The sequence below is a fragment of the Vanellus vanellus genome, assembly GCF_965231255.1.
Source record: "Vanellus vanellus genome assembly, chromosome: 24".
Lineage (NCBI taxonomy): Eukaryota > Metazoa > Chordata > Aves > Charadriiformes > Charadriidae > Vanellus > Vanellus vanellus.
In genome coordinates, this window is record NC_138929.1 from 874,172 (window position 1) to 1,008,878 (window position 134,707).

Genomic DNA, 134,707 nt, shown 5'->3' on the forward strand with positions numbered 1-134,707 from the left:
GGTGCATTATGTAGATCCCACAACAGCAAACCTGGGCTGCTGTGTAGTTTGAGACAAGTTGCCCTATCTGAACGCTCCCCTAGGTGGGGATGTGTGTGCTCAGAGCTGGCAGGTTTGGTAAAGGCACAGTCCTTTGGTAAAGGACAAGCCACGAAGATTACGCCCTTCCCTGCAGGCAAGTCTGGACCCAAATAGTGTTCAGGGCAGTGGAATGGGGTAGAAGTTTTGAGTAACCTGAATAGTTCTTATCAGGTGAGTTTTATAGCCTTATTCATAATAGGGAAACACATCCCCAGCTCTGTATTTGCTTTGCTTTTGCATTGAGCTAGGTGATTGGGAGTTTTCTGTGAGAACTGGACTCTGTTCCTGACTGCTTGCTTTTTTTTCTTGCTTTTTTTTTTAATTCAGATTAGGTAGCCATGTCAGCCAAAGCCATCTCTGAGCAGACGGGGAAGGAGCTCTTATATAAGTATATCTGTACATCCTCTGCCATCCAGAACCGTTTCAAGTATGCCCGAGTCACCCCAGACACTGACTGGGCACGACTCACCCAGGACCACCCTTGGCTTCTGAGCGAGGTAAGGAGAGTGACTTGCCTTCCTGTGGTGGCTGAGCCTGGACAAACCTCTGCCCACCCAAGTGGCTCTCGGTGGGGCACGGCACATCATGCTGTGGCAGGTTGCAAGCAGAACTGTGCTCCGGATCTTTCCTGAAGGACCGGTCGCTGCTGCTGCTCTGCAACATTCATTTGCAATACTGATGAAGAAACAAGCCTTGCTTCAAGGCTGTTGTATCACCTTGCAGGGGGCCTGATTATAAAATTCCTTTAAGGACTGTGTAATATATGAGCAGAGATATCTGCAAACCAGAAGCTTCTAATAACCACACAGAAGGTAAACAAGGCTAATTCAGACGAAGCAAGACTCTCTTGAGATGTCAGTCCCTGTTCTCAAACCCATACTTTCTGAAATCATGGAGCTCTTTCTCCATGGCTAGCTTTTACGTTCTGTTAGGATGCTGCTTAGGCGGCTTGTATCCAAGCAAAATGTCAGAGAAAACTTCTGTTTGTTTTTTTTTTTTCTCTTGTGCAACATCTTTTATGTCTCTGTTTCATAGCCATGCACTTTCTGTAGAGAAAACATATCCAGAGCTCTTTTTATTAGTTGTCCAAGCTGGCTCCTTTCCAGTGGTTAATTATATTAAGTTACTGGTTGGTAGAACATGAATGTTTCACAGTCCTTTACGGACTGACTGATAGAAGCCCTACACCAAGTAATTAAATGTTCCGTACTCAAGTGCATGAGTGAATTGCTGGAAGATATCAGCAGTCCTTCTAAAAAGACTTGCAGAAAGCCAGAAGGGAGCACAAATGATATGTCCTTTAAGGCAGAGCTCTGTAATGCTCAAAAGGGCTACATGTTCTAGCAGAAAGACCACGATCAGTGTTCTGTACTGCAGCATGTTACATTCTGACATTCCAGGACATATCAACTGTATAGGAAAATGGCACCTATTTCTTATTTAAAAAAAAAAAAAAATTGCACGCTAGAGAATAAGTGTGTTACCTAGGAACAGCTTTCCATAGGTACGTTATAGAGAGGCACTCTCAGTTGACTACAGCGTGCAGGACCCCTGTCCCCAGCCAGTCTTGTGTCGGTATGCAGGGACAGCAGGAGCTTGCTTTGTAAGCAGTTGACTGCTTGCTGTGTCTCTGATAGTTTCTCCTTATGAGCCTCTACTTGCAGAGAAATATTAATTTCATGATGCATCTTACAAAGAGTTTGCAAAACGGATGTGATGCTGTATGCTTTTTCAGTGTGGTGTGGCTTGTTGGTTTGTTTTTTTTTTTGTTTTAAAGTGAGTACATATAACCCATCCTAACAGCTGCTTTGAAAGAGTTATCAAAAAAAGCCAAAACAAACCATCACCTCAGTCTCTGATGTATACTCATATCTGAGTCAAAATAGAGCAGCTCTTCTCAAAGTACGGTGTAAAAAAAAATAAAAAGAAGAAAAAAACCAAACTTAAAAAAAAAACCCACCAACCTGCAGGCATGTTGTACCAGGAGATGGATTTGTCAAGAGATTAAAGAAATTCTGCGAGAACATTTGCTGTACAGAATATGTTTAAGTTTTTGTTTCACTATTTGCAGAGAATCACTCGACCAAAATCACTTTCTGATGCTTCTTTCTTTTCATCTCTCTTGCACAATCTTGTAGCGTTTAGTGGTGAAGCCAGATCAGCTAATAAAGAGACGTGGGAAGCTTGGACTGGTTGGAATTAACCTCACTCTGGATCAGGTGAAGGTTTGGCTCAAACAGCGTCTGGGCCAGGAAACCACGGTGAGTGCCACCTTAGCAACAGGGTCTTTTTATTTGGTCTTTTCTACCTGCTTGCATGATAGGAGCTGGTGTGCAGGTATTTTTCTTGCTTACGGTGGTTTAAAATGCGTGTTATGCTGATGCCAAAGCAAGCAAGAAACTGTCCCATGTGTAAGCTTTCTGCTGGTAAATGAGCACTGATAAAGACACCTCTTGGTAGGGAGCAGAGGTCAGTGGTCCCTATTGCCATCGGCTGTCCAGGTCTGCCGTGCAGCACCTATGTGGCAGGAGCTCAGTGGGAATTAGTGCCACTTCGAAAATCCTTTCCACCTGGGAGTCAGCAGTTGATAGCTCTAATGCTGTCTCTAGTTGGCATAGCTGCTTCACTTTAATACACAAGGAAGATTTAACTAGACAAGTATAAAAGCTGTCATAAAATTGTCCTCTTATTGTAGCCAGCCAGTGTGTTTTGGCTGACAACTGAGTGTTACTTCAAGTCCTTATTTTAACTCAGTGCTGGCTTGTAATATTTATTCTCCTGGGAATGACACCACAATGCTAATGATAAAGAAATGCCTGCCATCCCAGCTGCTGTGTTGCGGGAGCTGATAGAGTTCTGCTGCCTCAAGGAAACTGATGCCTTGGCCCTGCTGTGATTGATTTGCTGCTGACTCCAGCGCCAAGCTGTGCAGCCGAGCCAGCGAGGTTTGCCTGAAGGCCATTATGAAACAGCAGGCAACTGCATCTTGTGTGCCTGCCCATCAGGAAAACGATGGATGTTGAAATCTCTTCTTTAGCACAATACAACAACCACATGTAAAGGAAGGACCATGTCAAGGACTTGCAACCAATGATGTTTGCTCCTGAAGCAGTGTCCTCAGGAGCAGGGGGTATCTCCCATGGCCTGTGTGGGAGTGTCCCTTGAGCCAGGAAACTCGGGTTTTGGATAGCAGGAAAGTGCCTACACAGGACATTTCTGGCGCGTTGCTGTAGCTGCCTGTCCCTGTAGGAAGAGGTTAAAGGGTTCTCCTACTCTTCCATGCTCACTGACACCACTTCCAGGGCTAGTGCTCCTGCCGCTCACTGTCTAGCTCAGGAGTTCCCTCACTTCTGATTTTTTCAAAGCACTGAGAAGCAGCTCAAGCATCGCCATTTCACACTGCACTAAGCCGTGCTTTGTAAAGGTGCTCTCTCTGGGACAGGAGATGAAGAGCGGCCATTCTGGTGCAATTCTGATAGACATCTGTCCTGTTAGGAAAGGGGAAGGTGACTGACTCCTGTAACCTATGAAGTTCAGATATCCTGGAGTGGTACAGCAGTGTGTCTGGCAGTGACAGTACTTGATGCTGTGCTGGAGAGGAAGGAGTATGGTTCCCCAGGGAACACAGTGGAGAGGTGCTTGGGAGGAAGTGATTTTAGAGTAGTGTTGATTAATTCTCAAAGCTTGCCTTATGCTGTTATAAATGTGGATATTGGACAAATGTTTATTGGTGTTTGTCTTGTCTTCTGCCTACAGATTGCTAATGCTAAGGGAATCCTAAAGAATTTTCTGATTGAACCCTTTGTCCCTCACAAACAGGTTAGTATACCAAATAAAGCATTAATAAGTGCTTTTAAACCTCTTTTGAGTTGCATGCAGCTTAGATGGATTGATATAATGGAGAAACCAGAATTTGGGAGTGTGCTGTTAAGCTGACAGTGTTGATGCATGTGGCTGGAGCTGTGTGCAGGCACAGCATTAGCCCATGCAAAGAGCTGTTAATAATAATGGACGCTTGTTTACACGTCAGTTGTGTAAGACCAGAGCAATTTTCTCTAGAAATGGAAAGTGTTGTCCCTGTCACGATTCATCGGGATGAAGCCCTCCAGGCCCTGCCACTCTCCCTCCCAGGCCAGCACAGCCCGTACAACCTGGGGGGTGTCTGGGCCGCTCAAATGCTGCTGCTCCTTGGAAAGCTTAGCAGTGTGCTGAGTTGTCCCTTCCTTGACACAAGAGCCTCTTCTTCAAGGTCTTCCCTGGGTGTGACTTGCTAATGCTTGTGCCTGGGTCTGTGGTGCAGGAGGAAGAGTTCTATGTGTGCATATACGCTGCCCGTGAGGGAGACTACGTACTCTTCCACCATGAAGGGGGTGTGGATGTGGGAGATGTTGATGCCAAAGCTCAGAAGTTGCTTGTGGCAGTGGATGAAAAGCTCAGTGAATCGGATGTAAAGAAACATCTTCTAAAGCATGCACCGGCAAATAAAAAGGAGTAAGTACAGATGCCCCGTTCCGGGCATGGCCAGCCACCCAGAAGCTCCTTTGCTTTATTTCAGTGCAACATCCCTTCGTTCTGTTTCACCTTAAAGCTTGCTCTCCTGCCTTCTTGCTGCTCTTAAGAATATGCCATGCATCCTAAATCCAAGTTCTTTGACCTTATCCAAGCCTCTTGTAGAACTCAAAATAAGCGTTCATAGTGCTTTGAGCCTTTACTTGACAGGAGCACTTCTCAGTCTACTGAAGTCTTGACCTCTGAGATGTTTGAGACATGCATTGAATTTTGATTCTTCGTGCCAGCATAGGAGAGTTTCTTTTATTTAGTAGAAACGGTGATAAGATGTGAATCTGATTGCTAACTCAGAAATGTACTCTGGCCTAGTCTAAGATGGTATTCTGCTGCTATTCCTAGGCTTAGTGCAGGCTTATCGGTAGATCTCAAAGCTGATTCTGCCTCTCCTTTAATTAGATGCCTGTAGCTAGTTATCTTAATGCGAGTCGTGATTTTTCCAAACATAACGTAATCACTGATGGCACTGTTCACCACTGAAAGGCTGAAGAAGGCTGTCACTAATACAGTTTACTGCAGTCTCCTTCCCCATCACAGCTATAGAAGCTTAGTTCTAACAAAGATGCATATCTGACAGAGACAACGATGTATTTCTGTCTATCAGTGAGATTAAACAGACTGAACATCTATATGACAGTTGTGAGCAACTATGCTCTCAGCAGAGTTTGGTGGAGTGTAATTAAGATGAGTCATCAAGGTCTTGCTTTCCTTGAGCCATCGCCTAGGCTTCTTCCGGAGAAGATGAATGAGAGTGAAAGAAATTGATACAGAGTAGATTTGCAGATTGCCACTAATAAAAATGAAGCAAAGCAGGCTGTGCTTTATATTTGGTTGCTTTAATGAACTTGTGTTAAATTTGTTTTACAGCATCTTGGCTAGCTTCATCTGTGGCCTCTTCAACTTTTATGAAGATCTATATTTCACATACCTTGAGATCAATCCAATAGGTAACAGATATTTTTGGGAGCAGGATTTTCTGTTCTAAAACATTAAAATGTGTACTTTATCCCTCTCTGTTTTATGTAGTTTGCAACAATTGTAGGTGGCATATGCAAAAGAAGTACAAAAGTGACTATGATGTGTCCTGGAGGTATTACTTGAATGAATCAAAAATGAGGACTGCTTACAGGTGTTCTCTGTTATCTAATTTCCTGTTGGGAATGAAAAATTCCATTGAAAGGGATGTTAAGTCAGAACTAAAGAATATAAAAATTGCTCTGTTGAATCAGAACAAAACAGCACCTGAGCCAGGGCCTGCTCCATGACCATGGTCACAAGTTAATTCTTAAAGGAACTTGCTGGGTTTGCTAAATACAACTAACTGACTGATGGGGAGGAAGGAGAACAAAGGTGACCCAGCTTTTGTAATGATCTCTGTACGGTATCAAATTTTATAAGTAAATCTGTAACACGTGTCTTTGTACAGAGCTAATTCTGATATTTTTTCAAATGCAGTGGTGCATAACGATGGTGTCTACATCCTTGATTTGGCCGCAAAGATTGATGCGACTGCTGACTACATCTGCAAAGTGAAATGGGGGGATGTGGAGTTCCCCCCTCCCTTTGGCAGGGAAGCTTACCCAGAGGCAAGTACAACCCCTTCTGCCCCAAATCCCTCTATTGTGGGCTATAAGATGAATTCCTCATTGCTTGTCCTTGTATGTCCTTGAGGTTTTCCTCCCCTCTGGGTTTTGTTGCTGTGTTCCAAGTACCTTGACGTTGTCATCCATGATAAGAGCTTGTGCAGGTTGCTGTAGTACTAGGGCTTCTCCTCATTGCACTCTGAACTACAATTGCATTCCCTCTTTGCTTGGATATTGTTTCAGTTTTTTTCTTTAATTCAGAATTTACTTTTTAAAATGGAGGCTTATATTTAACTTCATTTAGCTATGTGCCAAACCTCTGCAGTTGTATAGTCTTCCTTATGTGGTTCTTGTCTGCTCACTCCCCTGTCAGTGTCTTTATTTTTTGTTGGAGCACTGGTTATTGACAGCCTTGTGGCAGCTGATGCTGCCTCAGTGTTTCAGTTAGTTTCTGAGAGCAGAGTAGCAGTTGTGCACAAAACCTGCCTGTGAGTATGAATCCAGGGAAAATAATTGCCATCTCTGAAACTTCAAAGTGAAGTTAAGCTGTTCATACACCTGTTTTCCTGAAAAGTGATGACCAAGAAAAGGCCTGCAGGCAGACTATTTGTGTTGAAGTTAGAAATCCCGATTTCCTCTCGGAATTCCCTGGGTTTGTACTGCTGGTTGTGTAAACACTGCTTCATACAGCAGCTTTGAAAACTTTTGAAGTAGAATTCTCTCCTTCATTGTGCTGTTACTTATTTCAGGTGACCGTTCTGCTGTCTCTAAAAGGATTTATGTCCTGACTTTTTCATTTTAATAATTATGCTTCAATTGGGGAAGGGTTTTGTAACATGGCCAGGAAATCCATTTAGCTATTTCCCTCCATCTAGCTTGCTGGATGCCAACACTTAACTCAATTTGCTCTTAAAAGAATTAGTTCAGTTTTTGTCTCTCTGAATCATCCCTCTGCAAGTCGCTCTGAAGGTTATTATGGCAGTGTGTTTGCTGAGAATTTTAATGAACTCCCAATGAAGTGCTTCTCAACAGGCAAGCACACTGTGATACAGGAACACCATGTTGAGCCAAATTACAGCTCTCTTGGTGATTACGCTCTTGGCTGCGGCACAGCAAGAGTGTGTAGCCATGGGTGTGTTGATTTTTAAATTTCTTGTCTCGGTCTCCAGACAAGGTCAGAACAAGACTTTTCGTTCAAGAGCATTTGATTCTGTGACTGTTGCATGTGGAACCATGAAACCCAGGAGCTTCCATGGGCTGGCTGAGCAGCGGAGGAAAAGACCAGTGTTCAGTGTAGTACAGCTTAGTGAAACACAACCAACAGTCAGCTGCATTGCCAAAGTTTTTCATATGCAAACAGGACAAAAATTCTTCTGGATCTGCACTCTACAAATGAAGTAATATCAAATTTATTTACAGCAATTGCTTGTGACTTCACTTGGGACAAGAAAAAGACAAGCCAGCAGACCTTATAAAGATGGTGTATTCTTTGGCTATGATTTTTCTTTTTTTTACCCAAGCAAGAATCAAAATTTGAGCATATGCTCAGGTTGATCTCCTTTTGAATTTGTTACACAGAATGGCACAAGCTGTCTATATCCAGTCCAATTTCAGTGCTCTGTCTTGGAGAACACATAACACGAATCGGTCCTGGCCCTGAGAGATGAAGCTGGTTCTCTGCCCCTTACAAAAATAGCGTCTGTAGTTCTGCTGTCCCCTCAACTGCAGTTGAGAAGGAGATGTGGGAGCTCTGCATGTCCAATTGGGCCCAGCACTATGAACCCTCTGGTTTGGAAAAGAAGGATGCAGAAGGAAGTTTAACTTGTGTGCTGCTTTGTCTGCAGGAAGCCTACATTGCTGATCTGGATGCAAAGAGCGGAGCCAGCTTGAAACTTACTATTCTCAACCCCAAAGGCAGGATTTGGACCATGGTGGCTGGTGGTGGTGCCTCTGTGGTTTACAGGTAACAGGAACAAGGCTTTCAGAGAGGGGGGTGGATTTGCAGTCCTTTAAGAAAATAATTGATGCAGGCTCTGGAAAGGAAATTCCTCTAAAGCAATCTTTCCCATGCTGTGACCGCTTGAGATCTCTTCAGAATGAAGATGCTGTGCAGGTTTCTGACCAAGATGTGGAACATAGTGCATAGTGTCCCTTAGAGATAACTTAATTCTGGGAGGTTGAGATACAGTTTCTTTTTGACTTGGGAAGGTGTTTATGGTAACATAGTTGCTGTGGTAGTCACTGAGTTCCCGTCATATCTGGAAAGTATGACAAGATTAATCATGACTGGCACCGAGAGGAGAGCAGCTTTGTTTTCAGCAGGCAGCATGATCTCTGTTACAAGTCCCACTTCCACAGGAATTTGGGATGCTTTATTAAGACCTTTATAGTGATCAAACACTATAACTAATCTCTTAAATAATGTTTGGGTTTGTGGTTTGTTTTTTTTTTTTTTAACAGTGACACCATTTGTGACCTAGGGGGTGTGAACGAACTGGCTAACTATGGGGAATACTCCGGAGCCCCAAGTGAGCAACAGACCTATGACTATGCTAAGACTATTCTCTCCCTCATGACACGAGAGAAGCACCCTGAAGGTATGGGCACAAGTTAGAACATAGGAAGTTCCGTTCAAATACACGGAAAAACTTCTTTACGGTGAGGGTGACAGAGCACTGGCACAGGCTGCCCGGGGAGGTTGTGGAGTCCCCTTCTCTAGAGATTTTCAAGACCCGCCTGGATGCAGTCCTGAGTAATGTGCTCTGGGCAATCCTGCTTTAGCAGGGGAGTTGGACTAGATGATCTCTAGAGGTCCTGTCCAACTCTGAAAATTCCGTGATTCCGTAAGGGAGCTGCTGCAGTTTCAAAGCTGCTCAGCTGTGAAGCTGCATGCAGGGCAAAACATGAAAAAATCTGGGCTGTTACTATGCTTAGACCTCCCTGATGGAGTATTTAATGTACTGCTGCCTTCCAAATGAAATAGTGATGGATTTCTGTCAGCTGTTGCTTCAGAGACAGGAGCAAATGTGGTTTGAGAGATTCTTATCAGAAAAATTCTTGCTTCATACAAAGCTCTTATCTTCCAGGCTCTGCTAAACACAACTTATTGCAAACTACTGGCTAATCTGAACTGCAGCACTGTTCTGCTTTATGTCCTAAAATACTTCATGATCTTACAGGACGCCGTTCTTATAACAGTTTTATTTGTGTGTTTCTTCCTTCAGGTAAAATCCTGATCATTGGAGGCAGCATTGCTAACTTTACCAATGTAGCAGCCACTTTTAAAGTAAGTGACTATTGAGAAGCATCCGCAAATTCCCACAGTCATCAACCCCAAGCCGTTCTCCCAGTTCAGTGTTGTGCTGAGGCTGACGGTGCATCTCTTCCAGGAGTTCCTGAGATGATGGGACAGGGTAAACATGGGGCTGCCCAGCTCACCTGTCCTTGTGTTTCTTCTTCTAGGGCATTGTGAGAGCAATTAAGGATTACCAAGGCCCTCTGAAAGAGCATGAGGTGAGGATCTTTGTGCGAAGAGGAGGCCCGAACTACCAGGAAGGATTACGTGTCATGGGGGAAGTTGGTAAGGACCAACCATTTCCTTAAGTTTTGTTCTCACATCTTGTTCCTTCCACCTGCTTTCTGCTGAGCTTTTTCAAGGTTAAATGCTTCACTTTGGCAGAAGCTCAGCTTGTTCCTTTCCCCCCTCAAGGCTGACTGTTCTTATATGCATACACAGGGAAGACCACTGGGATCCCCATCCATGTCTTTGGCACGGAGACTCACATGACAGCGATCGTGGGCATGGCGCTCGGCCATCGGCCTATCCCCAACCAACCACCTGCTGCAGCCCACACTGCCAACTTTCTCCTCAATGCCAGCGGCAGCCCTTCGGTGAGTCCCTTCCCCTCCATGAAAGGGGAACGCTTGTGAGGAGCCTCCTGAAGGCAGCTTCCTCTGTCTGCACAGGTCAAAAATAGATCTTGGCCACCACTGTGTTTCTGCAAAGCTCTAGGAAAACTAAAGTGACTCTGCCTGAATGGTTTGTCAGGAGGGGCCCTCCCAACGTCCACCTCACTCATGCAAAAAATCTGATCACTCAAAACCAACAATGTCACTCTTGCATCTACTGAGAACTTGGTCATTTAGGAGTTTCCCCTCGCTTGACAGAAATGGTTCTGTCTCAAAACTAACTTTCTTTGGTCATCTTTGTTAGACTAGTATAGCCAAAGTGGCTATCTCCTCCTACGTGCTCCAGGCCTTATCTGGCACACTGACCCTTACTGACTTGGCTTCTGAATCTTTCAGACTCCAGCACCAAGCAGAACAGCTTCCTTCTCAGAGTCCAAAACAGATGATATTGCTCCAGCCAAGAAGGCAAAACCAACAGCACCTCTTGGTAAGTCCAGCATTGGAAATGATTGCTAGCAGATTTCTTTTGCTCCAAAAGACAGAATGTGGAGTGGACTTTCTGGATATAAAGGGAAGCAATTTTGTGGTACCTGTCCATCTTAGTTCTGAATTTAGTTAAGTGCTTTTAGAATGTTGTCACTTGTGCTATTGGCTCATATGCAAGGTGAGTCAGAGTTGCCTTGATCTGGGATGTTCTTTTGAAGGGAACAGCGCAGCTAGAGAACTCCAGCTTTCCCATGTCCCCTTATATAAGGCCAGCAGACAACAGGTTAGAGTGTCTGTGCTGTGGTTGGTGAACGGAGGCCTGCTTTCCAGTTAAGTACTTGAGGGTTGTTCCCATGGGATGCAGCTGGAACATCGTAGGTATTCACAAAGTCCTCCTTGATATATGCTGCAGCTTCCTGGATGAACACTCTACAGTCAGTCAGTTCAGCAGTTGCAACATACTCCTCACATTTAGGGTCAGAGGTTACTGTGTAGTGTTTCATGTGGTGTTCTTGGGTTTTTTTTATCTTGTTTTAGTTTCTGGTTGGTTTTGGTTGGTGGCTTTTTTTTTTTTTACTGAAGTCTGTAGGAAGCTTCTTTAGCATGGTGATATGCAAGAGCTTTAGCAGCCTTTTGCTCATATTTGTTGGAAAACTTATTGGGTAAGAGCATGTTGTATGGGATAAAACAACAGCAGAATTGGGCAGGGACGGAATGTGATAATGGCCTGGTCCTGTTCCCTTGAATGTGAGGAGATACTGGTCTCGTTTACAACAGTATGACATGATGACAGCAAGATTCAGAATCGATTCCAGTGAAATGCATCACAAAACCCACTACTGCTCTCTTAATCATTGCACATAGAATTTTGCATGAGCAGTGCTTCAAAAAGACATTGAAAATGTGTGTGCCATGGAGCTTGCAGTGCAAGGACTGGCCACCTGAACCTGAAATGTATTTGTGCTGGGATAAGCAAAAAGTACCTAGACAGCAAAATGCAAAATTTGATATCCAGATATTTGGAGAGGCAGTACAGTGGAGAGTGCTCCAGTCTGCGTGTTTTTAACAAAAGCAAAACCCGAAGGGCCGGAGTGCTGCGGGGAGGAGGAAAGCTGGAGCACCCCACTGCAGGTGCCCTGCTGTTGGGATGACAGCAGCCGACTGTCATATTGTTGCATGAGTGATTCTCTCTTTAACAGATTCAATCCCAGCTTCAAGACCTGGTTCAGGTAGGACATGTGTGACTAGCTGAGTGTGCCTGGCCTTGCTGGCAGCTGACTTTTTTAGTTCTTGGTTTTGTTGCTGTTTTTTCTCTCCGAAAGTTTGCAGTGTTGTCTGGTCCTTCCCTCCTGCCCAGCGTATTTAGCTATCACCACATGAACTCTTCATCTGTCTTTTCAAGTACAGATCACATACTCCTTTGCACAAAAGCTTACTATTTCTGAGGGATAGAGGGACAGGTCTCAAACAGACTTTAGTTTTTCTTCCCTTCTCCCCCACAATTGTTCCAGAGAAAAACAGACCTAGGCATATTGTGAAAAGCTCTGTTTTCTTTGCTTTCAAAAAGAAGGAATCGCAAACCATGCCTAATAACTGGCATTTTGTTTCAAAGGGAAACAAAACAGCACAAGTGCCCTGCTTATAAGCCTTGAAGGGCACAGAAAAGTCACTGAATGAACTAAATGTTCTTGTTGCCTTATCAGTTCAGCAAACCATTAAAGCTAATGTTCAGTGAAGTTATGGGGACTTTAAGCACTCTCTTGAGCTCTGTGCTGGAGGAGAATAAACTGCTGAATCGGGGTTAGAGTAATGTTTCAAGCCATCTCCTGTATCCTAAGTCGAGGGACAGTGGAAGGGGAACTCTCATTCTTCCTCGTGTGGTCTCAGACAAATAGCATCACCTTTCTGGGCCTGCATTTTCCTGTTTCCGTGCATGCTAATATTACCTCCTTGCAGGCACCTGCAAGATAAACGGAATTTTTCAGGGTAGGCAGTTTCCTAATAACCAGTCATGTGGCAGTGCATCTAAATTGTGAACGTGTAGGGGGTTGGAGCACAGTGACTGATTTCTTGTTAAAGCCAAAAGAACAGTATCCTGTTTAATCCCTAATACTGTTTATCTTTGTTTCAAAGCCAAAAAGGAATTAGTGGTAGATCGAGTTGGCATCAGCAGTTGGATCAGCTCTGAGTTCTGAAGAGTTTTAAAATGAACTCTGCCTGGAGTCAGGGAGGAACTCAATGTTTTGCTGTGACAAGTGGTGCAAATATACTTTAAGCAAAGAGTCCATCCTCACTATCTGAAGTGTTGACTTTCCTGTGACTCTGTCCCCTGAAGCCAAGTTTTGGGCCATATATAAATTCTTGGAACCATCAGGTTTGTGTTGGATTCTGGTCATCAAAAAAAAACCTGAAAACAAAAGCTGAGTATGTAGAGCTAACTTGCTTTCTTTGTCCCCTCCATTTCCTGCTTTTCTTTTGATTTCCTATCATCCTACTGTGGTGCCCTGACAAACATAGGAAGCAAACCTCCTGTGGTTCTCCCAGACTTTAGGCCATACACAAATAAATAAAATTCAAAGTTCCTTTCCTCTTCAGCTTTGTAGAATAAAATTATCTGGGAGGAATGTGTGGAAAACTATCTGGAATGGCCCATGTGAGAAGAGGAAGAGGCAGTCTTCACTTATCTCTCCCATCCTACACAGCTCCCTGCCATGGTTAATCACTTGCTCATTTAGTGAAACGCAAAACCTGGCTGTTATGTTCAGAATCCAGGAAGGGGAATGCTGCTTTATCTACAGTTTCTTTCTTAATTTGGACAGTGTGGCTACTACATCCTGCAGTTCACCTGTTGGGCTGTTTGGAGGGAGGGCAATATGCTGGTCTGGGAGACTTTCAGCAGACATTTGGCAAAGTTGGAGCTTTTGTCTTGCACAGATGTGCATTTTGAATGTTTTGGTTTTTTCCACTTCTCTGAGCAGGTAAAGCTACAACTCTGTTCAGCCGTCACACCAAAGCTATCATTTGGGGGATGCAGACACGGGCTGTGCAAGGAATGCTGGACTTTGACTACATTTGCTCCCGGGATGAACCTTCAGTAGCTGCCATGGTTTATCCATTCACGTAAGTAGCCTGTGTTGACAGCATTATTTTTCTGACTGCTTCCCTCAAATTCTTCTGTTAGCTTCCTCCTCTTCCAGTCCCTGCTGTTCTTTAGTGTAGCTCTGCCCTAGTCTACATCTCTGCTTTAACACCTTTTCCTATGCTCCCTTCCACCATCAGGTTGGCTTTGCAGACTGTTTCCTGTTTCCCTCAACCATTGATTTTTTTGGGCTGCTCTGTTGAAACAGCTTAATGTTAACCACATAATTTAAGTCCCACTTCATGACCTTTCAGGGTGTCCAAATCCTGTTCTTTCATTTGGCAAGTAAGGAAGACGTGACTAGTTGGGCTCTCTTGAACAGCCCACTAGCTCAGCAGAGGCAGTAAGGCTATGTAAGGTTTCTTCTACTCATCTGCTGTTTGCTGCATGCTTGTCTGAAACATCTTGATTTGTGCCTGCAGCAGCTGGAATTTTCACCTCCAAATATTATCCAGAATCAGAGCAGCTCTGCTAATGGACTAAAGCAGTCTGTCTGTCATGTAGCCAAACAAAATTTAAAAAAAAAAAAAAAAAAAAATCCTGTTCACCTTGTTCATATTCTTTCCTATAGTTGGAGTTGTTTCTTAGCAGGCAGGAAGTGTGCGGATCCTTTGGTGGGATGGAGAGTTCTCTTGTGGTATTCTCCCCCTCTTACCTTATCCTCACAGCTAACGGGGATGTGAGAGAGGCTGTTGGGTGTTTCAGATTGCCCTCAGGAGGAACCTCTAGAGCACAGCTGTGCGTAAACTGCTTTGTTATTGTACCTCATGAGTGGGGGGGTTCTCCCTGTCAAACAGGGCAAGTAGTGAGAAGGAAAGGAGTGGCTGTCTGGCCTGCTGCTGAGACAGTGAGATGGGAGCCGATACAAAGGTAGGAGGCTTGTTTCATTTCTGTGGTATTTACAGACATCCAGGATAGCTGATGTCTAATCAACCTCTGTCCCGCAGAGAATTTTGCCTCTCGACAATTAAGTACCTTGTGCTGTTAGTCTGCAGCTCTGATGATAATTGCAGCTCTGTAATACCTTCTCAGCAAGTACAAACCTCAGGGAACTAAAACTGAGTGCAGGCATAGTCACATCTATAGATGAGTGGCAGCCCCTTGCAGTGTCATAGTTGTTCAATGAAGAAAAAGCAACAGGGATTAAAAGTTTACCTATAACTATCTGATTCTGCTCGACCTTTAGGAGGAAGCCAGGCTGGCAAAACATGGAATGTTCTCTTACAAATGTACCTGTATGGGAACACAGCCAGTATATCTAGACTCTCAAATGACTGAACAGTGTAGACTTCAATGAAGTTCCAGTTGGAGTATCTACCATATGTTAAAGACAACACCTATGGTGAAACTTTCCCAGGCCCTTCTCCTTCAGCGTGTGTGGGGCAGGGTGGGTAGAGTCTCACTGTAGCAGGGTTGGAAAGTTGACTGCCCCTCACATTGCTGTCCCGGCTGTTCACTGCAGATACTGGTTTCCTGTTCCCCCAGTCTGGTATTTGTTCCAGCCCAGTAATGCAGCTTTGCATGCATCTCATTCATTACTCTTTCTGTGCCTCATTCTGTCTTCCAGCTTGGAGTAGAATTGAGGCTCTGGTAACTTCACTGTGGGAGAGCTTATTCATCTTGCTGGATGCCTCTGTCCCCATTAGCCCGTCTCCTTCCATATGCTGCTCTGTTCTATACTCTGAAGAACCTTCTGCTGTTAGTATGGTCCCTTCCCATGTATGCTCACTTGCTAGTGAGTCTCACAGTCAGTCTTGGTGTCTGAGAATTGGGGTTTGTAAACTCCTCTATCTGCATGCACTGTATCCCTTTGTCTTTCCAGTAGCCTTAAGAGTCAGGGCTCTCTCATCTTGTCCTCCATAGTGGTGACCACAGGCAGAAGTTCTATTGGGGCCACAAAGAAATCCTGATCCCAGTCTACAAGAACATGTCAGATGCCATGAGGAAGCACCCAGAGGTGGATGTTCTCATCAACTTCGCATCTCTGCGTTCTGCTTATGACAGCACTGTTGAAACCATGAATTATCCACAGGTGAGCAAAGGATCTAGAAGAAGCCCGAGATAAGAAGGAAGATCTTGTCAGCAGGGTACCAGTGTTTCTTAAACCATGATGGCATTAGCAAATTGGCTTGGTCTTCCAACTTAGGAGATAAATACCTCGATTCTAAATCCTTAGCCTCTAAGGAGGATACTGGAGTTGCATAGCAAATTCTAATGCTGGACTTGCAATTTGTGTAAGAGGAACTTGGCCCCTCTTTGTTAGGAGTGATTACTTTGGGTTGGTTAAAATACAGGGCTGTTCTAATATGCAAGGGGGGCAAAAAAATTCTGAGCAGTGCATTGAGACTGCTGTGAAGATCAGAGTAGACTGTGGATCCATGCACTGGGTCTTCCTGGATGAGTGCACAGCATGACCTCCCAGAGGCCTGGCAAGAGGCAGATCGTGCCCTCTGAGCAGCTGTTGGCCTTCTCCATCCTGCAGAGTTCATTGGGGGGCAACACCGAGGGTTACTAATGGTTTGCTCTATCTTGATGCAGATCCGCACCATTGCTATTATTGCCGAGGGAATTCCAGAGGCACTGACACGCAAACTGATCAAGGCAGCTGATAAAAAAGGAGTGACTATCATTGGGCCTGCAACTGTAAGAACTGGTGACCTTTTCCTCCTCTTGTCCATCTGTCTTTAATCTTCAGATCGACTTTATCCTTCAGAGAAAGCCAATCTGAAGATTGTCCTACAGGCTGTTTTGTCTTTAGTCATATAAAGTACACCTTAGTTTCTCACTTTAAGGTCATGTTACTGTCTTCCATGGCTTGTATGAATATTGACAAGACTACCTTACAGAAATGTTCCTCAGTTTCACATACACTTTAAAGGGTGTTACATCTTTAATTTTCTTGTAGGTTGGTGGGATCAAACCAGGTTGCTTTAAAATAGGCAACACAGGAGGCATGCTGGATAATATCTTAGCATCAAAACTGTACCGTCCTGGCAGTGTGGCTTATGTTTCACGGTCTGGAGGAATGTCCAATGAGCTCAACAACATCATTTCCCGAACTACTGATGGGGTCTATGAAGGAGTGGCCATTGGAGGAGACAGGTAGGAGTCTTCATCTTCAAAAAAGACATGTGTTTTTAAGTTAGTCAGCAGAAGAATTGTTAGTAATTTGGAGGAAGATGGGCAGGTCGGCTGTTAATTTTTCTTCTTTCAGGAAAGTTTATGGAACTAATTCAACTTCTACCATTTTCCCTGTATTCTACCCAGATATCCTGGTTCCACTTTTATGGATCATGTCTTGCGTTATCAGGATACTCCAGGAGTGAAGATGATTGTAGTACTTGGAGAGGTGAGTGAGACCAGTTCACTCCTATCTGAGAAATACCCAAGTGTTTTGTTTTGGGATTATCTGACCTGGCTGCAAGGATGTTAAATAACAGCTACAGATAAGTGTCAGATACTCATACTATTCTTGAATGTCTGAATTTTTATTTCATGCTGCTTTAATAAAAAAAAAAATAAATAAAATTGTGTGTATTCCACAGATAAGCATAGTCTCCCCTACCTTAACAAAAAAAAAAGGAGGCTTTGTTCTGAGCCTTCAGCTGTTACTCAATGAAAAGGGAGGAAAAAAAATAATCCAAGTAATGCTTCCATGTGCATCTCGGAGCTGATTTCTACAAAAGTGAAAAGTTTTGAACCAGCTCAGCGCTCTTTCTTTCTGCAGATTGGAGGCACGGAAGAGTATAAGATCTGCAGGGGTATTAAAGAAGGTTGTATCACCAAGCCAGTGGTGTGCTGGTGCATTGGTACTTGTGCCACCATGTTCTCTTCAGAGGTATGTGCAAAAATGGGGACAAATACACAAAATAAGTATATATCCATGACAGGAAAAAGGCAACTTCTTCCTCTGTGCCTAAAGCTTCCAGAATTGTCAGTAGCAACTTAACATGCAGAAGTTAATAAATACCATTTAATGGTATAAGCCTTTTGTGCTTATGTAGTCTGCTACTGGAGATTTCCAAGGGATTCTGCCTCCTTATAAAGGGAGCCCAAAGATACCAGGGAATGCAACAGATTCTAACAGCCACCTGCTTCTGGAGTGGGAATAGGGACAATGCATGTTAAGCAGCTCTGGAGAATGGGGGAATTTAGGGAGGCAGAATGTCAATAGAAGAACCTGGAGCGATTCCAGATCAGCAAATGCCCTGCATATTGCAGTACTACCTGCAGTTGCAACCAAGAGTTCTGTTAGCCCAAATAAGAAGGCAGATGTGCAGTCACTGGTATTCCTGTCACCAGTTTCCTAGTCAGTTGTTTATTCCGTTTTACTCTCTGCAGGTAAGCAAGTTGTATTTCTTACTGCTGTCTCTTCTCTCATCTGTAGGTGCAGTTTGGCCATGCAGGAGCTTGTGCCAACCAGGCTTCTGAAACTGCTGTTGCAAAGAATCAAGCCTTGAAGGAAGCTGGTGTGTTTGTTCCACGGAGTTTTGATGAGCTGGGAGAGGTCATTCAGTAAGTCATGTTATCAGGGCACCTTCAGTAGGGGACAAAACCTGTTAGGGCACTGGCTCTAGCCTGATAAAGGAATATATTCCTGCTTAAGTAAAGCAACTTCTATTCGTTCTCTGTTTTTAAGGTCTTGATTAAGACTGCCTCACTTAGCTTAAGTCCTTTTAAGAAATATAATAAATGGATTCTCTTCCTAGGTCTGTCTACCAGGATCTTGTGGCCAAAAGAGTGATTGAACCAGCTGAGGAAGTGCCTCCTCCAACTGTGCCAATGGATTACTCCTGGGCAAGGGTGAGCTGTGCCGTTTCACCTGCTTTTTGGTTCCTTAGAAACGAGACAGGATGTTTGCTGTGATTCTGAATGATTATGGTGATAATGGTGTTGCCTTGGGGTTTTATGTCACACTATAAAGCGTTATCTGTGAGCTCACTGGCTATGCTGGTTCTCAGCTGTGGAAGCTGCTCTGAGGGCAAGCTTAAGGCATTGTTGTTTGACCGCTCTGCCTCCTACTGCCCCTTGCTTCTACTGTGGAATGTTTAAAATCCCATCTTTATGCTGTGATTTCAGGAGCTGGGTCTGATCCGCAAACCAGCTTCCTTTATGACAAGCATCTGTGACGAGAGAGGTCAGGAACTGATATATGCTGGGATGCCAATCACTGAGGTCTTCAAAGAAGAGATGGGAATTGGAGGGGTTCTGGGCCTGCTCTGGTTTCAAAGGCGGTGAGGCAGCTTTTTGTGAAAGCTTCTGAATTCTTTGGCTTGAAGTTCTTCTTCTTGTTTATTAATAGACTTCTAAGCATAAAAGTAACTCTAGGATTCCTTTGTGAATGTAGCCTCATTGGAAAGGTGATCTTTGTATCCCCTCCTCTGAGAGCACATCAGCATTTCAAGGCTTCATACAGTATAGTTTAGTCTTGGGATGAAGTTTTCCACAAATTTTTGTGGTGCATTGAGGAAATTTCTCTATTCTAGGCCTGTTTTCACATTCTGTGACTACTTGCTTATTGTAATTGTCACCTCGACTCTGGAGAGATTGGGGAATTCACAAACACTTGCTAAGCAGCCTATAGGGAACCTTCTGAATGGCAGAGCCTTCATCTGCTCATGCTTCCATTAGAGACAGTCTTGGCACTAGCTGCAATCTCTGGCTCAGCAGAACACAGTGAACGGAACTGTAGCAGACCCTCATGTCTCCCCTTAAGGGGACCCACAGAGCTCACTGACCAGTCAGCTGAGTGTGTGCAGACTCAGCCTACCAAACCAACCCTCAGCTCTGAGCTAAACAGCTCCTGTAGAAACTGAATAAAAAAATCTGATCTCTGACAAGGGTGTTTAAGATGCACTGATGGGTATTGTGACCCTACAGCTCCCTTTCTCTGTCCTACTTCTTTCAAGCATATACCTAAAACAAAAGTCACTGTCCAGTATAACACCAACTGTCTTGTTATTCAGTTTTCTTTACAGTAAATGACTTCAGTCTCTTCCTGGTGCAGGTTACCAAAGTATGCCTGCCAGTTCATTGAGATGTGCTTGATGGTAACAGCAGATCATGGGCCTGCTGTATCGGGAGCCCACAACACCATTGTCTGTGCAAGAGCTGGAAAAGATCTTGTCTCAAGTCTCACTTCAGGCCTTCTTACTATTGTAAGTACTTAATCTCCAGAAGATCTAGCTTTGCTATTCATTACTCTGTCCAGGTTTTACTGCTATTAATTTTTTAGATTGTCTACAGAGCAATAGACGGGTTGTGTGTGTTCACTCACACTTTGAATTTCTGTTGAATTCAACTCTTAATAGCTTGATGCTCTGGGTTTAAAACCTAGTCCATTTTTCTGGTAAGCAAGACTATGTCTGATGTCTCATTTGAGTCTAGAAATACTCTGTAGAGGCCAAATTGGTTTCAGTATTGTCCCTATATGGTTGCCTAGTCTCTTCCAACACCAAAAAGTTAAAATATGAATAAAACAGACTTTAGATTGCATTTTCCTCCAGATTCTGTCTCTAGTGGAGATGTGTTGGCTGCGTATTGACATTTGTGTTGAGTTACAAACAGATGCTTTATCTCCAGTGCCTGCCTGACTTTAATTTCATGAATGCCACATTGATAGGAAGGGTGGATGGATAGGATAATCTTGAGCTTGTTTTGTACCTTAACTTTGGAGTCCTTTATTATAATTCCCTTTGTGTATTGCACGCAGGGTGACCGGTTTGGTGGAGCACTGGATGCTGCAGCTAAAATGTTCAGCAAAGCCTTTGACAGTGGGATTATCCCTATGGAGTTTGTGAATAAGATGAAGAAAGAAGGGAAACTGATCATGGGCATTGGACACAGAGTCAAATCAGTAAGAAAAATATATTAGTACAAACTGGAGGTTTGGGGTTTTTTTAGAGGAGTGGGGAAGATTTTAAAAAAAAAAAAAAAAAAAAAAAAAAAAAAAAACAAAGGAAAGAAAACTAGCCACTTTCAGAGGTGGCTATTGACCAAACTCTCAGGACTTGTAAATCCTAAACCTACAAATAGTGAAGCTTCTGGCAAGTACCTATGCAAGAGGCAACGTCAGTGACTGTACTGTGTTCTTAACCTGCAGATAAATAACCCAGACATGAGAGTTCAGATTCTCAAAGACTACGTGAAGCAGCATTTCCCTGCCACCCCTCTGTTGGACTATGCACTTGAAGTAGAAAAAATTACAACTTCCAAGGTGAAATGCACTAGTATTTATCTCCTCTTGAGCACTTTTTCTTGCTGGGGGACAAGTGACATAGGGTTAATACTGTAATTTATGAAGCACAGCAATTAAAATGTTCCTGGGATTTTTTTCTATGGTAGACTTTGGGCCAAGTACAACTACAGTTTGGTAAGGCTGAAGACACTTGTTGGACACCGGGAAAACACTGAACAAACCAAACCCCATTATCTGTATTGTCCACAGTATATCTGGAACTGCTGTATTCTTTAAATCTGAGGCAGAGCTAGCGCACGTGATGTACTATGACAGATAATCTCTGGTTTGAACCAAATGCAGGCCCATTGTTTGGGGCTGTTTTTCCATCACTTGCATTAAGCATGGCTCTTGCTCATGTTGCTGAACAGCATTCTCTATCGCTAGGCTTGTGTGCCCACAATTATGGGCAACCTTCAAATTACCCTTGAGGATGGAAGTTGCCAGGTGAACGTAATTTGCCGCTGTTAACATCTTTATTGGGGTGTGTTTTCATTTCCTGCAGAAACCAAATCTTATCCTGAATGTAGATGGCTTTATTGGAGTTGCCTTTGTTGACGTACTCAGGAATTGTGGTTCTTTCACACGGTAAGTAGGTAGTGGGCTCTTTCTCTTAGGTTGTGGTTCTGTAAAAATAATGAGACCCATATTGGCAGCTCATGTGGGGCCAGGATTTCAAAAGGACCTTGTGAAGGAAATGTAGCCTGGACTTGGGGGGGAAGGAAGCTTTCATTTGAGTTTGGTGTTGCTACTGACACTAGAGCAGACTCATGTCCTGTCTAAGGTTGGTTCCTTAAACAGATCACTGTGAGGAACAATTTAATTTCTTTTCTCTTGCAGGGAAGAAGCAGATGAATACATTGATATAGGAGCTCTTAATGGCATCTTTGTACTAGGCAGAAGTATGGGATTCATTGGTAAGTTTGCCATGATTCTGCCCCTTCCTTCCTGCTAGGGGATGCCCTGCCTTCACGAACATGAGACACATGAACCTCTGGGGACTGTCTAAAATCCTATTTGTAGGAATACAGAAATTAAAGTTGTTTCAAGGCAAAATAAGACTAGGAGCAGAAATTTTGTAACATAAACTCCTTTTGTTTTAGGACACTACCTAGATCAGAAGAGATTGAAGCAAGGTCTGTACCGTCACCCGTGGGATGACATATCCTATGTTTTACCAGAGCACATGACTATGTGAGAACCTGCAGTATTGCCTCGGAATGTTACTTCAAGGAGACAGAAGCCTGCACAGAGATGGCCACAAATGGGACTTTGTATAAAGGCCATTGGTACATAGACATTGAGCTGCCTCATCAAACTGTGCAAAGCAACTGTCTTATAAGAATAGAAACTTACTCTAATAAAAACCAAAACTTGTGATATTCTGTATGTTACCTGCTGTATTTAATACTGTCTCTCACACTTTTATTTTTTCTACTCTTGTTTCATTTTCTTTCCAGAAAAGATTAAGGGTTCTGGGACAGGAGTTTTGCTCATAGGTGCAGTCTTAGTGAGCTTGCAGAAGATTGATTTGTCTGGTAACAAGCTGTAACTTTTCCTGATAGAGGGGAAAGTACCCGTTGTTCATTGGGCTTTTTTTGTTGTTGGTTGTTTTTCAGTTTGTTTACTGTGTTCTTATCTTCAGTCTGATTGTATCCTGAATAGTGGGACCACTGCTTACGTATAACCAACGTTACTCAAATGCTGGTGTAGTAATTTAAAGTGTAAAGTTGTAACATAATGCTGTTAAAACTGTGAAACTACATGTATTCCAGTGTCTGTATTTATGCAAACAACTTCTCATTTACTATTGGATTGCTGGTATATGGAATGTCACTCATGTTACCTACACATGCAAAAATAATCTCAGTAATAACTTCAGTGTCCTACTTGTCTGTGTATTGTTATCTAACTCAAATAAATGATACACTACTAATTTTTTTTTTCACTTCTGGCTTCTAAAAGTTGCCCCCAAACTGTGTCTAATGGAATGTGTGACAAGCTGGGAAGCAGTTGTTTAACAAAATACCAAACCTCAGAGCAGTTATTCCACTCATGGTGTGTGTTCTGGTGGATTTAAGAGAGGGGAAAAAAACACCCCAAAATACAGCTTTACCTATCATCTTTCAGTGTGTGTTGAGATGAAATTTAGCAAATTGCAGAAGAAAAAGGATGAAAGTGATTATTGATAAAGCATTATACAAGAATTAGGGAACTGTATTGTGTTGTATAGTAAATGTTGAAACAATAGCTACGCCTTTAATGAAAAAAGTGTACCTTTGTTGGAGTGAATGAATTCCTCATGTAAAGTCCCTTCCCTGCAGGCTTGCCTGAGACACTGATGTTAAGGAGAAAAAGAATCAAAAGGATAGCTCAAGGCTCTGAATAAAACTTCATGTATTTCTGGTCTGTGGTACCTCTGCAGCTCACAATCTACCTTTGTGCTAACTCACAAGGACCGCTGCCAGGGGCTCTGGCTGTCACACCAACCAACCCCGCTGTTGCCTCCAGCACCACAGCCACCCCAGAACGGAGACGCCTCAGGGGGCAGGCCAGGCTTCAACCCCTGCGTGGGACAGCCCACCACCGCCCTCCTGATGGGCTTTTCGCCCTTGCCGGGCAGCGGTGACCCGGGGAGCTGGAACCTGCTGCCCCTGTCCCGCCTTTGGCCTGAGGCGGGCAGGCTGGGGCGGGGGGGCCTGGTGCCCCTGCCGCCGTGCTGGCCCAAACGCCCGCTCTGCTCACTGGGGAGCGAGAGGGGGCACTCACCTCGCTCGCATCCCTGATCCCCAGGTGACGGCGGCCCGGCCCGAGGGGACGGGGCGGCCCGGGCGCCGCGCTTGTATCAGCTGCTCCTCAGCGCCCCGGCCGCCATTTCGCCTGCGGCGGCGGCGCCGTCTCCCCGCCAGGGGGCAGCGCGGCGCGCGGCACTCGCGCCTCAGCGCCCCGCGCGCAGGCGCACTGGCCGCAACCCGCCATGTCGGACAAGATGGCGGCGGCCGCGGCCTCCCCTCAGCCGCAGCCGGGGCCTGGCCCGCCGGCGGCGGAGGCGGAGGGCGGAGGCCCGCGCGGCGGCGGGGCGGATGGGGAGGCGGAGGCGGAGGAGTTCGGGTGCCCGGCGCACTGCTCCGACCTGGCCTGGCGGCAAAACGAGCAGCGCCGCCACGGCCTCTACTGCGACATCACTCTGGCCTTCGGCGGGGGGCGGCCCGGGGCGGCCCGCGAGTACCGGGCGCACCGCTCCGTCCTGGCGGCCGCCACCGAGTACTTCACGCCGCTGCTCTCGGGGGGCTTCGCGGAGTCGCGCTCGGGCCGCGTGGAGCTGCAGAAATGGAACTCGGAGGGCGGCCCCGACCCCGACACGGTGGAGGCCGTCATCGGCTTCATGTACACCGGCACCATCCGCGTCAGCCCCGGCAACGTCCACGAGGTGCTGGAGATGGCCGACAGGTGAGCGGGGCCCGGCCCCGGGGGGGTTGGCCGCAACCGGACCGGCGGCAACCGGGCCGCAACATCACCCCTGTTCGTTTGTTCCGCAGGTTTCTGCTGACCCGGTTAAAAGAGTTCTGTGGAGAGTTTCTGAAGAAAAAGCTCAATCTCTCCAACTGCGTTGCGGTGCACAGCTTAGCCCACATGTATTCCTTGAATCAGCTGGCTCTCAAAGCTCAGGATATGATCAGGAGAAACTTCCACAAAGTTATCCAAGATGAGGAGTTCTATACTTTGCCCTTTCACCTCATCAGAGGCTGGCTGTCAGACTCGGAGATCACAGTGGACTCTGAAGAAATCCTCTTTGAGACTGTTTTGAAGTGGGTTCAGAAAAAACCCGAGGAAAGAGAAAGGTACTTTGAAGATCTCTTTAAACTGCTTAGATTGTCTCAGATGAAACCCACTTACCTTACTCGCCACGTCAAATCAGAAAGGCTGGTATCGAGTAATGAAGCCTGTGTTAAATTAGTGTCTGAAGCTGTGGAGAGTCATGCCTTGCGGTCTGAGAACTTGCAGTCTGGTAATCTACAACATTCCGCTTGTCCAGTAGCGTCGTTGCCGCGTTTTGGACAAAATATGGACGTCATTATGGTGATTGGTGGTGTGTCGGAGGGAGGAGATTACTTAAGTGAGTGCGTAGGGTATTTCATCGATGAAGATAGGTGGGTAAACTTACCACACATACATAATCATCTCGATGGGCATGCTGTTGCTGTGACAGAATCTTATGTTTATGTGGCTGGGTCCATGGAACCAGGGTTTGCCAAGACTGTAGAAAGGTACAATCCAAACAGAAATATTTGGGAACAAGTCTCAAATCTAATAACCAGAAAGCATTCTTTTGGCCTTACTGAAGTTAAAGGAAACTTGTACAGTATTGGTGGACATGGCAATTTCAGTCCTGGCTTTAAAGATGTGGCCATTTATAATCCTGAGCAAGACAAATGGCTTAACTTGGAGTCAGCACCAAAGATTCTTCGTGATGTCAAAGCTGTTTCTGTTGAAGACCGGTTTGTTTATGTTGCTGCTCGTACCCCAGTTGACAGTGATAGTGAAGATGGCTTGAGGGCGGTTATTATCAGATACGATGCTGAAACAAGGCAGTGGCAGGATGTGGAGTCTCTGCCGCTCATTGATAATTATTGCTCTTTTCAGATGTCTGTCGCTAACACAAACTTTTACCATACAGCATCGTGCTGCCCCAAGAGTTACCCTATAGATAATGAGGAAGCTAAGGTAAAAATCTCTGGCAGGGCCTCCGATGAAATACTGGAAAGTTTGCCCCCAGAAGTTCTTAGTATCGAAGGAGCAGCTATTTGTTATTATAAAGATGATGTTTTTATCATTGGGGGGTGGAAGAACAGTGATGATATTGACAAGCAATACAGGAAAGAGGCCTATCGTTACTGTGCTGAGAGAAAGCGCTGGATGCTTTTGCCTCCTATGCCTCAGCCTCGCTGCAGAGCAACAGCCTGCCATGTGAGAATTCCCTTCAGGTGCTTGCAGGGGACACAAAGATACCCTATGCCACAAAATTTGATGTGGCAAAAAGATAGAATAAGGCAAATGCAGGAAAGGCAGATGCAGGAAATACACCGACACTCCCTGAGCTTACGGAGAATGCCACGCTCACAGATTGAGTGCTAATTTCTGGAATATCACTCCTCCTGAGGAATCTAGGAAATACTGTGCTAAACCATTTTGTTAGGCTTAATATGTCTTTATAAGACATGAGGGTGTTGATTGGATTTGGTGTGTAAAACCAGCATCTTTTCTGTATTGAAAATTGAGAAGCTCAGAAATTGAGCGTGGATGGGAATTGAGAAGCTATGTGAATCCAACAATATTATTTAATGGTGCCCAGGGAAAACCTGTAGCCTGTAACGGGCTGTGAAGTATCTCCGGGAACATTTAAGTCTGTTACTTCTCTCTTCAGATCTTTGTTTTCAAGGATTTCTGTAGAGTTAGCCTCTAACAGTTCTATTTTGAAAATCAAAGATCTCTATCTTAATAGTTTAGTGGTTACATTTGTGTGTGCTTGAAAGCACCTGTTTTATTTGCACTTATATATTGACATTCCTTTGATGCTCTACTTCTCAGTGACTAAACTTCACATATTTGTTGTTAGTATACTTAGCTTTCCCAAGTTGGAGGCAAGTGCACTAGTTACAAATATATCTGAAAAAAAAAGCACAATCTTTCTTTATAAAATTACTTCAGGATGTTTCTATGTGGATTAAATATTTTGTATCTGTATGGTCTAGAAAGGCTGCAGAGTTTATTTATAAATGGATGATCAGACACTCGCTAAAACAGAGAGCTTGAGGCAGTAGATTTTTTTCAGGTATGTCTGAAGATGCTTTGAGTTGTCTTTGACAGCTTCATGAGAAACTTGAGTCAACAATCCGCTTGATAAAAGGAGTGAAAACCAGCAAAGTAGGCACCCACCAATATTGACTATTCATTTATATCAGTGTGGATTATAAGAATGAGATTTTTTCACGATAATAGATTGAAACCTGAGCTACTTGAAGATCCTTTCTCAAATGTTGTGTGCATTTTAATTCTAATGAAAAAGCGATGAGAAGAACCCCCGTGAGCCTGTTTCCAGCCTGTCTTTGACAATCAGTACCCTTTGCCTTCAGTATTCTTTCCCTAGAAACTTAAAGAAGCTGTGCTCCAGTGCTCCTTAACAAATCAGCACTTGGTGTTTCTCTTGAAGTGAAGTAGTTGAGTTTTCATAGTCTCTGAATACTTTAATTTCCCCACGTACTGTGGCAGTAAGACTGAAGCTGATTTAAATACCTTTTGGCATTTTGAGGTGGTTTTACATAAATCAGTGCCCTGGTTGGCTCTGGTTTGCTTACTGCTATACTCCCAAGTAACAGAATGTGGAATATTTCTTTTGGAGGCTCGCTGCCTCTAAAGATAACTGTAACTGAACACTCCTCCTCCCTGAACTGAAGAGCCCCAGGTCGGTTTAAGTCACTAGTGGATTCAGTGCATCCTTCCTACCTCCTTTTCTTCCCCATCCTTCCCTTCAGTGGAATGTTTCAGGTTTTCATGTGCAACCTAACTCAGGATCACAGGGAAGGGAAAGGGAGGAGCAACTAGGGTGTTCCAAAATTGGTGTGGACAAACGTTGGAGAATCTGTTGACTGTCTTTGCCTCATATGATGATTTGCTGGTGGTTTTGATGTGTGCAACTTCTTTGCAAAAAAAACCTTCTAAACAGTTTGGTTTTGTTTTGTTTTTTAATTGTTTAGCTTACTGAGCTGATACTTCTCATTTTCCAATCCAGCAGGCAACCTAGATCATATCTGAAACACTGGGTAAGTCTTTCAAGCGTGTAAAGGTTTCTCTGATGTGTACATCCCTTAACACTCCACTTTGCAGTTCACTTGCCACTTCTGATATCAATAAGTTTTCTTTGTGTAATAGAGTAATCTAGCCATAATTCAAAACAAACACACACCTTGAAAATCTGACCAGTTTAGCCTCAATTTGCTCACCTACAGTAACCATGTTGTGTTTTATTTGCCTATTGGATTGTTAGGGCAGATTACATTGTAAGATGCTGGCCTAATGCAAGAGAGGAAATAGGTAAGCTTGTTCAGGGTTAAGGCTGATGTCCAGAAGGGACTGTTACCAAATCAGCTCCTGCAGGCCTGTCAGCAAGGGGTTAATCGGTGAAGTTGGGCCAATGAAGTCTTGCAGATTTGGCTGGAGTAGTTTGAGAATGACTGCCCTTACAGCAGGGTTTGTGAATGGAAGTGTGAAAATGCCTCACAGCTTTAGTACTAAATCCATTGATATAACTTATATTTGTGGGAGCTTTGCACAGAAGTGTCGTGGTTTAGTAACTGAGAGGGGTTTATGTGCTCCATCCCTCTGACTTTCCTGTAGACATTTAACAGGCTCTGTCAAAGCCCTCTTGTAGTCTGTCAACAAATATGGACCATTTGTAGGGAGAAATACCAAGATTATTATTTCAGTTGGAATATGAACAAAATAGTTTGATGTGTGGCAATATGCAACAAAGTTAGATGCAAGACCAAACTTCTTGCAGTCTGTCTTTTTGAAGCAAAATTGATATTTACCATGGGAACTTTTGGCTGACATAGAAGCTGTATAATTTACTGAAAACATTCCACTCGCAGACAGTGTCAAAACAGCTAAGCGTGTAGAGAACATAACCTGTGAATGCCAGCCATGATTCTGTATGTGATGCACGCTGTCTCTGTGTGCGCTGTTTGCATGGTGAGCGATGGGCACTGTGAACAGCACTGGTTTGCTCTAACATTTGCTATGCCAGTTCTATCGAATTTTTAAGTAGTTGGGGTTATTTTAGCCTTGACTCGAAGTGGACCAATTGCATTGCACATGGTTTTTAACTGATAACTCTAACTATCCATTGTGTCACCTCTAGGTGTTTGGAAGAATTGCATTAATGACTGGCTATAATTTAGCCCGTGAACCTGTGAATCGCATACCAAATCCCTTGTCACCCTTGACTGCCATAGCTTGCTGGGTGTTTACAAAGCGATGCTATAAACAAAAGCCTGAGAATTCTTTCAGTGTGTTTGTAGTGGCTCGTTAAATGTCAATTAGGTCCTCATGTATATTCAGTTAAGTATTAGAAGGCTGACTTCTGGCCTTCCTCATGTAAAAGAACATCAGGTGCAGTTTCTCCTCCTCCTGATGACAATCATACCTCTATACTGGTACTGAACGCGTGCCACAAAATGCATGTTTCATGCCCTGTCTTTCTGCTCAGTGTATTGATGGAGTAGGACACATCCTGCCTAGCACTCGGCAGTCATTGTAGTAATTTCTAGGTGCCATATGTGGACATAGTATTTTATAACTACCTGAATACTCTGTTGGTATGCTGGGTTTGTATGTCTTTTTAAGAAGACTTTCTCTTGCACAAGTAGGATACCACTCCAGAAATGAAGAAAACATGCCAGCTTTTTAGCATGCATCAAGAATAACTATGCCAAGCATTCTGCTGTACTAGTTCAATGTAATTTTTCCCCATTACAGTAAATGTTAAAACTGTTGGCTCAACTGGTCTGGCACAGAACAGACTGATGGCTACTGACAAACTGAGTCACAAAAAATTGCAACTTTTTCGGTTCTTTTTAAAAGAACCTTGTAACAGTATGTTGTAACATTCAGTGGGGATAAACAAGCAAGCTTAAAGTAAGTGGTTTGTGGCTTAGATTTCTTTTCGGCTATGTCCACATTATGTTGGGGTATAAATCCTATCTCAAATTTGACAGCCCTGAGCGGAATTCTGATCAAACAGGTGCTCCTGGGAATCTAGTCCTATTTCTAGGATTCTTTGCATTCTAATATGAATGCAAAGAGTGGAACTAACGAGATGTTTGAAGACCATTAGAGTCAGATACTCATAGGTCCCTGTCACTGCGGGTGATGGCAGCTGGACTCTCCTGTTGCTACTAACGTAGACTTCAGCACATTGCTTGGGGAAGCAGCACTCCTGGTCTTATTTCCAGTAAGGTCAAATACTATGTGTGTAGAGGCCGTTGGAGACAAATCCTACTGTAATGTTCTTTACCTTCAATACACTGTACTAAAGTTTACGGTAATAAGTGAATGACTGCAAATAAACCTTTTATTTCTCTAGCATTCTGTTGTACCTTTGATTTTTGAAGTTGCTCTGTAGGCTGTGGCTGATGGGCACCTTTTGTGGTACCATAGAATGCAAGTTTTCAATGACTCTTGAAAATGACTCTTGGTCTGTATGAATTGTTTTTCTGTTTGAATAAGTGCCTACGTTCCCTTGCTGCTCAAAAGGCTTTATTGGCTAAGCAGAGCTGTTTATACAGGCAGGCTACCTGTTGAAGAAATGATGCCCACTTCCCTCGAAGAGTTGTCTGCGTAGTGGTCTCGTCTGGCCACGTACTCCCTGATGTTGGGTAGAGCAGGCACCACACAGCAGCTCAGAGCACTACGGTTTATGCCCATGTCCTGAACATCGTACCACTCATTAGTGTTTTCATCGTAACACTCCACATGGAAAGTAGTAGTAAACCCGTTAAAGCCGCCAGCCACAACCAGAAGATCGTCCACCACTTCAATGCCAAAGTTGCTGCGAGGACTGAACATGTTGGGGACTGTGCGCCACATGTTGGCAGCAGGGTTGTAAGCTTCCGCACTGCGGAGGCGGTTGACTCCGTCGAATCCTCCAACCTGGGAATGCCAAAGGTACAGAGTTGAAATGGGCCTTTCCTCACCCGCTGAGGTGGCCAAACCGTTCCACGCGCAAGTCGCATGCTGACTGCTTATAAGCAATTTCTTTGCTGCAGCCACTGCAAAGTGATGCGCGTGTTTGCCGTAACCAAAAGTGTGCAGGTGGGAATATTCTCGGGAGGCACAGCAACCGTTCTGGCTCTGACTTCCCTAAATCGCCCTTACAAGCAAATGGCCAGCCTGAAAATCCAGGAGATGCCGCTGAGCAAAAAGAAGGACTCCAAGTGCTGGGTGGTGTCACGGCAGAGGTGCCGCTGCTCCCTTACCGCATACACTTGGTTTCCGTACGCAATGACTCCTACTCCGCTTCTCCTGCTGCTCATGGGGGCTATCAGGGTCCATTGCTGTGTTGTGGGATCATACGCTTCAGCTGTGATCAAGCATTCAGTTCCGTTGAACCCTCCACATATATACACCTGTTCACAGGAGGAAAAAAGGGTGAGCAGGGCAGTGAGAGCCTTGGAGGGAGAACACCTCGAGGAGAAAATGAATGGCATGGCTGGATTTTGGGGGTGTGTTTTGGGGGGGGTTTACCGCCCTGGTCTGCGTCTCCACCGCGCCAGTCAGTTGCTGGCTCTTAGAGAGCCTTCTATCGGGAGCTCCAGGATTTAATGCATGAGGTTTACGTGAACTTTCCTCCTCTTTGTTAACAGGAGCATTTGTTACCTTTTCCTGCTCCCGCAGCTCCTCTTTTCTTTCTGGGTGACAAACTGGGAGCAGTAGCTGTGTGTCTCACTGGCTGAGCTCCGTGAGGGTCCCTGCCTGGGTCTGTGCCGTAGGAAGGGACAGGCACGTGCTGACTGGGTAGTGCTGCGCACTGGGGCTTGGTTGGTTTCTGGTCCTGCTCACCAGACTTCAGCCTTAACAGGGTTCTGCGGTCTCGCAGCCAGTTTACCTTCTCATGCAGTGTGGTCGCACTCGCGTCGCTTCTCCGCTCGTGCATGGGGGCAATCAGAGCCCACTGGTTCGTCTCTGGCTCGTAGCGTTCTGCTGTGCTGAGGCGCATGTGTCCGTCAAAGCCTCCCATGGCATAGAGGAGGTTGTTGAGAACAGTGACACTCACGTAGCAGCGCCGCGAGTGCATGGGCGCAACCTGCTGCCACGTTTTTGTCAGTGGGTCAAACCGCTTGACGCTGCTGAAATAATCTGTGCTGTCAAATCCTCCGACGACATAGACAAAGCCATTAAAATAAGCCGTGCCATGGTAGGCGAGGGGGCTTTCTTGCTCACACGTGACGTTCACCCACTGGTCTGCACGGGAGTCATAGGTCTCAATGGCGTTGGTTGGGCTCCCCCCGCTCCAGCCTCCGATAGCAAACAGGACAGCGTAGGGCAGGCGAGGCCGTGTGAGCCGCTGGGTGAAGTCAGAAGAGGATGGGCCGTACATGTTGAGGTTGTACATTTCTGTCAGTGTGTTTATGATGAGAACTTTGCATTCCTCGTGGTCCTTCACATAACGGTGCGTTTTGACGTTGTTTATGAAGTAGTCTGCTTGCATCAGTGCCAGTCGAACCTGAGAAAGGCAAAAAGGAGGTTAGAACATTAATGCAGATGCTTTACACCCTGGTATCCTTTGTGGAAGGCTCTGATGCCCAGTGGCTTTGCTTTCAGGCCACACCGTTGTCCAAAGCTTAGTAGGGAGCCCAAGGGCCGAAGAGCACCCACCTGGCCCAGCAAGACTGCCATGTGCTGCCTCCTGTCCTGTGGGGCATGATCGATCCATTTCAGGATGGCCTCGAACACGGCCTCTTCTCGTTTCACATTGAGCTCGTCCTTCTCCAGGATGTACATGACCTCATCGACAGAGATGTCTAGAAACTCTGTAGACAGCCTGCTCATCTCCTCAAAGTGGTGGAGGATGAAGACACAGGCTGCTTCTCGCAGGTCAGGGCAGTAGCAATAATTGGCAAATCTCCAGATGCCAATGCAATTTTCGGAGCAGAGCTGGGATTTTAAGAACTCACTGCACAGTCCAACGATGCCCATGACGTTGAACTGGTCAGCTGCAGTCAGCAAACTCTGGACGTTGTCCACCGTGACTGGTACTGTCCTGGTGTAGGCATACTCGATAATGAGCCGCATCATTTCAGGCGAAGTGCCCTTGATCTTATAGACTCTCTTCTCGGCGTTGCTCCAGTTGCTGGCAAACAAAGCCCTGAAAAACCCAAGCAGTGCTGGGGGGAAAAGGTGGCTTTGCTGTGTTAAACCCTGACCCCATTGTCCCTGTGTCTCCTCCTTCCCCGGGCACGGAGTTGGACACTTGCCATAGCCACACCAGGAGGCTGTGCAGGTTATTAATTACTGTTGCTTGTTTGAACAAGGAGTCACCGCCACCAGCTGTGCACAGAGAGCCATGGGGAGAGTGGCCACCTGGCTTCAACAAGAACACCAGCGAGTGGTGGTGTGTGGGGAAGGAAAACGTCCTGCCCCGTGGCAGACAGGCCTGGGTGACATGCTCCAGCCCCGCACCACATCTGGGGCTTCGACAGACGCCGCTTCTAGTGCTGCTGTTTACTACCAGGTTGTGGATGAATTCCGGTGCCCAGGCAGGGACTGGGACTGTAGGAATGGCTGGAGGAGAGTTTTAGTGCCCATGGAAGTGCTGGAGATACTCTAAGGCAGCATGACACAGCCTGGGAAATGCTTTGTCCCCATCCCCTCTTGTTTCGAGCACCGACCGACCTGAAATAGTGGCTGCAGCTACAGAGGATGTTCTTGTGAGCGTTGAACTCAACACCGTCCACGCTGATGGTCACATCACAGAGTTTCCCTTCCAGGCGAAGCTCATTGAAGACGGCACAAGCCATAGCACTCATCTTCCTCTCCATGGCGCCGGATGACTATCCCGGTGGGGATAACCGAGCTCTCACCTGTGTGGAGGCTGATGGCAGCAGAAGATGCTTCTCTCTGGGGTGCTTACAGGGCTTTGTCTTTGCCCTCCAACACCATCGCGGGAAGCCTGCCTGTCTGGTGGTTCTGGAATATGCCCCATAATGACCTCACAGATGTGGGGGGACGCAGAACTGGCTGCGAGCCCCTAACAGGCAGTGAGGTCCCGCTCCTCCAGCCTCTGTTGCTCCACGGCTGCCCTCAGCCCTCGCTGTGCCACAGCCCGTAGTCCGGTGTCCCCTGTAGCCACGGTGGTGGCGGCTGCCCGGAGCACACCCCACCGTGTCATTCCCCAGCAGCTCTTTCGTGTCCTTTAGCCCGGGTGGAACGGTCCCCAGCGGAGGCAGTGGCTGTGCTGCAGTGCCCTCGTAGCAGCTGCCGCAGGAGGAGGGTGGGACACGGGCCGGCTGATGGCCGGGCTGAGCCCGCGGTGCTCTGTCGCTGCCGTATGTGCTCCCCGTGGGGAGGGCTGGAGGTAGTGGCTGGGGGCTGGAGGGGAGAGTGGAGCTGGGGAGCCCCGGCCCGGCTCCTCGCTGGCCTCACTCGTGCCCGGCTGCTCTTTCCTGGGCGTCCTCAGGCCCGGAGGTCGCAGGAGTGCCGAGCAGCCCCGGGCGGGCTCAGCACCGCCGGGAGAGCGCCGGGACGTTTCCGTGTCGCCGCGGCGCGTTGTTTCGCGCTGGGCGGGTTTGGGGTAACCCCGGGGGGGGCGGGGGGAGGAAGGGGGATGGCGGCGGAGACACAGCCCTTGCGCTGGATTTGGGGTTGGTTGTTTTTTTTTTTTTCTGACTCTTTCTCTTTCGCCTTCCCGGCTCGGGGCGTGTTGCAAAGGAAACGCAACCGCCAGCGCCGGTACCGGGAGCGCTTCGGGCGCGGGGCGGAGGCGCAGCCCCGGGCGGAGAGCAGCGGGGTGCCCCGGGCACCGCCGGACACCCCCGGCCCCCCCTCGGCTCCCCCGGCCCCGCTCCAGCCCCGGCACCGCCCCCGCCTCGGCTCCTCCCCGCGGCTGCGCGGCCCCGGCGCGGCTCGGCCCTGCGCGGCGGGAGCGGAGCGGAGCGGAGCGCGATGGTGAGCGCGGGGCTGCGGCGCTGGGGCCGGGGGCGCCGGGCTGGGCCGGGAGCGGCGCCGGGAGCGGGGCGGCGGGAGCCCCGGCGCGGGGAGCAGCGGGCGGAAGCGGTGAGGCCGGTCCCGAGCGAGCAGCGTCCCCGGGGAGCGGGACCGGGAGCGGGGCCGGGGGGACATGGCAGATGGGAGATGGGAGATGATGGGAGATGGGGGCGGGCCGGGCTACGGAGCCCAGCGAGGGCCGGGGGTCTCGGTCCCCCAGAGCTGCCGGGTATCCTGGGGCGGCACTGAGGGGGGCTCTGCCCGCAGGTGCCTGAGCTGGAGAACGCCACGGTCCGCATGGAGCAGCCCGAGCGTGTGATGGGGCTGATCCGGTCCATCAAGGAGCAGGGGATGAAGAAGCTGCAGGTACTGTGCAGTCATTTGCGCGAAACATTTGACGCTGTCCTGCATGACATCTGTGTCTCTAAATTGGAGAGACGTGGATTTGACACATGGACCACTCAGTGGACAAGGTCACATTCAAAGAGTTGCAGTCAATGGCCCAATGTCCAAGTGGTGACCCAAGAAAGCCACCTGCACCCTGGGCTGCACCCCCAGCAGCATGGCCAGCAGGGCAAGGGGTGGCATTCTGCCCCTCTGCTGCGCTCTGCTCTGGGGAGACCCCCCCACAGTGCTGTCTCCAGCTCGGGAGGTCCTCACAGCAGAAGGACACGGAGCTGTTGGAGCGGGGCCGGAGGAGGCCCTGGAGATGCTGGGAGGGCTGGAGCCCCTCTGTTGGGAGGACAGGCTGGGAGAGTTGAGGGGGTTCAGCCTGGAGAGACCTTAGAGCTCCTTCCAGTGCCTAAAGGGGCTCCAGGAAAGATGGGGACAAACTTTGTAGCAGGGCCTATTGTGATAGGACAAGGGCTAATGGCTTTAAACTGAAAGAGGGAAAATTTAGATGCAATCTAACGAATAAATATTTTATGCTGAGGGTGGCAAAACACTGGCCCGGGTTGCCCAGAGGTGGGAGATGCCCCATCCCTGGAAACATCCCAGTTCAGGTTGGACAGGGCTTGGAGCAACCTGGTCTGGTCAGAGGTGTCCCTGCCCATGGCAGGGGGTTGGACTGGGTGGCCTTTAACGGTGCCTTCCCACCCAAACCAGTCGGCGATTAGATGATTCTATAAGACCGAGATGACAGGAAGGACCAGGCTATTTTTCCTGTCGAGGCCCAGGCTGTTGACTCTCTTTGGATGGGCCTTTTTCTTCTCTGTTGTACAAGCTATAAATATGCACCAGTCCCCAAACACCCTCCTCCACCCACGGCGGTACGTCAGCAGGATTAAGCCATTTGGTGCTGATAAGAGTGGTGGGGTGGGAGGGGTGCTGGCTCTCTCAGATGAGGACATCTGGTTCATGGCTGGCGGCGGCGTCAGGGTGCGCTGTGCACCCTCACGTGAGACCCGCAGGCACTGGATGTGCGCCCGTGAGGCAGCAGCACCCTTGCCTGGCTGTGGCAAAGGCAGAGCGCTGCGTCACGCAGATTTGGTCTTCTCTCACCTTCCAGGTCATTTCTGACTTCGACATGACACTGAGCAGGTTTGGGTGCAATGGCAGACGCTGCCCCACTTCGCACAGTGAGTTCAAGCCCTCTTTTTTAACTGTTGCAAATTCTGTGTGTTTTCCGTGTTTGTGTTCTGTCCCCGCGGCTCCTCTCATCCTCCCTCCCCCTCCTGTGCCAAGCCTCACCGCCCCGTCTTGTTTGCTCTCGGTGCAGCTCCGGGCCTCGGCCTCTTGCAGCAGCAGCAGCGGACCCCCGGGCAGCCCACAGCCGCTGCAGACACTGTCTCCTGGTGTTGCTGCTTCTCCTTCGAATACTTGCATCCTGCAGCTTGCCAGCATTGCCGCTGGTCTCTCCCAGCGGAGCAGTGCCCTGCAATCAGTGCGTGCTGCAGGTTGGCAGTGGGAGCTGCCACGTTGAGCCCCCGCAGTGAGCCCATGCTTGGGGCGATGTGCCTCACACGGCTCGGTTTTGGGCAGAGCTGGCACTGGAGATGCAGGACAGCTGCCTTTTAGAAAGCCTTTGTATGTTTCTGGGCTGCAACACTGGCATCTTATTGTCTTTACAGACATCCTGGATAACAGTCGCGTTATCAGTGAGGACGGCAAGAAGAAGGTAGGTGCTGGTTTATGAGGCACTGCTTCTTGGCTCTGTGATTTCGCCCCTCTCACCCATCATCAGGAGGTCGTAGCGGCTCGTGTGACTGCTCTCCCAGCTGTGCCCCGCTGCCCGGACAGAGAGTGGGGCCAGCGTCCAGGCTGCGTTTCAGCTGATGGTGATGGATGAAGTCAAAAAGGGAAATTTAATTTGCATGCTCAGCTGTGGGCATTTTCGGTGTGCTAAGAGGCGGAAGGGGGTGTGAGTGCTCATCCGTACCTGCAGTATTTGAAGCACAGTGAGAGTCCGCCGGGCTGCCAGAGGGTTAACGCTTCCTCCGTGGTCTCCAGATTTCCTCTGAGCGCAGTTGCTCAGTGAAACGGGTTTGGTTGTGCTTTTCCTTAGGAAGTGTGATGCCTTGGTGGAACTTAGAAATGCTCTTTTTGTTGTTTACAGTCTCTTTAGACCTGATGTTCACTCTATTCTTTTTCCATCCGCACAACGCTCCAGCTCAAAGATCTGCTGCACTATTACTATCCCATTGAAATCGATCCCAACCGGACCCTGGAAGAGAAACGTCCCCTCATGGTGGAGTGGTGAGTGGTTGTATGTGATGAGTTTGGCCTTGCCCTGGCAACTCCTTGCCCCCAGGGGCTACAAGGCACAAGGCTTGAACTGTCTCTCGCCTTGGTGGCGATACCGGGAAGTTGTGGTTGTTCTTTTTCTGACTGCCTTAAGTCGCTGCCGGGAGGCTCACTCCCTGCCTTTCCCTAGGTGGACCAGGGCCCACGAGCTGCTGTCGCAGCAGAAGATCCAGAGGGGTGACATAGCCCAGATCGTGAGAGAGTCGGACGTGATGCTGAGGTACGGGCCCAGGGTTCGCTGTGCTGCCTGCGGCCCTTTCCCTCCTGCCGCTGTGCAAGCAGGTCTTGCTTTCACCCTGCTCCGTGCGCAGTCCCCGCAGCGTGGCAGATGCAAATCTCCCTTCCTTCCTGAGGCCGAGCTCTAACCATGAAAGAGCCAAAAGTCAGCGCCACAACCACAGCCTGAGCTCTCTCCCTGGCAGCGAGCAGCTCTCCTCTTCCAGGAGAGATCCTCTCTCCGCTCACTGTAACTGCTGAACCTTGTCCAGGCCCTTGGCTTGGCATCAAACTCCACCCACAGCACAAAAATACTGCGCTAAAACTTGCAGTTAAAGCTGGCCTTGGCGGCGACGGTCCCAAAACTGCCTCGGGGAGCCTTGGTTTGAATTAGCCGCCACTCTCCGAGAAGAGGTGGTGCCGTCTGTCTGGGTTTTCAAATGGTGTCCTGGCAGAGCGAGACCATTACACGTTGGTCTGATCGTCCTCACAACCAGTCCAACCTATTGCGTGTCTCTATCGGGGTGTCTGAGCGGGCTGGTGGCACCTGCTCTCGCGGGTGCGTGTGCAGGCACGCTGTGCCTTGTGCTCCCGGTGGGAAGCTGGGTGCGTTCGGGACCTGCTGGGCAAATCGCTCCTGTGCTGCGTGGTCCTGTGCAGCTCCCCGCTGGTCGCTGCTCCAGGAGCGGTCTGGGGTTCTGCTGCAGACCCCGGGCATGCACAGTCACCTCCACAGAAATGCCAGGGCCACAAAAAGCTCATGGTTTTCGCAGAGCTCACGCGTGCATTTCTGTTTGGGAAGTCCCAGGCAGAAATAGGAGTGGCATAGCTGGGCTGAGAGCGCTCCCCGCCCACGGTACAGCGGGCACCTCGCTGCGAGCTGGGAGGTGGTAATGCAATACTGTGTAACGGACACTTCTGCTCTAGGGACGGATTCACTGAGTTATTTAATCAGCTGCATAAGTACAACATCCCCCTGTTCATCTTCTCTGCTGGTGTCGGTGACATCCTTGAAGAGATTATCCGTCAGGCCAATGTCTTCTACTCAAATGTCAACGTGGTGTCCAACTACATGGACTTCGACGACAATGTGAGTTTCTGCATCCCGTATGCATGGTGGGCTTGCAGAGAGGAGAGCTGTTCGACTGGAATTGAGGGCTGCGATCTGTTTGAGAGACACCACTAGGTTAAAAGCTGTCCATGAACATTTTGAAGTATTTGATCCCTGTGGATGGAGCTGACCCGTTGCTGGGTGCCGGGGGAGGCGTTGAGGCTGGTCGGGTTCTCCTGCCCTGTGTGCTCTGCTTCAGGGACCGTGACCTGCTGCCAGCGTAGCAGCCCTCTGGCCATCAGCACTGGGGCTGTTAGAGGTTCACCTGCCCGCAGCGGGAGCTGGACCAGTGGTGAGGGAGAGCAGAGGGGTGTAAGGTGGGCACATGGAGCGCCGGAACAGCTGAGCATCTGCTCACGATCTCAGGATCTCAGGGACTCCTCACCTTCCAAACTTGCTTTTTGGTGGCCGAAGTGCACTGCTGTCTCTGTGTCCAGTGCCGTGCACTCCGTCCTGGTGCGGGGGGAGGATGGAGTTAACACAGAGGTCTCTTGATGTGAAGGCCAGATGTCCTTTACAGCGGCGTGGAAGGCCTTTGTTGATGTGCTAAAGCCTGAGAAGTCCCAGTGCACATTAGAAAATTGCATAGCTCTTACAATGAAGCCCTCTGTTCCCACGGGTGGTGTGTCGGGACAGGCTGTCCTCGGGGGCGCATGGGACAGTGTGACAGTCCTGCCCTCTGCAAGGGCCCCGCTCTGCCCTGGGGCTGCCCTGACTGCCGCTTTCCACGGCCCCTGACCAGCTCCAGGGCAGCGCAGGGCCCCACCGAGGTCTGTAGGATCTCCATCCTCTGGGTTTGTTCTCACCTTTGGGAAGGGCTTGCCCTGCAAAAGGGGACTCCTGGGGACTGTCTGCAGGTGTTTCGTGGCGGCTGTGTTTCCAGACTCCTCGAGGGTGTCTCTGAGATGAGAGCTGGTGCCCTGTGAGCATCCCCCTATTTGCCCACTCCAGAAAGGGCACTGAGGCTGCGGCACAGCGGAGGGGATCAACGTGTCTGTCCTGTTTGCGCAGGGAGTCCTCAAGCGTTTCAAGGGACCTCTCATCCACACCTACAACAAGAACAACAGTGTCCTGCAGGGTACGGAGTACTTCCAGCAGCTGAGCACTAGGACGAGCATCATCTTGCTGGGGGACTCCATGGGTGACCTGACAATGGCAGATGGCGTTCCCAGTGTGGAGAACATCCTCAAGATCGGCTTTCTCAACGACAAGGTGGGTGTGAGAAGCAGTTGTCTTGCTTCCCTGCCAGCCGTCCCCTGGTGCACAGCCTGAGGGGCAGCAGAGAGGGGTGGCAGTTGCCTGAGTGAGAGATTCTCAGGGGCTGTGAGAGATTCGTATGAGCTCCCGTGGGGTGTGCGGAGGGAGCTGGGGGGTGTCTGCTGAGCTCCCGGTGCACCTGGGGCATCGTCAGGGTGGTTATTGACCCCTCTTTTCAGTAGCATCAGGAGATGCAAGGGCTCTGGGTGTCATTCTTGGCTGCTGGTGCTTACAGTCCTCTCCTCTCTCTGTGGCCCTCTCCCCTCCACGCCATCCCGGCGACTGCGCTGCAGGTGGAAGAGCAGAGGGTGAAGTACCTGGATGCCTACGACATCGTGCTGGAGCGCGATGAGACGCTGGATGTGGTGAATGGGATTCTCCGGTTCATTCTTACGGAAACATGAGCTGGGAAGGCACTGTCCCAGCTCCGGCCCCTCAGCAAGGCACCTGGGCAGCGAACGTCCTTCCCTCCACAAAGCTGGAGTGGATCTTCTGGTACCTGCTGGGCTCCATCCCGACGCTGGGCGGGCTCCCTGCCCTGGCTCTCGTGTGCTCTGCACATCCCGACCTCGCTAACCCCCTTCGGTCAGCCCTGCAGCGGGAGGCGGAAGAAGCTTCTCCACTCCCTTTGCCCCAACTGCGCCTGACTCCGCTGCTTCCCGCTGGGACTCCATCCCGCTGGGACTCCCTCCCCTCCACCGCCTGAGGCCGCAACGAACTGTTTCATGTTTCGGGTAGAGACGTTCTGCGCTCGCTTCAGTGGCCGAGCACAGGAATGGAGATCGTTTGCTGTGGCTTGAGGACAGACCCGTTTTAGATGGAAGCTGTGTCGTTTTACTGTGTTCCTGTCTAAGAAAACAAATATCTCTCTCTCTGCCTGTTTTCTGTTGGCTTCAAAGTGCCAGGGCTGAGCTGCGGCGGTGCCACTGGCCGAGGGGCTGTCGTGGCCCTTTCAGGTGCAGCATCGCTCGTCTCCACGTCCCCCGCAGAAACCCTGTGGCTCCCGGGTCCCGCACCCCTGCCCTGCGCTCCCTCTTGCTCTGTTACCGCTTGTGCTGTAATAAAAAGACTTTTCCAGTTGTCCCCGCGGGCCCGCGGAGCTGCCCTGCGGCTGCTGCACAAAGCGAGCAGCGAGTTTGGCGAGGGCCGGGCTGGCGCTTCGGGTGGCAGCGGCAGAGCAGTGCGTTTGCAGCCCACGGTGCAGATCGGGGAGGAGAGGCCAATGGCAGCATTTTGGGTTTTAAGGAAAATTTTAGCTAACTGTGTTTCTGTCTTAAACTGCTGGGCTCATCCTGAGCTCTCAGGGCAGCACTAGAAAAAACCCTCTTATTTCTGCGTAACCTCTGGTAATGTAAAGAGTAAAGCTCTGACAGCCCCGATTCAGCAAGGGGCAAATTCAGACCCTTACGTGGGAAACTGCTTTCACATCCCGTCCTGCTGCCTGCTCTGATGGGGGCCGGAGCCGTGCTGGCGCAGGGTGAGCCCCGATACGGCTCTTCGGGGCCATTACTGTCACAGTGTGGCCCAGCACAGGTCGGCAGCTCTGCCCTGCCTCTGTGGCACGGGGCAGCACGGCTGGTGAGCTCCGGGCTGCACTGGGTTCAGTCCTCACTGCCCTCCACGTGATGGGTGAGTGAATGCGACTTCTGAAAGTGCCGGCTCCACTCTCCGTGTTGAAATAAGAACGTTGGCTGAAGCGGTGCGTACCCAGCGCTGGAGCCGCTCTCCTCCCCGGTGCTGGCGCTGGCGGCTGCATCTCCGCTCCCCGGCTCTGGGTCGTCCCCATCCCTGCCAGAGCCCACTGGCTCCCACCGGGCGCTCTGTGCTGGAGCTGGAGCACTGTCTGTCTTTGCTGGAGGATCGCGGGGGCGGAGGTTTGGGTTCTCTCTCTCTCAGCCCACCCAGCAGCTGCTGCAGCCTGAAATCCCCCCGGGCACTGCGCTGCCAGCGACGGGTGAGGATTGTCTCTGTGCCGCTGCCCGGTCACGCAGGAACGTTCCACAGCACAGTAACCTGACACAAGGGCAGACTCCGTGGAAACCAGTAGAAATGATTTATTTGGTGCAAGGTAGAAGTCGTGGTTTGAGGGGTTCGCTCTGACCCTTCGCAGTGTTCTGTTCTCGCGTTTCTTTTATCTCCGCCTGCGAGACTCACTGTGCAAAAGTGAGCTGGTGGGAGGTGACGGAGCTGTGCTGGTCACAACTGGCAAACCTGAGAGCACCCAGCTAATTAGCTGCATTTAGGCATCAAAATCAAATTGGGCTGATTTTTCTCAGCGACTGAGCGCTGTCGCTGGGGGGGGAGGGTGTGGATGGGGACGATGCTGCTCCCTGAGCGCCTGGGTGGGGGAGACTCTCTGTTTTCCTTCTCCTGCTGACACAGGGTTTGCCAGGTCCCATCCCCGCTGTCTCGGGGGGGTGTCAGGCTTTCTGGAACGGCCGATCCATGTGGGGCACCTGGGATTTGCCCTGGGAACCTTGAGCCCCCTCCAGCCTCTCATTGCGGGGAGGACGGCAGCGGGGAGCAGAGGCTGGGCCAGCAGCAGGGACTGGCACAAAAAGCTTCTCTTTATTTCTCCTCTCTAAAGAATTTCGTATGCGTATATAAAAAAAAAACCCAAACCCTAACCCTAAACTACAAAACGCTGCGGTAGAAGTGGGGGGACACCCCCCTCCTGCCTGCCTGCCCCAGGAGGCAGCACGGGCGGCGAGGGGGCTGGAGCGGGATGTGCAGTCGCTGGCGGAGGATGAAGGGGCTCGGGGGGGGGATGCCACTGCCCCAGCCCGTGCGTGGGGAGCTGAGAGCAGGGGACAAAGTGGGGTTTGGCAGCAGAGCGAGGCAGGGCAGGGCTCCAGGGTCGCCCGGGCATCCTCAGTCCTGCTCCATGGCAGAGGTATCGTCTGCAGGGCCGGGGAGCAGGAGGGGATGGGCAGTGCGAGGAAACGTGGGTGCTGCCGTCCCCGTGGGGTATCGAGACTCCCAAGAACGTGGGTGTTTCCCACCTTCTTGCCTGGGTCTGTTCGCTGGGGGTCGGTGAGCTTTCCTGCTTAGCTGGAACACATCAAAAAAACCCTCTGTTAAATAATGGCGGGGGGGGGGGGGGGGGAAGACAAAATACGCCCCCACTGCAGGGCTGGGGAGGGGCAGGGGCAGATTCCCAGGGCAGCCGGGGGGGAGACCGGCTGTGGCACAGCAGGGACAAGTCCTGTCTCCAGGGAAAAGTGAGGTCTGATCCTCAGAGCTCCTCATGGATCTTCTCCTGGTCCTCATCCGACTTCAGCTTCAGCTCCTCGGAGGTGATCTTCCCGTCCTGGTTGCGGTCCTGGTTCCTGAACATGTCAGCAATGACTTTCTCCGGGTCGGAGCTGGGCATGAGGCGGCCTTTCCCTTCTGCCACCTGGGTCTTGATGAAGGTGGAGAACTGCAGCGGGGAGAGGGGAGAGATGCCGCTTTGCTCCGCGCAGCTGGCACCAGGCATGGCAGGGAGCACCACGCCAGTGCCAAGGGTGGCAGCGGGGACAGGGCAGAGACATGAGCACGGGCTGCCATCGGTGTCCCTGCCCCGGCACAGCCCTGCCCACATCCAGCAGCGATGCTCTGGGCCGGGGTGCTTTTCCTGCACCGCTCTTCAGGCTCCCGAGTGCCCGTGGACAGCAGTGACCTTTGGGTGCTGCTCCCCAGGGGGTTTCCTCTCACCCCCGTTTCCTCCTGCACCCCATAAGCCCACAGTCCGGCGGCACTTGGGACCCTCACTCACCTCATCACTGGGGATCTCCCCGTCCTTGTTGAGGTCCATTTGCTCGTAGAGGTTCGCTGGTGGTTCCCCGTGCCAGATGAAGAGGTAGCCCTCAGGAACCCCCTCCTCCATGGAGATCAGCTCCACCTCGAAGCGCAGCACAGCGCTGCCGGGCACCCCGCGGGCTGCAAAGCAAGCCAAGGCTGCTGCACGGCAGGGAGCCCAGCAAAGCGTGGCCCCCGATGGGTGAAAGCCTCCCAGCCCCAGCCGGGGCGAGGGCTCGAAGGAGCCCAGCGGCGGTTCGGCCAGGCAGAACCCCCCGTTTGCATCGCCGGGCGGCCGCATGCCGCTCCCCTACCTCCGCTCTCCCCGTGGCCCAGGTGGGGGGGGATGATGAGCACCCGCCTCTCCCCCGCGCACATGTTGAGGAGACCACTGTTCAGGCCCTCGATCACCTTGTTGGTCCCCAGAGTCACCTCCTGGGGCTTCTCGTAGTCGTGGCTGCAGGGGGCACAGGGAAAGCGGCTAAGAAAGCCCCTCAGACCCAGTGGGTAGCCCCGCCGTGCCCCAAAATCCCATGCTTCCATCCTGCCGTACCCAAAATCCTGTGCCTTCTGTCCCACCATGTCCTGAAGTCCCACACCCTCCACTTGACCACCCCAAACCCTGCACCCTCCGTCCCGCTGTGCCCCCACACCCCGTGCCCTGCTGCACCATCCCTGCGGCCCCGCGGGTGATACTCCGGTGCTGCCCGTTGCAAAGAGCTGATGCTCCCAGTGCTGCTCCGGTGCCCGGGCACCCCCAGCCCTGCCCGGCTCAGCGCCTGCGGGGGTTTGGCCCTGTGAAGGAAAGGTGCACGAGCGAGCGACCGAGCACGCACGAGGAGAAGAGCTTGGTGCCATCCAGCAAGGAGCAGTTGTAGTGGTAGCGGACAAAGTCTCTGTCGCGGGTGGTGACGTTGCAGCCCTCGGGCCGGTACACGGTCTCGATCTCCACTGGGTCTGCAGGGTTGTGGAAGTCGATGATGTGGACGTCGAAGATGAGAACGGCTGAGCCAGGAATTTTGTTCCCTGGAGGAGGAGCAGAAGGAGAGGTGCTGTGAGCGCAGCTGGGAGTGCTGCGGGGCCGGTAAAGCCTTTCCCTGCTTTTTCCCATGCCCCTGTGGTGTGTCCCTCCCTCGGAGCTCTGGCTCTGCATATGTCGGCATCGGCCTTTCCCCTGCCCACAACACCCCCTCCCAACGCCCAGAGCCCTGGGGATGGTGGTGGCCCGTGAGATGAGGAGTTGGCCCCACCTGGCCAACGCTTTCCCCATGTCAGCCCCGCGGTGTGCCGGTGCGCAGGGCTGGAGGGGGGGATGCCGCAGCCTGGGGCTGCAGTGCGCAGGCACGCCGGAGCCCACGGGGCTGCCCTTTACCTGCTCCATTCTCCCCGTAGGCCAGGTGTGGGGGGACGACCACCCGCCGCCTCTCTCCCACGCAGACCCCTTGCAGGCCCTGGTCCATGCCGGGGATGATGTAGCCCTTCCCGATGTAGGTGTTGTAGGTGTTATTGCGGGAGTAGCTGCAGCGAGAGAAGCCCCCGGCACCGTTGTGCGGGAGAGTCTGACCCCATCAATCCCCCCCAGCCCCCGCACCCCAACCCGCGCCCCTTCTCCCAGCCTCTGCTCCCCCCGGAGCCAAACCTTGCTCCTGGAGATGCAGCAAACGGGTATTGTCTTTTTTAGCCTTTTTCATGCCTGTTACCACCCTCCCCTCCGCCTTCCTCCCCAGTTCTCCAGCCTCCCCTTGCAGCCGGCTGCTGAGCGCGGGGCAGGAGAGGACACGGGGGGATCTCCTCGCTCGGCCGCTTCCCTCCCTGCACCTGGAGTCGAAGAGCGTCCCGTCCATGAGCGTGCCGTTGTAGTGGTAGCGGACAAAGTCCCCGGTCACAGCCCTGCGTTTGCAGGACTCCGGCACCTCCAGGTGCTCCAGGAAGACTCCGTCCTTGGGGTTGTGGAAGTCCACCAGCAGCACGCTGAACACCAGCGAGGCCTGCGGTGGGATCACGGTCCCTGGGGAGAGGACACGGGTCAGCCCGGACACGGGTCCTGAGGCACTGCGGGCGGCTCTGCGCGGAGCCGGGAGGGAAGGGGCCGGGCACGACGGGGTGATGCTCAACTCACCGTAGCCCTTCTCCCCGTAGGCAAGGAACGGGGGGATGATGATGCTCCTCTTCTCCCCAGCACACATGCCCAGCAGCCCCTGGTCCATGCCCTTGATGAGCCAGCCGGTGCCCACGTAGGTGTCATAGGTGCTGTCCTTGCTGTAGCTGGTGGGGAGGAAGGGGGGGGGGGAGATGGCTCCAGGCCATGCCAGCCCCGCTAGCCCGGCTGGTTTGGGGGTCACGGGGCTGCACCAGCCCTGCCGGGGTGCGGGGAGGGAGAGCACAAGGGAGTCTGCCCTGACGGGGGTGCAGCGTGGGCCCCCGTGCCCCACCCCAGGCCAGTGTCTCCTGGTCCCTGCCACCCCCAGTGCCCCCAGCGCCGAGGCAGAGGGTGCACCCCAGTGCCTGTGCCCCGTACCTGGAGTCGAAGGGGGTGCCATCCAGCAGCGTGCCGTTGTAGTGGTACCGCACAAAGTCCGAGTTCTCCACTGTGCGGTTGCAGTGCTCTGGTTTGGAGAGGGTGGTGATCTGCAGCTTGTCGTCCTTGTTCCAGATGTCCAGCATGACGACGTCAAAGTACAACGTGGCATCCGGGGGGATCAGCCCCGCTAAAGGGGTGGCAGTGAGGACAGAGCACCTTAGGTGGGAGCAGTGCCGAGCCCAGGCAAGCCAAGGGCTCTGTCCCCTGAGCCCCCCCCGAGCCACGGCTGCTTGGGGCTGCTGGCCACATGTGCCAGCCCCCAGGAATGCAACAGAGCCTGGGGGGGGGAAGACCCCTCATTCCTGGGGGACCCCTGCTTAGGCACCCCGGTAATGGAGCCACCCTTCGCCAGCGCCTGCCAGCTGGGCACCGGAGCTCTGTCCCCACTGACGCTGGCCCGGGGGTTTGCTCCCTCCACCCCCCGCCGTGCCGCAGCCCCTTACCCACGCCGATGCTGCCGTAGCCCAGGTGAGGGGGCACGATGAGGTGACGCCGCTCGTTCACGCACATGCCCTGCAGCCCCCGGTCCATGCCGGTGATCAGCCGCCCGACGCCCACCACGCCGGCCACCGTGGCCCCTCGGTCGTAGCTGGGGCGAAGGGACAGACCCGTCGGCGAAGCACAGGCAAAGGGCATCCCCTAAAGCCGCTGGCACTGGGGTGCTCAATGCCAGTGCTGAGGGCTCGGGGCGAACCCAGAACCAAACCACGAACACCGAGGGATGGCGTGGGGCTCCCGGGTGCCTGCTGCCATGGGGGCAGAGTGGGGGGACGGGGCTGTCCCCTCCCCAAGGGTGCGGGGAACCCACTGCAGCCAGCAGGATCCTGCGCTCACCCCCGCAGCAAATAGACATCGATCCTGACAGGCTCAGTCCTGCGCTGCCCGGGGTGGAGCTGTGCCCTGCGGTACTGGTCAGTGCTCTGGCCTGACCCTGAACGCTCTGCGCCCTCGGACGCAGGGGAACACGGATCGGGCCCTCTGGCTGATTCTGTCAGTTGGGACCAAACCCATCAACACCCTCCCCAGATTTCACCCGGCGGTCTGGGCTGGCGGCCGGCAGCTCCTGGGCTTTCTGCTGCTTCCAAATCATTTTGCATATGGCACATTTGGAGCTTTACGCAGCGAGGAGGAAAGAAGACATCCCATTTTTAAACTGCAAATTTGTTTTTATTTTTATATCTTAAAATACTCCACGAAGCAACTGGGGCCATTTCAGATAAATTGAAATCCATTATCCCTTCTAATGTGCAGCTGATGCTTTCTCCTGGCAGCACGCTGCAGTCGCCAGGACAAGGAATTATTTTAGCAGCGAATGTCCCCGGGCTCCCACTGTGTCCGGGGTGCGCAGGAGCAGCAGCAGCACACGCCTCAGTTACTTTCTCCCCCATTCACGCTCACAAGAAAGATAAGACACATTTAACCAGAGCGAAATCCCTTTGCTTTCCAGGGCTCTGAAAAACTCCCATCTGGAAAGTTTTTGTTCCTGCGGGGGGCTGGGGCGGAACTCCAGCACAACCCAGCTTATTTCTGTTCTTCCACTGTGTCCCCGATTCTCCCCTGCTCATGGTGGTGCAAATCAGGGACTGCACCAACGTAAACACTGATTTACAGCCAGCGTGAGCAGGGCAGGATCGATGCATGGGCCGAGGAAAACCAAGACCAGTGAGAGCGAAGCCTCTTAGGTAATGAACGGTTTTCGCCACTGCCACGTTTCAAAGCGCTTTAAGCGTTTTCCCCGCCTGTGCAGCGCATGCAAGTACATGTCCGGAGAGCACAGTGTCTCAGCGAGGGCCAAATCCTGCCCATGCCCGAGACAGGCTTCCCTGTGGAGCCGAGGGCGTGCAGGGCTCTGCAGGCTCCCGGCCCGGGCAGGGGCTGCTGGAAACGTGGCGGGAAGGGGCTGCAGCCCGGGCGGGGGGCTGTGCTCGGGGACACACTCAGGGACATGCTTGGGGACACGCGTACAGGGCTGCCCATGCTCCCCGTCCTCCCCCAGCGCCCACCGCGGGCACCCGCCAAAAGCCCTCCTTGGGGTCAAAGCCGCGGGGCCCGGGGCTGGCCCGAGCAGGCAGCTGCCCGCTGCTGCCCTCGCTGCCCGCTGGCCCTGGGGACGCGGGGGGCGACAGGCGGGCTGGGGAGGGGGCATGCAGGGATCCCCCCGCAGCACATGGCCGGGGCCGCATGCAGGGGGCAGAGAGCCGAGGGCGATACCTGGAGTCAAACTTTTTGCCATCTTTAAAGGTCCCATTGTAGTGGTAGCGAATGAAGTCCCCCATCTGGACTTCCCGCAGGCAGATTTTGGGGATATAGTATCTGTCTATCACCACGTCTTCCAGGGGGCCGGGGTCGGCCAGCCCCGGGGCCCCCAGGACGCGGAGCAGGAGGAGGAGGAGGATGCCCGGGGCCATGGCGGCGGGAGCCTGCGGCGGGGCCGAGCGGCGGGACGGGCCGGGACGGGCCGGGACGGGACTGGCCGGGACGGGGCGGGACGGACGGGGCGGGAGGAGGCGGAGCGGCGGGGCCGGACCGGCCGCCCCTTCCCGGGGCCGCCCAGCGCCGAGCCCGGCCCCGCCGCCGCTGGAATGTGTGTACACGTGTCCCGTGTCCCGGGGGCCGCGCCGGCCCCGCTCCCACGCGAGTCGCCCCACGGCCCCGCCGGGGCAGTTCCCCGCCGGCGGCGGAGCGCGTACGGCCGCAGCAGCGCAGCTCCGCCTCGGGGGGCTGCTGCCCTTGGGCTCCGTTTGGGTTTTTTTCCTCTTTCTTTCTTTCTTTCTTTTTTTTTTTTCCCCTTCCCCCCCCCTCAGGCCGGGCGGCCCTCCCGCGCCGGGAAACGCCGCCCGCAGCCGTTGGAAGCGCGTCGGTGCGGGCGGAGGTCCCCTCCCGCCCCCCGGCGGGTCCCAGCGCCGCCCGCGCCCCACTGCCACAGCGGGGGCACCGCGCCGCGGCCCGGGGCGCTGCCCAGCGGACGGGCAGAGCCCACACGAGGAAGTAACTCCATAACATCTACTGCTCCTCCATCTGCTGCTGACAGATCTTTTGCTGCGTGGCGACGACTAACAACGTGAAACGACCCCTCTAACAGTCTTACACAAACAGGGGCAGCGCTAAATGCACACGTAGGTGTTGCCCACACATCCCCGCTCCCCAAAACCTGTCGGTAAGAGACAGGCGCCGTGGTAAGCGCCCTCGGCCAGTCCCATGTGGGAAATACGACAGCCCATAACCCCGAACTGAAGCCCGGTTTCTCCAAGGCACAGCGTGACTGGCGACAGCAAAAGCTTAAGGACCCTCTAGCCCGGCCCCGGGTGCTCTGCAGCTCTCCAGTGCACCACCAGTAGCTTGGGGGGACTAGGGGCTCTCCCCATGGCCCAGTGGGGTCAGGGCCTGACTCTGGGCCAAGTGAGTGTGTACTTAGGGGCGATGGCAGCCCGGCCCGCACGCTGTCAAGCTGCTCGTTTGCGGAGAGGTGCTGGACACTGCTGACGGCCTCTGCTGCACTGGAAGAAACCTCAGCAGCGTCCTGGCTGCTGCCCTGCACTGGGACATCCCTCAGCGCCACTGGCCAGCGGGCAACAAAGCGCTGGGCTTGGGCTGGGGCCAGTGTGGCCGTGCCGAGGCCTGGCCTGGGATCTGGCACGGCACAGGGTGTGTGGCCTCCGGCTTGGCACCAGCCAGCAGCGCAACCTGCTCTGGGCACAGCCGGGCTGGGGGGTCCGGCCCCGGGCAGCGCAGTGTGGCAGTGAGCGCAACCCGCGGTGCCATGGGGCTGCGGCACAGGGTGCACCCCAGCACCCAGTGCCCCCCGCTCTGCGGCGCGCAGCCCCCCGCGCATCCTCCGGAGCCGCAGCGTGGGGCGCACCCCGAGAGCGCGGGGCCTGGGGTGACTGCCCGCGGCGTGGGGCAGCGAGCCCGCCGCGGGGAGAGCGCAGCACTGCGCACCCCCCAACCAACCCCCCCCCCCCCGGGGGAGCGCACCGCGGAGCGCGCAGCACCGCGCCCCCGCTGCGCGCACCCCGCGGGCACTGCGCCAGCCGCGCAGAGACGCACTAAGACCCTGCGCGCACCGCCGCGCACCGCCCCTTCCCCGCCGCCCGCCCGCCCCCTGCGCGGAGCGCTGCGCGGCGCTGCGCGGGCAGTGCGCGGCGGCGGCGGGGATGGGCGGCGCGGCGCTGGCGCTGCTGCTGGCGGCGGCGGGGCTGTGCGCGGCGCAGTACGAGGAGTACAGCGTGCGCGGATTCCCCGCGGCCGCGCTGGAGCCGCTGCAGCGCGCCTACGCGCGGGCGCTGGAGCAGTACGCGGGGGCGCAGTGGGCGGAGAGCGCCCGGGCGCTGGAGGCCAGTCTGCGCCTCCACCGCCTGCTGCGGGACAGCGAGGCGCACTGCCACCGCCGCTGCGCCGCGCCCGCCGAGGGGGACCCCGCGGAGGAGCGCCCCGCGGGAGGGGCCCCCGCGGCGTGGGAGTGGGAGCGGGAGATGCAGCTCTTCGGGCGGCTGCTGCGCCGCGCCGGCTGCCTGCGCGCCTGCAAGCGCGACCTGCCCGTCTTCCAGCTGCGCTACCCCCCCGCGCAGACGCTGCGCGACTTCCAGCGCCGCCTGCCCTACCAGTACCTGCACTACGCGCTCTTCAAGGTGAGGCGGGCAACGCGCAAATGCCGCGCAACGTGGCTCGGGGGCGGGGGACGGGAGCGGGGGGCACCCTGTGCCTCCGTCCTGCACCGCTCTGGGCTGCGCCTCCTCTCCTACCATCCATCCCGCACCTCTCCATCCTGCTCCCCCCATCGGGCACACCCCTGTCCTGTGCCCCTCATCCTATACTTCCTCTTTGGCACCCCCATCCTGCACCCCCATCCTGTGCCCCCACCCTGCACCACCTGCACCCCCTCAACGCTGCTTCTCTCTATCCTGCACCCCGCTGTCATGGGCTTTCCTGTCCTGCGCCCTCCATCCATCTGGCATCCCCCCCGCCCCCCGGCTCCTCCATCCTGCCCCTGCACCATGGCACGTCAGCATCATCTGGGATGCATCAGGCAGGACGTGAGGAGTGCACCCGGGACTGGGGGGTCATTGTGGTTGTGTCCCCCCACACCACCTTGTGTTGCCCCCTGGCGCGGCAGCGTGTTGCCTGGGGAGGGGGAGGCAGGGGCTGCCCCAGCTGAGGGGCCTGCGCTGGCGGGTCCAGTGCCACCGTGATTGCTGTGGGACACGTGTCTGGCTGCTCCACCAGGGACAATCGCTTGCTGGGGCTCACGGTGCAGACGTGGAGGGAGGTTTCATAAGAGATCGCCCCGGGGTGACCCTCCTTTGGCCAGAGCTGCTCTGGCAGGGGACGCTCCCCTCCCCAGGCATCCGTGCTGGTGTGGGTCCCGAGCGTTGCTGCTGGCCGGCCGCCCGTGCGGATGCTGCTGTAGTGCTTAGCGCTGCTGCCCCGCTCACCTGGCAGCGGCAAGGAACAGCCTGGCCTCCATCCTTAATGCCTTTTCCTCTTGCGTGCTCTGGCCAAAACCCATTCCATGGGCAGTTCGTTCAACCCCCCCCAATCTCGCTCCCCTGAAGCTGCAACCTGAGAGCCCATAAAGCAGCAGGGAGTGAGTGCCCGAGGAGAGCAGATGTGTGGGTCAAACCTGTGCCACACAGCTGGACATGGGGGTCCACGAGAGGCTGAGCCGCCTCCACTCCCACCATGGGCACAGAGGCAGAGGTTTGTGCAGCTCAGCACATGCGACCACCGTGCGTCATCTGGATTTAGCTGTGTTGTCCATGGTCCCAGATCCTGTCTTTCCATCGCTGCCAGTGGATGATTGGGCTCAGGGCTGTTGCTGTGGGTGCTGGGCTCTCCCCCCCTGAGGACCAGCCTACTGCCCTGCAGCTCCCAGGGCCGGCTGGGCGCTGAGCCCCCAGCAGCCGCAGCGTCGGCTCCAGCAGCCTGCTGCACCGCCTCCTTCTCCCTCCCCAGTCAAATAAGATCGAGAAAGCTGTGTCCGCTGCCCACACCTTCCTGCAGAAGAACCCCAAGCACGAGATGACCTTGAAGTACCTGAACTATTACAAGACGATGCTGGATGTGGATGAATACCTGGTCGACCTGGAGGCTCAGCCCTACGAGGTGAGGAGGGGATGGGGCTGGGGTGGGAGAGGGGCTCCCCGGGGCTCAGTGTGCGCCTGGTCCTGCTGAACCCCAAGGGACGCAGCTCTCCCTCGCTGAGCCCTGGTCACCCGCCTCCTGCCCCCAAAAAGGCATCTCTGTGGGGCCCGTGCTGGGGACGGAGCCGCCTCGGGGGGAGCACGGCAGGTCGGTGCTGCTGGTGGGCAGAGCGGGCTGCGGCACCCAGCAGGGAGGTGAGCGGCACCCGCTTGGTCCCTGGCAGCCGATATTCGTGCGGTCGGTGAAGCTGTACAACAACGGGGATTTCCGGAGCAGCGCGGCCGACATGGAGCAGGCGCTGGCCGAGTACTACAAGGCGTACGAGGACTGCCTGGCCGGCTGCGAGGGCGCCTACGAGCTGCAGGAGTTCAAGGATTTCTACCCCGCCATCGCAGGTGACCGGGCGGGGGGCCGGGGGCCAGCAGGCTCGCGGTGGGGTGCCGGGGGCACAGTGCCTGACGCCTCTCCCCAGACCACTTCGTGAGCGTGCTGCAGTGCAAGGTGGACTGCGAGACCGAGCTCACCCCCAACGTGGGTGGCTACTTCGTGGACAAGTTTGTGGCTACCATGTACCACTACCTGCAGTTCGCCTACTACAAGCGTGAGTGCCGGCGGGAGCAGGGGACTGTGCCTCCGGGGTGCTGCTGGCCCCTGGGCAGCCTGTCACCCCCCGCGTCACCCCGTGCTGCCGCCCGCAGTGAACGACGTGCGGGACGCGGTGCGGAGCGTCTCCAGCTACATGCTCTTTGACCCGGGCGACGCTGTGATGCAGCAGAACCTGGTCTACTACCGCTTCCACCGCGAGCGCTGGCGCCTGCAGGACGAGGACTTCGAGCCCCGGCCGGTGAGGACCCCTCCAGCCCCCCCAGTCCCATGGCTCCACTGGTGGTGGAGGGGCTGACGTGGCCCCCGCTCCCTCCCCATGCCCAGGAAGCCGTGCGCTACCACAACCGGACGGCCACCCAGAAGAAGATGCTGGAGTTCGCCAGGCAGTACCTGCAGGCGGACGATGAGGTAAACGGTGGCCCTGGTGTGGGTGCAGCCGGGTGCTTTTAGGGGTGCCGGGTGGTGCGGGTGGGTGCTGTGGGTAATTTGGGACAGGGCCCTTCCTCGGGCAGGGGGGGACAACCCCCAAACCAGCCCTGGAGAAGAGGCTGCAGACGGGGCCGCTGAGCCCCACAGCCTCCTCCTGCCCATCCCGTGCCGCAGATGGAGGTGGACGGCGGTGAGGGGCCGGAGGCACAGGATCTGCCCTCCGACGGCGAGTTTGAGGGCGAAGGCGACTACGAGGAGGGATTCTTCGCAGAGTGGTGGCAGGAGCCCAAGACCAAGGGGGACAAAGCCGACCAAGGTTCCTGACACCGGGGCTGGGGGCTGTGCCATGGGGCGGGGGGTGGCTGCTGCCCGTGCCCTGGTGCCACCAAGCCCTCCTTGTTTGCAGAGACCCTGCGATGAGCCAGGCGAAGGGGCGCCTGGCCACGACCGAGCTGGAAGGCGGTGGCCTTGCGATGCCATCCTGGGGACACCGGGCTTCCGACTCCTGCTAGCCACCGTGCAGAAACTTGGGCTCATGGGGAAGGGCTGATCCTGCCCGGTGCCCTGCGGCAGCGCTGCCTTTGCCATCTGGACATCTCCTGCCCTGAGCACAGCCTGAATCCTGTTGGCGCAGCGCCAGCACCGCCGAACCTCCCTCCCTGCCCAGGAGCTCCCCCCGGGCCACCCCTGTCCCCGATGTCCCCAGGAGCCCTGGCCAGCGGCAGTGCCCTGCAGCACTGGGATTTGCTGTGTCCCTCAGCTCTTCCCCAGCACCTGGGGATACTGCGCCAGGATCGACCCCTGTGTTGTCTCGAGGGATTCGGGGGGCTGCCCCTGCTCTGGGAGCAATGCATGATGCTGCTGGAGCCGGGCATGCGTACCGGTCCTGCCACTGCTCGGGGCTCCCCAGGGCTCCTGCCCCGGTTCCCCCAGCATCCCAGCCCACCTGCCAGCCCCCAGGGCCCCGGGGTCCCTTTGGAGCCCACGGCCTGGTGCTACAGCGGGGCTCCCGGTGTGCCGGTGTCCCCATGCTGCCGCGTGGCTGCAGCCTGGTGAGGCTGCGTCGTCACTCATGCCCTGCGTGTGCCTTGAATTTTCGCCACACCAGCCCTCCGTAGCCTTAAGCTCCGTTAATTTAATACTTCCCGACTGGCACAGTTGCTTTTTTTTATTGTATTTACTGGTGCTGAACTTTTAATAAAATCCGGACGGGTCTTTTCCCGGCTGCCTCTGCCTCGGGGCTCCCTGGGGCTGGGGTGCGCTGCCGCTGCGGGAGCTGGGGGCTCGGGGTGCGGGAGGGGCTGCCGTGGGAGGGGGAGGGATGGGTTGGGGGGCTGGATGCCCCCCCACAGTGGGGGAGACTCCACAGGGAGCTGCAGGGAGGCTTGTGGGGCTTGGGAACCATGGGGACCATGAGAGCAGCCAGGCTCTTGTGGGGCTGGGGTGTCCCTGAGGGGACCACGACCACACTGGGACACTTATGGGGATGTGTGACCCCCCCATTGTGCAGGGGGGGCTGCCAGGTGGCCTGGGGGGGGTGGGGGGCAGCGTGTCTCACCCCGATACAGGTGTTTGGGGTGTGATGTGCATCACCTGCTGGTTGTTTGTGGGGGGTGCGTCACCCTGATGCTGCTCCTTGGGGGGTGCATCGTCCTGCTGCTGGTCCGGAGGGCGCAGCCTGTGTCCCCCGATGCTGGTCCAGGGCGGTGGTGTGGGACGAGCCCCCTCTTGCTGGCGTTGGGGCATTTTGGAGGCTGCCATCGCTGCCGACGAGCCTGCCCTGGGCACGGGGCGTCGGGCGGCGTGCGGCCTCATCACTCCTCCCTGCCGCGCTGCCGCATTCCCGCTCCCCATCGAAGTTGGCTGCGAGGACTGAAACCGAGAGGCTGAATCACCGCGTTCACCCCGGGGGAGGGAAGGGAAGGAGGGGAAGGAAGGGGGCGGCGGGGAGGCCGCCAGCACCCCACCCTGCCCTGCCCCGGAGCTCCCCTTCACCAGGGCTTTCCCAGCTCTGCCCTCCCGGCGTGGGGCTGCGCACTGGGGCGGGGGACGGGGCTGAGCCCCCAGGCCCATGGGCAGGGCTCGGGGCTCGGGGCTCGGGGCTCAGGGCTCAGGGCTCGGCTGAGTGGAGGCAGCGCCGGCAGCGGGAGGCGCCCGTTGTGCCCCTGCGCAGGGCTGGGCTGTCCTGTCCCCCGGGAGGAGCGGGGTTTGTCACCGATGGGTCACGGCCACCCTCGGGAGGGGAGGACAGCCCGGCGGGGCGCGGCCGGCGGCACTCGCGCCCGGATCCGCGGGAAGCGCTCAGCCCAGCACGCTGGCGTCGCGGCCCGGGGGGCAAAGGCTTGTTTATCTTCCCAACAAGCCGGGCGAGGGTGGCACAGGGCCTCCGCCCCGCTCTGACGCGCACCCGGGCATGGCGTCCCCTCGCCAGCACCAAACCCACGTTGGGGCACACGGCTCCTTGCTCCCTCTCCTCTGCCAGCATTGGGCCGGGGTCCCCGGGGTCCCCTCCCTGCTCCCACCGCAGCTGCCGGCTGGGTCCAGCGCTCCTGCAGCACCGAGGACGAGCAGCAGCTCTGCGAGTGGTGGTGTGACCCCAACAGGGGCTGCGAGCACGGCCACCGTCCCCCCTGGCGTGCAGGGCCAGCAGAGCCGGGCTGCGGGGCAGTGCCGGGGTGCAGAGGTGGGATGAAGGAGCTTGAGCCGGGGACATGGAGGTGGCATGCGCGGGGGTGAGCCTGCAGGACTCTGTGGGTTAACTCCATGAAGACAGCACCGCGCTTCCCTGACTCCCATGACCTTGACCAAGAAGGAACATAAATGAGGTTTTTGGCTGTCATCTCAGCTGTGCTGTGCCCTGCCGAGCCCTGCCGTGCCATGCCATACTGTGCCATGTGCCCCTTTCCTCCTCGTGCTGGGAGGGCGCTCTCTGTGCTTTGGATCCCCCGCCCTGCGCACAGCGACGAAATCCCAGTTCCTTGCAGGGGCGTTTGACGCGCTGTCTCTCGCCTCCCTCCCGAGCTGTGATTTCCCGACTGAGCGGCAGCAGCCAGACGTGGCAGAGAACTGCGCAGGGGCCGATGGCAGTGGGTGTGGGATGCATCCCCTCAGCCCTATCCCCAAATCCAGGGAACAGGAGGCCCGGGGATCCCCACCATGGGCTGGGACGTGCCTGGGCCTTCCTTGGTGACTCGGGCGCTGGGTGACGGATGCTTCACCGTAGCGGGTGAGCTGGGCCGCAGCGGCAGCACCCGGCTGGACCAGTCTGGCCAGGGGTGAGGCCGGCTGCCGGCAGCCGCCCCAGCCCTTCCCTGCTCCTCTTGCTGCCACTGCCGGGCTGCTGCCTCAGTTTCCCCACCCAGGCGGTGCGGAGCCCCTTCCCGGGGCCGGGTGATGCTCCAGGGCCGCACCGAAGCAGCGACTGATGCAAACACCGTGGATGATGCGGGGGGGCCCACGCAGCGCCCACGGCGCGGCTGTACGGGGGCTCTACCCGCGGCCCGGGCCGGCCGGGGCGGGGGGGACCACCGGGGAGCGGCAGGGCGGGGCGGGGGGGGCAGCCCCGAACCCCCCACCCACGGCCCCGCGCTCCGCTCCCCTCCGGCCCCTCCTGCCCGAGGGCTGCCCGCAGCGCGGCGCCGCAGCCCCCGCGGGACCGTCGTGTCTGCAGCCCACGGGCGGCGCCGGCGGGGTGTGGGGAGGGGGACGCGCAGGGGCGAGGCCGAGGGGGTGGGGGGCGGCACCCCACGCCTGCCCTGGGGGGGGAACTCTGCCCCCCCCCCCCCCCGGCGTGGGAGGGGTCCCCGCACCCCACGCACCCGCGGGGTCGCAGCGGCCCCACAGCCCTCGGGGGTCCCGCACCCCCCGCGCCCCCGGGGCTGACCCCGCCCTGCCCAGGTACGTCCCGGCCCCGCCCCCTGCCAGGAGGAGGGTCTCTGGCTCCGCCCCGGCCCCGCCCCGGCCCCACCTCGCCCCGCCCAGTGACGTCACCCAGGTGGTCCCCCTCGCGGCCGCGCCCCGCCCACCCCACCCCGCTGTCCAATCGCCTGCCGGCAAAGGGCGGGGCGGCCGCGCTCCCGCCAATGGAGAGCGGATAAACACGTCCGGCGGGGGCGGTGCCCGGCGCGCCGCGCGGCTGACGGACGTGCCGGCGGCCCAATAGCGATCCGGCGGCGCGGGGACGGGGCGGGGCGCGTGGCGGGGGCGTGGCGGGGCAGGGCGGGGCGGAGGCGGGGCGGCGCGCGGGGCGCTGCTCGCCTTTTGTTCGGGCAGGAGCGGGGCGGCCGCCAGTCTCCGCGCAGGGGGAGCCGCGGCAGGTGAGCGGCGGCGGGCCGGGCCGGGCCGCCGCCCCCCGGGGGGGGGGATCGGGCTGCGCCGGGCGTGGGGGGCTGCAGCGGGGCCGGGCGTCCCGGGCTGGGGGTGCGCCGGGTCTGGGCGGGCTCCGCCGTACGGGGCTGGGGAGCGGCCGCGCTCGGGGCTGGGAGGAACCGGGGGGCCGGGCCGGGCAGCGCCGGTGGCCCCGGCCGGGTCCCGCCGCCGCGGGCGGGGCTCCCCGCAGGCGGCAGGGCGGGCGCGGAGCCGTGTGCTGCCCGGGAGCGCCTCTCGTCCCGCGGCTGTGGGCGGCCGAGCGCAGACCGCGCCGATCCGGTCGGGCGGGTCCCCGCGGGCCGCCGGGCTGTCCCGGCCCCCGCTCCCCACCCGCTGCTGCGGGAGCCAGTTTGCAAGTTGCGAGCCCGCGGCCCGGTGCCAGGCGGCGGCGGCGGAGGCTTCGTCCCGGTCCCCGTCCCCGCCCGGGCGCGCTCGGCGCGGCGGCTCCGCGGGCGAGGCGGTGGCGGGGCGGCGGGCGAGGCCTTGGCACGCTGCTCGCCCAGGTGGCCGTGGGGCTCTGACGTAACCCGTGGCTGCCGAGTGCCGCGGCCGGCCAGCCCTGAGCCGCACCTGGTGGCCGCACGCTGCCGTCGGGGCCCCTCGGCGCTGCCTCCAGCCGCCGTTGCCGAGGGCTTTCCCGGGCTGGGGGGGGTCCGGGGCGGGCTCGGGGGGCGCGGGGGGGCTGGTGTGCCCCCGGCGGCCCCGCCGTGGGCTGGAGGAGCGTTGGGCACCGCTCCGCTCGGTGGGGGGCTCCCGGCTGACAGCGGGTGTCCACACTGGGAAACACGGGGGAGCGAAACTCGGCTGGCTTCTTGTCTGGTGTTTGGAGAGGAGAGAGCACTCTAATTGTGTTAGCTGAGTGATTAGCTTAATTAATCAGGTTTACAGCACAGATGAAAGGATAATGCTGAAAGGTTGCTGGGAGTTGCCCGGAGAAGGAAAACGTAGGCTGTCGTATGAACAACTTGGAGAGGTATTTGTGCTGCGAGAGGAACGTGAACGCTGGCCAGGATGGCGTGGCCGCTTGCCGGGGGCTGTCCCAGGTGACCCACACCACTGTTGTGCCCACGCGGGTGTGATGGCAGCAGCCGACACCCGCTCTCACCAGGCAGCGGCGTCCCTGCGCCCTGGCTTCCCTGTGATGCCGTCGGGGTGCCTGGGCGAGCCCTGTGTCTGGGGTGATGTTCCCTGTTGGCTTCCCTGTGCCGGAAGGGTGGAGGGGGCCAGGGACACCCCGTGACCCAGCTGGATCTGGCCCCTGCAGTCACTACACCTCCTGCTCCAGCCCATGTCATTCTGGTTTTGGCGCTGGTGCCACTTGCCAGCCCCGGCACTGTTGTGTCTCTCTGCCATGGGGCTGGCGGGGAGCCGGGGGTGAAGCGTCTCAGTGCCAACTGCCGCGGGGCTGAGGCTGGAGGGGTGCCGGGGGCGTTCGCTCAGGGCTGTCATCCACATCCCGGGTGGGCACAGTGCCCGCGGGGTCTGCTCCTGGCCCCACTCTTGGGGGGGAGCGGGTGTCTGGCCCAGCCATGCTGTCTGGTAACGGGGCTGGGAAGATTTTAAGGTCTGTTTCTGTGTCTGTGTCAAGTGTTTTATCAGGAGTCAGCTGGAAGGGCGCAGGGTACCCAGGGAAACAGTCTTTGCCCGTCTGAAGCCTGTAATCGCTCATCCCTTTGGAGGGTTTCCATAAAGTGTCATGAAAAACCCATTTTACTGCTAATTTGGCCTAAAGAAGTTGGCCACCAGGACAGGGCTGCCCAGAGCTGCTGGCATCAGTGGCCGAGGGGTGTTTCCCCTCCAGGGCCGGCTCCTGCGCGGGTGCTGGGGCAGAGGTGGGTCCCCGATGCTCAGATGGTGTGTGGGGCGTGGGGGGAAGGTGGGGCGGCCGCGCAGGGCCCTCGCTTCCAGACAATGGTGTTTACGGTCTATTGTCTGGGCGATGTGGCACGTCCTCGCCGGCACCAGGAAGCGTGCGCGTCCCTGGCGGGGCTGAGCCGGGCTGCCGGGGGGGTCTGTCGGGACTGGGTGTGCGAGCGAGCCGCGACCACCTCAGCAGCGCGGACGGGACGGCTCATGGCTCGGCTGCAGCCAGGGCCCTCGGAGAATTTCCCCTCTGGTCCCAGTGCTGTATTTCAGTGTAATGTTCAGTGCTGTCCTAATCCCATTAACTCTCCCCTTTGTTTCCCCCACCTGAAATCCTTAATCGGCTCGAGCTGCTAGGGCAGGCGACTGCGGGGCAGCTGTGTGGCGCTTTCAGCCGGGGCTGTTCCTGTGACGATGGCGTCCCTTCAGGGCTGTGGTTTGGTGTGGGAGCACTTGATGGGATTTGGCTTTTTATCGCACTTCCAGATCTCCGGGGTTGAAGACGCGCTTCTGCCGGGCGCGCTGCCGCTCGCAGATGGCGGAGCCCCCGGGAGCGGCGCTGCCCTTGGCCCCCGCTTTGCAAACTGGGGAAGCGGAGGCTCTCTGCAGAGAACTTGCAAGACTTTAATTGCAGCATCTGTACTGAGGCTTGCGCTAGTCTTGAAGGTTTAAATTAGACTGGCTTCTAATTAGCACAAGTTAAAAAGAAATTTAATTTCTATTAAAACAGTGCGAGTCTACCCTGGACTTCAGCTTCTACCTTGATTTCAGCGGGTGCTTTCCCACCTGGACAGGCCCCACCACAGGCTGCGCCGGGCACCCGCTGTCACCCAGAGCCAGCGCTTGGGTGGTGGCTCTCAGCCCCGTGAGACCGTGGGGTGTCCCAGGTTGGTCTGTGCGGGTGGAAGCGGCAGGGACGGCAGCTTGGGAGGTCACCAGGGCTGCAGCGGTGCCTTGAATCCACGCGTTGAATCGCTGCAGCGCTCTCTGCTTCAGGAGGGCTGTTTTACCCTGTGCTTCCCCGCAGACATTGTCCGGTGGGGGACAGCGAGGGTATGAAGGCACAGGTACTCCCACTGCAAAGAAGTCTTAAAACTTGACCTGAGCAGCTAAAAACCATGTCTGTGCTTAAACCAGGTTGGCTTCGGAGCCACACAGGTGCCTCGATGGGCAGAGCTCCTCTCCCCTCCCACCTCTGGCGCGGGAATGCTGCACGGCTCGTCAATGGCTGCGGGGGGAGATGAAGATGTTTCTAATTAGGCAGAGGTTTGAAATACCCTTCTAAATATGCCAGTCCTGATGGGTTTTGTTGCGGCTGCTGACAGGCCCGGAGGCATTTCGACACACCGTGGTCGCTCGGCTCCGAAATCGCTTTGCAGGCGGGGCAGGAGCCTCGTGCTGCGGGTGCCGGGGCTCGCCGGGCAGCCCTGCGACGTCTGCGCTCCTTCCGAGACCCCGAGCGGGAGCCGGAGCTGGCAGCTGGGTGGAGGCGGAACGCCCGGTGTTTTCCAGCTATCCCACGCCTGGGTGATCAAACCCGCGGGAGGCGGTGAAGGCGAGTGAGCAGCAGTGCCCTCCCGGGGGGAACCCGCTCCGGGGCGGGGGGGATGCTCGGACCCCACGGTGTGGGGTACGCCGCGGTCCTGCATGGCTCCTGGGGGTGGATGGACGGATAAAGTGTGTGTGCTTCGCTGGTGGGGGAGAGACCTTTGGCTGCTGTAAGGAGCCCTGCCGTAATCGCTGTGACGCGCAGGCAGAGCCCTGGTGACAAATCATTAACTTGCTCCGACAGGCCGGGTGCTGACGGGTGTTGGTGATAATTTCTTGTGAAGCGTCTGAACTTTACAGATGTAATGCAATTGGATGGAGAAATTAAGCCGGGGCTCAGCAGCTCTGCGTCCCTCCCTGCTGCATCAGGGCCAGGTGGCAAAATCCCGCGTTTCTGGACACCGTGACTGGAGCTGGGAACAGCCTGCAAGCTCAAAGCCTAAATTTAAATCCCGCAATTATGTTCTTAAAGGACAACTTGTTCTTTGTACTCTTTAAAACAAAATAATGATTATTTTTTTTTTCTTATCCAGATGGAGTTATTGTGATTAATTGCACCATGCCAGTTCTCCTTTCCATGGACGAGTGGCGAGTTCCCATCTTTCCCAGCAGTGTTTCTAATGAGATCAGCAAACTTTAATTGAGGAGGGGATGTGCCCGCATGGGTCCTCCCGATCCCGGTGTCTCCGTGGATGGCGGTTTGTGTGGCAGCAGGCAGGGATGTGGGGAGGGGAGATGTGCTGCCAGAGACCCCACGATGGGACTTTGGCATGTGAATGTCCCTGGGGTCCTGCTGGCGTCCTGCCGTGGGGTTTGCCCCATGCGGGCAGAGCCGGCCGGGCATGGCGCAAGAGCTGTGAGAGGGGACCTGATCCCAAATCAAAGCTGCTGGATGGGTGCCGGTGCCCAGCAGTGCCATGCACACAGGGCAGGGAGATAACGCCGAGCGAGCCGGGGCTGCGGCAGGGCACGGTGTGGGCAGCGGGGCTCCCCGGGGGACCTGAGCCGTGGTGCAGTAGACGGTGTTTTGGCACAGCTCTTGCACGAGCCCCCGGTGCCTGGCGGTTCCTGGGCTGCGGTGCCCCGTGCGAGGCCTCGGCTGCCGCGCAGAGTGCTGCGGGTGTCGTGCCCGGCATCGCGCGTGCTCTCGGAACAGGAGAGCACTTGATGGATAATACCTTGTCATTTTGTGATGTGAAGTGCCAAAATATTACAGCCCAGACTTGGCGTGTGCTGGAGCTGTCAGTAGCTGTTAATTCAGGCGAAGGCAGGGCTTGGGGAACGTGCTCTGCTTTGGAGAGCATCAGCTGAGCAGAGCGGGTCGTGGCGGAGACGCCGCGCTGCCGGGGCCGGCTCTGCTGCCGGGAGCCTGGTCTCGCCACGCTCGGGGGATGCAGCACCCCCTGAACAGCAGGAGCACGGGCTTTGCACGGGGCTTTCGGCCACTCAAACTTAACTTTGTCGGGAGCAGCTGAAAGATAAACAGGGTTTTGGAGCCGCCTCTGGTGAGCGAGCCCAGGTCTGAAGAGTGGCTCTTGCACCCGTTGCTGCCCTCCCCGAGTGACCTGCGGTTGTCGGAGCTGGTGGGGTGGCCAGGAGCGCACCGGATGTGCGAGCGCTGACAAACAAAGGCCATCGGATCCTTTGTGTGCAGGGCCGGGGCGGCCTCGTGCCATTAGAGCCCGCTTGCTAACGAGAAGCCTGTTGCCAGTCTCCTCATTAAACTTCAAGCTGCTCTCGTTCCCCTTTGAATTCTTCCACTCATTTTCGCTGTAAAGCCCCATTGAAAGGGCTCGTGGTAGCCGGGACCTGACTCTAACGCTTCCCATTGATGCTGGTGAGGTCTTGAAAAGCTCCTTTCTCTGCCTCCTCCTGCTGCGTGTTCCTGCGAGAGATCCTCTTCAAAACCATTGAAGCTTTTGTACAGCGCTGGGTCTGTGGCAGCGTCTGCGGGAGCTTCGTTAGCTGCTGCCCCGGCTTCGTTAGCTGTCAGTGCCATGGTGTCACTTCTGGGTGCCTCTGGGCAGGGCCGTGCGGGTGTGGGGACCTCGGAGCCCTGGGTGCCTCTGCCCCTCGGAGGGCTCCGTCTGTCGAGGCTGCTCTCCCCCAACCTCTCCGAGCAGCGGCCACTAATCGCGGGCCGCTCCAGGCGGATGGGGAGGACTGAAGATGGCTTGCGTGTGGCCTGAGTGCTTCTAAAATAAGAGTCTTTTCTTGCATTGCGTTTGTTGAATTGCCTTAACCGCCTCTTTCCGTCTGGTAAAAGCCTGAGTGACTGTAATTGCAGCGGCTCGCACGCTCCCCGCGGCCGAGCTCACCCCCGCGCGCCATGCGGCGCCGGAGCGGGGGCACCTCCAGCCCTGCCGCGCTGGGCTCCCCGCGGGGATGGGGCTCTGGGAGGGCTCCGGCAGCCCCTCGCGGTGTCCCACGCTGCCCGGGCCGCCTCTCGCACCCGCCAGCCCCCAGGTCCTGCTGCCCCATCCTGTGCAGCCCCTGGTGGGGGGGTGGGAGTGCTTTGAGCCCCCTGCCCGCTCACCGAGGGGTGACCCCCTTTTGGGAGTCTCAGCTTCTCACCCCAGAGACTGTTTCCCGCCCCCGAGAAGTCCCGGAGCAATGAGTATCTTTGCATGGAGCAGCGTTCATGGTTTCCCGGCTGCTGTTTTGGGCAGCTCAGCCGGGCATCAGCGGGAGCACCGGGCTCTGCCGGCCGGGTCCCCCCGGTGCGAGGCCGAAGGCTTCTCCCGGCAGCCGGAGGGAAGGGCTGGTCAGGCCCAGGGCTGCGTGTTTGCTGGAGACTTCCTCCGCAGACAGTGTCTCGGGGGGTGCGATGCCGCCTGGACACTGATCAAATGGCTCTGGGGGCGGATGAGCCGCTGGCCGGTGCCTTACAGCTGCGGGAGCTTCCTCTGCCTTCCCCGGCGCTCCTGGCCGCGGGAAGCGGTGGGAGAGGGATTAACCTTCTCCTGGCTCTCCCCTGTGCTGGGGGTGGCGGAAGCCCCTGCCAGCCCCACCTCCCGGGGATGTAACCCCCCCTGCGGCTCGGCCTGTTCCCCATGGTGGTGCTGGGGACAGGCTGGAGGTGCTCCCCCAAACCTGCTCTCCTCTTGGTGGGGTCCCCCACATCTGCCTCGCTGTTTCCCAGGGGGGTCTCTGGCTGTTCCCGGGAGTGAGCCCTGTTTCCCGGGGGTCCTGGCTCTGTGCGGGCAGTGGGGCTCAGCCGGGGCTTGGTGGTACTGTTCCGCCCTTGCAGTGCTCCGCTTCCCACTCGGGTTAATAACAGCCCCGTGGGAGGGCGATAAGGGTCAGGCTCAGCAGCAGTCGTCCTACCGACGGGTCTGGTCATGGAGGGGGCTGGAGCCCACCCAAGCCTCCCCCACACTCATGGCTGACCCCGCCAGGGCAGGGATTTTCACATCTGCCCCACGTACCCTCTGCTTCTCCCTCCTGCGTGAACGCCTGCCCTCCCCTTTGCCATTGGCGGGGGTCCTGCCCCACTGCAGCCACCCGCCATGAAAAGCATCACCGGTGAATGGCTCCTGCTGAAGGTGAACCCCGCTGGAACCAGCAGCCCCCGCCTGGGAGACCCCCCGTTTGCCTCCAGTCCCGCTGAGGAGGAGGGAGGACATCCGAGGTCGGAGCCCGGCTGTGGAGGACGGGGGAGAAGGTTGTGTCAGGCGTCCGGCCCTCGCTGAGTGACGAGCAGAGGACACTTGACACAGGGTCCAGAAAATGTCACTGCTCCCTGCTGGAGCGGCTGACATTTGCTCCACTGGCCCCGTCACCTCGGGTGCCGCCGGCCTCGCTGGCTGCCCGCGGCGGTGAGCAAACCCTCCGGGGGCTGCTGGTGGGGTGATGCTGCAGGGGAAGGATGGGTGCTGCATTTAATGAGCCTGTGGTCCCTTCTGGGGAGGGAGAGTCCCCCGAGCTGTGTGACACCCGTCCCCGCTGCCCCCTCTCCCCGCTGCCCCAGGGCGCTGTGCTTGGTCAGTCCGGCACAGCGCTCGTTAGTTTGGACCCGCTCTCCTGCTTGAGCGGCTCTGGGGCCCATCACCTCCGCTTGTGTCTGGGTCTGAGGAGCTTTGCTGGCGCTCGGTGTCCCTGGGGTGCCGGCGGCGCAGACGGAGGGGGCGGCAGGGGGTGGCTCATGCATAATGCAGGGCTGCGTACGAAGCCAGCGGCTGAGCTGAACTCGGGGAGGTTTGAAAAATTAAGTGCCTGTCAAACGCCTGTGAATTGCAGCGCGGCCGTTACCCGTCCGCCGACGGTGCACCCTTCCTGCCAGCTCCAGCCCGCGGGTCCCTGCCCTGCCCGGGGGGGTCGGGTCCTTACACCCCCCGGGCTGGTGCAGGGAGCTCTCCTGCCCTCGGCTGTGCTCTCCCCTTGTCCGTCCCTGTCCGGGTGCCGTCTGTCCCTCCGGCCGCAGCCCCGCTGCTCCTGGCTGGGTGGTGGGATGGCTCACGCCAGCGCCTGCCCCAGCAGTGCCGGCAGAGCGCTGTCCTGCCCGCCGTGCTTCCTCAGGCATGGTTTGTCCTTGCTTTTCTCAGGCTTTCCAGCACAATTTGGAGCCTCTGCCACCATGGCCAGCGTGACCCAGCTGGCAGGGCTTGTTTGCCCAAACACTGATGCTGCAGCTCCTGCACACACACATGGGGGTGTGTGGCACTGTGGCACGCCCGGCTCGGCACAGGGGCTCTCCCGGCCGAACCCCGCTCTGGAGCGGGGTGAGGAGTGGAACCGGGCTCGCCCCTCGCCCCCGGTGCCATGCGTCACGCACCGCCCTGCTGCGCCAACCGGCGGCTCCGGCCCGCACCCTGCTGTGGGAACGATCTGCCCCCGCTGCCCTCCATTAGCGGGTCCCTCTCTCGCTGCCTCATAAACATGCATTATGCACAACCCATTAAAGCCGGAGCGGTGCTCAGTCTGCAGATTGCCGCTTGACAGCTCAAAAAATATTTAATTGACAGGAGCAGCGCCCTGCAGTGGCTCCGGGAAGGTGGCTGGGGGGGGTGGACAGGGTGGGATGCGGGATGCATCCAGCTGCGGGAACGGGAGGGTGATGGGGCTCCCACCTCCCTCCCACCTACCCGCTGCTCCCCGGGAATGGGTGTTTGTGCCCGGGCTGGGATTCTTCCCTGTGAGCGTGGGTCTGTGCCGCTCGCGAGGGCTCGGCCGCTCCTTGGGAGCAGCCGGCAGCGTGGGGCGAGCCGTGCCAAGCCTGTGCGCGCCGTGCCCTGCCAGGCCGCCCTGCGCAAGCCGCGTCCTCGGCCACCACCCGACGCCCTGACTCAGCCGCCGGCGTGGCGGGGGGCTGGCGGGGGGCTCGTCCCCGGCTCCCCTTGCTCCCCGAGGAGGGGGCCGGGGCCAGGGGCTGCCGCACCAGCCTGGCCGCTCCCTGTGAGCCCTGAGCTGTGCCGGCCGCTGGAGCGGAGCCAGGGGCGCGCGGCCACCCTGGTCCGGCTTGTTGCATGAATCAGTGCTGCTGGAGGTGGTAATCACCCCCCTGTTTGGAAGTGCGGTTGCTGCTGCGCCCAGCTATGCCGAGCGGCGGCTGCTCCCTTCGCCTCTTATCACCTCTGAAACTCTGACTCACCCCCACCCTGCGCGGCTGCAGGAAGGGGCAGAAATCCTGGTGGGTGCCCGGGCGGTGGCGGTAGGGGTGCCTGGGCACTGTCTGCGTCCCTCCCGGCCTCCCTCCATCCCTCCCCTCCTGGCTGTGCCCGGGGACTGGATGTGGGGCTGGTGACTCACAGCCCTGCAGCATCCGCCTGCCCCGATGAGCTCAGGGGTTAGTCCCTGAGCCATCCTCCCTCCCCAAATTACAGACGAGGGAAACCCAGCCCTGCTCCAAAGCAACCTTGGCTGGTTTGTCTTGAGTTTTGGGATGTGCCGGGCTGCCCTGTCCTGGCACCGTGCAGCCACGGCGTGGTGCTCGGCACAGCGTGGGGAGCGCCCAGCCCCAGACTGTGCCATGGGTGCTTGTGGTGCTGAGCACCCGTGGGACAGCCGAGCCAGTGGCTTTGCCTGGTTATTTTTAGGTGCTTTAGGAGTGTCCTAGAGGGCTTCTAAAGAGGTTTGTTGTGTTCTTGGAGCTCCAGCCTTGTGGCTGTCCCCAGCTCTCTGCCAGGTCCCGTCTCTGGAAACTGGTCTTTGAAGAGCCCGTGGGAGCCTGGAGTGGGGGTCCCCTGGCTGCGGGGTCCCCCCGTGCCGGGCAGAGCCTGCTCACGCCTTTGCTGCCGAGGCGGTGAGACACGGCGTTGCGTGGCAGGCGCTGGCTGACGGCTCAGCCAGCCTCGCGCGGTCTGCGCCAGTTGCAGCCGCGGTTCCTGTCTGAACACGAGCAGCAAAGTGCTGAGCTGTGGGTTCGTCATCCCGGTGCCGCCTTTCATCTCGCGTGGGGGAGGAGGGCAGATAGCGATCTGCTCGTGGGCTGCGCAGGGGCCGGCTGCCACGCCGGGGTCTGCCGTGCTGTTCGGGGCAGGAGGGAGCTGCGGCGACCTGGGCTCTGCCAGAGGTGTAACTTCTCCCCTCCCTGCCCCGCAGAGCAGCCATGGAGGTGATGAACATGATGGAGCAGCCGATCAAGGTGACGGAGTGGCAGCAGACCTACACCTACGACTCAGGCATCCACTCCGGCGTCAACACCCAGGTGCCCTCCGTCAGCAGCAAGTGCCTCGGGGACGATGATGAGGTCTACGGGAAGCAGTACACCATCAAGAAGACGACCACCACGAGTTACTGCCAGGGAGGCGGCCAGGGCCAGAGCCAAGCGCAAGGTAGGGGCTGTGGGGCCGGGCACATCCGTGAGCTCGCCTGCTTGGCTCCTGCCTTCCTCCACCTCCCCCGAGAGCTGCGCTCCTTCTGGGCACTCCTCCACGCTGCCTTCCACACCCCGGGAGTTGTTGCTGCCTAAAATATGCTCCCTCCTGTCCTCCTTCCCCACGCCAAGAGGCTCTTGCGTAGGGGCGGCGCGCAGCCAGCCCGCACTAGTGCTGAGCTGTGCACACACATCCGAGCGCGCCGGTGGGTTGGCTCGCGATGGGAACAGCTGATCCCGGCCCACGGGGCGGCCGTCTGCTCTGCTGCCTGTCTGCCTGCTCGGCAGGCCCGTCTCAGCGCGGCTGGCAGAGCTGCCAGCGTGTGCCGTAAAGCCCCGCCGGCCGCCCCGGCTTCTCCCGCTGCTGCGGGGGCGAAGTGGAGAGAGACACAGCCCCAAAGCCAGAGGCGATGCTTCCCCCAACTTCAGCCCTTAAAAGAGGGCTGGTTTGCTCCGCTCGCCCCTGCGGCTCCCCTGACAGCGATGGGCCCTGGAAAGTTTAATCGCCCACTCCCCCCGGGGGGGGCAGAGCCCTGTGGGGGGGGCAGAGCCCTGCGGGGGGGGGGTGAGCCCTCACCAGCGGTCCCTGTGCCACAGAGGTGGGGACCACGGGTGGCTGCTGCCGCATCTCTGCGTCCCGGGCTGCGCTTGTCCTGGCATCCTCGACGGGGAAGGCCTCCGTGTCCTTCTCCTAATCCCCTGTGCCGGCTGGTCCCAAGTTGCAAAAATCCTTATTTTTTAATTAATGGGCCTTGTGTGACAACTGCTTAATCATGCCGCCTAATTGAGCGTTGTCTTATCTCTGTGCTGCTGTATCTGTTTACACTTTGAAGCACCGGCTCCTCGCAGAGCGTGCTGAGCGTCCAGCACTGCTGACGTTGCTGGTGGTGTCGCTCTAAGCTCTTGCTCAGCTAATTGAAATTGGAAAGCAGGGCTGGGAGCGCTCCTCGGAGACAGCCCGAGTCTAAGGCTGTCTCCCCGTCTACTCCTGCAGCGGACATGGAGGCTCAGCTGGCCATGACCCGGGCCCAGCGCGTCCGGGCTGCCATGTACCCCGAGACGGTGGAGGACCGCTCCCTGCTCATCACCACCCAGCTGGAGGGGCAGCAGACCAACGTGCAGCGCCTGGCAGAGCCCTCGCAGATGCTGAAGTCGGCCATCGTGCACCTCATCAACTACCAGGACGACGCCGAGCTGGCCACCCGCGCCATCCCGGAGCTCACCAAGCTGCTCAACGATGAGGACCCGGTAAGGAACCGTGGTTTGCCTGTGCGTGTCTCTGGGCTCTCGGCTTGCGGGGCGCACTTCCCCAGCTGCGGCAGCGCAGCCGGGCTCCCATCCTCGCGGGGCTCCGTGGCCGCCGTCCAGATCCTTCCTCTTGCCAGAGCTCTGCGCGTGCCTCTGCCCCACAACAGGGCTGAGCCCACCTCTGCCCACCCGTGTCTCCCCGCAGCCTGTCCTTGCTGCTCGGATGCAGCTCTCCTGCCCTGGCCCTGCACAGGCACTGAGCGCTTCTTGCCGGCTCTGGGTGCCCCCCTGCCCTCCCCCTGCCCGTCCCTGCAGCGCGTCTGTGCTCCGTGGACCCAACCGCGTGCTGCCTGTGGCTGCAACCTGCAGCATCGCTGCTGGAGCGTCGTGGATGAGGATTGTTAAAAATAGCAATCCCTGCCTGTGCCGCTGTGCCGGCTCTGCCGCTCCAGCGCCGCCCTGCCCGGCACGGTGCGCGGCAGCCCCGGGCCGGCTCTCACCCGGCAGAGCGGGATCCCGCCTGTCCCTGCTGTGATGGGCACCAGCGGGACCTCCTCCCACCCGCCGGGTTCTCTCCCCCCCAGGTGGTTGTCAGCAAAGCGGCCATGATCGTCAACCAGCTCTCCAAGAAGGAGGCGTCGCGCCGTGCCCTGATGCAGTCGCCGCAGATCGTGGCGGCCGTGGTCCGTACCATGCAGAGCACCAGCGACCTGGACACGGCCCGCTGCACCACCAGCATCCTGCACAACCTCTCGCACCACCGCGAGGGCCTGCTCTCCATCTTCAAGTCCGGCGGCATCCCGGCCCTCGTCAGGATGCTGAGGTACGAGGGTGCTGGCGGGGGGTCCCGAGAGGGCGGCGGAGCCGAGGGGTCCCTCCCGGGCTGGTGAGCGCCTGGGCTGGGGACAGAGGAGGGGAGGGCTCGTGCTGCCCCTGGATGGGGATCCTCCTTCTGCTCGCACCAAAACAAGGGAGTGGGAGACCTTTCAGCCTGCGGAAGCCCCAGGGGTTTGCTGCATTTGGAGCCATTGTGGTGGCAGGAGGAGGGGAGCGGTCCCCCACGCTGCCTTGTCCATGGAGATGGGGCTCAGTCTCTGCCCCGAGGAGGTGTCCCTTCCCCGAGGGCCGCCCCGGAGCCACGTGGCGCGGTGGCCTCACGGCGGGTCCTGCAGAAGGGCGCTGGGTGGGAGTCGGGGCGGCCCTGCGGGCCCCGCTGGCAGCCTGGTGAGCGCTGACGTGGCTCTGTGCCGCCTGCCTGCAGCTCGCCGGTCGAGTCGGTCCTCTTCTACGCCATCACCACCCTGCACAACCTGCTGCTCTACCAGGAAGGGGCCAAGATGGCTGTGCGCCTGGCCGACGGCCTGCAGAAGATGGTTCCTCTGCTGAACAAGAACAACCCCAAGTTCCTGGCTATCACCACCGACTGCCTTCAGCTCCTCGCCTACGGCAACCAGGAGAGCAAGGTGGGCCCGGGGGGGCCTGGGCAGCCCCGTGGCGTGGGGTCCTGCCGGAGGGGGGGCAGGAGGGGGCTGGCGGCCCGTCCTTGCTCCCGGCAGACGGCAGCCCAGCAGGCAGCGCTGGGAGCTCCCACCCTCTCAGCCCGTGTGCCCCCGGCCGCCGCCGGCAGCGGAGCAGTTGTGCTGTCTGTAGTGCTGCCGCGTCCGACCTCTCGCAGGTGGAGCGCACCCGACAGCGCAGACTGTCCCAGTCTGGCCGGTAGATCGGCTCGGCTGGGTTTCTCCCCCACTGCTGCTCTGGGCAATGCCTCTGTCTTTGTTCTTTGGCTGCTCCTCTCCTCCTACGCACGCGTTGTCCCGGCCTCGCGCAGAGGTTGGGTCCCTGGACCTGCTCCGACGCTGGCGGGGCGGGGGGCTGCTGCCCGTCCTGCCTGCGGCGGGGGGCGAGGGACCCCGGTGCGCAGGGCTGGGGTGGGTGGGGGCGGTGGCAGTGCACGGCCCCCGCGGGGGTGACCCCGAGCCCTCCGGCGTGCCGAGGGTTGTACCTCCTGCCTGACTGGTGTCCTGGCATGAGCTGGGGAGTCCAGAGTGGTGGTCCCAGCAGCCCAGAGCTGCCGCACGCCCCAACCCTGTCCCTTCGGTCTTGCAGCTAATTATTTTGGCCAATGGAGGACCCCAGGCCCTGGTGCAGATCATGCGCAGCTACAACTACGAGAAGCTGCTCTGGACCACGAGCCGGGTGCTCAAGGTGCTGTCGGTGTGTCCCAGCAACAAGCCCGCTATCGTTGAGGCTGGTAAGAGGGGCTGGGGGGCAGAGCTGGTGTCGAACGGGAGGGAGATGGTGGTGTCAGGATGATGCCGGGTGAAACCACCTGCCTGCAGCATGGTTTCTTGTTCTGAGAGGCTGCTGAGGTGCTTTCCTGTGACCGTGCGTGGGCAGGATCTGGCCTGGCTGGGGAGCTGCCTTCCCACACCGCATGTAGCCTCTGCTAAGCCATGAGGCTGCACCGTGCGCTGGGGGCATCGGTCGCGTGGTGCGCAGCCCACGCTCGCCCTCCAGACCCGCCGTCTCTCCCTTCTCCTCTCCGCTGGGGCAGCTTTGGGTATTCACAGATGTGCTGGTGTCTCCTTCCCCGGCAGGCGGCATGCAGGCCCTGGGCAAGCACCTGACCAGCTCCAGCCCCAGGCTGGTCCAGAACTGCCTCTGGACCCTGCGAAACCTCTCTGATGTGGCCACCAAACAGGTGAGTCTGCGGGACCCTGAGCTGTGCTTCAATGCAGCGTTTCGGAGGCTGCTCCGCACAGGCTGCTGGGCTGCCCCGCGCCCTCTGCTTGTGCCGGACTGAGTCCCCAGCGATGCCCTCGTGCCATTTCCAGCCCCGGGGAGCTGCGGCTGTGGCAGCACGTGTGCGAGGGGATGCCCCGCTGTGCCCGAGCCCCGATGCAGCAGGGGGTTTGCGCGGCGTCGCGGGAGGCTGCCTGCTGCCCGCGGCCCTTCCCGTGCCAGCCGGCGGCCAGCGCTCCTGCCGTGTCCCCAGCAAGGGACCAAGGCCACCAGCAGTTGCTCACACGCTGTGTGGCATCACCGGGGCTGATCTGGCTCCGGCAGCCCCCGGCAGCCTGCCCTGGCGCTGGCCGCCTGCTCGGCTCCTTCCCCGGCGAGGGAGCTGCCGTCAGCGCTGCTGTCGAGGCAGTTGTGCCCATGGGGCTGAGTGGCCGCCGGTGCGAGGGTGACCCCGAGTTCTGCTCCGGGGTTGCTCTCCCCAGACTTTTGCTGCCTCCTGATGCGTTCCCCATCTGCTGGGGCCGCCTCTCGGTGCAGATTAGCGCCTGATGCAGCCTGGAAACTATTTGGGCTGGCGTGTAACCATCCCTGGCTCTGCGGGCTGAGGGGGGGACGTGGCCACGGCGCCTTTAACTCCTTCCTGCCGCGCTGCTGGCCGCCTGCCGGCACGGCTGGGACCACGCTCACCCCGGGGACTGCTCGGGGAGCACTGGCGGGTGCATTGTTTGCGCTTCCCAGCAGAGAAAAGCTGCCCGAGACATTAAATTCTTAAGTAAAGCCGCACATGTCGGGAGCGCCTGTTGCTGCCGCCGTGCCGGCATCGCGGAGGAGCAGCTCTGGCTGCAGGGGGACGGGGAAAGGCGCAGCGTGGGAGGTGCAAACGCTGCCTCTCTGTGCAGAGCCGGGGGGGTCACAGGGTGCTGGGGGGCCCGGGGTCGCAGCGAGGGGTGTGCGAGCTCCAGCGAGGGCAGCCACACGAGCCTGGGTCTCGAGGGGAGAGGGTGGCCGGTCTGGGAGGAAGAGCGCAGCTGGGGGCCGGATCCTGTCTGCGATGGCAGGAGCCCCGGTGTCCATCCCGTCCCAGGGGAGCAGCTCAGGCTCCCTGTGCCTGGGCAAGAGACACGGGATGGGCGCGGGGCTGCAGCCCAGATCCCGCTGTGGGGCGGCTGACCCGACCTCCCGTCCCCACTCCCTCAGGAGGGCCTGGACGGCGTCCTCAAGATCCTGGTGAACCAGCTGAGCTCCGACGACGTGAACGTGCTGACCTGTGCCACCGGCACCCTCTCCAACCTGACTTGCAACAACAGCAAGAACAAGACCCTGGTGACACAGTCGAACGGGGTGGAGGCCCTGATCCACACCATCCTGCGGGCGGGCGACAAGGAGGACATCACCGAGCCGGCTGTCTGCGCTCTCCGGCACCTCACCAGCCGGCATCCCGAGGCCGAGATGGCGCAGAACTCGGTGCGGCTCAACTACGGCATCCCCGCTATCGTCAAGCTCCTCAACCAGCCCAACCAGTGGCCACTGGTCAAGGTAAGGGGCCGGGGGGATGTTGGGGGTCAGATGAAGCTCAAGCTGGGCTCGAGCGAGCCCCTGGCTGCTGGCCCGTGGTGGGAGGCATTGCTGGGGCGGTCTGCAGCCGGTGCGGCGCACAGAGCCATGGCGGGCCGCTGCTGCTGCAGCCCTGGTCCCGCTGGGCTGCGTCCTTGATGGTGGCTAATGGAGGAAATGGCTCCTGCCGGCTGCTCGGCTGGAATCAATACTGGCCGCGGCCTCCCCCGCGGGGACGGGGCCGGATCCGGTGCGGGAGGAAGCTGAAGTCAGCCTGCGCCATGGAGGGGGATGGGGTGGGACAGGCAGGGGGAGGGGGCCCGGCTGGCGGGGCCCGTGGGGAGCACATGCTGCTCTGCTCCGTGGTCGAGACGAATCTCTCCCCTTACCCCCCTTCCTCTCCTCCAGGCTACCATAGGCCTGATCCGCAACCTGGCCCTGTGCCCGGCCAACCATGCCCCGCTCCAGGAGGCCGCTGTCATCCCCCGCCTGGTCCAGCTGCTGGTCAAGGCTCACCAGGACGCCCAGCGGCACGTAGCAGCCGGCACACAGCAGCCCTACACGGTGAGTCCCCACAGCGGTGTCGGCCGGGACTGTCTCTGCCTGCTCCTGGCACAGCCTGGCACCCCAAAACCCCACCTCTCCCGGGGGGGTACCTGTGCCCACGCTCAGGGTGGTCGTGCCTTGGCGTGGGACGTGCCGGCTGCTCGGGGGCCCCGGCTGAGCGCTTGTCCCCTGGCAGGACGGAGTGAAGATGGAGGAGATCGTGGAGGGGTGCACGGGGGCACTGCACATCCTGGCCCGGGACCCCATGAACCGCATGGAGATCTTCCGCCTCAACACCATCCCTCTCTTTGTGCAGGTCAGGGGCTGGGGGGGACGTGGGGGCTCTGCCACCTCCTGGCTGGTTGGCACAGCCCCGTGGCGGCAAGGCCGGGGAGCCACGGTGCTTGGCTGGTGGCATCTGTGCGTGTCAGACCGCGTCAGGAGCACGACAGCTCCTCGCTGGCTGCTTCACGTTGCCGCTAATCTCTCCTGACAGCTCCTCTACTCGCCGGTGGAGAACATCCAGCGCGTCGCGGCTGGTGTCCTGTGCGAGCTGGCCCAGGACAAGGAGGCGGCAGATGCCATTGATGCCGAGGGGGCCTCAGCTCCCCTGATGGAGCTGCTGCACTCCAGGAACGAGGGGACGGGTGAGTGCCGCCGTGCTGGGCCCTGTGCTGGGGGCTCTCTGCCACCTGGCACCGCCCCAGCCGGTCTGCGGCTTCTGGCGCTTCGGTGCTGCACGGCACCGGGAGCTGAGGCTGCTGCCCTTCCCCTGCAGCCACCTACGCAGCCGCCGTGCTCTTCCGAATCTCAGAGGACAAGAACCCCGACTACAGGAAGCGTGTCTCCGTGGAGCTCACCAACTCCCTCTTCAAGCACGACCCGGCAGCCTGGGAGGCGGTGAGCATCCCGCTGCGTGCAGAGACGAGCCCTTTTCCCGGGGAAACCGGGGTCTCTTGGGGTGGCCCCATCCTACCCCCAAAAAGCTGTTGCCACCGCTTCCGACCAGAGCTCGGACAAGAGCGACTGGCAAATGGGGGGAGGCAGGGGGTGGACGGGCTGTGCCCTCCGCTCTCCAGCAGCTCTGCGTCGCGGTACACACTATGCGGGATGGGGCTGGGCACCACGTAGCCCCTGAGCATCATGCACACGTGAGGATGAATCCCCTCTTCAATCGTGTCACCTTCTTTCGTAGGCTCAGAGCATGATCCCCATCAACGAGCCCTACGCAGATGGTGAGTACGGCACCAGCTCTTCCTGCGGGGTCCCCTATGGGCTGTGCTCTGGTGGGGCAGTTGCCATATCTCACCAAACCAGGCTGGTTTTAAAACCTTTCTTGGGTGGCTGCTTGCAAAGTGCCGGCCTGGCCTGCCTGGGGATGCTCAGCGGGATGCTCAGCTCCACGGGGAGCACGTGCGGCCGCTCCCCGGTGTGCCTGGGCCGGCCCGGAGCCTTGGGGCAGGTGGGTGGCGGGTGGCCCTTCTGTCCTTTGCAGCACTGTGTGCCACACGCTGCCCCAGGCGGAGGGCACCAGGGGGGTGGCTGAGATCTGGAGAGGTGTCACCAGCAGGAGCTGAGGTCGCCTTGTCCCTTCCCTGCAGACCTGGACCCCGGCTACCGCCCCATGTACTCGGGTGACATCCCCCTGGACCCCATCGACATGCACATGGACATGGACGGGGACTACCCCATGGACGCCTACAGCGACGGCGTCCGAGCGCCCTTCGCTGACCACATGCTCGCCTAACCCGCCCCGCAGCCCCCGCACCAGGTACGCTGCAGCATCTACCCGGGGTGCGGGCACTTACGGAGGGCGCGCTCGGCCCCGGAGCGGGGCGGGTGGCCGAGGGAGGCAGGGCTGGCTGCTGGTGTGCGGCGTGCCGCGGGGTCCCTGGTGCTGCCCTGGGGTCCCCAGCGCTGCCGCGGGTCGGCATCCCCGTTGCCCCATGGGCCTGGGGGGCCTGGGCTCTGGTCTCCTCCAGTTTCCCCCCTGGGTCGAGTGACGGGAGCTCTCTCCTGCCGCACGCAGGTGTTTTCTCCATGCAGAAGAGGGTGGCCCCAGAGCTGAGCATTCGCAAGAAGGACTTGGGAGACAGAAGTGCCTGAGAAGACAAACTTTTCCATTCCCACGAGAGGTTTTATTTTTCGATTTTTTTTCTTCGCTGTGGGTCTGTGGAGAAGGTCCTTCCTCCTGGGACTGCTTCGAGCACCTACTGCCGCATGCAGCATCCAAGATACTGTTTCTGAAGCTTTAAAATACACAAACCCTGCACCGTTAGCAACTTTTCATTGGCAAAATAGTCTTTTCTATGAATATATATTTCTTTTTTATTTTTAATATGGTGCCAACGGCTTTTGCCGTCTTTAAGTTTGTGCTTTCCAACTTCCCCACTATTTGTTCTGCGTGTTAGTGTTCTAGGAAAGGAATCTAACATGGGAAAACCCTTTGCTTTCTGCGAACTCTAACTTAATCAGGCCAATCCAGAGTCTGCCGAAACCAAAGGGTGCCGTGTCCCAGGACCTTCGTTTTAGCCATCGGGATGTCTGCGGTTTAATTCTTTCCGATCAGCCGTTGGGGAGCTGACTTTGTGTCCCTGCCTATCCTACCAGTACCCATAGAGGAGTCACTCCAGCATTAGGAACCGTGTCCTTGTACCGATCTCTGTTGCACATTTTAACCCGTTTCCCTTCTTTTTGGTGAGTGGTGTGTTTCCGTCCCCTCCTCCCTTATCTAACACATTTTTAAAGAGGCTCTAGATCTGATGGTGGTTTAACGCTTCCACCGGAAAGGGATGGATAGTTACTGGAGTGTGGTTCAGGAATGGAAGATTTTATTATTTCTGTAAGTTGTTTTTGTATAGACCAAAGCAAAGAATAAAATAACCCCCCCGGCCCCGCGTTGCCCTGAGCCTGTTCTTCTGTCGGCTGGGGAAGGTCGGTGTGTCCCCGTGGGGCAGCGGGGGTGAAGGTGGCCATCGCCCTCCTCGGGCCAGGCGTCGCTGGTTCCCTCCCATGGGGCTGGACGCCCTCGGTGAGCTCCTTCCCATGCTCTGCGCCCGCAATGCCTGGCGCAGGGCTCAGGTGGCGGCCGGGGGGACAAGCATGCTGCGCCCCTCCCTGTGCCTCGGGGACAATGCTCGGCATGGCACAGGCTGCCCGCTCGCAGCCCCACAGCACCGGCAGCAGCTCCCGCTGTCAGCCGCGCACCCGGACTTGCTGCCAGCCCTTCCCTCGCCTGTCGCCGCGCTGGGTCCTTAGCATGCCGGGCCCGTCCGGGCGTCTGTCTGCTCCGTCAGGAGGTAAAAACTCCCAGTAATTAAGATGTTTGTTCATTAGGCAGCATTACCGGCATCTCCTCTCTGCTGCTGCGCAGAGCTGACTTTAACGAGCTCGGGAGGATAAATGTGCCGGTCGGGAGCGAGCCGTGCTGATTGATGGAGCGAAGCCTGGATGGAGCCGCAAGAGGCCAGGTTAAAAAAGTGATTTACTCAGACAAACCTGGTTGCCTCCTTCCGCAGCCCGGCTTCACGGCGGGAGCAGATGGCGGGAGGGGATATTCTCAGCTGAAACGCTGCCTCTGACAGCTGCGCCCCGGGAGGGCGGTGGGGAAGCGGCGCCGGGCAGGCAGCGTGCTGGGGGGTGGGAACTGCCTGTTCACAAAGTTACCCACCAACTTCAGGGCTGCCCATCTGCTCGGGGGCCTCCTCGGCACGGGGACGGGGCCAGGGACAGACGCTGCCGGCTGCCCTGTGCTCTCCCACGGCGCCTATCTGGGCAAGGCTGAGCCCGGAGGCAGGAGGTCACCCGCAGCAGCTCCCTGCGAGGCTGCCGGCAGCGCTGTGGGTTTGCCTGCTGGGCTGTACGTGCCGGGGGATGGAAGGGTGAAACGCGGGCGGCCGCGAGATGCTCGTGTTCCTGTCCCTGGTGGGTTTGTACCTCTGCCCCGTGCATCCATCCTGCGGGGGACAGCGCAGGGGCTCCCTGGGCGGAGGTGGGGGACCTGAGAGGGGAGTTGGGTCACGCAGCGATGTCTGCACTGCGCCGGTGGCTCGAGGTGCTGCGACTGCTGCATCAGTTCGGTGAGATACCCACCACCGTGACACAGGGAGACATCGTCCCTGACCCCCCGGCTCTGAGCTCTGCCGGCTGCAGCACAGCTCGTTCTGTGCAGCCACTGGCGAGACTAATCAGCCCGACACGGCTGCTGCCAGCGCGGGGACATGGGGGGACGCGATCAAAGGGAGCTGGGAACGAAGTCGCAGCCGTTCCCGCTCGCTGTCAGCATCGACTCCTCTGTCCTCACGCATTCGCTCAGCTCCACCGCTGTGCCCAGCCTGGGGGATGGGGAGGTGGGTGCCCCCCATGCACAGGCCCCGGGCTGCTGCAGAGCGCGGCACGACATGAAGGTTTACACATCCATTGTGGCGTGCCGTGGTCGGTCCCGCTAGCGGCTGGGGCTGGGGCAGGAGTGAGCTGGGGACAAAGGCGACAGGAGCCAGTCTGGGAAGTGGAACTGGCTCCAGCGCTGTCCCACCGCTGGCTCGGGGGGACATCCTGCGCTGAGCTCAGCCCTGCGGCTGCAGCCAAGCCCCAGTGCGGCAGGGACGCGGCCATTCTTCCTGCCGCAGCCCGTGCCAGCACCGGGGATGAGCAAAACAACAGCTGCTTTCCGGGCAGCCCCAGCAGGGCCGAGCGCGCTTCCGAAGGGCAGCGGGACCGGGGCGGCTCGGTGGCTCACGCGACGAGGCTGGGAGCCCAGGCAGCCCTCTGCCTGCTGCAACCGCTGCCAGAACAAGAGACGGATCTGTGACAGGCAATGGGGATAAGGCCCCTGTGCAGTGGCGGGGGTGGCGATTCAGCCGGGCTGTGCAGTGTGGGAGAGTGTTGGTGCACCCAAATCTGCGTCTCCATGGGTGCAGGCTCCACTGCCCTGCCAGGTAGGTCCCCAGGGTGACATGCAGAAGCTCCTGTTCCCAGCCTGCACCACCTCTCCCCCACCCCTGTCCCCAGGGACCCCAGTAGAGCACCTCCCGGGGCCATGGGCAGGGACATGCCGCTTGCCCACCCTGGGGTCCCCTCGCTGGGGCAGGACTGTACACCCCAAGACCCCCAGCCTCGCTGCAATGGGGCTGCTGGGGGGCACCACCGGGATTTTGGGGGGGAAATGGAGCCAGAGGAGACCTGTACTGGGGGGTCCCTCAGGGAGCTGCGTCCCCCGGGGTGGCGATGGCTGGGGGGGAGCCCCAGGAGGACTACAGGTTCCAGCATGCCCGGCCGAGCTCCGCACCTGCCCGGGGAGCGGCTTTTGTTATTGGTGGGAATGATGTACGAGGGCCCCATTGCTGCCTCCACGCTGGGAGCAGCGCCAGCAGTGAGTGCGCCCCGGCATCCCCCCTGCACCAGGACCCACCGACCCCCGGCACCCCCCCTGCACCGAGCCCCATCACTCCCTGTTCATCCCCCCCCGGTGCACCGAGCTCCGGCAGCCCCCGCACCCCCGGCTGCACCGGGTCCCCACTGTCACGGGGTGCGCTGTGCTCCCCCTGGGATCCCAGTTTCCCCCCATGCGTACCACGCCCCGGTGCCTCCGGGCACCCCGAGTCCCTGGGCAGCCCTGGCAAGCGCACCCTGGGCCATGCTGGTCCTCGCTGGTCCCCGGAGGGGGGGGAGGTCACAGGCTGCTGGAGCCCCCCGGAGAATTTGCCTTGTCTCGCCTCTTCTCCCGGCGCTTGGCTCCCCCCGCGGCCCCACTCCCGCTGGCGGGCTCTGCCACCCATAACACATTTCTGAAGGCTGCTGAAGCCCTTGCCCCTCGCCCGGCTGGCATCTCCCACTCCCTCGGTGTCAGCAGCCGGGGGCCTGCGGCAGGGACGGGGTCCCGCGGCAGAGATGGGGTCCCGGGGGTCGGTTTGGTGGCAGTAGCAGCCGGCTGGGAGGGCGCTCGGTGGTGGCCGGGGCCTGGCTGTGTTAGGTGGTCCTCGCTGACCCAAGAAGCCTGCGCGGGAGCGGGGAGGGCGTTCCTGCTCCGCGGGAAGAGGCTGATGCTGCGGAGGCTATTTCTGCAGGGAGAAGGGAAGGGAGGGCTCGGCCCCTCGGGCGCGTGAGACCCACGGCCCGGGCAGTCGCGGCGGGGCGGGCGGCGGGGCCGCGGGGTCACCCAGAGCGAAGGCGACGGGGCTGCCCTCTGGGCTGGGGAGCCGGGCAGCGCCCAGGAGGGACTGCTGGGGCCCGAGTCCACCCCCCGGGTGGCCGCGGGTAAAGGCAGAGACCCATTTCTGAAGGATACTTCAGGCCGATGCTGCCTCCCGGGGTGGCCCGAGCATCGGGATGGGACAGAACGGGCCGTGGGAGCCGCAGCCGGGCCGTGCCTGTACCCTCCCCTGCACCACAGCAGGGATGTTCCCAGCCCGGGGGGCTCTGCGGGGACCCCTCTGCGGACATCCCCCGGGCTGGGGCAGGACAGGACTGCAGCTACCCCCAGCCCAGCAGTGGGGCTGAGCCACCACCTCGCCCCCACCCGGCCCGTTGGCCTTGCTGCTCTGCAGCCCCCCGGCCCGCACGCTTGCGGAGGCTCCACCTTGAGCAGCCGCCCCTCGCCAGCCCCGAGCTCCTGCCACAGCAGCTGAGGGCAAAAAATAGCCCGGAGCACGGCCGGCCGCCCCAGCGCCGCTCAGCTGCTGCCGCGCATCGGCACCGGGCGCGGGGCGGGAAGGGGCTGCGGGTCGAGCCCAGCCCACCGCCCCGCGAGGCCGCGCAGGCCGGGAGGTGCCCGGGCAGGACCTGCGTGACGGCATCGGCGCAGGGCAGAGAGCAGTGAGCGCAGGTCTGCACATGCACCCGGGTGTGGGCTGAGCCGGGGCCCTGCTTCTCCCGGGCCACCACCACCACCGGCCGGTGGCCCGGGTCCACCGTCCCCCTGCTCCCGCCCAGCTCCCCGCCAGCCCCCGCGGGGCAGGTCCCCGGGTCATCCGGCGGCCGAACGCGGGGCGTACAGCGGGGTCTGGGGTGATGGCAGCTGCTCACACATGTCTGAACAAGGTCCTCCCGTGGGGAGAGTTAATGTATGTGCAGGAGTGGGGCCAAAAGGAGACGCAGGGCTCTGGCAGCCCCGGCCGAGTGCTGACTCACCGGCCGGGCTCCCTCCCCAGAGCCGGCGGCAGCGCGGGGAGCGGGGCAGCGGCAGCCCGGCACCTCGGCACGGTGGGTCCCCTTCCTTCTCAGGGGAGAAGCGGGGTGGGAGAGGGTCTGGGGGTTTGGGGCTGGCGAGCTGTTCTCAGGGTGGCACAGCAGCGCAGGATCGGGCCACCTAGGTCTGGTGGTCCCAGTGCCAGGGGGCAACAGAGCTGTGGGGCTGTGGGTGTGCTTCGGGGTGTCCCTGCAGCCTCCCGCCTGTCCCGTGTGCTGGGGAGGATCCGGCCTCGCTGGAGGGACGTGCAGGGTGGCCTGGCCTGGGTGCTGCAGACGTGACGGCAGCCGTGAGCACGTGCCGGGAGGGAGCGCAGCGATGCCCTGGCATGAACCTGGCATGAACCTGCTCCCGGGGACGAGGGGCTGCTGGTGCCGCAGCCCCCACTGCAGCGGAGGTGGGAGCAGGGGCAGAGGTGGGGGCATGGGGCTCATGCAGGAGGCTCCCGCCCCCTAGGGCAGAGGGGCAGCAGTGCCAGCGGTGGCTGCAGCCTGAGCCAGTGCCACCGGAGGTGGCAGGAGAGCAGGAACGTGCTGGTTTTATGGCCTGTCTCGTGATGTGTTTATGGCTGGGATGGGATGGCCGTGGATGCTGCCCAGCCCTGCCCCGGGCAACGCAGCAGGTCCCTGCTCCGCATCCTGGTGCTGATGGGGTGGAGGATCGCAGCTGAACTTTGCTCTCCAAGGTGGGGCTCCCGAGGGCTCCCGCGAGAGCTGCTGGCACCACAGCCGTGTCCACCCACTGCCGAGCAGCTGTACGGCTCCTTCTGCCCGCTCCTGCCGGCAGGGACCCGGCTGCCAGCCTGGGGGGAGCGGGGTCCTGCCTGGTCCCTTTGGAGCATCCTCTCCCTTCTGGTCCTGATCCGGACATCACCAAGTCTTTGCTTTGGTGCTGAGCCCCGCTGTGTCACACAGCGGCTGCTGCAGAGGCAGCGCTGAGCAGGTACGCTGACCCGGTGCCATCCCCAAAACGGCTCCACGTCCAGCAGCAGGCGCAGGCTGAGCTGGGGCCTGCCTGGGCGCTGGCCATACCTGCGGTCCCCCTGTCCCCACAGCAGCCCATGGGCTGGCCGGGGAGTGGGGACGCCTGAGCCCTGGCCGTGCTGTCCGGGTCTCCGCAGCCCCCAGGCCTGGCAGATGCTGGCCCGGGGAGGGGATTTGGCAGCCGGCAGGATGCTAGGGGACACGCGGATGCTTGAGCATGTGGCCGGGGTGCAGGATGTTCCTCAGTCCCCAGAGCATCACCCTAACAGCTCCTTCTCCCCAGGCAGGGGCCAGAGAAGGGACTTTGCCGCCCGCCAGCGCCACTCCAGGGAGCCGGGGAGGAAGGGGCTTCTCCCCATGGCAGCAGCACCTCCCACGTAACACCAGCCAAACTGGACGCCGCGGTCCCACAAGAGACCCCCCCCGGCCAGTGCCCGCCCGCTTGCCACCTCCAGCCCGGCCCGGACTCTCCCACTGCTGCCCTGCCCCACGGCAGCCCTGCGCCTCACGGGTTGGCCACGGGTGGACACCGCGATGTCGCGACCATAACTGGTGGGTAGAGCTGGGTGGTGCCGGTGGGTGGCCCTTGGGACCGGGGTGAGGGGGGTGAGGAGCTGGGGCAGGTCCGGGCTGGTCCTTCGTCCTGTCCCCATGGCATGGCTGGAGCTGAGCCACCGTCCCGGCATCCCTCGCCCCACGCCGGCTGTCCCTGGCTCGCTGTCCCCAGCGCCGCTCGGGTGGGCAGAGCGTGGCCAGGAGATGGCAGCAGGACCCTGCCCGCAGAAAGCGGGGGCTGAGGGGGGAGCAGGGGAGAGCTGGGGCGGGGGGTCCCTGTGTGCCACCATGTGGGGGGACCCATAGTCCCCACACGAGTGGCTGTGGGGACAGACCCACTGGTGGCACCAGCCCCAAACCCCGAGGGGATGAACTGGGCTGAGGGGTGCTGGAAGCGGTCACCTGCCATCGCCCCCCTTCGCCCACCCTTCGTCCCCTTCCTCCCGGGTGCCCCCCACCCTGGGGTGATGCCGTGCCCCTCTGTCCCCAGACTTGTGCAGCAGCGATGTCCCCGAGGTGGAGATCATCAGCCTACTGGGCGAGCAGCTGCCCCGCTACACGCTGCGGGCTGACACCGTCTTCGGCTACGACCACGACGACTGGCTGCGTGCCCCCCGCGGCCCGCCGGAGCCCCCCGCCCCCCTCACCCCCCAGCAGATCGAGGAGACTCTGCAGTACTTCCGTGAGTGCCTCGTCCCGTGGGGACGCAGGGCTGGTGAAGGCAGCGGCGCAGGCAGTGGCTCAGGCAGCGGTGCAGGCAGCGGTGGCCGGGCTGGGTCAAGGCGGCGAGGGCAGCGCAGGAGCTAATCGCCGCTAACAGGATTGAGGGGCTGGATTTCCTCACCCGGAACATCCCGGGCTAATTCTGGGAGCAGCTTCTGCTGAGCCGAGCCGGACATTTGGAGAGAGCCATTGTCATCCGCAGGGACCCCCCGCACCCCCCTGCTCCCCCTGCACTGTGCCGTGCTCCCCAGCGTGGGACACCGGCAGGGGGATGGTGGCGGGTGTGCTGGTGGTCCCCAGTGCTGCTGCCCCACCAAACATGAGAGCCCAGAGCGGCCGCGGGGGGTGTGGGGCTGCTGCTGCCGGTGAGGTCCCCTGGAGCCATGGGGTGCAGGTGCCCGGGGGGAGACACCCGTAGCCCCCGTGGCCGGGCAGGGGCGATGCCTGACGCTCGTGCAGTGAGACCCATTCCGTGCATGGGGTCGGGGTTCAGCGGGGGGCACGGATTATCTCTGCTTTGCTTCTGCCTCTGGCCCACGTGTGGCGGGGGCAGGATTAGAGCGAGGGGCTGGGGGATGGATGTGGGGCAGTACGAGACAGATGGGGCTGAGGGCCCGGCCCCGCTGCCGGCCCCGCTCCCACCCCCCTGCCTGCGACAGGCTGGGCTGGGGACAAACCCCCCGTCGCGCCCTGCCGCGCTTGCAGCCTTCCCATCCATCCGCTCCCCCCGGTGCAGCCGGCAGTGGGGTGAGCAGCACCCCCAACCCGCAGTGACAGCAGCAGGGACTGAGCCCCAGTGCCGGTTGCGTGCTGCGGGGCAGGGAGCACCCGGCTGAGCCGGACCCCGGGCACCCCCATCCCCTCGCTGTGGGGACAGCCGTGCCGGGCCCGGGAGCCCCACGGGTCACGTTTCTCTGTGCCTCCGGTGCCGCTTGTGTGTGCGGCGTGGAGGGGGCCCACGCCGCCTCATCCCTTCACCCAAACCTTTAAGCTGCCGTCAGAAATAGCCCCCCGTAATCTGCTTGCACAGAGACGCAGGGGACCTGCCCGGAGGAGCAAATCCCTGGGCAGGGGATTAGGAAGAAGCGGCTCCTGCCTGTCCATGGGGAGACGGACGCTTGTCTCCTTGGGGTGCCCGGGGGCGGGTGCCCAGGCGAGCTGCAGGGTCCCTGCCCTCACGCTCTGCCACCCCCAGGAGAGTCACCAGTGCAAGCAGGAGGGAGAGGCAGAGGTGAAGGGTGCCCGGCTCCGGCCCCAGCTCCAGGAGGGTCCCTGTGGTTACAGCAGGACGTGGTTTGGGGTCAGGACTCCGGCGGGAGTCCAGCAGGCAAATAAAGGCACTGTGCGTTGCTGAGGGGCAGCTCCGGCCCCAGCCTCGTCAATTCATCAATTAGTTTGGTACTGATGAGGAACAGCACTGGGGCGGGCAGTGTGTATGTTGGCATTACCAGCACCTCACCCAGCGCACCGTGGTGCCGTGGCGTGGGGTCCCCGGCGCAGCCCCGCTGCCCTCCCGCCCGCCCGGCCGGTGCTACGTGCCAGCCAGCTCCTCCATAATTCAGCACAGCGTGATCTATTCAGTTCTCCTGCTCCGACGCTGCCTCTGCACAAGTGTGTCGGGGGGGGAGCTGGGGGTGCCAGCCAGGGGCGTGGGGCAGCCTGGACAGGGCACGGAGGGGCCGGGCTGGTGCCACCCCACGCGCAGAGTAGGGGCCGCTGAGTGGGGCAGGTTGGAGGGGTTTGGAAAAGCCCTTTCCCGGCTCACAGACCTGGCGGGTCCCAGCATCGCACTGGGCACGCGAGCATGCAGGATTTGCAGTGAGCTGTGTTGGTGACGAAGGGGGGAGCCGGGGCTGGGGACAGGCAGGGGTGAAGAGCGAGGCTGGCCAGGCAAAGGGCAGGGAGCTTTAGCAAAGGTCATGCTGTGGCATGACGTGGTGTGACCATCACAGTGTCCCCAGCACTGCACGCAGACTGGGTTTAGGGTGAAGGACCTGAAACTTCTTCCTTGTTCCTCCTAAGGGGCAGAAGGTGTTTGCGCGTGACTCATCTAGGGTCAGCCCTCCAAAGCTGCTGCTCAGGGACCCGTGACCCCTCAGTGTCCCCTTGGCACCATCCATGGGGACCCATGTGTCCCCAGACACCCCTGTGTCCATGGGCCGGGAGGTGGGACACAGCCCAGCTGCACCGGCACCCCAGGGATGAGCAGGACTGTCCTGGTGGGTCCCCCGGGTGCTCCAACAGGGACCCTGGTCCCGGGGTGCCGGACGGGGACCGTATCCCCCCGGTGCCCCGGGGCAGAGTGCAGCCGCACCGAGCCCATCCACGCCGCGGCGCAGCGCAGCGGGGGGAGCGGCAGCCCCGGCCCCGCCGCCCCCGCCCCGCTCCCGCCCGGCGCCGCCCCCGGCCCCGGCCCCGGCCCCGGCCCCGGCCCCGGCCCCGGCTCGGTGGGACGCGCCCGGGCAGGTGCGCGCAGACGGGGCGACCCTATAAATAGGGGCGGGAGCGGGCGGCGGGAGCGGGCGGGCGGCGGTGGGCGCGATGGAGATCTGGAGCAGTCCCGCGGGCTACGACGAGCTGAGCGGGGGCGCGGAGCGGGGCGGCGGCGCCGACCCCAACCCCATCGCCCGGGAGCTGGAGGAAGGTGAGGGGCCGCTCCTGCCCCGGGCCGGGCCCCCCCCCCGCCGGCGGGGTCGGGGGACGCGGAGCGGAGCGGGGCTGGTCCGGCGCGGGGGGTGGGGGGGTCGGGGTGTCTCCCCCCGGTGGGTGCCGTCGCCTTTCCCGTCCGTGCGTTCCCCCCTCCCCGCCGCGCTCCATCCCAGGGCAGCCGCCGCCTGGTCCCTTGGGGGTCCCCCGGGTCACCCTGACCCCGGGGAGGGGCGTCCCCGCTGCGGTGGTGGTGGGGAACAGGCGGAGGGATTGGGGTGAGGGGTCCCGCCAGGACTGTGTGTGCCCGTGGGGATGGGGGTCTGCCCTCCCATGGGGCACAGGTCCCCACACAGTGCGGGTCCCCGCATCGCGCTGGATCAGGCCCGCAGATGGGGCGGGTGTTTACGTGTTTGCCAGCACTGCAGCCCCCAGTGCCTCCCGGGGCCTGCCACTCGCTCAAACCGTAACGATGCTCATGCTCTAATTATTTCCAATTAACGGCTCAGCGGCCTGACGAGGTCCGGTTGGGGACCCCTGCAGGGAGCAGGCCCTGTCGGGACGTGGGGAGGGGCATGAGGCTGGGGCTGGGCTTGGCCCCTCTCCCCATGGATGTGCCCACTGGGGTACGTGCCCGCTGGGGTGCAGGGGCAGCACTCAGGGTGGTGGGGACCAGACGGGGGTGGTGGGTGGGGGCATTGCCTCGACAACACGCGCAGCATTACACAACCCCAGCTGGGGCGGCGTAATGGGATTTGTGTGGCTGAGCCTCTCCCGTTAACCCACTTTGTCTGCCCAGCTGGGGAGCACGGTCACGGCTGGGGGCGCAAGTCGAGGCCCTGAGCGCAGCCAGCACTGCTCTGCCAGGGGAAACTGAGGCACGCACCCTTGAACATCAGAAGGGACCACTGGGAGCGGCTGGGTGGTGCAGGCAGGGACCAGGGTGCAGGCAGGGACCGGGGCTTCATGCTCGCTGCCAGCTCCCTCCCTCCCACCGTGCAGCTCCAGCGCTGCCATCTGGGTGCGTGCCCGGCGCTGTCTGGCAGCTCCTGCAGGCGCAGTTGGCAGGATCGGTGCCGGAGGGACCAACGTCCTCGTGTCCCCTCTCCCTGCCAGAGACCCAGATAGCGGCAGGGGAGGAGGCTGGGCTTTAGCCGGGGCCCGGCGCGATGCAGCAGCGCTGTGTGCTGTTGGCGTGGCAGGCAGCTGCCTGTTACTGAGGCAACCTGCCTGCAGCTGCCTTCGCCCCTGTTGCTCAGAGTGGGGATCGCTGTGGCCGGAGGGGCGTCAGGGTGGGTGCGGGGTGCAGCATCCCCAGAGGATGGGCTTGGCTCTGCCTCGGCCGGCATCTCCAGGGAGAAACTAGGGCAGGGCTGGCTTCTCCAGGGGACATCTGGGGGAGGGGGCTGGGGACAGATTGGAGGGGACGCCGCCTGCGAGCCCGGCTCTGCATGGTGCCACCCATCGCTATTTATACTGGAGCTCCAGCCTGCTTTTCGCTGGAGATGTCACCTCCGATTCTGTCTCTGCTGCCTGCCTTTCCCCGTCCATCCTTCCCGTCCGTGTGTCCTGCGGGGGGCTGGGGTCTTGCTGTCTGGGCGGGGGTGGTGGATGCAGCGAGGGGCGCTCGGTACCTTTCCTGCTGCCCCAAAATGTAGGCAGAGTTGGGGGGTGCGGTGGGAGCCCCCCATTTGCCCTGGTGCTGTCAGGGCTGCGATCGTCCCTGCCCGCCTCCGCCCTGCCCCACGGCTGGCGCTGCCAAGCGGATAAAAGGTCCTTTTTGGTGACCAGCGTGGAGCAGCTTTGTGCCACCTGCAGCAGGTGCCTCCCATTCCCTCTGCCGTGCAGCCCCGGGGCAGCGAGTGCCGACGGGAAGCTGTGGTGTGTGGGGGGAAAGTACTGAGCCCCTGAGCCGGTGCTCCCGCAGTGTGGGGGTTCACCCGTCGCCCTTCTCCCCCAGTCCTGTGTGCTGAGCGGGTGGTCAGGATCACGAAGACCTACCACGACATCGATGCCGTCACCAACCTGCTGGATGAGGTACGGCAGTGCAGCCCCGCGCATGGGCTTGGGCCGGTGCGAGGGCTGGGGGTCGGCGGGACCCCGGGGACACAGAGGTGGGGGAGGGCTGGGGAAGAGGGGGCAGAGTGGGGGACGGGCCCCGGCTGACGCAGACCTGCCCCTTGCAGAAGGAGCGGGACCTGGAGCTGGCGGCGCGCATCGGGCAGTCCCTGCTGAAGCAGAACCGGAGCCTGACCGAGCGCAACGAGCTCCTGGAGGAGCAGCTGGAGTTGGCCAAAGAGGAGGTGACGGCTCCTGGGTGCAGGGTCCTGGCCTCGGCCCCCTGCCTGCCCGGCCCGGGGGCTGTGGGTGGCCATGGTCCCCTATGCCGTGCCCTGATGCCCCTTCCCTTCCCAGATCGCACAGCTGCGCCACGAGGTCTCCATGCGGGATGACCTGCTCCACTTCTACACTACCACGACGGAGGAGAGCGAGCCCACCTCCGCCACCTCCACGCCGTGAGTGAGGGTCCCTGTCCCACAGCTCGCTCCTGGGGGGTCGGGCAGAGGCATTGGGCTATAGCCGTCGCCCTCCCTGGGGCAGTGCCGGGGCTGGTGCTCCCTTCTCTCGCACGGCTTCCGTGGGTCCAGCCCCACCAGCTGGGTCATTGCAGATGCCTGCCTGGGGGCTGGGGGGACGGGGCTGGGGGACGGGGCGGGGTAGGGGACTGGGTAGGGGACTGGGTGGGCAGCCCCATAGCCCCATCTTGCCTGCACTGTGGGTGCTCAGCGCCCTCCCTGCCATCCCCAGGCTGCGCCGGCACGAGTCCTCGCTGTCCCTGCAGCAGTACTTCCAGTACGACACCCTGCAGCAGAAGCTCAAGAGCCTGGAGGAGGAGAACCAGAAGCTTCGCATGGAGGTGAGCAGAGCCGGCTGGTGGGACGCCCCTCGCTGTGCCCCCCTCTGCCCCGCTCGCCGCCGGGGGAGCTGAGGTGGCCCCCAGGGGGCTGGAGGTCCTGCCCGTCGTGCTCAGCCCCTCCGACCCTCTCCTCCAGGCCACCAACATCGCAACCGAGACCTGTCAGTACGAGGACCAGGAGCAGCAGCTGATGATCGACTGTGTGGAGCAGTTCTGTACGTGGGGCTGCGCTCGCGGGGGGCAGCTCCTCTCCCGGCTGGGGTTGGGGGGGTCTGCGGGCACTGCCCAGCATCACTGCATGGGCTGGGGCTGGGGGGCCGTGCCCCCGTGGTGACAGACCCCGGGCCTTCCCCAGCCGAAGCAAGCCGGCAGGTGGTTTACCTCTCCGATGAGCTGGCCCGCAAGGCGGAGGACACGGCGCGGCAGCAGGAGGAGATCAGCCAGCTCCTGGCGCAGGTTGTGGACCTGCAGCGGAAGTGTCGCACAGTGAGTATCCCCTGCCCACGCCGGGGTGCCGGGGGGTGCGGGGCACAGCTCCCTGACCTGCCTGCTCCTGCCCGCAGTACGGCTCGGAGGTGGAGGAGCTCCAGCAGCACCTGGCCCTGGCGAAGGAGGTGCAGCAGCAGCTCCGGACGGAGGTGAGCCCGGGGAGGGCCTGGCCATGTGTGCCCTTGGCCGGTGGGGGGGTCCTGCCCCGCTGCCCCCAGGGACGTGCCCGAGCTGTGCCTGTGCCCACAGCTGCGGGACCTGCAGGAGAAGTACGCCGAGTGCGGCGGGATGCTGCAGGAAGCCCAGGAGGAGGTCAAGAGCCTGCGCAGCCGCAGCCTGCCCAACAGCACCGTCAGCCGCTACGGTGGCCCCAGCCTCCTGCCCGTGGTGAGCGGGGGGCACGGGAGGGGGGAGACAGGAGGGGTGGGGGGCTCTGCTCTCCCCTCTGCTCATACTGGGCCCCCCACATCTCCAGGACTCACTGGCGGCTGAGATCAAGGGGACAATGAGGAAGGGGACAGACAGCTCCTCCTCGGACTACAAGTGGGTGTTGGCATCGGTGGCTGGTGCTGGGCCAGGCCGGGGGGGGGTCCCTGGGGGCTGGCTCGAGGGTCCATCCCTGCCTATTCCCTGCCCGCAGGAGCTACATGCGCGTCTTTGAGACGGTGAAAGCGGTGAACCAGGCAGCTAAAGCCAAGTCTTGCTCTGAGTCTCCCCACCACGTGCCTGGCTCCAAGCAGTTGTCAGCCGCCCCCTCTGGGGGGGCCAACACCCCCCCCACCAGTTGCTCCGACTCAGAGGGCGCCCAGTGAGTGCCGCAGTGGGGGTTCGGGCTGGGTGGGACAGCACCGTGGCTCCTGCGGGTGTTGGCGAGATGTTGATGGCATCAGAGCGTTAGTGCTGCCAGCCTGGGGCAGGGGAGGGCAGGCACAGCCGGAGTGCGCTGCCGGCCGGGGTCTGCCAGCGTGGGGGTGTGGTGCAGGACCATGGCCCCCAGCACCCTAATGCTGTGCCTGCCGGCAGGGGCAAAGTGGCCGGAGAGGAGCCGCAGACGGCCCCGGGCCGGCAGGACCTGGAGGCCGCGGTGCAGCGGCTGTCGGCGCGACAGCAGAGCCATGCCTCGGAGGAGCGCTCCTTCTTCGAGGCGGAGCGGGAGCACAAGCTGTGGCGGCTGAGGGACGGGGAGAGCTCCAGTGGTTTCCTCACCCCCAATGAGAGCATCATCTCCACCGGGACCAACTGCTCGGGGGGCTCGGAGCTCACAGCCGGCTCCGGCTTCTCCCTCGGCTCCCTCACCTACCTGCCCGACAAGCTGCAGATCGTGAAGCCCCTGGAAGGTGAGGGATGGAGGGGGCTTCCTGGGGTGTAGAGCTGGAGGTGCCAGAAGGGTCCCGTGACGCCAGCTGAGTCCCCCCTGGCTGTGTGTCCCCCCCAGGCTCTGTGACGCTCCACCACTGGCAGCAGCTGGCACGGCCCAACCTGGGCGGGATCCTGGTGCCCCGTCCGGGGGTGCTCACCAAAGACTTCAGGCAGCTGGACACTGACCTGGAGGAGGTCTACAGCCTCAATGACCTGGAGGAGGACGAGGTGGACGCCAGCTCCTTCCAGCTGCTCCCTACCTCAACGCCCACCAAAGCCAAGGAGCGCCCTGGGGGTGAGCGCAGGGCAAGGGGGCGGAGGGGATGTTGTGGCCACCAGGATGCCCCCATCCTCCTGCCCAGGCTGCCCCTTGCACCCTTCTGCGCTCTCCCGTCATGTGCTAGTGGCCCGTCCCTGTCACCCGTCCGTCCCCGTGGGGATGCTCTGTCTGCAGCTGCGCGAGGGCTGTCCTGCAGCCGCCCTGCCGGGGTGAGCCCTCGTCGTCACGGTGGTGTGTGCCCTCTGCAGCCCGGGCGCATGGAAGGGACGGGGCTGGTAGGGACGGCAGCTCCTGTTCCCACTCGTGCTCGCAGCCCTCTCCTCTGAGCAAGCGCCGGACCCCAGTGCTGCTGCAGCTGCGGCCCCTCCCTGCAGCTTTCTGCTGGCGGTGGCAGTGCGCAGCCCAGCTTTGGCTCTCCCGTGGTGTGCCCGAGCCCCCCTCTCCGCCTGTGTCCTGTCCCCCCTCCCCATTAACCCCGCGTCTCCTGTCCCTTCCAGTGTTCCTCTCTGTTAACAACCTCCCCCAGACCCCGTCTACCTTCACCATCACCACCTGCCACATCCTCCACCCCACCACCGAGATCACCACGGTGACACCCAGGTAAGGCGTGTGGCCCCCCACCGCCTGCACCGCCAGCGCCCCCCCCCTGCCCCCCCAACCCTCTCCTCCCCCCACGCCTGCCTCCCTGCAGCTCCAGGAAGCAGCAGCCCCGGGGCCACCTGCAGCCCCCCATGTTCTAAGAGACTCCTGGCACTTGAGATGTCCCCAAATCCGGCTGCTCCAGTGGCTGGGGTCCCAGGGCTGTGTTGCCCCCCCCCTCCGGGGGGCTGGGACCAATCCCATCCCCCCCGGCCTCTGTGCTGCAGCACCTTGACGGGCAGAAGAGCCTCCCTGGGGCGCACCGGGCTGGGCTCACCCTGGGGAGCAGTGTCCTGGGGGCAAGAGGGGGGTTTGCTCTGGGGCTGAGGGGCAGTTGCCCTCCCTGGGAGCGGACGTGGATTTCCTCCTCCCCGGACATGTGCATAAACCAGGACTGGGCTGGAGGAGGTGGGGGCAGGAGCCTTCCTGCCCCCTAATTAATGAGCACTGTTGCTTAGCCCTAATGAGCCCCTCCAAGGCTCGTTGGGGGTGGGTGTGAGCAGAGTTCACTGTGCACTCTTAGACAAAGACTGCATGTTGGGAAAACACTCATGAAGCAGTAACCGTGTCCCATCCCCTCCTGGGAGCTGGGGGGGGGCATGGCTGTGGCCCCCCCGGCACAGTGCCATGACCTTCAAGGTGTTTGTGCAGTGCTGCAGTCGGGGGGCGTCTCCCACCCCACAGCCCGAAGCTCAGTAGGTGAATGGGTGTGTAGGAAGGCGGAAAGGGGGCCCTGCTCTGCCTCAGGACCCCCTGGCCCCAGAGCAGCATCCCATGGGGCAGAGACCCCCACTGACCCCCGTCTCTGCTCTCTCTTCCCTTCCAGTCTGTATAACGCCGTTGTGCCTTCTTGTGGGCCCCTTGAGGGGCTGAGCCTCGGCAGCCCTTCGCCAGAGCCATCGTCCCCTGTGCTGGCGCCTGGCCCCGGACCCCCGAGCGCCCCCGTGGGACTTGTCAGGCTTTTGCTGCTGCGGGGCATCTCCGCCTCTGTGCCAGGGACCGGGTCATGGTGGGCCCCCCTGCTCCCCTCCCAGGACCCCCAGCATGCCGACACCCAGCCCTCGCCTGAGGGTGGGGGGCAGGACAGACCCCCACCCAGGAGCAGCATCTTCAGCTTGAACCTGGTAGAGAAGCTGCGGCGCTTGGGGCTGGACAAGGTGGTGGCCAGGGGGGAGATGTCCTATGCGCGGGGAGAGCGTGGGGGAGCCCGGGGCGCGCTGACGTGATGGCACTGCGGAGCCCCTCAGCTCAGGACAAGATGCGTTCTCCGTCCTCTACATCGCCGGTCCGTGGGGGAATGGAGACGGGACAGGCGTTCAGCCTCAGCTCCTGGGGGTGCCCCGGGGCCCCGCAGCTCTCCCTGGCTGCCAGGACACAGCCCTGCGGTGCCGTGTGGCCCCGGGGTGACGCTGCCCCGGCCCCATGTCCCACAGCCGCAGGGGTCCCATGTGCAGGGAGCTGCGTGGGGCGATGCTGGGGGCTGCGGGGGCATCCAGCTGACCCTGTCCCCCGCTGTCAGGGTACGGACCCCGCGCAGGAGCCCGTTGCTGGCAATAAAAACTGTTCCTGTTTCTGCTGAGCCCGTCCGAGAGGCAGCTCAGCCCTGTGGGGCTGCGGCGGCTGTTGCAGCGAAGGGCGATGCTCAGCCCGGGCTCGGGTGGTCCTGGGGGGCTCCCGCCTGTGCTGGGGTGAGTCCTCCCACCCCGGGCTGTGCCCTGGCCGCCACCCGGGCTGACTTTTAAAGGGACTACTGGTTTTGAACTCTTTCCTGCCCACTGAGTAGCAGTAGCAGCAGCACCCACGGCACGGGGGGCGCCTGCAGCGGGTGTTTCTTGGGGTGTAGCTGTTGCTCCCGCCGGCTGCGTCCCTCGCCCTGGGCCGTGCCCTGTCTCCTCATCAAATAAATGTGAAGTCACGAAGCAGCTCGTGTGTGCCATGTCTGTCTGTCACTGCGTGCTGGTGGTGGGTCTCTGTCCTGCGCTTCCCGGTGGGGCTGGGGGCGAATCCCCCCTGCCTGCCCCCCCCAGCTCTTCCCAGCAAAGACGTGAGCGGCGGCAGAGCTGTAGTACCAAAGCTTTATTGCGGGAGGAGACATGCACCGAGCGTGCTGGTGCTCTGCAGCTACTCGGCATCAACTGAGACCTCGGCACTGCGGCGGCCAAAGTCCATCCAGTCGGGGTAGTAGTGGTCGTGCAGGGCCTCCGTCCCCTCCTCCCCGTGCACGTCGCCCTTGGGGTCTCTCAGCTCTGCCGGGGCAAGGGCAGCAGGTTAGAGCTGCCCCGGGCTGGGGGCTGGCGGGGGGGGGCCGGGCTCTGCCCCACGGGGCCCCGAGGGCTGCCCACCCTGCGCCTGTCGGTACCTGTGAAGATGTGGGGCAGGAACCGGGAGATGAGGTGCTTCTGCTCCTGGGACAGGGACTCAGGCCAGTCCCGCCGGACCAGGCTGGCAGGGAGCCGGTGGGGGTCCCCCGCAGTGCCCGGTGCCTCCACCGCGGGCCGACACAGGCAGGTGGTCGCCACAATGGCGAGGATGAGGCCGATGCACACCTTTGCCTTCATGGCTGTGGAGAGACTGGGCGGGGAAGGGGAGCGGAGGGGCTGTGGGCACCGAATGGGGGACACGGGCTCAGCCTGCAGCGAGGGGTGACCCGAGCGGGGAGTGGGGTGCTCGTCCCCAGGGCACGGCCAGTTCGCAAGTCCCCTCTGTCCCTCCCAGTAGGTCCCCAAGTCCCCTCATCCCTCTCATCTGATCCCCAAGTGTTCTCCATCCCGCTCTCCCAGCTGGTCCCCTGCAGTCATGGAGCCTACAACTGGGAGGGAGCCATAAGGACCACCGAGCTCAACTCCCCGCTCCCGGCGGCACTGCCTGAAACCAACCCTGAGCGTCATCTGGGTGCTCCTTGAACGCCGACAGGCATGGCTGGTCCCCAAGTCCCCTCTGTCCCTCCCAGCGGGTCCCCACATCCCCTGCATCCCTCCAGCCTGGTCCCCAAGCGCTCTCCATCCCCCTCTCCCAGTGGGTCCCCACGTCCCCTCCGGCCGGTCCCCGCGGCCACCGGCACTCACCTGCTGGCTCCGGGGCTCGGCGGGTGCTGCCTCCCGGGCACCGGGCTCCGACCCGCTTTTAAAGGCGCTGCCGCGGCTGCCCCACCCCGGGGCGGCTCCACACCCACCCGCAGAGCCCGGGGCAGCCCATGGGCACACGCGTGTGCACGGATGCGCACGGCGGGGTGCAGGGGGTGTACACATCGCTGTGGCTGGAGACTGTATGAGGCAATCGGCCATGGTTGTACGCATGCATATATACATGCAGAGCTATTTATCTATCCATACCTACCCAGCTCTCTGCGTGAGTGTATTTTATACATACACAGCAATATGTATGTGTGTAGATACGTACAAACATATATAGGTATAGCTGTAGATGTAGAGGGCTGTGTGTATATACACGCATATATATATATGTGTATATACACACATCTATGCATAGAGTGCACACACATATAAATACACCCCCCCCCCCCCCCCCCCCCCACACACACAGCTTGACAGAGATACAGCCAGACCCACATATCCATATACATACACAGATATACAGATACTTGTATACATATATGGGCAGGTTCATACATAGCTACGTATGGACATAGGCAAATATCACTCTAGGCAGAGCTGGCTACAGGCTACTTGGCCGTGGTTGCATGTATGTGTCTTGAGCAGTAGAGCTATTTACCGAGGTGACCCCCCCCCCCCATACATACATATCTGTACACCCATGTACATATGCATACATACATACATAGTTAGAAATACTTACATATAGAGTCATATATGTGTGTGTATACACACACACACACACACACACACACACACACACACACACACACACACACACACAGACACACACGCACGTAGATATATACAGGTGCATGTAAGTATATAGGTGCATCTATAAACACAAAGCTAGCTGTCTGCCTGCCTACACACGTACTGGCATAGACGGGTATACGTACATATAGCAGCACTTGGCCCTGGATGTAGCATATACTGTAGCACACACAGAGTCTTATATTTTGTATTTTTTTATATATATATATTACTATATTTTATAATAGCCTATGTATGCCATTACCTTATATGCTACTTTATGTATTCTATAATAAATAGCAACTCTACAGTATAATAAATAACATTCTATGCAATATAAAATATAGATCATCTAAATAATGTATCTACTAGTAATAGCCAACATGATGTATCGTGCTTCTATCTGAACACATACACGTATTCATATGTATACATATGGCTACAGATACATAGACACAGACCCACATGTGCAGACACTTGTGTTTATATGGCTGGAGACTATATGGGCTGATTCGCCCCAGAGAGAGCGTGTGCGCACGTGCATGTGTGTGCGTGTGTACACGTGTGGCACTCTGTGTATATATGGCTGTGGCTGGAGACTATACGGAATTGTCAACGCACACATACATGTGTCGCTCTGTGTGTATGTGGACATAGCGCTGTACGTATGGTGATCTGCGACTGGCACCAGCTGAGACATCTTTGCCCCCACAAATGTGGGTGTCGGGGGCTCCCCACAGCGTCACGGGGGTCCCCGGGGTGCTCAGTGGTGCACACAGCCGGGACGGCCGCGCTGCTGGGGGCTCTGCCCTTTGCCAGGACACCCTCCCTGGAGCAGCCCCTCTCTGCAGCTCTCCCCCACCCCAAAAAGCTCTGGGGTGTCGTGGGACGGGTGGGCACTTGCGTGGTGACAGACCCCGCAGCTCCGGCTGGGGGCACGCGACACCCACCCCAGGGCTCGGTAACGCCGAGCACAGCCTGCCCAGTGCCCCCCAGGTAAATCCCTGTCCGCTGCCACCGGTCTTTCCTTTCAATATTGACGGTTCCTCGTGCCCGTATTTACCCTCATCTCAGTGTATTTGTGGACAACATTTGTCTCCCTCCTTCAATAAAACACGTGTGAGTGCTGTGCCACGGATCGGGTGCACTTCGCTGTCAGCCGGTGCCCCCGGCGCTCGCCGCGTTTGCCGAAAGCAGTACCGGTGCTCCTCAAACAACTCCAAAACAAATGGGCTTTGAATGGGCAGGAAGGCAGCAGCACCCGGGCACCTCCCGCGCTCCACAGCAATCGATCGCTCGCTCTACGGAGTGTTTTTCACAAGGAACAAACAAATTGTTTTGCAATTTCAGGCTTTTAATGGCTCGATCTGGGCCCAATGAGCCGTCAGGGTGATGGGAACACAGCGGCTGTTGCCTCCGGCGCGATGGGCTCCGCAGCCCCTTGACGCAGGTTTGCAGTGCGGCTCGTGGGCGCTGGGGCTGGTCCTTCTCCCAGGACAGCCCGGTGCTGTGCCCACGGCATCCCTCGCCTCTGCCCGGCCCGGCTCTCCTGGCAGAGGGATGCTCAACCTGCCTCTTGCGCCTGAAGGGCTGCGAGCCACCAGGCAAACCCCAGTGGGTCGAAAACCTGCCTGGACGTAGGCAGGGGAAGTTGGATTTTTGGAGCAGAAGCAGACCCGTGATTGGCTGTGTCAGGCCGCAGGCACGTACGCACATCCCCAGCCTCAACGCTGCCTGCGCTCGCTCTCCAGGGAGCAGGCAGGGCTCAGGGTCACCGGCCACCTCACCGCGCTTGCAGGTGCTTTGCATAATTGCGGCAATTTGGTTTCTGAGGGCAAAGTCTCCCAGAAAAGAAAGTAAACGGGAGCAAAGTGAACCGAGTGCTCCTCCGCAGTGCCGGGAAAAGGGGTGGAAAGTCAGGATCTGTGCTGCCGGCGAGTGAACAAACGGCTCTGTTCTTCGAAAGCCGCCAGAAGCGCAAGTGGCTGCCCAGGCAGCTCCCGGCATTTCTGTTCCTGCGGAGGGTGCATCTCCCCCCACAACCCGGCCCTTGCAGCAGACAGGTCACTTCCACAACCACAGCATCACCTGCCACGGGACAGACAGCACGTGGGGGAAATGTACAGACTTTCTGCACTTTCTTACAGATGTTAGTACATTTGGCATTGCTCCTCCGCAGAAGGCACTTGCCAGCCCCCATGGCCAGAGCTGCTCTAAAAGAGCATGTTTTACCCGAGGTGACTTCATTCTTGCTTCTCAGGGGGCTCCCCAGTCCCCCAGCCCACACCCGACCTGCTCAGAGCCTGGACATGGCGACAGCGGCCTCCCCTCCTCGCCACCGTGGTCAGCCTTTGCAGGAAGCAGAAGTGCTGCGCGGCCCGGTCAGGAATGCGACAAGCACAAGTCTGGGTGTGAGGGTTAAAGAACTCAGGCCCAGGAAGGGAATGACTCAAGATGCCCTCCTCATCCCACAGGCTGCTCCCCCTTCCCATTCCTGCGCCCGTACCCCCCCAGCACTGCTTCCACCAAGCTCCTCTCTGCCGGCACCAGCAGCGCTGACCCCGTGTCACTGCTTACCCAAAGCAAAGCACTCTGGTTCCAAAATGCAATTCAATCCACCAAGCAAATGCTTTTGAAAACCGTTTTTATTTAAATAAAACTTTAAATACATTACATAAAACATTAAAAATGAAACCAAAAATCTGTTACTTCACAGGGCATTAGGCAGCAGTTGCTAGTGACACGTAAGCTTGGCCGCTCTATCTACAATGATACTCGTTACATTAGTCCAAAACAGATCCCTTGTCAGAAGTTTAACCCAAGGTAACGGCTCCTCCAGTACGCTAGCCCAGTGGCTTGGGGCTCGCAGGGTCCCAGCACCTGCCAGGCCCGAACTGCAGACATCCAGCCTCCAAGGTGCTCTTCAGTTACTCCTCTTGTTCAAAGTCAAGCTTCCCCAAATCCCTCTGCCACCAGGAGCCAGCACTGCCTAGAGGGAAGGCGCTATCTCCCCGTGCCATGTCACGGCTCGCGCTCGGTGCCTCGCTCCGTGTAGGGCCACAGGAGGCACCGCCAGAATTACCGTCCATGGGGATGGAGGAGCAGCTGGACTGAGGAACGATCTGGACAGTCTCTGGCCTGACAGGCTGAGTCCCTTGGCTTAACTTGGACCATCCGGTTACTCTGAGCTTCAGGCTGGACCATGCCAAACGCCCGATTTACCTCTGTTAAATGAGGGACAGCAAGACGAGATAGCATGGGCTCTTGTCAGTTTATTACATCACTGAATTACACTAGTCCAGACTGAACAGTGGACCCAAGATTGTTACATTACACAAACCGGCTGGTTTTAAACTTATGACAAGGGACAGACGGGAATTTCATGGTAAGGAAATCTTCTTGCATAAAGCTTCAGTGACCCACAGGCACTTAAAACCCATGGACTTTCAGCTGGTCGTCTTTAGCCAGTCCAATCTGCAAGAAAGAAAACGCACTTTACAGCGCACTGAAGCAGAGGCCTCTGCACACACCCGTACACCCTCTACACTGCAGACGCTGTCGAACTGGCAAATTTCTGCTCCCCCCTAGAGCATGGGATGAAGATTAGACTGCAACTGCAAAACTTTGCTGGATGTTATCTGCCTCAAGCAAGAATTTCAAGAACAGAAAGAGCTTCCTCCATCAACCTGCTCTTCTAAAGCTAAGAAAATTAGAACCTGCGTGGTTAGTGAAACAGAGATGCATGTTTAGCTTAGAACGTAGCTGGCACGCGCAGCAGGCTGAAGAAATCCTACCTCTACGAGGAACTGGCATATGTTCTTGCGCTGGTCACCTTGCAACTGGATCACTTCTCCATATTCGGGGTGTTCAATTACAGTACCATTGCAGGCAAATTTCTAGAAGAAAGAGAACAGCCTCCTTAGGGTGACACAAACGCCAAACGCCACTCCAGGCGGCGCTGCAGCCCCTCCCGCCCCCCCCCGGCGCCGCCGCAGCACCACCCACCTTTTTGAAGGCCTTCACCAGTTTCTTTTTATCGTAATCATCCGCGATGCCCTGGACTGTGGTGAGGGTCTTCCTGCCGTTCCGCTGCTGGATCCTTATATGGATGTAGTCCTCAGTGCCGGCAGGGAGCAGGTCATCACCCTTACTTGCATCAGCAAAGGGGTCTGCGGAGAACGCCCGTCAGACCCCGGCCCGCCGCGCTCCCCATTGGCCCGCCCGCCCGCCCGTCACGAACAGGACCCGCCCCCCCCGGTCACTCCCTTCCTCCCCCCACCCCCCCGCGGCTGACGCAACCGGCCCCGGGAATAGCAACTGCGCCACGGGGCGGGGCCGGCAGGGCGGGGCCCACAGGCCGCTCCCCCGCCCGGCCTGGCCCGGCCCGGCCCGGCCGCCGCACAAAGGGCCTCACCGAAGGGTTGGAGGTTCTGGATAGCGGACATACGATACGCTTCCCTTCCCTTCCCTCGGCGGAGGCGACGGCAGAGGCGGCGGGTGCGGCGGGGCGAGCGGCTCTCGGCGGAGGATGCTCTCGCGGCGGCGGCTCGAGACGCTGTCAGGGGGGCGGGACTGGCGCCGCCCGCTTATATACCGCCTCCGTGTGACGCCAGCGCGCACGGGAAGCGAGGGCGGCGATTGGCCGCCGCGAGGGAGCGTCACGCCGCACGGGCGAGCGCGGCCGCGCCCCGGCTGGCGCGAGAGGCGCGGGCGCATGCGCGGTGGAGGCCCGAGCGGGGGGGGGGAACCGGCCTCCCGCGGTGCGGCGCATGCGCGGTGCAGCCGGCGCCTGGCGGGGCCTGGGGCCGCGCCGTGCCCGGGCCTCGGGGGCCCCTCGGGGCCGCGTCCGCCCCGGCCCCGCCGCCCCCGGCCCTCCCCGCCGGCCTCTGCACCCCCCAGCAGCCCGCTGGGCCCGGCTCTGCGGCCGGCTGCGGGGCGGGGGAGCGGTGCGCGGCGCGGTCCCCGCGGTGTGTGACGCAAACCGGGGCGCGGGGCGGGATCGGGGCCTCCGGGCTGAGACGCGGCCCGTGGGTGCGGTGTCCCCGAGGCGGGACCGGACCCCCCTGGGCAGCGCCGTGCCCTGGCTTATCACCCCCTACCCGGCCTGCTCCGGCCCTTCGCCAGCCCCCCGTCCTCCAGCAGCGGTGACCGGCTGCGGCACCCTCCGGATGGACACAGTGGGACCAGTTGGGTCAGCCCTGTCATGGCCATGTTTGTATCCACGTGGCGCAATGGCGCAAAGCTGCTGAGCAGAGGCGTCACCACGGCTGACGGGTGCAGGAGGTGTCTACTTGCGAGCTCGTGTCCTGGGGAGGGGCCTGGGTCCCACCAGTCAGGGGGTTTATCTCCTGATGATCAAAACACACAGTGGTCCCCCCACGCTGCTGGCCTGGTGGGGACACTGCCACATCCCCATTACCCTGTGTGGGCCCTCGCAGCCCAGGTTTGGCCTTGCCAAGCCCAGCACAGGCCCGTTTATCCGCCTTGTGCTCCACAGCTGCACCACTACGGTGCTTTGTGGATGACTTTGCTACCAGCTCCAGCCTGAGAAGTCTCTGACTGGAGAGCCTGGGTGAATGTTTGTCACTCAGCTCTCACCATGATGACAGCCACACTTGAAGCAAGTACAGCGCCATATGCAGATAGAAATCACGCTTCTGTACTCGTTTTGCAAGGCTGCTTGGCAGGGAGATGCTCTGAGGGACACCAGGGTGCTGCAGAACATGATGTTCTTGAGCGAGGGCCTGGGGGCTCTTTGATGCCAAAGGGAAACGCTCAAGGTATCATCTGAATCTGCCTGAAAAGGAAGATTTTTTTTCTCTTTACACACGTGAAACAAGTCCCCTTGCATTTACGATATTTCAACTCGGACAGTCAGACCTTGGCACACTGAAGTCCTCCCTGCAGGGTGAGCTCCATCCCTCTCGCTGTCTGCACGGCCGGTGCAGCGTGGCTGGCGGCGGCTCATCGCCTCCCCGGTTCCCGGCTGCTCTGCACGGTCGGGGGGCGCATTGCGATGGCCTGGCTCAGTTGGGACATCCCAGTAACCCTGGTCACAGCGCTTGGAACGGGGCAGTCTCTGGACTTTTGTAACATGCTGAGACAAAGGTGTTTTCAATAGTTGGCTCATCAGAGCAACGAGCCCAAATGTGACCTGGAGTGGGGGTCCCTTGGGGACCCCGTCAGCTGCTGTCTTATGGCCTGTGCTGCCCAAGAGCTCTGGGACTGCTGGGCAAAGCCACCGTCATTGCCTCAGCGCCCTGGTTGCTGGTCAGTGGGAATTGGCCATCTCAGGTCTGGTCCTTTCCTCAAAGCCCTATGGATGGAGATGTGACTGAGCGTACTTCAAAAACAGTGTGTTTAATTGTGCTTCAGAGTCCTAATTTAGGGGCCAGGAGCCTGGTCTCGGTGTGAGCTGCTAAAGAAAGACAATTTATCACTTTCCTGGGCGCCTGCTGCGTGGCTGAAAACCCTTCGCAAACTGACGAGTGTCTCCCAGCACTGGCTCAGCACAATGCGGAGCGGGGGCTGCTGGCAGATGAACATCACATCCAGCTCAAAGATGTATTACACGTTCTAAAAATACACTTGAAACCCCAGATATGAAGAACAGTAAATCTCCTACACAATTAATGGGGTCAAGAGCCATATAGATCCAGACGGAGCATAAACTCTCCTCTGGGAGCTAGTCAGAGCTGCACACAGAGCGGGAATATTGCCCCCAGGGAGACATGGGTCTGTTGCGTTTCGTCTGTTGGGCTGTGGATCGTTTATCCCAGAGCTCATCAGCTCCTTTTAGATCTCCTGTGGCCTCAGCTCTCACTGTGTAGGTGTTCCTGCCCTGCTTTGGGAGCCATCTCTGAAATACTATGTATTTTTGACACATTATTGGCATCTGGGTGTGCTGCCATCTGTGGATTCTGGCAGCCATTACATCCATCGCTTGATGTTGCATCATTCTTGGGGGTTTTACTTAAGATAAAGGCAAATTGTTTATCTTGCACTAGGTAGAACGAATAATTTGCATTGCTGTATTTCAATGTCTCTCTGGTGTTTCTAAAGCATCTGTCACTTTTGTATGTCCATATGTGACAGATCAGCTGGAGAACTGGCTTAAATTTTCATTAAAATGTGAATTTGCTCCATGACCATCAAGAACAAGCAGATGGCTCTTCTCTCTCTGCTTTTTTGGATCAGCTTCTTCTTTTCTCCCAGAAAAGGAACTGTCTGTAGCAGCCGCATAGTGGTGTGTCCAGACAGCAGAGAAGCAATTAGACATTTACACAGCATCTTTCTGCTGGAGACATTTCAAAGTCCTTACTCCAGCAAAGGGACTGTTTATCGTATTCAATGCCAAACACTTGAACAGAGCCATCGGTACCTCCTGTCTTTTGTCTGCTGGTGGGCAGACTGGTCTCTCGTCTGAGCCAGGACGCCCAGGATGCTCCAGAGAGTCAATTTATCAGCATCGCTGCAGATTCACGGTGTCCATACGATACGTCGGGGTTTGCATCCTCGCCCCTGGACCCCCAGAGCCTTTGGTAAAACACCAAAAGAGGCGAGTGTGTGTCAGACACCTGAGCTAAGCCCATCGCTGGTGATGGGCTGAACGCTACCAGGGAGACGTTAACATCAAATTTTCGTCCTTCGGAGCAGGATTCAGAGCAGGCACCGGCAGTCTCGGGTGGCTCCGGCTGGGCACCGGGGCTGAGCCCCCTGCGCCCTCCTCACCTCTGTCCATCTTCGGGTGCCCGGTCCCGACCGGCTCCGGGAGACGCTTGTCCCGGGCTCCCCACGAGGTGGCAATGCTGATCTCCTTTGCAAGAGCAACTCGGCGGGCAGCACCGACCTGCTGCGGGCTCTTTTATTCCCAGTGCCTGGCAGATAACCATCTCCCTCCGTCCTCTCCGGGCTGACCGCTGGCTCTGTGCAGAGGGAAAGCCCAGTGCGTGGGGCCCTGGCGCTGCCTGGTGAGCTGCCAGCTTCGCTTTAGGCTCAGCAGGAGGAGCAGAGAGAGCCTGGAGCGATCTGTGTCCTTATCATCCCCTCAAAGACATGGCTCTGCAGTCATGCTTTGGGCTGGGGGGGGCTTCTGGGAACCATCTTGCCCCTTAGCGAGTGGTCCATGTGGACTGCAGGGCCCCTGCCATAAGGAAACGCGCTGATGGCGAGTGCAGGGGCTGCCCAGCAGCCGTGCTCCTGCTAGACCCGAGGATTTCAGGGGGAGATGATCCCACATGCACCTGTGTGTGTGCGGCACGACAGGCCCAGCGACACTGCGGCGATGCAGCTCAGCCCTGCACGCAGGGGTCCTGCAACGGTGGTTCTGGGTGCTCACGGGTGCTCTGGGTGGGTGACCAGCCCCGGGTTGCTGCACGTCTCTGACTTTTGAGACCAGCAAAGCCGTTACACCCAGTGCTCTGAGATGGGGGGTCTCGGAACCCCTCCAATACACCTGGGAAGTGGAGCAGAAAGGAAGGAATCATCCCGGCATTTTGCTTTACTGCTTCTGCCGCAGCTCAGAAATGCCCTCCGGGCTGGGACATTCCTAGAAACCTGCTTTTCTCCTCCAACATCCTTCCTGCAGCCTCTGTGTGATTGCACAGACTTGGATTCAGGATGAACTGGATTTTTGATGTACAGTATTTGATTGCATTAATCAGCGCAGGAAGCACTGACAGACATTAGCCCTGGTGATTAACCTGCTCCTGGAAAGAGCTGAGGCATGGCCGGGGTGAGCTGAGTTGTCACGGGGCCAGAGGCAGCACACAGAATCCCAGACTATTTGCTCAAGCACCACATTCCCTTTCCTTACACAGCTATTCCTGGCAATTCACCTCCCAAAGTTTGCAAACCCTGGAAGTGTTTACTTAACGAGAAAGTGAACCAATCTGAGGTGGGGGCTGTGGCCTGCAGGATGCTCCCTGTGATACCCATCTCTCGGATGCTCCTGGGATGGCGGCACTGGACGTGCTGTGACACAGACACTCACAGGAGGGTTCCAAACGCATCCTCCCCAACGCCACAGCGTGTCCCGGCGCAGCCCTCTCGCCTGCGACACACAGCAAGGGCCGTCTGTGGGCACGTCCCTATCCCTGTCTCACCCAGGGACCCCCGCTCACCAGTTTGGCTGCTGGTGTATTACAGTCACGGCTTTCTCATGGTGTTTATTCACTCTCCCTCCCACTGCTCAGTTCCCCCTTCCCCTGGCTGGGGCCATCCTCCCCACTGCTCAGCCTTCGCCTTTCCCCGCGCTGGCTGTGACACCTCTCCTCTCCGCGAGGTGCCAGGAGAGCTCTAAGCACCGGGGCTCAGCCCGGCCCAGCCCAGAGCGTGGCTCTGGCCAGCGGGCACAACCCTGGCTCACGGCCCGGCTCAGCCTCTCCCCGCCTGGGCTTGTGCATGAGCGACGGGGGCGGCGCAGGTTCCCCTCGCCGGGAGGGTCCCAGTGTCCAGCCCCAGGTGCTGCTCTGGGGAGCCCCAGTGGGACAGGGGGACATGGCCTGAGCTGCTCCATCCCTCCAGGCTTGGGCACAGCCCCTGCCTGCCGGTGCAGGGGTGCTGGGGGTTGTCCCAGGGAGGGTTGTCCAGGGGCTGGTGGATCCCATGAGTTTCCTGCAGGGAAGGGGTGCTGCACCCTCTGCTGCAGCCCCGGCCAGTTCCCGTGTCATTCCCATGGGGCCAGGATGGGTCCTGTCCTGCACTCACAGGGAGGTTCAGGCTCCCGTGCACACATTGCTCAGCGCTCTCATTGCAGGGAAGATACTGAATAAATGTCCACCTTGTGGGGGTCACCCCCAGCCCTCGCCTGGGGACTTGGCATCAGCCTGGAGCAAATCTGACACGGGCGTAGCGATCGCGGGGACTGGGAAGGGGGGGAGCAGCTCCCCCTGGCCAGTGCCCTGCCTGCCCTTGTGCGTGCTCCCCGCGCACCGGCAGCCTGGTCGGCTCTGCCCGGCCACGCTCTGCCCACGGGGCTGCAGCAGGTTTGCACCAAAGCAGACGCCTGCTGAGGGCCGGGCTGTTCCCAGGCAGTGCAGACCCTGCCAGGGCTTCCCGGGGTCCCCAGTGGCTCTGCGGGTGTCTGGTAGAGAGCAGAGCCCCTGCTCTGAGACACAGTGACCACTGTGCATGGGCCACACTGGCCCCAGCGACATCTCTGGCCCCCCACGGCTGCTCCCCCCCTGCTTAATGACAGGGACCAAGTCCGAAGGGTTTTCTGCAGTGAAAGGGCCCAGACCAGGTGGCAAGAGCAGCTCGAGGAGCCGGGACAGGGAGACCCATGACAGGCTTTTGCGTTCAGTCTCTCCTGATGGAGGACAGGAGTGTGGTGCAGCCGGCACCAGGCGCAGCCAGCGCTGGGCTGACTCAGAGCCTCAGCATCGGGCTGTGCCGGGGCGGAGGGAGGGATTGCCCTTGCAGAGCAGTTCTGCGTGTCAGCCCCGGCATGGCCTGTTTGCACACGCCGGCAAACGTGCTCTTGCCAGGCACGTCCTGCTTGTCTGCAGTTTATCGCACCTGGGCCATGCTGTTGGGACGGAGAGCTGCTCCCATGGTACCCATGGGAAGGGGTAAAGGCGCTGGTTTGGCTCCTGGCTGGCTCCCTTGCTGGGACGTGGTGGGGCCGGTCAGCGCGGCAGAGGAACAGCCCAGGACATGGGTGTCCAGCCGGGGATGTAACACATCTCCTGCTGCTTCTGCCCTGTACGGCTCCAGCCCTCCCTCCCTCCATTCAGCCGGGCAGGGGCAACGTGGCAGTCGTGCCCTGCAGCCCCCTTGCTCATGTCTTCCCCCTCTGCTCTGGCTGAGCCAGACAGCTTCACCTGAGCCCGGCGGGAGCTCCCCGCTCCATGCCAGGGAGAGGATTTGGGCCACGGAGAGACCCCAGGAAGGGCCTTCGCTGGCAGCCTTGCGTGCCCGGCAAGGCCCTGCTGAGCTGGGCTCCTGGCATGTGGGAGCACACCGCTGGCCCCAGCACCAGCACTGGTGAGATCTGTGCACACTGGGCCCTTTCCCGCCACGCTGGGTGCCCGGGTATGAGGACACCCCGAATGCACTGGGAAGAGCACTGAGACCCTCCTCCCAGGTGCCCCCCCCGTGGCCCTGTGCTGCTGACGCTGCTTTGCACAATGGGGACCAAAGCAGAGTCCCCCTCGTTACGGCCCGGCGAGGGCAGAGGGGAAGAGCCTTGTTGTGCAGCTCTCCCTGCATCTCCGGGGGTCTCCAGTGCCCATGAGAGGAGCAGCCCCTTCCCTCCCCAGCGCAGGTCACTGCTGCCAGCTGTGCACAGCCCAGGCCGGGGGTCGCCCTCCCGGTCCTGCCCGCTCCTGCCAAGGGGGGAACCAGCACTGCCGTGGGACCAGCCCGGCTTGCAAACAGCTCAGGCATCCTACCCTGCCCCGGTGTGCCAGGGAGAGCGCACCGGGCTGAACCCAGGGCTAAAGGGACCAGAGCTTTTTGGGGTAACAGCAGCAGAAATGGAGAGCACAATGCTGAGCCTGGCTGTCCCCACTCTGCTGACTTGAGCAGAGAGAAGGGCAGGTGAGGCCAAACGCCTCGGTCAGCATGTGCCATGTTCCAGTTCCTATTTCACTTACGAGGCAAAACCCGCGCGGAGTGTGAGCACGTCCCCGCGCACCTCCCACCTCCCAGCCCTGCCCCGCAGCCCGGCACACTCATCCCTGCCTACACACAGCAACTCCCCGAGGGCCAAACACTGGCCACCCGCCAGCCCTCCTCCCCGCACGGCTGGCACAGCCCGGCCCTGCCCGCCCCGGCACAGCACGGCACGGCGCCCGGCGTGGCACAGATTTGCCTCTTACAAAACACTTGGCTGTGGCGCCCGCCCTGCCTCGCCGGGATGGAAGCCGGCAGCGGGGCCGGCCATGCACTGGGCTCCCGGTGCCCTGACCCGAATGGGGACAGACTGGCCACGGGGAAGGGGGAGCTTTGGGGCACAGCTGGGCTGCAGAGAGCACAGGTTGCAGTGGCACAGGGACACTTGCAGGGACCTGGGGTGCCTGAGGTCCTTTGGGGCATCGTGGCTGCAAAGGCCGGAGCCACTGCTCATGTTTGCTGCCATGTCCTGCAGCTGCCTGGCCCTCCCGTGCCCACTCGCGCTGCCCGGGGTTCTCCTGGCACCCCAGGGGAGCAGGGGCAGCGTGTTTAGCTTGTCCCATGGCGCCAGGCAGCACACAGCCCCGCTCGGACCTCTCATCTCGGCAGGCCATCGTGTGCTGGTGCAGCATGGGGACAGGGAAGCCGTGGCAGGCTGCGCCTTGGGGTTTCAGCTGGAGAACAGCTTGGCCACAGTCCCTTCTTTTGGCTATGAGACGTCCGGGAGCCAAGCACCCGTCTGCCTGCAGACCTGCTAGCCCTCACCCAGCAGCACCCCAGAGTCAGTGCCAGGGATGTGCCCTCCCCAGGGGACCCTGAACCCCCCCAGCTTCCCCCACTGAGGCCCCTGCAGGCAGCGGTGCTGGCTGGGGCCTCCATCTCTACCTGCCCCCAAAGAGCATTGGCTTTGCCATAATGGTGCTGCTCAGCTGCCATGTGCTCAGCCTTTCTGACAGCCACCATGCTCACCCCGCGGGATGGGGCTTCCCTGGAAAACCTGGTCAAGATGGAGCAGTTGCATTTCCGCAAGCGGCTCTGCTGCAGACGTTGCTGTGCTCATGCCACGGGCTCAGCCTCGCGCTCCCAGGGAGGTATAGCCATGGCAGCTGGGCTGGCATGGGGCAGGAGGGGCTGGCGGATTGAGCAGGTTTTGGGGGCGCAGGGAAGCCCGCGGCTGGTGTTGGCCACGGCACCCTGGCACGGCAGCAGGTTCTCACCAGGCTGGGGCCCGTTCTGGTGAAACCCCGCGGGGCTGAGGTCGGAGGTGGAGATGCTGCCCGGCTACCCGCTCCCCCACCGCCCTCCTGCTCCAGAACAGGCTCCGGCTGAATTTCAGTCTTTGCCTTTGCTCCTTAACCAGGAGCAGGAATAACGTCCCCCCGCAGCCTTCCCCACCCCGGGGCTCTCTCTGAGCCCGTCGGTGTTGCTGGAAGCAAACACAGCCCAGGGGACGGGGGCTGCCCAGTGGTCCCCAGCACACAGCCCCGCAGCGGTAGACCCCCCGGGGCCGGTGGGCGATGGGGTAAATTGCAGACTGCAGGTGCGTCAGCCCAGTGGTGTTTGAGCTGACATGGCCGCCCCCGGCCGCGTCCCTGCCGCGGCTTGTCCCCACGCCCAGCGCTGGGCTGTGATTAGCGAGGTGGGGGCCTGCCTGCGCGTTCCCATCTCCTCTGTCACCGCTGCTGCCGCCGCCCTGGCAGGCGCTGCCAGCCGGGTGTGCCGCCCCACCAACCACTCACCCCGGGGGAGACAACGCTGCTGAGCTGCCTAATAAGGAAACCACCCGCTCCCTCCTGCTTGCAAAACACCTTGGACTTGGTGCTGTGCTGACGCTGCCCGTTCCCAGCAGCTCCCGGGAGGTGGTGGAGGCCAAAATGGCCTCTGTTACCCCAAGCTGGGCTGTGGCCGACAGCCCCGGGCCCCTGCAGAGCCGATGCTCCGAACTCCGGCAGGGTTGGTCATCGGGGTCCCCGCGAGCGAGGGACACGGGGAGGGGACGCAGGCAGGGAACTGCAGTCTGAGCACAGGGCAGCCCTGTGCCATGGGACCCACACGCCGTGCATGGTGTACATGGAGCCCCGACTCCCAGGTCCTGTGCTGCAGGACACGAAGGTCATGCTGCCTGGCTGGCGGTGCCGGCTCTGCGCCGTGTGCCACACTGGCATGAACCATGTTCCTGGTCTTGCCAATGAGCCACAGACCGCTGGGCCTTGCTGCAGCAACACTCCTGTGGCAGCTTTTGCTGGTGCTCAGCGCGTGCTGAGCATGGCCCAGACAGGGCGAGCAGCAGGACAGCAGTCCCGGTGTCCCAGCGATCCCATGGTGGCCTCATTGCTGGGTCACCGGCACAGGCGGGAAACACGGCGGTGTCTGGGGGAGGATGAAGCAGGCGGCGCTGGTGAGGGCTGTGCAGCGAAGCTGGCGCGGGAACCGCCTGCCTGTGTCCCTCCGTGCTCATGGGGGACAGGGAAAGGCACAGGGGACAAGGAGGGATTTGCATCCTTCCCCACCAGTTTACGCCCCAGGAGGATGGGATGTGTCCGAAGGGGCTTGGTGAGTGCTGCCCTGTCCGTACTTTGGGGAACACTGGCTGCCCGCGGCCGCTGGCAGAAGTTGACAGCAGTGCCCTGAGCAGAAGTGGCCCCTTGCCCCAGCGAGTCCCACGAGCCCTCCCGCCCCTCACAATGGCCCGGGCCCAAGCCCTGGGTCCCATGCAGTCACCCGGCTTCATCCCCAGCCGAAGCGAAGGTGAAGGGCCTGGCTGGCCACCAGTGAGGTTCCAATCTCTTGGGGACGCTGGTGCAAACTTCCAGTCACCGAGACCCACAGGCTCTGACCCCCCCGGCAAGCGCGGTCAGACCCTGGCCGCATCGGGGCACTGTGCTGCACCGCACCCACACACGGAATGAAGGCACCAGCCCTGCCCGGAGCCTGCGGGGGCTCTCGGGGCAGCAGGAGAGGGGACAGGGGTGTCTGCAGCACCCAGGACAAACCCAAGATGGGGCTGATGGGACCCCCCCACCCCGTCCCCTGAGCCCGCCAGGCTCCCTGGGCAGGGCAGCGCAGGTGGAAAGTTGTTTCTCAGGAACTGGCTGATGGTGAAAGTTCTTTCCCAGGTGTGGCCCGAGAGGAATGTAAATCCTCTGAAGTCCTCATCTTCCCTGTAATTAGCCAGGCAAGTTTCAGCTTGGAGCTGGGCCGCCCCAGCCCCAGGCGTGGGAGCGAGAGGGGGTGACGCAGCCGGCTTGTCCCTGCAGCGCACATGTCCCCTCCTGCCCCAGGAACGCGCCCGCTGACTCACAGGGACTGCGGGGGCGGCGAGGCTGGGCAGCACGGAGGGGAGCACCTGCAGTCGGGGTGCTGGGTGGGTGCACCCCAGTGGGCTCGTGCAGGTGTGGGGTCTCGTGTCCTCCAGTCTGGACATCCCACAGGGTGACTGAACACCCACACGCTGCCCTCACCCAGGGGACGGAGCCTTCTCCATGCCAGAGCCGGCAGCATCCCAGCCCTGGGGTCTCAGCAGCCCCGGGAGAAAGGCACCTCGCTGGCTCTGTGGGATGGCTCCGGCTGTGCAGGACACCAGCGGGGCTGCAGCCCCTCACCCTGACCAGCTCTGCAGGCACCGTCCCCGGGAAGTTGCCACTGGGCGAGTGGACTTATTTCCAACAGCTGCGAGCCATTGGATGGCAAAGTGCCTCAGCTCGGGGAGCTCTCAAAAACGAGGGCCATTGCATGGGGCTGAGAGAGTCTGGCCCATCTCGGGGGGGGCTGTGCAGCCGTGCAGCCCAAGCAGCGTGCAGAGGCCAGGCTGCCTCAGGCCCCGGGCATGGCGGCTTGGGGCCGGGGACTCAGGGCGAGTACGCCGAGGGCATCCCCAGAGGGGAATCACCTGGAAAGGCGCCCTGCACCGCTCCTGCATGCCACGGCCGTGTCACTGTGTGTTTGTGCCGTGCAACTGGGGGTCAGTAACAGGGGCATGGCTGAGGGCCGTCGGCTGCAGCAGAGCAGGCAGCACCAAAATCGTGTCCTCACGGCAGCGCAGGGGCTGCACACTGCAGCCATGGTGCCAGCGGCACACTTCCCCGGCAGCATCTCGGCGCGGTGAGCAGCAGGTGGTGCCATCTGTGGCACCCAGTCAGAACTACGAAAAGACACGTACGCACACGCGTGTGCACACCCTTACACATGTGTTCACGCTCGCCTCCTCCCCTCTCCAGCCGAGAAGGGCGAGGGCCCAGCTCTGCCTGGCAGGACGCAGGCGCCGGCTCAGTGCCAGATCCAGTGATGCGGTGGCTCGAACCGAGGGCCCGGCCCTGCCTGTGCCGGGGCACAGAGTGAGGACAGGACCCCCGGGGCCAGGCTGCGGCCAGCCCTGGGAGCCGTGGCCAGCCCCGAGAGCCACGTCCAGCCCTGGGAGCCGTGGCCAGCCCCGGTGTGATGTGTGAAGCCTCACCGGTGTGTCGGTGACCCACTCCCCCCGTGCCCTGCCCCTCCGTGGGGTGCTGCCAGCGGGCCCCACACAGTGTGCCCCGTGTCCCCTGCGCCAGAGGAGCCCTTTTTGGGGAGCGGCACTGGGCAGGACGCAGGCAGGGAATGGCTGCCCACACTGGGGCACCCAGTGCACACTCCAGCACCCCCCACACGCCCCGGCACCCCCCTACAACATCCCAACGCACCCCGGCACCTCCAGCAGCCCCCACCTCTCCTGCACCCCCTCTGCACAGCCCTGCACGCCCCCCTGAACACCCCAGAAGCGCCCCCGCACCCTCCTGCCCCCTCTCAGCCCGTCCCGCCGCGCCCCGTCCCGCCGCGCCGCCCGCCGCCAGCAGGGGGCGCCCCTGCGCAGCGCTCCCGCCCTCCGGCACCGCGCGCGCGCCCGCGGCGGGTCCCCAGCGCGAGCCCAGCCCGGTCCCCCCGCCCCCCCGAACCCTGCGCAGACCTGTACCCCCTCCTCCCCCTGCACCCCCTGAGTCCCCTGTTCCCCCCTGCACCCTTTACCCTGTTCCCCCCGCACCCCCCTACTCGCCCCTGCACCTCCCTGCACCCCCTGAGCCCCCTACTCCCCCCCTGCCCCTCCGGTTCCCCCCGCACCCCCTACTCCCCCCTGTACCCACTGCTCCCCCGCCGCCCCTCGGCTCGGGGCGGGGCCCGCCGGGTCACCGACATCGCCGGGCGGGGCGGCGGCGGGTGTGTGTGTGTGTGTGGGGTGGGGGGTGTGTGTGGAGGTGGGTGTGTGTGTGTGTGGGGGGGTGTGGGTCGTCCGGGCCCCGGCAGCGGCCGCAGCCCCCCCGCGCGGTGCGGTGCGGTGAAGGGGCGCGGTGCCCCCCCGGCGTGTGCTCGTCCCCGCGGCGGGGCGCGGCGCGGCTCTTCGCATGGAAAAAAAAACCAAACCAACCCAAAACAAATAAGGCCGGAGGCAGCAGCGGCGGCCCCGGAGGCGCGGCGGGTCATTACCGGCGCGTACCGGAGGATGCGCCGCCCGCTGCCAGCCCGGGCCGCCTCCGCCCCGTGAACCCGCACGGAAAATCATTAGCGCGGCGGCGAACTGCCTGCGAGAGCGGACTAACGAGCGGCCGAGTAATTGCAGTTGTGTGGGATGCGGCAGCGCAGCCGCGTTGCAGGGGCTGCGCTGGGGCTGCACTGGGGCTGCACTGGGGCTGCACTGGGGCATCGCCCCAGCGCCATGGCTCTGCCCGCCGGGCACCCACGTCCCTTCCCGCCCCCGCTCTCCTCCAGCAGCCGCGGTGTCCCCCTGGCAGCACTCCCCCACTGTCCCCCCGGGTGATGGGACCCTCGCTGCCTCCTCACGGGCAACGGCCCCCCCGGCCCTGCAGGAGCCCAGAGAGGGGTGCTGAGAGGGCACCAGTGCACACGGCAAATCCTTCTTGAGGGGCCGCACCAAAGCCCCCCTCCTGCGGGGACCAGGCTGAGAGCCGCGGGCTCACCCGGGGAGAGGGACTTTCACTAGAAAAGCGCAGTCCGTGGGGGCTGTCACCATCACTCGTGCCCATCCGCCTGTGTCACCGGGGCTGCGCGCGTGGGGTGGGTCTGCACAGAGGCCAGGACAAGCCCTGGGAGCGGGAGGGATCTACATCCCGGTAGAGGCTGCCGTGGAGGAGTCACGGGGCTGGTGGAGTCCCTGTCACCAGCAGTGGGTTTGGCATATGCCCCCGAGGTCCTTCGCTGTAACTGGCCGCACCCCAGAGCAGGGAGAAAACGCGATTCCTGCCCTTCTGCGAGCATAAGTGTCTCAGGGCTGATGCAACCACCTGCCTCACCCCACCGCCAGTGTCATGGGTGTCCCCAGGCCAGGGTTCCTGCGTGTGGCATGGAGACCTGGCCTGGAGTCACTGTAGGTGCGACGGGTGTGGGCGCAGAATGAATGGGGGAGTCGCTGTTTGCTGCCTACAGTCAGCATGGGAACGTATGCGTGCAACTCCCTGCTCTGCTGCGCTCAGCGAGGGCCGGGGAATGAACAGACAGGGTGTGAGCCTCTTTCCACACCGGCAGAATGAGACATGAGGAAGTGCGGGAGCTGCTTGCTATCTGGGAGACAGACGCTGAAAAAATAACGTGGGAAACTCCGAAGGTTGGAGTTTGCTGTGGAGATAGAGCTAAAGGAATTCATGATAGCTTGGGAGTTTGGCTCTGCTCAGGCACAAAAAGTATTCTTTTGTCTAGAGTAAAACAAGCGCTGATTTGTTGTCCATCTGTCTTCCCTTCGCCAGCCGAAAGACTCTCTGGTCACGCCTCTACCTCTGCAGCTCGGAGGGGTTCACGGAGAGAGCCTCAGTCCCATACCCGCTGCGGGGTGGCTCTGGACCAGGGAATCCCCATCACCGGCCCATGGCTCCACGTATCGGTGCTGCCCCAAGCCCCGCAGCGTACGAGCCGGGATGTCACCAGCATAGGAGGGAGCTGAGCTGCTGACAGCACTGAGCTCACTGCAACGGGTTCCTCGTCCCCAAGCCGGGGCATAAGGGCCGAGTCAGACCTTGGAGATGAGACTGGTTGTGATCAAACGCAATTCAGTATCTTTATCGCTAAAACATGCCAGCGGAACAGTGGTGCTCAGCCAGCCTTCGGTTGGGTGAGCTGACAGCGCGATGGGTGGTCACAGTGCTTGGGTGGCTGCGAGGAGGAATAACAGCAGCAGGACGGGGGGGAAGAGCTTGAGCGATCAGTTGAAAGACCATCCAGTGCGAGACCGGTCTGTGATCCCTGAAGCAAAGCAGAGACAACCGCATCGCTCTGCGCTGCCCCTTGGCTGAGCTACTGCGGCAGCTGAGCAATGCAGCGTGCAAACTGGCTGTATTCACAGCGCTGATTCACTGGGAATCACTCCCGTAAGGGGATCTCCTTGGCACACGCTGTGCTGAAACGGGCAGAGCGGGTCTCGGGCCCGGGAGCAGCTCTGTGCTCCAGCGAGGTGCTCACTGGTGGGGGTGACTGGTGAAGCACCAAATGATGCAGGGCCAAGACCTCGCCTGATGCTCTGCACACAGCCTGGGGCACGGGCCAACACAGAGGAGCATCACTCTCTCCCACATTCACCGAGAGGGGAAAAAGGGCTGTGGGAAGCCCAGTGTGGCCCTGAGACGGGGCTGGCGGTGGAGGCTGCCTGCAGGGTCCCACGGGCAGAGCAAGGCCTGGCTTTGCCACTGCAGGATGCAGTGTGGAGCCCAGAGAAGGGCAGGATAGAGTCGCCCCCCTTGTCTTCCCTCCCGTCACTCCTTTGCCCTGCTGGCTCCGTTGCTGCCGCCTCCCCTTCTACAGCTACAGGGGCCAAGGCCGTGGTGCCTGTCCCCCCTCCATCCTGCCGGCAGCACCGCGGGCAGCAGGGGACCGAACGGAGCATCACCCATCACCCTGCAGCTCGCTGGCTGGTGGCGCGGTGCCCTGAGCCTGCCCAGGGGGAGTTTCCATTGCACACACACCACAAAGTTTCCTTTCACGGTAACAGATCTCGGATCGCCTTTTTCCAGATAATGGGGGGGCGGGGGCTGCCAGGACATGCCCTAGCAGATGATAAAGAATTAGCACCTGAGATAGAAACAGAGACAGCGTGTTTCACTCCACACCTTGATGTATTTGTTACCCATTTTGGTGTTGTTCAAACTTTCAGAGCAAACCTGTCAGCAAGGGTTTGGCCTGTGCCTGCCGTTCCTTACACACGGGAGGCATCTTTCCCAGGGTTGCGTCCCTCAGCGAGTTTCTACTGAGCTGTGAATTGCTGTGGAAGGCTCTGGGGAGAAGTTGCCCCACAGGGGAAACCCAATGACTCCTAATTAGCTCTTATTCATGGCATTAAAAGCACAATTAAGTGATATTGTTTGAGGCAAAGGCAAGGCACTGACCCTGGCTTTTCACACCAGCCCTCACCACACTGGGTTACTGCGGGCGCCCCTTGTCCACTCCTAACATATAATTTCACCTCCCTTCCTATGCGAACCGGAGGCGTTCAGCCCTTTCTTTCCCCCTGCAGCGGATTGGAGGGAGAGATAGCATCTACGGCGTGCTTCCTGCTGGAGCAGCCTCCGATACCATCTCCTGAATGTTGCCATGTGTTTTTTTACTTTTATCTCAAGGGAATTTATTGTGGGTGAGTGTTTCAGGAGAGCCTGGGAGACTGAATTCTTCTGGTAATAGCTGAAGCGGTGCGTGCGCCTCTGTGGGATGACGCCCCATCGACAGAGCCAGCACAAGGGGAACTTTGCACGAAGGGTTTCTCTTGGAAGAGTGGGGCCAGTTTGGGGATTCCCCTTTAGCGGCTCAGCCAGCGGCCAGGGCAGCACTGAGTGGCAAGAGCAGAAAAGACCAGAAAAAGCTGATCTTGCAGGACAATCTCCAGCTCTCATGTGGGCTCCTGTGCCAGCTGTAATGAAGGAGCTTAAACACGGGCTGTGGCCATGATAATACAGAAAGAGAAGCCCCGGGCCCAAGTGGTCCCTGCCTGTTGGCGGTGGCAGGGTTTGCCTGGGTTTGGGGCACTTGTCACCTTCAGGCTGCCTCGTAACTCGGCGTAAAATGTGGGGGTGACCTGGGCAGGGGGACAGAACTCACAGCACGGTTTTTGGCCCATGTGAGGGGCTCGTGGCCAACATGGGAGTTGCCTGGAGCAGGAGGGTGTTCGCTGGAGAGAACATGAGCAAAGCGAGCGCATCTGGAAGAGCTCAGAGTGAGGGTGGCCAAGGCACCTGAGCGCAGCTCCCACACGACGGCCCTTGGGCAATCCTGTACCCCCCACTACGAGGGAAGCAGGCCAGCAGGAGCACCAATCCTCACCCTGCCAGGTTGCCCCAGGATTTCGCAGCAAGCTGAGCATCGCCATCTGCACGCTCTGCCATTTGCCGGTGGGGGGGGTTCTCCCCGGTCCCCTCCTTCCCCCCAGTTTGCTGAAGGATGGACCACACGTGCATCCCAAACCCCCAGATTTTGCAGTTTGGGGGGTCAGAAATCCCAATCTGAAGCCAATCGGTTCTGGGGCAGTGCTGCCCAGAGAGTAGAGCCCTCGACCAGGAGGATCCAGAGTATGTTTCTGGTTAAGCCGCTTCCTCGGTGGCCGCCCAGAAAAAATCACACCACCTCTCCTGGAGCTGCTGAAGAAAGAGAACGTGACTCCCTATTAAGTCCTTGAGATCTAACAGCGATGCAGATAAAGTGTTGTTATTATTGTGTCCTTCAGGGAACAGATGAAAGAAAGGAAGCACTGTGAATTACCAAGGGTGAGGTTCTGGGAACATCTGAGCACCTCCAAAATCACTTAAGTGCATTAGAATGTGAAAACAGCCAGAGGGGCCCTGGGGAGGAAGGAGATCACCAGAGGAGAGAAAGCACAAAAGGGTTCCTAATCCCTATAACTCTCTTTCACTACCTCACAGGCACCTCTGCTAAAAGAAAAAATAACTTCACTTATCCGAGAATGACATCGCTGGAGCCAGGCAGGCCGGCAGGTTGGGTGTGCGATTTTCCACTGCTCACTGCAAGACCTGGCGCCACATCAGTAAAAGGATTTTTTTTTCCCTGACAAAGAATAAAACAGCACAGTGTCTCCCTGGTTCTCTGCTGCTTTTTTCACGCTAATACCTGTCCAGCTGCATTACTATAATCACTGCGCTCAATCCCTTAATAGCACGGTGCAGGCGTGGCTAGCGGGGAGGCTGCATCGCCTCATCCCTGTACATCTCTGCTGCGTCGTCCTGTTGGAACCCTCTGCTTCGCAGGTGGCCGCGGTGTTCCTGCCCCCCACTGCCGTGTCTCTTGTACTTTGCCCACCAGTACTTTCGGTACAGGTGCTGCTGGTCCTGCTGAGTGATGCTGGCATTGTGCCTCGCAGCTGCAAATGTGCAGCAAAAAGCCCATCTGCATGGAGGCATCAGCACGGAGAAGAGCTGGTCATACCCCTCGTGTCAGGAATTGCACGTCATGTGTCCTGGCAGTGGGGTTCTAATGCAGTTTCAAATACTTTTCCTCTGATTTAGACTATTTAAGCATTAAAACCTGCCTCCGAGATAGAAGATATTGTGGCACAGAAGTTTTTAGCTTCTACAGATCTTTTAGAAGTCATGGACTGCTTCTGTGGAGTTTGTGAAGGGCGACGCAGCAAAGCAGGTGCCACGGGGGAACGCCTTTAAACTGACTGAAAAAGCAGTGCTGTAGGGACTTTCCAGTCTCTGTAGACCAGTACGTGAGCAGAAATTACTGGAGTTTCTTCTCTTTTGAGCTACAAGATTTCTGCCAAATATGGTGTCAGTACACAAATAGGCCAGGTCTGTGCTTGTCCTGCAGTGAGGTCCTGACGGAAAAATTTCCATCTGGCTTTGGGTCGGCCCATGTAAAGATTATGGATGTGCAGAGCTCTTAAGTCAGCAGCTTTTGTTGGCTTTAGACTCGTTAAAAAAGCAAATAAATAGATTTGTAGATTTTGACACTTGTGGGCGACTTGGCATCGCACAGGGGATTCACTTGTGTTCCCTCATGCAGGAGCAGTGGGGGGAGCTGGGACGAGCGCCCCGTGTCTCAGGTGCAGCTGCAAAATGCTAAAGCGTAGCCGTGAGCGAGAAGCCCTCGGTCTGAATCACGCTGGGTGCTGAGAACCAAAGCGGAAGGAGAAGATCCTGCGTGTGCCGTAGCGCTTCCAGCGGGATGTGACAAAACACATGAAATCGGGGAGAGAAAAATGATGATTCTGGAATTTGGCTCTGGCTGTCAGGGGTGACGAAAAGCACCGGCAACGCCTCCCGCCCGGGCTATAAAGGGCTCCAAGGCAGGGGGAGCGAGCACTCGCTGTCTGCGCTGCCGAGCCGGTGTCTCTCCCAGCCCTCCAGCCGCCGCCAGCCTTCGCCATGAGCACCACTGTCAGGCAATACTCCTCCTCCACCTCCCTCAAGGGCTTCGGTGGCCTGGGTGGAGGCTCCAGCAGGCTCTCCTCCGTGCGTGTCGGGGGCGGCGGGTACAGAGCCCCCAGCGTCCACGGAGGCTCCGGCAGCTACTCGGTCTCTTCCCGTGTTGTCTCGGGGCTGGGAAGCGGCTACGGAGGCAGCTACTGCAGCAGCGTAGGAGGGGGCCTCGGTGCTGGCTTTGGGGGCAGCTATGGCTCTGGCTTTGGGGCTGGCTTTGGGGGTAACTTTGGTGCCTGCTTTGGAGGCGGTGATGGCATCTTCCTTGCTGGCGAAAAGGAGACGATGCAGAACCTCAATGACCGCCTGGCTGCCTACCTGGACAAAGTGCGTGCCCTGGAGGAGGCCAACACTGACCTGGAGATCAAGATCAGGGAGTGGTACAAGAAGCAGGGACCTGGTCCAGACCGCGACTACAGCCCCTACTACAGGACTATCGAGGAGCTCAGGAACAAGGTAGGATGCTGTGAGTAACACAGTGGGATGTCTCGTTGTCAGAGGACGCAGAGACACTGACTACTCCCTCTGTAATTAGCGTCTCAGTTGCACATCCAGAGCACCAGGCTGGAAAATCTGAGATTTCTGCATGTCAGCTTTTGATAACATCCCTCTAGGAGGAACAAATGGCAGTTTTCACTGGAAGAAGCAAGTGTAAAAGGACACAGTGCAAAAATGAAGAATAAGAGACAAGTCTGCGTTGATAATGCAGTTTTTTTGAGAGTTTAAAATGAAAGTGCAGGCAAGGTTGTAGGTGTGCGCAAGCTGTGAAACGTTGATGTCACGTCTGTAAACATTCAGTCAAAGAATTTGCAAACTTGTTTCAGCTCCTCCCTATTGATGTGGTTTAGATGCTAAAGGGAAAAAGATGGAACTGACCAAGAATGAGTTTTTCGCCTCCTTTTGGCAGAGCCTGCCCCAGTGCCAGGCTTGCTGCAAACCCACCCAGGCAGCTCGGGGGGATTTCCCTCGGTTCTGATTTGATTCCCACCAGCCCATTTTGGAGGAAATACTCAAGTTGACTTTGTCTTCTCTGTTACTTCTTACGCATGAATTGCCCCCCGTAAACACGAAGGAGGGCAGTGTACAGCTGGAGCTGCAGGAGAGCTGGCAAGTGACGCAGGGGATCCATTTTCCCTCCCTCTCCTTGGCCCCACAACTGATGTCCTCCCAAACTCTGACTTGAGTCTTCTCCCACTGCGGATTATTTGCTCCTGGTTTTGTAATATAAAAATCAGAAGCTGTAGGCACCTGCTCCCTGCATTTTGCTCCATTTTTGCAGTCAGCAAATTCAATCCATCCCTGAACAAATCGGCACAAGGTTTGCCAGGCACAAGCACCCTGCTGGTCCCTCTGTCTTGCCAGAAGAGCCACACGGTGCTGTGGGGGGGGGAGCAGATGATTCCTTCTTGACCCTTACAGAATCAGCACATGCCCTGAAGCATGGAAACAAATGTCCTCATCAGATGTCACACATCTTACATGGCTTCATGTTGCCTTGTGAAATACCAAAGGATTTTTGGAAAGGGAGGTCACAGAGTAATCAGCCCCTTTCTGCAGTCAGTCTCAGCTGTCTCCCCTTTGTTCTGATTTGATACACGCTTCTGCTAAGGAAACCCAAAACTATTCCTGTTGCGACAGTCTGACTTGAGCTCCCATCCCTTGGTCAGCCAGGAGGACTTCCTGACGCTCATTTGGTGCTTTTTCTTTATCCTCTACCCTGCAGGTGCTGGCGGCCACAGTCGACAACGCTAACCTCCTCCTGAAGACCGACAACGCCAGGCTGACAGCCGATGACTTCAGGACCAAGTAAGCCACATTTCCTGGAAAAATGGAACAAAGTCTGCAGAGAAGTTTGATGAAATGGGGAGAAAATCCCATCCAAACCCCAAAAGGGCAATGTGGAAACAAAGCCTTCAAAACGAAGGTGTAATTTCCAAAGCAGTAGGTTATCTAAATCCATGGGCATTTGGGGATTGTTTTGCTTCCACCCAAAACTTCACTGGTTTATTCCCATTTCTTGCTCCCCTGTGGTACGACCTTTCCTGAGCAGAGAACTTGCACTGTGCTTCTGCTGTGCATTTAACGCGTGTGTGTGGCTCAGCAAAGCCCAGACCCAGTAACAAGGCCCAGTGGTATCAGGACTGAGGTGACGTTATGGACTCAGAGGGACATGGTTTTATCAGTTGTTCCCCTGCATTCACTAGCGTTCACCACCAGAAAGTTGTCCATGCACCATCGGGTTCGTGCAGCATTGACCCAATGCTGGCGGCAGCAGTGAGGTGCTCTGTCCTCAGCTGGACAAGATCCTGTGCGACTTTTGTGACTGTTCTTGTGTCCCCAGGTTTGAGACAGAGCAGGCTCTGCGCCTGAGCGTGGAGGCCGACATCAATGGCCTGCGCAGAGTCCTGGACGAGCTGACCCTGGCCAGAGCTGACCTGGAGATGCAGATCGAGAACCTGAAGGAGGAGCTGGCCTACCTCAAGAAGAACCACGAGGAGGTGAGCACAGAGCCAGGCTCAAAAAGGTCTGGCCTGGACCCAGGAATATGAGGTCTGGTCCAAGCTTTTAGACCATGCTGAGGTTTGAACTGCTGGGAGGGAAGATGAGAAGTGCTGGTGAGGGACTAGAGATGATCCATTCTGGATAACAGCACGTCCTCCTCGGAGCCTGTACAAAACCCATCCATCGCTGGTTATTGCAGTATTGTCCACTGTAGCTATTAGAGATTCATTAACAATCCTAGCAGCTTCAGCCCTGGAAGGTCTATCTCCTGAGAAACGAAGCTAACTACAGGCTCTGATTTATTTTCTGAAGAATTACCTCAAATGGAGATTTCTTAAGAATTTAGATTAATTTATTTGTGATTGTGGAGCAAAGGCCCTAGTTTGCTCCCTGTTGATCTGCCTCAGTAATACCTGCCGAAGGATGGTGCCTTTGCTGAAGAGCTCTGTCTTGAGAGGAACATCCTGATACACTGATTGTTGGATTGCATGAAAACGTGTGTCTCTCTTGTGCCAGGAGATGAATGCCCTGCGCGGGCAGGTGGGGGGAGAGATCAGCGTGGAGATGGATGCTGCTCCTGGAATCGACCTCACCAAGATCCTGGCGGAGATGCGGGAGCAGTACGAGAGCCTGGCGGACAAGAACCGCAGGGACGCCGAGCAGTGGTTCTTCAGCAAGGTGAGGTGGCAGCGGCAGCGCCGCGGGGCGCGCAGGACCTGAGGCTGTGCCTGCTCGCCAGTGCCGGAACGGCACCTTACGAGGGTTTTGCCTCGTTGCAGACGGAAGAGCTGAACCGGGAGGTGGCCATCAACACGGAGCAGCTTCAGAGCGGCAAGTCGGAGATCACCGAGCTACGACGCACCATCCAGAGCCTGGAGATCGACCTGCAGTCCCAGCTCAGCACGGTACGAGGGGCTGGCTCCCTGCGGGGTGGGGGGCACGCAGGAGCGCAGGCCAGGGGATGCACGGCTGCTGCTGTCCCTCCCACCCTCTGTGCCCCCTGAACTCGTCCCTCTCCTCTGCACGCAGAAAGCGGCGCTGGAGGGCACCTTGGCCGACACAGAAGCCCGCTACGGCACCCAGCTGGCCCAGCTGCAGGGGCTGATCACCGGCGTGGAGGAGCAGCTGGCCGAGCTGCGGTGCGACATGGAGCGCCAGAACCACGAGTACAGGGTCCTCCTGGACGTCAAATGCCGCCTGGAGCAGGAGATCGCCACGTACCGCCGGCTCCTGGAGGGCGAAGACGCCCAGTACGTAGAGGGGCTTTGCCTGGGACAGTGTGTGGGGAGGACATGGGTAATAGTGAAGGAAATAAAAAACTTAACAACCTGTGTTCCCTGGAGGATCCTGACCCGTGGCACGAAACAGGGTCCCCCTTTTCAGTCCTACTATCCCAGAACAGCCCAGTGGTTACCACGGCGCTGCAGCATCCCTGGGATGCACTTTCCATCCCTCGAGTGTCTGTGTGATGCCGGGGAAGGAGCGGGTACCAGTGCTGCTTGTTGCAGCTGGGATGTGTGCTGCCTCTATGCCCAAATCCCTGTGCTACACATACATCCTTAGCATTTTCTTCCTTTTAGTTTTGACACTAGGCAGTTTCCAGAAGGCATTTTAATCACATACTGGTGCAAGAAGAAATGGCAGGGTTTTAAATAGTGATTTTGTCATAGAGACTACTTACTTTTTTCCCATTTCTGACCATTCTTTCTCTTTTCTCCTCCTGTAGCATGTCTTCCCACTACGTCTCACAGCCTGTGAAAGAAGGTAAGAACATGTCTCAGCTGAAGCACTGATCACACATAGCTCTGTCATATCCTTAGCCACCTTCTTAGCATAGGCCCTTTTTATTAATTTACTAAAATTACTATTTTATTATATTTTCAAAACGTGAATTGACATAAACTACTCTTATGATATGCCAAAAACATGTTTCAGAAAATTATCTGTGCAGACTGAAACTACACGATAAAGTATTCAGGGGTAGGAATGTGGTGGTTATATTGGGTTTCTGAGGCAGTTGGTGGTAATAACAAATCTACCCATGAAAAGCTTTATGACACTTTCTCCTTCCTTCCCTGTAAATAATGGTTCCCTCTTTCTCCATCGTAGCACCTGTTACCACCCGTCAAATCCGCACAATCTTCGAGGAAGTCCAGGACGGGAAGGTGATTTCGTCCCGGGAGCAGATCACGCAGGCTGCCTGCTGAGGCGGCTCCTGTTCGCTGCAAACCTCGCGTGGCAAAGCAAAAGAAGATTCCAGCTTAAGCGCTGTGGCTCTGCAGATCACGGAACGCATCTTCCCTTTTCACCATCCCCTGCTTCCCCCAGCCTTTCTCTAAGCGCTGTGCCGTGCTCAGAAATCAAATAAAGCTTTTCTTCACACTTGTGCAAACCAGGGTCTGGTCTTGATGCTCCGAAGCGCCAGGCTGTCCCCGTCCTGGGGCTGCGGGACAAAGCTCCCCTCTGGAAGAGAAATATTCTCCGTCTTTGGCCCCCAGATGGCGGGGCCAGTACACCCCCCCTTGTACAATAGCGGGGACCTGGCTGCTTCAGTGCAGACAGCTGGTGTGGGTGGACGTCTGGAAAGGAACGGATGACACAGTCGTGGGAGGTAGAACTTGTGAGAGTCTTTGTATTTCAGCTCAGGTTTGGCACTGGGACTTCCAGGTCGGGGCAAAGTGCTGCTTCCCCGGCTGCAGTGCGCAGCAACAGCAGAGCTGAAGCTTCAAACTCTGAATCTGAGCAAGAAAGTGAACAGAAACCGGGTCACGCAGCTGGGGCCCTGCAAACACTTCCCTCCCCGGCTCTGCCGCAGCAGTCGCCAGTCAGTCCGGGTAACACACATCGTGGTAGAATGAAATGAAGCCACACACCACCTCAGCTTTGTTTAATTCTTGCTTCCAAAGGCACCGCTAAAGGGTGAGGAAAACAAGTGATGGGAAGTGGTAGGTATGGTCTATAGAGGCAGAAAGATTCAAACCCTCGTGGGAGTTATTTCTGGCACCGTCTGCCCGTCAGCGGCTGCTCCTGACGCAGCGGTTCACTCTGCCGTCAGCTCGCCCGGCCGTTCCTGGAAAGCCAGTTCAGACACATTCTTGGCTGGATTCTGCCACATTTATTACTTCCTAAATCCAACTTCTAAATCAGTGAGATGATTCAGAGAAGTGCTACTGAATGTAGCAGCATAGAGCTGGCCACACAGTTTTAAGACCCCTTTCCGGAAAATCTGCCTGGATTTTATGGGGAGATAGGTGAGAATTCAGAGTTTTTTTCAAACCGTTGAAGGGATCCCCACAGTGCATCACCCACAGCACAAGCTGAGGCAGCAGGGGCAGGGATGCACACTCGGGAGGCACCCCGTGCTGCGGCCACGCAGCTCTGCCTGGCGTCAGCCGGGGCTGTACCCCGCTGTCCGCGCGGAGCCGACCCTCTGCGACATGGGCAGGCCATCGCCTGCAGCCCTGAGCAAGCTGCCACAAACTCTACCTATGGTAGACACGGCTTTGGTTTTGCAGCTTACTGCTGATGAACAGGGATCCCATTTCCAGGCAGATTCCCCCACAGGACACACAAACACAACCCATCAAAGGAGTGCTGTGGTCAGGAGAGCGGCTCCCACCGCTCTGCTGCTGCTCACCTGCCCGGTGCGTTGCAATGGGCCACGACCAAATAACAGGGCACGATTCCTGACCTGAGGCACTTCCAGTCCCACCACCTCTGCAGCCCCACAGACTGTGCTCTCTCCGCTCCCGCACCCTTGCGCGAGCCCGAGGGGTGTCCCCGAGGGGGTTCCGTGCCCTGGGGATGGATGAGGGATGGCAAAGAGCAGCCCTGGCTCAGGCGCCTGAGCAGGGAGAGACAGAGCCTGCGGGTAATGCTTGGGGCTTCCCAGGTCACCTCTTAGGGACCACCCCGTCCTCCCTGCGGGTGGTGCTGGGACCACCAACGCCTCCTGCAGCTTCTCCGAGCCCTCCACAGTGGTCGTGCCGCCACCCTGCGACACTCGGCGTGGGGATGCTGAAGGTGACTCGCAGGAATCCATCCTTCCTTTACGTTTTTCTCCTGGAAAAGTCTGGGCACACCTGTGTTGCTACAGAAACAACAAATAATATTTTGCTGACAAAATCCCCTGTTTTAATTACTCCTGCTGCTGCAAATTGTGAGGGAGGTGTGGAAAACAGATGTTGATTCTCTCCCGCCTTAAGCATTAATAGTTAGTCCCGACCTTAAGCAACCCGCTGAGGAGGGTGCTGCAGGTGGTGGCTTATGCAGACAGGCAGCAGCGGCTCAAGGCAGGGTTCAGAAAGTGATACTTTATTCCAGAAAGACAGTTTGACTTCTCAGACTACACCAAGTTAATCTGACATTAAAGACCACTGTAGAAAGAGACATTAAAGTGTGGCTTTTCGGCTTATTTTAGGGAACTTTCCTCTGATAATCTGATGCTAGGGCAAACTTTACAAGTGCACTAAAATAAACGGAGAAGTGGTTTTGTCCAGGTAGCTTCATCTACCGGGTCTGCTGTTAGGTGTGTTTGGAGCCAGAACTTCATCTCCGTTTTCCTCCTGAAGTGAGACAGTATTGCACGTTGAAACACCAACATGCCACCATGAGATTCCTCTTATGCCTCAGAACAGGCATTCTGATTTTGAAATGTGTAAAAAATAGGCTCATAGTGTGCATATGCTCATGAGACAGAGGCAGAATCCGATTAATAGTCAGCCTTTTATTTTACAGAGAGTGTGATACAAGCAATATGCAGTCATTTGTGGTTGTGTTCAATGGGAGGTCATGTAAATAACATCTTTGAATTTTTAATATGTTGTTTTAAGTTTTAATTAACACTTCATGATTTTAATTGCTGCCTTGTGGTATTATCAAAATATCACAGATATTTTGAGCAATGTCTATTTTTATGACAGCGGTTAAATAGGAAACAAAAGATGAAAGAAAAGGCAATTTCATGTAAAGAAGGAATATGCTGTTAACCTTGTACGGTTGTGACAGTTATTCATCCTACAGCCGTCTGTGGGAAGGTGATCATTGCTGCTGGCCGACTGGTCCGAAAGGCTTTGCTCCTGCCAAGGCTGAGGGTTTGGACGTGTGCGGGGGTTCTGTCCTGTTTTTGCCACTGGTGGTCCCCCTTTCACCACTGAGTGCGGCAGTGGCAACCCACGAGTTCTGCCCTTTTGCATTAGCCGGGTGAAGGTGAGGAAATGCGGACGGGGAGACATCACGTTCCTTGGAGCTGCGCGTCCCGGCCGCCCCCGCGCCACTGCACCTTTGCCATCCGCACCTGGGGAAGGTGAGCAGAAAGTGGGCGTCCGCTGGCTCGGCGCCCTACTCCGGGCCCTCACGCGACAAGAAGATGCTGCCGCCGAGAGACTGAACCCGTCCTCTGGCCAGAGCAAACACGGTGGAGACACCAGTTCTCCAGTTCTCCAGGTCGTGCAGACTTGTCTCCGTTCACCAGTGGCAGATGGGAATGTTGCTCGCTCTGCTTCTCCGCAGCAGCCAACTCCTCATATCCCAAGGACACATCCCACTCCTGCATCGTTTCCAGCTTTTTTCAGATCGAGGGGAGGGAGTCATGCCCTTTAAAGCTACTCAGACATCTACCTTTGCTGCTTATTTCCATGCTCTTTCCCCCCTCCTTTGGCAAATGATCTAAGGAAAAACTTGGCTGTTGGGAAGGGGTTGTTGAGGCCTGCCTGTGAAGACAGTCAAACAATTCACCGTGCACGCACATGAGAAATATCTTCTCCTCCACACCCTGCATTATTAGCTAGTGACACTCAGATTTGTGGTTTCTGCCCGTGACGCAGGTCAGCACGGAGAGCAGGCAGTGGAGTCTGACCATGCCTTGTGCACTCATTTTTTTGAGCCTTTTTAGTCTTCAGAGGCAATCGGTATCTCTCCTGAGGCTCTGTTTACACAGGAGCCATAAATTCCAAACTCACACTGAAGTTGTCCTCTCTGGTCACAACTGATTGAGATGTTCATCACACAAAACATCGTCAACATGAGCTGCTAAGCCATGTCACTGTCAACTTTGCACTCTTGTTCACGGTGCTTAGAGACCAGGAGCTTCTTTCCTTATGTCCTTCATCTGCTTTATGCTATTCCACATAAATATGGAGCATCTCATAATTTTTCAGTTATGCCAGCTAGTAGCCATACCCTGCCCTTTCTGCATGGTTCGCTAGGCTCTCGTTCACAAAGAGCAACACAAAACATCCAGCGCTTATTGTCTTTTCATATTCCTCCACTCTTGGGTGGTCTCTGAAGCGAAGTGAAGAACTGAATGAGCCCTGAAGCATGAACTCCCTTTTCATTGCTTTTTCAGTACAGAACATCCCTCTCTCTGTCGATAAAAGAGAGGACTGGTATTTCCAGGGTTGGTAGCCAAGTTCCTTCCAGCACCATTGTACTCACGGGACTGTAGAGGTACATTCAGGGCTTCACGACACGGTGGTTGTCCCTGCAGGTGTGTACGACCGAAGTACAGACATGAAACTGTAGTACCCGGGACAAAAAGACACAGCCAAACAGATGCTGACTTACTGCATTGAAACACTGTCTGAATAGCTCCGTTTCAGAGCTAACAGTACAAAGCAGCATTAAAATGTAGCCCTGAGCAAGGAGCCTCCTACTTTGAATCACACCTGACTATTTACTTGGAAACGGAAGAAGCATAAAGACACCCTTTGTAAGATAAAAAGTTTCTAGTGGAATATGACAAAAAGCATGAACAGAACAAAGGCAAAAATGACGATTCTGGAAGTTGGCTCAGATTTTAGGAGTGATGAAAATCATCGGGAATGCAACAGAAAAAAAAAAGCACCGGCAACGCCTCCCGCCCGGGCTATAAAAGGCTCCAAGGCAGGGGGAGCGAGCACTCGCTGTCTGCGCTGCCGAGCCGGGTGTCTCTCCCAGCCCTCCAGCCGCCGCCAGCCTTCGCCATGAGCACCACTGTCAGGCAATACTCCTCCTCCACCTCCCTCAAGGGCTTCGGTGGCCTGGGTGGAGGCTCCAGCAGGCTCTCCTCCGTGCGTGTCGGGGGCGGCGGGTACAGAGCCCCCAGCGTCCACGGAGGCTCCGGCAGCTACTCGGTCTCTTCCCGCGTTGTCTCGGGGCTGGGAAGCGGCTACGGAGGCAGCTACTGCAGCAGCGTAGGAGGGGGCCTCGGTGCTGGCTTTGGGGGCAGCTATGGCTCTGGCTTTGGGGCTGGCTTTGGGGGTAACTTTGGAGGTGGCTTTGGAGGTGGCGATGGCATCCTGCCAGCCGGCGAAAAGGAGACAATGCAGAACCTCAATGACCGCCTGGCTGCCTACCTGGACAAAGTGCGTGCCCTGGAGGAGGCCAACACTGACCTGGAGATCAAGATCAGGGAGTGGTACAAGAAGCAGGGACCTGGTCCAGACCGCGACTACAGCCCCTACTACAGGACTATCGAGGAGCTCAGGAACAAGGTAGGATGCTGTAATTACCAAGGCACCTTCATTAAAGTCACTTTTAAAAAGATTATGCTGCTTCTCAAAGCTGAAGAGTATTACCAAATGATTGGTAATTGGTCTGAGATTGGAAAACAGAAGGAGCATGCTTGCAAATAATACTCATGATTTATGAAGAGCAGTTTCTTGATTGTGTCCTCCACAGGGCACCAAGATGGGTGCTCTATTGACTGTTCCAGCATAGAGAGAAAGATGGGGCAGGAAAGCAGGAGTCAGGGGCTATCAGCCAGCAGTTGAAGGTACCTGATGCTACGGGGGCGTGCTGCCAGGCCGGGCATTGCCTGCCTGGCCTCGATGCTGCTTGTGACCCCTGTATGTGCTCCCTCTGCCAGGCTCCTGATTAAGCACTCTGCAGGCAGGGACACGGTACCTCTTGGGCACTGTTCACTACTGAATGATATGCAAATGGAGATGTTTAGTCGTTCTCATAAATATCCTACAAACCAGACCTTTTCCAGCCTGATAGGAGGCTCAAGGTAGAGGTTAAAAAGACAGAAACTGCCCTGTGGGATCCTGCTTCTTTGGGAGGTGCAAACACAGACACAGATGAAAATCCAGGAGTTGGAACATACTGGGTTGTAGTAGGTGGCTTCGGAGGTGCTGAAGTCAGGTGTGAGCCATGCTCTGAAATGCAGCAGACAAAATCACAGCCAAGCTGTTTCTTTATTCTTAGCAGCTCCCTGGCTGATTTTAGGCAAAGGTCCTTGAACAGAAGCACCAGAATCTGTCCTTCCTCTCCTTCCCTGCCATCGTGGTCCTCCCTCTGCCCACATTACTCATCATGAGCTGACTGCCTGGTCCTCAGCACTGCCTACGCAAGGGGAGGTGACAGCAACCTTCGTCAGCTCCACTGGAGGGGCTGGAGGTGTGGGCGGTGGGGTAATGACAATACCTGGTTTGTGAGAGCAAATGCTGGGAAATGGGGCAGCTGCTGACATGCTCAGGAGTCAGCCCCTGGGGGAGATCACATACCGAGCATTCTTCAGTTCTTTAACCCTTCTCTTGGGCTTCTCCTTGGGGTGAAGGGCTCTTGCCTTGATACACAAAGCTTCTCTTAGAATTTCAGCTTGTCAGGCATGCTCTGATCTGGAGCACAAAACCATGTGGAGGCAGAAGGTGTCTCCAGATCTGAGCAATGAAGTGGTGGGTCTCACAGAAACCCTCTGCTCAAGGCCCAGAGGGAGGCAGACCCTTCCCTCCCCCCCCGCACCGCAGCTGGGAAACTACCACATCAATATTCCGGGATTATTGCTTGGATATCCCCTGAAGCATCAGAGCTCAGTGAGAGCTTTTCATTACCTTGTGGCTACAGAAATTACTGCTCATTAAATGGCCAATAATTTTCAAAATCCCAGAACAAATATTTGCACCTCAGGTGTAATTACGAAAGCAGAATGATTGAGGCACATGGCACTCCTTCCTCAGCCCTTTTTTCCTTCCCCGCCGGGCGGTTCAGTGTTGCAGACAAAGCCCAGCGTGCAGCCAGGACTCAGCGGGGTGGGAGCACTTGGAGGTGCCACTCTGGCGGGGGCCACAGGCTGTGGAATGTGGACACGCCGGTGTCTTCACAAGACCAAACCAGGGCCAGTGGGGAACTGAGCGCGAGTGTACGTCTCTCTCTTAGCAGAGTCCCTGTGGAGGTCCAGCCCAGCGGGCAGGAGGGTCAGTGCTCCTCCAGTCCTTCTTCCGAATGCAAACCCAGGCAGCAGCATGCAATTTTTTGGAACTACTTTTTCACCCTTTTGCTTTCTTTTATCCCCTCCCAGATTCTTGCTGCAACTGTCGAAAATGCCAACATCGTCTTGCAGATTGACAATGCCCGGCTGGCAGCTGATGACTTCAGAACCAAGTAAGTCCAACGCCTTCAAGAGTTATTCTGAGAAGGGAGGGGAAAACCAGTCTGCTTAAGGCTTTTCTTTGCTTGCTGCAACTGAAGTTGCTCCGCCAGGTCACTGCTCACTAAATGTGTGACATTTGGGAATGTACATCTCTGTCTGGACGTTCCCACACTGCGGGGAGTTGTGCATGCACATTTAATAAAAGATGCTTGGCAGAAATGCGCCGAGGTGGGGAAGAAAAGACACGAAAAAACCCGTATCAGCTGGGCTCCACGGTGCAAGTGTGTGTGTGTGTGTGTGTCCCCAGGTTTGAGACGGAGCAGGCTCTGCGCCTGAGTGTGGAGGCCGACATCAATGGCCTGCGCAGAGTCCTGGACGAGCTGACCCTGGCCAGAGCTGACCTGGAGATGCAGATCGAGAACCTGAAGGAGGAGCTGGCCTACCTCAAGAAGAACCACGAGGAGGTGAGCACAGAGCCAGGCTCAAACAGGGACCTACAAAATGTACATTGTGGCCAACGGAAAGGGGTCAGGTCAAACGCGCAAGAGTGTCTCTGCCATTAGGGTGTCAGGAGACACTTGAGTGGATAATGGAGAGGGAAACAACCCCTTCAGACTGAACTTCCAGAAGAAGGTCTGTGGGGTTCATGTGCTGGGCGCAAATAAGAAATTTGTCATGATGGGAATATACTGATTTCTCTCTGACGTGCATCATGTGTCTCTCTTGTGCCAGGAGATGAATGCCCTGCGCGGGCAGGTGGGGGGAGAGATCAGCGTGGAGATGGATGCTGCTCCTGGAATCGACCTCACCAAGATCCTGGCGGAGATGCGGGAGCAGTACGAGAGCCTGGCGGACAAGAACCGCAGGGACGCCGAGCAGTGGTTCTTCAGCAAGGTGAGGTGGCAGCGGCAGCGCCGCGGGGCGCGCAGGACCTGAGGCTGTGCCTGCTCGCCAGTGCCGGAACGGCACCTTACGAGGGTTTTGCCTCGTTGCAGACGGAAGAGCTGAACCGGGAGGTGGCCATCAACACGGAGCAGCTTCAGAGCGGCAAGTCGGAGATCACCGAGCTACGACGCACCATCCAGAGCCTGGAGATCGACCTGCAGTCCCAGCTCAGCACGGTACGAGGGGCTGGCTCCCTGCGGGGTGGGGGGCACGCAGGAGCGCAGGCCAGGGGATGCACGGCTGCTGCTGTCCCTCCCACCCTCTGTGCCCCCTGAACTCGTCCCTCTCCTCTGCACGCAGAAAGCGGCGCTGGAGGGCACCTTGGCCGACACAGAAGCCCGCTACGGCACCCAGCTGGCCCAGCTGCAGGGGCTGATCACCGGCGTGGAGGAGCAGCTGGCCGAGCTGCGGTGCGACATGGAGCGCCAGAACCACGAGTACAGGGTCCTCCTGGACGTCAAATGCCGCCTGGAGCAGGAGATCGCCACGTACCGCCGGCTCCTGGAGGGCGAAGACGCCCAGTACGTAGAGGGGCTTTGCCTGGGACAGTGTGGGGAGGAGATGGGTAATAGGCACAAGATGTGCTTTCTGGGGACTCAGCCCGGTACAGCTTTCAGGGTTCATCTTTACGTTCACACCAGCCACGGGTGCCCAGTGGCTCCATCACTGGTCCCTCTCTGCAGGGAGATGCTGTAATGGGCTCCTTTCACTGCTGGAACAGGCTGTGGTCCCTCTGCCCGTCAGCAGACACTGAGCGGAGCAGTGGTGTTCGCAACTGCTATAAGACACTTCTGTTTTCTTCTTGTCTGGATACAGAGCCCATGGAACAACAAAAAAGGATTTTGTCCCTAACTTCTCTTTGTTTTTCTCCTCTTGCAGCATCTCTTCCCAGTACTCCTCTGCTATGTCCTCACACTCGGGCAGGGATGGTAAGAACCTATCTTGCTATGTACATTTATAACAAACAGCTTTGAGAGCTGCTTTTAGAGCAGCTGCCAAACTGATGGAGTGAAAATCCCTCCTGGGGCGCGCTGTGCTGCCCCGCTGGCTGCAGCAGAGTGGCAGCAGTCAGGAGAGCCTGTGCCCGTCTTACAACTGCTAACCACAGGACAAAGCTGGCAGGAAGGGGAATACCTTGCACTCCTTTAGCACAGGAATGATTTGCCCTAAATGGGCCCTGTGGTTGAGTAGCATTCTGGCTTTACGCAGACTTGAAAAACCAAGCAACGCTGTATATTAGGGACTGTGCCTTTTGCCTTCCTGAGCTTTCCCATCAGCCTGGCTCCATACTCTTCCTAGCCAATGTAGGGTTGTTTAAAATGGCATTTTCCAGTACCTTGTGGAATTTCCCACATCTTCCTTAAGAACATGCAACATCTGAAAGTGTGTTAAGAAATGTCCCTCCTTCCTGCCTCCTGAATAATTGTCCTCCGCTTTCCTTTTGCAGTCATGACATCTTCCCGTCAGGTCCGCACAATCGTTGAGGAGGTGCAGGATGGGAAGGTGGTCTCCTCCCGGGAGCAGGTAGCGCTCACCACTCGCTAGGAGGGCAGGCAGCTCCGTGGACCCCTGACCCCCAACTCAAGAGAGCGGCAAGCTGAACCAAGCCTGTCTAAGGCCGCACGTGATGGGGTTGTGCCACGGAAAGCTGTCAGCTTCGCTCACCTGCTCCTCCTTCCTGTTTTACCCTAACTTCACATGGATGCCACAGTGCACTCTGTACACATTTAATAAAGCTTTTTTTCCTAGTTCACGCAACTGCAGACTTGTCTGTCACTGATACATGATCTCTCAAAGCCTCAGGGTTGTGTGCTCCTGCCAGGGAAAGTCCTAAGAAACCACAAGAAGCAGCTGGCGAGAGGAGGGGAACGGAGGGATATGGGTTCCACCTGAAGCAAAAATAATTTGAGACAGCTTTTTCTGCTGAACTCATTGCTCGTAAACACATGGGACTGGCTGAGACATAAATCAGATAAGTTTATCATATTTGATATGAAATGAAGGGGAGCTAGAGCCATCTCAAAAATGAAGGCAATGACGGAAGGATGGTGTTTGAGGTCAATGTGCCACACAACTGATAATTAAAGCCAACAAGATAAAGCTCAGATCTCTACCTCTTGGTTATCACTTTGTCCTGTAAGTTGAACTTAAATGACTTCAGCAAGACTACTACCACTGTGTGTACCGTTCTGAGACATGAGCACAACATCTGGCTGGTTGGCAAATCTCATACATACGTGCCTCCTGTCTTATTTTACTGTCTTTAAATCCCACTATTAGGCACATTGTTTGAAAACTTTACACAGGTCTTTTCATGCTGCCTGAGGGCTACACTTAACAGCTTCCAAAGTAACCATTGCTTAATCCGCAGAGGGATGAGTAGCAATAACTTTTTATCACTGTGGCATCTTGTAGATCACTGCTGAAATCCTTCTTGAAACACACAAGCTAGTTATCGTATGTCAACAACATCTGCAGGCACGCTGCCGTTCAGGATTAGGTGACGCAACTGCTGCACGGGCAGCCAGGTACCAGATTGGCCTTCGCCACTCACCTCCTAGAGAGTGACACAGGAACCAGAGGATGCTGCGCTGGTCGCACATCCCCCAGACATGTCTTGTGGGCTGCACAGGAGAGGAAATCGTTTTAGACCCAAAAGCCTGATGGAATCACTTAGATCCAACTTTACGCTTTCCAGCCAGCGGTACCTGGGAGCTCTGTCGTGGACCACGGCCTCATGTTCGTCACTTGCCTCAAGAATACAGATTTGGGCCGTAGACAAAAAGAACAGGTAAAAGTTTACAGTAAATCAGCTTCCCTTTGCCCATAATGATGTACAATAGGCTTCTGCGGCTGCAGTTAGGCACGTTTGTCCCTTGGATAATTATTGGTGATTCACCCTCCTTCAGCGTCCCCAAAGGCATTGCGGTCCCTGTTGG

At 58.4% G+C, this 134,707-nt stretch overlaps 12 protein-coding genes across 13 annotated transcripts; 8 read left to right on the plus strand and 4 right to left on the minus strand.

Moving 5' to 3' along the window:
* Window positions 1-419: 419 nt before the first annotated feature.
* ACLY (ATP citrate lyase) lies at window positions 420-22,930 on the plus strand (the record flags this gene model as incomplete). Its single annotated transcript, XM_082495012.1, has 28 exons — window positions 420-578; window positions 2,220-2,342; window positions 3,838-3,900; window positions 4,382-4,572; window positions 5,515-5,594; window positions 6,103-6,233; window positions 8,075-8,193; window positions 8,691-8,827; window positions 9,455-9,516; window positions 9,693-9,810; window positions 9,967-10,121; window positions 10,536-10,626; window positions 11,825-11,854; window positions 13,604-13,745; window positions 15,628-15,796; window positions 16,303-16,407; window positions 16,670-16,866; window positions 17,032-17,113; window positions 17,492-17,602; window positions 18,152-18,279; window positions 18,474-18,567; window positions 18,844-18,998; window positions 19,772-19,922; window positions 20,477-20,620; window positions 20,867-20,980; window positions 21,507-21,589; window positions 21,842-21,918; window positions 22,105-22,930. The coding sequence occupies 28 exons, from the start codon at window positions 420-422 to the stop codon at window positions 22,197-22,199; spliced, it is 3,306 nt and encodes a 1,101-aa protein (XP_082351138.1). The 3' UTR covers window positions 22,200-22,930.
* A 1,048-nt stretch (window positions 22,931-23,978) lies between these two features.
* KLHL11 (kelch like family member 11) lies at window positions 23,979-26,348 on the plus strand (the record flags this gene model as incomplete). Its single annotated transcript, XM_082494838.1, has 2 exons — window positions 23,979-24,451; window positions 24,541-26,348. The coding sequence occupies 2 exons, from the start codon at window positions 23,979-23,981 to the stop codon at window positions 26,135-26,137; spliced, it is 2,070 nt and encodes a 689-aa protein (XP_082350964.1). The 3' UTR covers window positions 26,138-26,348.
* On the plus strand, window positions 24,773-40,963 carry NT5C3B (5'-nucleotidase, cytosolic IIIB). 2 transcript variants are annotated; one of them, XM_082494857.1, is made up of 9 exons: window positions 24,773-24,843; window positions 35,030-35,128; window positions 36,273-36,342; window positions 36,835-36,881; window positions 37,374-37,459; window positions 37,638-37,727; window positions 38,651-38,813; window positions 39,846-40,046; window positions 40,385-40,963. In XM_082494857.1, the coding sequence occupies exons 2-9, from the start codon at window positions 35,060-35,062 to the stop codon at window positions 40,493-40,495; spliced, it is 837 nt and encodes a 278-aa protein (XP_082350983.1). In that variant the 5' UTR covers window positions 24,773-24,843; window positions 35,030-35,059; the 3' UTR covers window positions 40,496-40,963. The 2 variants fall into 2 exon arrangements, with proteins under 2 accessions (XP_082350983.1, XP_082350982.1); XM_082494856.1 differs by lacking the exon at window positions 24,773-24,843 and adding an exon at window positions 34,712-34,723.
* KLHL10 (kelch like family member 10) lies at window positions 30,293-32,869 on the minus strand. The gene is made up of 4 exons (XM_082494844.1): window positions 32,435-32,869; window positions 31,665-32,282; window positions 31,036-31,185; window positions 30,293-30,709 (listed from the first exon to the last, which is right to left on the minus strand). Exons 1-4 carry the CDS (start codon window positions 32,852-32,854, stop codon window positions 30,338-30,340), a joined length of 1,560 nt encoding a protein of 519 aa, XP_082350970.1. The 5' UTR covers window positions 32,855-32,869; the 3' UTR covers window positions 30,293-30,337.
* A 2,226-nt stretch (window positions 40,964-43,189) lies between the features above and the next one.
* FKBP10 (FKBP prolyl isomerase 10) lies at window positions 43,190-49,169 on the minus strand. Its single transcript, XM_082494845.1, has 10 exons — window positions 48,664-49,169; window positions 46,896-47,041; window positions 46,390-46,579; window positions 45,991-46,136; window positions 45,690-45,879; window positions 45,244-45,389; window positions 44,708-44,897; window positions 44,186-44,328; window positions 43,849-44,012; window positions 43,190-43,512 (listed from the first exon to the last, which is right to left on the minus strand). Exons 1-10 carry the CDS (start codon window positions 48,858-48,860, stop codon window positions 43,327-43,329), a joined length of 1,698 nt encoding a protein of 565 aa, XP_082350971.1. The 5' UTR covers window positions 48,861-49,169; the 3' UTR covers window positions 43,190-43,326.
* Window positions 49,170-50,606: 1,437 nt separating this feature from the next.
* P3H4 (prolyl 3-hydroxylase family member 4 (inactive)) lies at window positions 50,607-54,139 on the plus strand (the record flags this gene model as incomplete). The annotated part of the gene is made up of 8 exons (XM_082494850.1): window positions 50,607-51,080; window positions 52,405-52,554; window positions 52,817-52,988; window positions 53,066-53,194; window positions 53,292-53,437; window positions 53,524-53,607; window positions 53,803-53,944; window positions 54,035-54,139. 8 exons carry the CDS (start codon window positions 50,607-50,609, stop codon window positions 54,046-54,048), a joined length of 1,311 nt encoding a protein of 436 aa, XP_082350976.1. The 3' UTR covers window positions 54,049-54,139.
* Window positions 54,140-57,917: 3,778 nt separating this feature from the next.
* JUP (junction plakoglobin) lies at window positions 57,918-77,204 on the plus strand. The gene is made up of 15 exons (XM_082494837.1): window positions 57,918-57,944; window positions 67,948-68,180; window positions 69,216-69,469; window positions 70,054-70,292; window positions 70,731-70,932; window positions 71,576-71,720; window positions 72,067-72,170; window positions 73,409-73,747; window positions 74,174-74,329; window positions 74,508-74,627; window positions 74,808-74,958; window positions 75,090-75,211; window positions 75,507-75,546; window positions 75,913-76,082; window positions 76,341-77,204. Exons 2-14 carry the CDS (start codon window positions 67,955-67,957, stop codon window positions 76,056-76,058), a joined length of 2,244 nt encoding a protein of 747 aa, XP_082350963.1. The 5' UTR covers window positions 57,918-57,944; window positions 67,948-67,954; the 3' UTR covers window positions 76,059-76,082; window positions 76,341-77,204.
* A 9,095-nt stretch (window positions 77,205-86,299) lies between these two features.
* HAP1 (huntingtin associated protein 1) lies at window positions 86,300-93,314 on the plus strand (the record flags this gene model as incomplete). The annotated part of the gene is made up of 15 exons (XM_082494842.1): window positions 86,300-86,402; window positions 88,365-88,441; window positions 88,591-88,707; window positions 88,820-88,920; window positions 89,213-89,321; window positions 89,458-89,536; window positions 89,677-89,807; window positions 89,885-89,959; window positions 90,060-90,197; window positions 90,286-90,353; window positions 90,451-90,618; window positions 90,834-91,147; window positions 91,246-91,464; window positions 91,947-92,049; window positions 92,915-93,314. 15 exons carry the CDS (start codon window positions 86,300-86,302, stop codon window positions 93,312-93,314), a joined length of 2,202 nt encoding a protein of 733 aa, XP_082350968.1.
* An 895-nt stretch (window positions 93,315-94,209) lies between these two features.
* Window positions 94,210-95,372, minus strand: LOC309681174 (gastrin/cholecystokinin-like peptide; the record flags this gene model as incomplete). Its single annotated transcript, XM_082495013.1, has 3 exons — window positions 94,210-94,334; window positions 94,448-94,659; window positions 95,353-95,372. 3 exons carry the CDS (start codon window positions 95,370-95,372, stop codon window positions 94,210-94,212), a joined length of 357 nt encoding a protein of 118 aa, XP_082351139.1.
* A 3,209-nt stretch (window positions 95,373-98,581) lies between these two features.
* On the minus strand, window positions 98,582-100,512 carry EIF1 (eukaryotic translation initiation factor 1). Its single transcript, XM_082494864.1, has 4 exons — window positions 100,369-100,512; window positions 99,960-100,123; window positions 99,749-99,850; window positions 98,582-99,428 (listed from the first exon to the last, which is right to left on the minus strand). The coding sequence occupies exons 1-4, from the start codon at window positions 100,397-100,399 to the stop codon at window positions 99,384-99,386; spliced, it is 342 nt and encodes a 113-aa protein (XP_082350990.1). The 5' UTR covers window positions 100,400-100,512; the 3' UTR covers window positions 98,582-99,383.
* An 18,403-nt stretch (window positions 100,513-118,915) lies between these two features.
* LOC309681175 (keratin, type I cytoskeletal 14-like) lies at window positions 118,916-123,678 on the plus strand (the record flags this gene model as incomplete). The annotated part of the gene is made up of 8 exons (XM_082495014.1): window positions 118,916-119,425; window positions 120,693-120,775; window positions 121,311-121,467; window positions 121,988-122,149; window positions 122,251-122,376; window positions 122,501-122,721; window positions 123,198-123,235; window positions 123,581-123,678. The coding sequence occupies 8 exons, from the start codon at window positions 118,916-118,918 to the stop codon at window positions 123,676-123,678; spliced, it is 1,395 nt and encodes a 464-aa protein (XP_082351140.1).
* A 4,755-nt stretch (window positions 123,679-128,433) lies between these two features.
* LOC309681048 (keratin, type I cytoskeletal 14) lies at window positions 128,434-133,472 on the plus strand (the record flags this gene model as incomplete). The annotated part of the gene is made up of 8 exons (XM_082494848.1): window positions 128,434-128,943; window positions 130,752-130,834; window positions 131,131-131,287; window positions 131,556-131,717; window positions 131,819-131,944; window positions 132,069-132,289; window positions 132,648-132,697; window positions 133,216-133,472. The coding sequence occupies 8 exons, from the start codon at window positions 128,434-128,436 to the stop codon at window positions 133,311-133,313; spliced, it is 1,407 nt and encodes a 468-aa protein (XP_082350974.1). The 3' UTR covers window positions 133,314-133,472.
* Window positions 133,473-134,707: the final 1,235 nt, after the last annotated feature.

Coding starts and splice junctions, on each gene's coding strand:
- KLHL10 (XM_082494844.1), bottom strand. CDS start 32,854: ATGATGCGGCTCATTATCGAGTATGCCTACACCAGGACAGTACCAGTC. Junction 32,283..32,434: donor TGGCAGTCTTGCTGGGCCAG/GTGGGTGCTCTT, acceptor TGCCTTTCTCAG/GTTCGACTGGCACTGATGCA. Junction 31,186..31,664: donor CGACCACACTGCATGAGAAG/GTAAACTGGCTG, acceptor TCCTGTGAACAG/GTGTATATATGTGGAGGGTT.
- NT5C3B (XM_082494856.1), top strand. Junction 35,129..36,272: donor AGGGGATGAAGAAGCTGCAG/GTACTGTGCAGT, acceptor CTCACCTTCCAG/GTCATTTCTGACTTCGACAT. Junction 40,047..40,384: donor TCGGCTTTCTCAACGACAAG/GTGGGTGTGAGA, acceptor ACTGCGCTGCAG/GTGGAAGAGCAGAGGGTGAA.
- FKBP10 (XM_082494845.1), bottom strand. CDS start 48,860: ATGGCCCCGGGCATCCTCCTCCTCCTCCTGCTCCGCGTCCTGGGGGCC. Junction 46,580..46,895: donor CTACGGCAGCATCGGCGTGG/GTAAGGGGCTGC, acceptor CCACCCCTTTAG/CGGGGCTGATCCCCCCGGAT. Junction 43,513..43,848: donor GGGAGATCCCCAGTGATGAG/GTGAGTGAGGGT, acceptor TCCCCGCTGCAG/TTCTCCACCTTCATCAAGAC.
- JUP (XM_082494837.1), top strand. CDS start 67,955: ATGGAGGTGATGAACATGATGGAGCAGCCGATCAAGGTGACGGAGTGG. Junction 70,933..71,575: donor ACGGCAACCAGGAGAGCAAG/GTGGGCCCGGGG, acceptor TCGGTCTTGCAG/CTAATTATTTTGGCCAATGG. Junction 74,330..74,507: donor GCACACAGCAGCCCTACACG/GTGAGTCCCCAC, acceptor GTCCCCTGGCAG/GACGGAGTGAAGATGGAGGA.
- EIF1 (XM_082494864.1), bottom strand. CDS start 100,399: ATGTCCGCTATCCAGAACCTCCAACCCTTCG. Junction 100,124..100,368: donor CCAGAACCTCCAACCCTTCG/GTGAGGCCCTTT, acceptor CGTTCTCCGCAG/ACCCCTTTGCTGATGCAAGT. Junction 99,851..99,959: donor TGGTGAAGGCCTTCAAAAAG/GTGGGTGGTGCT, acceptor TCTTTCTTCTAG/AAATTTGCCTGCAATGGTAC.